Source organism: Euprymna scolopes, chromosome 46 (assembly GCF_053919585.1).
Source record: "Euprymna scolopes isolate OS-2025 chromosome 46, ASM5391958v1, whole genome shotgun sequence".
NCBI lineage: Eukaryota > Metazoa > Mollusca > Cephalopoda > Sepiida > Sepiolidae > Euprymna > Euprymna scolopes.
Window position 1 is genome coordinate 81,190,975 of NC_136527.1, and position 144,179 is coordinate 81,335,153.

The following is a 144,179-nucleotide window of genomic DNA, read 5'->3' on the forward strand; positions in this document are numbered from 1 at the left end:
TGTGGTTTGTCTCCTGTATGTGTTCGCATATGTCTCAACAAAGATGACTTCCATGTAAAAGAATTACCACATACTTCACAAGAATGTGGTTTATCACCTGTATGTGTACACATATGATGCAACAAAGATGATTTCTGTATAAAAGAAGAACCACATACTTCACAAGAATGTGGTTTGTCTCCTGTGTGTTTTCGCATATGTCGCAGTAAATGTGACTTCTGTGTAAAAGAATAATCACATATTTCACACAAATGTGGTTTTTCTCCTGTATGTGTAAACATATGTCGCAATAAACTTGTCTTATGTGTCTAAAAGAAGAACCACATACTTCACAATAATGTGGCTTGTCTCCCGTATGTATTAACATATGTTGCAACAAATGTGGTTTCTGTGTGAAAGAAGAACCACATACTTCACAAGAATGTGGTTTTTCTCCTGTATGTGTTCGTATATGGTTTAACAAATGTGAATTACATCTAAAAGAAGAACCACATATTTCACAAGAATGCGGTTTGTCTCTTTTTTTTTTTAATTTTTCCTGAACTTTTTCTTCTAGGGGATGGGACATCCAACCAGATGTCTGACATTTCCCCCTATTTTAATGAGTCCAAGCAAGAGATCTTTTCAGAACTCTAGCCGTCCCTTTCAGTGCAATCGTTTGTATTTAACTTGCACTTGAAATATGTTATGAGTTTCTTACATCATCAACGGAAAATGAAGATCCATCCTAATCAAATAAATGATTTCTGTTGATTGCTGCAAACTCTGAAAATATAAAATGAATATATGAAATAGATTTCATGCGATATTATTTAATTTTTTAAACATATACTTATAAAAATGTGAACAAATTAGTTATTATATCTGAGATGAGTTGTGAATGCTTGTGTTATTTTGATTAATCGGACTATTATTCTTATGTTTGTGTTATTAGCACAACGTTTCGGTCGCTATACCCTGTAACCTTCTTCAGGTGTTGAAAGCATGATACCTTTTCTCTACTAAAAAAGAATGGGTTGGCTCTGCATTACAGGAAGTGTAATCGTGGGTCTGTAAATCATAAAAAAAGTTCAAACATCATTATTGTTGAAAAACAAAATATAATTATTAATTCTTCATGCAATATTTGTTATGTCTGGAAAAACACAATATAATTAGTACTTTTCCATGTAATACTTTGTTTGTAAAACAAAAAATATAATTAGTACTTCTAGATACAAGACTTGTTTGTAAACAAAATATAACAATTACTTCTTAATGTAATATTTGTTTGTAAACAAAATGAATTTAAAATTTTGAATATTTGTGATGAGATGTGAATGCTTGTGTTATTTTGATTAATAGGACGTTTATTCTTATCTTGAGTGTTTTAAGCACGATGTAAGTAAAAGATAAATTATATTTGCTTAAGTAAAAAATTAATTATATTTGCTAAAGTAAAAGATAAATTATATTTGCTAAAGTAGAAGATTAATTATATTTGCTAAAGTAAAACATTAATAACATTTGCTAAAGTAAAAGATTAATTACATTTGCTAAAGTAAAAAATTATTATATTTACTAAAGTAATAAAAGATGAATAATATTTGCTAAAGTAAAACATTAATAATATTTGCTAAAGTAAAAGATTAATTATATTTGTTAAAGTAAAAGATTAATTATATTTGATAAAGTAAAAGATAAATCATATTTGCTTAAGTAAAAAATTAATTATATTTGCTAAAGTAAAAGATAAATTATATTTGCTAAAGTAGAAGATTAATTATATTTGCTAACGTAAAACATTAATAATATTTGCTAAAGTAACAGATTAATTATATTTGCTGAAGTAAAAAATTATTATATTTGCTCAAGTAAAAGATTAATTATATTTGCTAAAGTAAAAATTTATATTTGCTACAGTAAAATTTTTTACTTATATTTGCTAAAGTAAAAATAGTTTAATAATATTTGATAAAGTACAAGATTAATAATATTTGCTAAAGTAAAAATAGTTTAATAATATTTGCTAAAGTACAAGATTAATGATATTTGCTAAAGTAAAAAATTACTTTTATTTGCTAAAGTAAAAGATTATTAATATTTGCTAAAGTAAAATATTAATTATATTTGCTAAAGTAAAAGATTAATTATATTTGCTAAAGTAGAAGATTAATTATATTTGCTAAAGTAAAAGATTAATAACATTTGCTAAAGTAAAAGATTAATTATATTTGCTAAAGTAAAAAATTATTATATTTACTAAAGTAATAAAAGATGAATAATATTTGCTAAAGTAAAACATTAATTATATTTGATAAAGTAAAAGATTAATTATATTTTATAAAGGAAAAGATTAATAATATTTTCTAAAGTAAAAGATCAATTATATTTGCTAAAGTAAAAGATTAATTATATTTGTTAAAGTAAAAGATTAATTATATTTGTTAAAGTAAAACATTAATTATATTTGCTAAAGTAATAGATTAATTATATTTGCTAAAGTAGCAGATTAATAATATTTGCTAACGTAAAATATTAATTATATTTGCTAAAGCAAAAGATTATTTATATTTGTTAAAGTAAAAAATTATTATATTTGCTAAAGTAAAACATTAATTATATTTGTTAAAGTAAATGATTATAAATTATATTTGCTAAAGTAAAATTTTTTAATAAGATTTGCCAAAGTAAAGATTGATTATATTTATATTTGCTAAAGTAAAAATTAATTATATTTGCTAAAGTAGAAGATTAATTATATTTGATAAAGTAAAAGATTAATTATATTTGCTAAAGTAAAAGATTAATTATATTTGCTAAAGTAAAAGATTAATTATATTTGCTAAAGTAAAAGATTAATTATATTTGCTAAAGTAAAAAATTAATAATATTTGCTAATGTAAGTAATTAATTATATTTTCTTAAGTAAAAAATTAATTATATTTGCTTAAGTAAAAGATTCATAATATTTGCTAAAGTAAAAGATTAATTATATTTGCGAAAGTAAAAAATTTTAATTATATTTGCTAAAGTAAATGTTTTTATTATATTTGCTAACGTAAAAATATTTGATTAATATTTGCTAGAGTAAAATTTTTATTATATTTGCCAAATAAAAGATTAATTATATTTTCTAAAGTCAAAGATTTATTATATTTGCTTAAGTAAAAACTTTTAATTATATTTGTTTATGTAAAATTTTTTAATTATATTTGCTTAAGTAAAATTTTTATAATATTTTATAATAAGTATTTCTATTCTTGCAGATTTCGTATATATTATTATAGAGTTAATGTTCTATCGATTTTATATATTAAAAAATCTCGATTTCAAAAATAAAAAAATATATCCATAGGACTTGGGTGCATCAGCTTAAATTGAAACTGCCAATATGAAACCAAAACTTATGAAGAATATTTGATAAAAGTATTTATAAAAAATACATTACTGGAGTGCTATACTTATGAAGATTTTTTGATAAAATTATTTATTACAAGAAATGGAAATCTGTAACAATTAAACACATGATATCGTTATAATAATAATAATAATAATAATAATAATAATTTCAGCTGACCACAAAATATATTACTGGAGTGCCATCAGCTATACTCAAAACCGAAACCAAAACTTATGAAGATTCTTGGTAAAATTATTTATTACAAGAAATGGAAGTCTGTAACAATTAAACAACAGTAACCCGGATGTAAGGATGACACAGAAAATAACACACATGCTATCGTTTTAATATATAAATAATAATAATAATAATAATAATAATAATAATAATAATAATAATAATAATTTCAGCTGACCACAGGGTGAATATAAAAGAAAAGGAGAAACGGAGCAAAAAACACAGAGCTAGCCAGAGAGCTGAAACGGATATGGAAGATGAAGAAAATCAAAATAATACCTATAATAGTAGGAACACTAGGAACAATCCCGAAAAACTTTGAAAAAAGAATGGGAGAAATTGGAATCAAAGGAATAACTAAAAAAATACAACAAACAACAATAATGAAAACGGCTGAAATATTAAGAAAAACCCTTTAATGTGGAGCATAACACAGACGAACCAAAAGTGTAGACCAGACAAACTTCTACAGAGACAAAACATGAAGTGCTATATGGAACCAAGAACATTGAAGCAGCATACATATACATTCTCTAACTCCATACCCATACCCCATTACCACATCACTGTTCCCCCCTCCCAAAAAAAGAGTGAAACGAAATAGTCAAGTAGTCAAGGAAGAAGGAAAGATCTAGGAGTGAGCACTTACAAGACCTCCACTCTGTAAGTGCGAAAAGAACTGGAACCTTGTTGAAGCTTATTGCCACTCAAATTCCAGTAAATACCAATGGCCACTGCCAATGAGAAATCAATGGAAAGCAGCTGTTGCGATAATGCAAATTTATTTGCAAATGTTATCGAACGTGGAGAGTACTAGAAAATCTGGGGAAACTTGTTGTCACTCAGATTCCAGGGGACACCACAGCTTGTATTCAATATCTTTGATAACCTGGGTGAAAGCTTCTTATGAGCCATAATAATAACTCCTGACACAGTTCAAAAGTGCTTAACTTTAAAAAACTCAGATCTTTCAGACCGTGTTTATAACGCAGTGCATAAAGGTGCTGATTCAATGCATGTATGCAAGTTAATCCACAAGAGCCCACCATTATATAATAATATTTTTTCAGATACTCTTTCGTAGGGACCTCCACCTCAGAAAGAAAACGGGAACTTGTGCATTACTGTTAGTTGGACAATATATTTGTTTTCATTTTTAAAGAACCTCTTTTAAAGGGAAGTCAATTCAAGAGCACCCTATTCAAAAGATTTGTGTAACTTTTAGTTAAAGAAAAACTTATTTAGAAAAGCATTCGGACATGTGGAGGGAATTTGTTTGTAAAGTCCAACAGAATGAAGAAAGAAAGCAACCACGTGTCTGCGTGTGTTGTCTTACCTGCTGGGAGGATCACAGGGAGGGAAATAACTTTTAGTTAAAGAAAAACTTATTTAGAAAAGCATTCGGACATGTGGAGGGAATTTGTTTGTAAAGTCGAACAGAATGAAGAAAGAAAGCGACCATGTGTCTGCGTGTGTTGTCTTACCTGCTGGGAGGATCACAGGGAGGGAAGAAATTAAAAATGGCGACTGTGGTTTTTGTAAGATTATTGAGCAATGACGTCAGGCCTCACGTGACTGTTTTTCTGGCCGCCGATTGGCTGATGATGAACGCTTGGACAATAAAACGAGTATGTTCAGAAGATCGAGGACAGTGTGTATCAACTGCATCACTGTGATTAGAAGTTCGACGTGTGTGTTAATCAACTGCCATAGTTGCGAAATTCAAGCTATTTCGGCGAAATGGGGGAAGAAATTGACCTCAAATTAATGCCAGAGTTTGATGGATTGACCCCGGTACTTGACTGGGTGGAAAAGGTTGAATTACATTGCCTTTTGTCTGGCATAAAAAACTTCGAACATGTTGTTCCTCTGCGTTTGTCTGGTGGCGCCTTTGCAATGTATCAGCAGCTCAGCCATGAGGGCAAACAGGACTACCAGAAAATCAAGGCGGCGCTGTTCAAGGCGTTTGCAATTGACTCCACCACTGCTTGAGAGCAACTTGAGGCAAGGACCTTACATCCAGGCGAAACGGTCGACGTGTACTTGGCAGAGCTGACAAAGTTGACAGTGTTGTTTAGTGGACTGCCTGAGCGGGCCTTAGAATGCAAATTCCTAGCAGGACTCCCGATAGGAGCAAAGCAACTACTACGAGCTAGCTCAAGTGCAGATTCGTTGCCCCTTAATGACCTAGTAGATCAGGCCAGGACTGTAATGAAGAATTACTCCGAGATGAGGGAACCAGTAATTGCTGCTGCTCAATACACACCGAATGATAAGAAACCGTATCAGGGACCCGGTCCACATGGTGGAATTATATGCTACAGATGCAATGGACAGGGCCACATTGCAAGGAACTGCCGGCAACAACCAACGGCTGTTCGCTGCTACCGGTGTAAGGAAACTCGCCATATAGCTCAAGACTGTCCGGAAAACGGAACCGGGGACAAGGTGTCAGCGTCGACCTCTTCCCCATGCAGAAATTAAATGAGACGCTGCCGATCATCCCGATATATTTCAATGAAACACTGTGCTCAGCATTCCTCGATTCTGGGTGCTCCCGCACTATCGTATGTGCAAATCTCTGCCACATTTGGAGAAAGAAGAATGTCAGAGTGACTACCATCAGTGGAGAGACGCGCACATGTTACAGGGTGGGCAATGTAATCATTTGGATGAAAAATTGAATCTCCGCTAACCTAGAGGCACTGGTAGTGCTCGAAAAACCACTGAGTTTTGACCTGCTCCTAGCTATCTATCGCCATCTGTGCTGAAGTTATCAGCCATGTCATCACGGCAATGAGCCGTGATGACATGGCTGATAACCTCAGCACAGATGGCAATAGTTCCAGCGCCATTCTGAGAGCCCCAATGACGATGGAGCCCAGCGTGATGGAAGGACTGCTGGCAATGTTAATGGCGACAGGTCTGTTACCCCTTCTGAGAGCTTGGATGAAGATGGAGCACAGCTGGATAGTAGGACTGTGAACACTGACCCAAGCAGCTCCGATGAAGATGAAGAAGTCCAGCTAATCCCCCTCCATAGGAGTGCCCATAACAAACGACCGCGGCCGCAATGCCGCATGTGTGATCTTGAGACCAGGGGGGGTGTAAAGTCGAACAGAATGAAGGAAGAAAGCAACCACGTGTCTGCGCGTGTTGTCTTACCTGCTGGGAGGATCACAGGGAGGGAAGAAATTAAAAATGGCGACTGTGGTTTTTGTAAGATTATTGAGCAATGTCGTCAGGCCTCACGTGACTGTTTTTCTGGCCACCGATTCGCTAATGACGAACGCTTGGACAATAAAAGGTATGTTCAGAAGATCGAAAACAGTGTGTATCAACTGCATCAGTATGATTAGAAGTTATTATTTAGAAAAGCATGTTTAATATGCATGACAGTTGTACATGTTTAATATGCATGACAGTTGTACATGTTTAATATGCAGGCAGTTGTACATGTTTAATATGCATGACAGTTGTACATGTTTAATATGCATGACAGTTGTACATGTTTAATATGCATGACAGTTGTACATGTTTAATATGCAGGACAGTTGTACATGTTTAATATGCATGACAGTTGTACATGTTTAATATGCATGACAGTTGTACATGTTTAATATGCATGACAGTTGTACATGTTTAATATGCATGACAGTTGTACATGTTTAATATGCATGACAGTTGTACATGTTTAATATGCATGACAGTTGTACATGTTTAATATGCATGACAGTTGTACATGTTTAATATGCATGACAGTTGTACATGTTTAATATGCAGGACAGTTGTACATGTTTAATATGCATGACAGTTGTACATGTTTAATATGCATGACAGTTGTACATGTTTAATATGCATGACAGTTGTACATGTTTAATATGCATGACAGTTGTACATGTTTAATATGCATGACAGTTGTACATGTTTAATATGCATGACAGTTGTACATGTTTAATATGCATGACAGTTGTACATGTTTAATATGCATGACAGTTGTACATGTTTAATATGCATGACAGTTGTACATGTTTAATATGCATGACAGTTGTACATGTTTAATATGCATGACAGTTGTACATGTTTAATATGCAGGACAGTTGTACATGTTTAATATGCATGACAGTTGTACATGTTTAATATGCATGACAGTTGTACATGTTTAATATGCATGACAGTTGTACATGTTTAATATGCAGGAAACTTATTTTTGTAATTAACCATTGACTGCTTAAACATTTATAAACTGACGTGCAATTCTTTGTCATTAAACAATTGTAACCAAACTAATTACATATGTGCTGTTGTACAAGTAGTTTAGAATTGTAGTGGCTAATATATATATTGGCTTTTTTAAGTTCTGTTGTACAAGTAGTTTAGAATTTTAGAAATTAAAAAAAGAGTTGTCGGTACATTGCTCTAAAAAATTGTACCATCAAAAATAGATCAATTAAAAATTGTCTATTAAAAATACGTCACCTTCACGCACACAAAATACATTTCTGTTATACAAAAAAAAAACGAAATAAAACCAAAAATATTTTTGTAAATCTTTACTATCTAACCCAACATAGTTTTCCCCTAAATCTTTAATTTGTATCTTTTGGAGGTTTTTATATTTCAACAGCCTTAAAATATACGAACTGAAGTAATTAAAAAATAATAAATATTTTAGGTCTTAGCATAGGAAATCACTTTCCTATATAAATTAAACATAAAATTGAACACTGACTTCATGGCCAGTTAGTGATCAACCAGGCATGTAATTAGTTGCAATTTCTAATTAGTGAGGGGGGGGGTAATATATGTTTTGGCTTTTTTACGTTTCTTAAGGAGTATAAAAGCCCATGTGTTGTTAACTAGTCAACAATTTTCACCAACTAATTTATTAAACAAAAGATACCATAATTTTTACTCGTACATTTTTTGTTGTTCTGTTTTAAATAAAAAGAACATTCACCAATGTTGAGTTGAATGTAATAGTCAAAGAAGCAAGCGCCCATGTGTTTGTGCCTTGGGTGGCTGTACAACTCACCTTCTGAGAGAGATAAAAGATCGCAGCTGTGTCAGTTTTTTTTTATTAATAAAAAGCCTGTTGGTGAGAGGCAGGCTGGAAGTTGAGAGAGAAAATTGTAAGGATGAGGAAATACAGTGATGAATTCTATCTGTAAACTTTTTTTATCAAGGCCAAGAGACCATTCGAAGATAATGATTAACAAGTGTACAGTTGTCAATGAGAAATATCATGGTAATCGTCAGTAGTTGAAATCGGTAAATTTGTTAACTAAGTGGAATGGCTCATCAAGAACTTGTTTATGTTGGACTTGAAGACGCCCATATTGTAGTCAGCTGGAAAGCAGGCAAACAGAAGACAGTTCAACAGGCATGCAGTTCTAAGAAAGAAACTTTGTTCATGGAATCTATGTTTAGGTTTAGGCACAGACAAAAAGTAGGGTAAATCACTGATAGTGTTTTCAGCTAAATGGGTGTTTCTCATGAAAGTTTGGCAAGGAGGAACCACAGATCGGAACCAAGACGAGCACCTGCCATGGAATATATAACAAATGATTGTTACCAAAGGCAACATTAGTAACTCTTCTACTTATTTGAATACGCTTATTTTGTGCTTTAAGTTATTTTGAAGTGTTTATTTACTTTAAAAAATCATACAGAGTCTTATGTTAAAATTAGATAAATTGGGTGACATAAAACAGCCATCTAGGAAGTTCCAATAATCATTCGAAAATCAATAATTAAACCACCAAATATATGTCACATGTTTTTTATGCGTAACGATTTTTCTTGTATCTTTGGTTTATTAAATTGTTAGGAGGAAGTACAAAATAGTTAAAACACTTAGGATCTAATCCCCATCGAAAAAAAAAACGTAAGAAAGCAAAAACTGACATGAGCGTCACTCTCTTCCCCTCCAACAACAAAAAATTACAGATATTATTGACTGATAACTGGTCATGAAGTGAGTGCTCATTTTACGTTAAATTTATATAAGAAAGTGATTACCCACCCCCATAACTTCAATATCTGTGATTTCTAAGATTCTTTTTGCGGATATTTTAAAGCTGTAAAAACGTAGGGGTACTAGTGCATAAAATGATCTGGACGTAAATAATAACGTTATTATTCAAAAAGCCATTCCTAACATGGGGAGGGGAGGGTGTTTTTGTATCTATTCTATACTTAAACCTTACAATTGAATAAAAAAAAACATATCATAAAACTTTAATTAAATTTGGAAATACGATTTAAAAAAATAGCGCGGATCACTCTCTGCACGGTGCTTGTGCAGAGAGTGATCCATGCTATCAACGTAGGTGCCAAAATAAAGGCAGCTTTTTATAAAAGGACCAAAATACGCTGGGTTAGATTGTACCGTTTTACAACTATTTTTTTATATTAAGTTTCTACTAATTGGTGATGGCCAATAAATGTGTTTATTTTATGTAAATTTATCAAAGAAAGTGATCCCCATTCTAAAGTTTAAAGGAGAAAACATAAAAAAATCAAACGGAATTCTCTAGTGAAATAAAAAGTTATGTAAACATATATATATATATGTTTATATATATATATATATATATATATATATATATATATATGTAAACACATATATATATATATATATATATATATATATATATACACAAAAATGTAAATGTCAGGTTAAATAATATAATTATAGTAGCTTTTTGGTGCTCCTTTAAGATAGACTCGATAGATCCATTTTTTAAATTATGTCGTTTTAAGCAAAAACGTACTTAACTAATATATCGAAAATAGTAATATTTTTAAACAAAAACATTATTACGTACTTAACTAATATATCGAAAATAGTAATATTTTTAAGCAAAAACATTATTACGTACTTAACTAATATATCGAAAATAGTAATATTTTTAAGCAAAAACATTATTAGGTACTTAACTAATATATCGAAAATAGTAATATTTTTAAAAATTACAAAAAATTTTACAAGTGAAAACTATTTATAGGTAAAAGTAACTTTTTTAAAACAGTTGGATAAAATTGCATTTTTCTTAGATGTCCTACAGTAGACAATGAAGATTTCAACGTTTAGATTAAATCAACATTTATACTTTATAGTGATAGACTTTTTTTTTTTTTTTACTAAAAATACAAAAACAGTTGTTCAATTCAATGAGTTTCCGTAATTTTTTCATTTTTTTTATTGAATTGCAATAAAAATAAATGTTTAAAATTGTTTTCAAAGTTATTGAATTTTTAAATTGTTTAAAAGTAAAAGAAAAAACTTACCTTTTATTTCAGGAATTAAAAAAAAAAAAAATTGGGATGAATTCGTTTTTTTCTTTTTTCTTTTTTGTTCAAAACAGAAAAATTGTTTTGTTTTTTATGATTTCTTTAGTAAATTGATGTAATTTTGTTTTGTGTTTTCAATTCATTAAGAAATAAAATACATGAAAATATAAAAGAATCAAAATTAAAAGATGAAAAACACGATTTAAACGTGAAATTATTTAAAAAGAAAATCAACTGCTAAAGAACAAAGGATTTAGGTCATCATGAGACGGTGTAATCATTATTTCGTTCCTCGTGTAAAAATGTCCGTTTATTAGTTAAATGTGCCGAATTGTTTTGAGTTGAGATTTGTTGTTTGTTTGTTGCAATTCTTCTAGAATTTATTGTGTTAAATATCATTTATTAAAAAATAAAAATTATGAAGATTTATTTTGAAAAATTCATTTTTTTAAATACAATTTATTTGTCAATACTTAAGGTTTATTTCGATTTATTTCGTAAAATATTTTTTTTTATTATACAATTTATTAAAAATAATATATATATATATATATATATATATATATATATATATATATATATATATATATATATATATATATATGAAGATATTTATTGTGTAAAATTCATTTTCATATACAATTTATTAAGAAATAACAAAAAAAAAACATATGAAGATATGAAAACCAGGTTTGTTTTCTAAGATTGTTATAATAAAAATAAGCGTGCCGTAGCAGGAAAGAACCAGACAATATCAGTTTAATTTTAAGTGATTGATTGTTCAATGTTTTGTTTTTTTTTAATACCAAAATTAGATTTATTTTTTAAGACAGAACATTTCATTATTATTTGAATTAATCGAACTAATGTTAACATCCAAAGTCAGAATAATTCAAATAATCATCGCATAAAAAATTAAAAACTGAATATTTCGCATAAACAACTCAAATAAGAGGAAAGAATTGCACAAACAGCAAAGTCAGTTAAATTACAAAATTAATAAACTAAACGATTAAAGTGTAGTAGCTGTGTTATATTAAAAATAAGTGTATGGTGGCAGGAAAGAACCAAACAAACAATATAAGTTTAATTTTAAGCAATTGATTGCTCAATCGTTTATTTTTAAATAAACTTAAGAAACTAAAAAAAAAAAGAAGTTCTTCAGTTCAACAAGAGTTTGTCCCTGCTGTTAATATTATTCATTCAACATAGTCCTTATCGGCGATAAAAGAAAGTCCATTTTTGTTCACGTTCTTCCTTGTTGATAAAATACGTCAGTGTCATTCCTTCTGCTGGGTGGTTTTCATAATAATATCGGAGAATAAGAGTTTGGGTTTCGATGAAAAATATTCAAGGGAGACAACTTTGCATAAACAAATTTTTTTAAATAAAATGTTCAAGAAAGATAACTTGGTTTTTGTATTACTGTACACATGAATTCGAAAAAGTTGTCAAAAAAACAAATATATAACAAATAAATGTTATCAAAGGAAAGATAAGTTACTTTTCTACCAAACTGGATATGTTTTTAGTGTTTATATTTAATGGAACATGTTTATTCAGCTCGAAAAAACATACAATGTTTACCGATGTATTGGGAAATTTTAAATGGCTGCCGACTCTCTCTTTGAGGCGATAAGTTTGGGGAAATGAGTTATAAATAAAGGAGCTCCGACGGGATTTGCCTCCGCGCTAGCAGACGAATTCCGTTCTAATCACGTGATCTTATTTCGTGCGGTAACTACCAAAAAAGTAATTGGAAATAAAGAAACGAAATAAATATAAGAAATGACGCGCTTTTCTTGAATTTTATTTGAGTTTTTACGTAATATATTGTTTTTACGCGTGTAATTATGATTTTCGTTACTTTTATATTTACCTGGCTTATTTTTTTTACGATATATGTATTTTTTATGAAGTCAGGTGGCTACTCGAATTAAAAAAGGATTAATATTTGATATGAAACAAACATTTTAAAACTACTTTAAAATGCCATGCAGGTAGATTATTACAAAGTAATTTTTATTGACAATACATTTATCTGTTGTATATTTGCTTTTAATTTGATTTTATTGTAAATTTGAATGGGAAAATTTTCTTTTGGTTTTCTAGTTAGCCAATAAACGAAATAAAATAAAACTACGTAAACACTAAAAAAAAAATTGAAACTACGTAAAAACTCAAATAAATGAGCCAACGTTATTATTTAGAAAACTATTACTTAACATTGGAAGGTGAGGGTGTTTTGTAACTATTCTGTACTTTCACCTAACAATTCAATAAAAAATATATCGTAAAACTTGAAAATGCTATAAAAGCAACTAAAATCATAATTACACGCGTAATTAGCTATAAGTACACGCGCAATTATTTCAAATTGAACAAAAGCTGGAGAACCCATTTATTTGCTATATATTTGAGATAAATGTTTAACAAAAACAACAACAACAACAACAACATAATTACAAGCGCAACAAACTACGTAAACACTGAAATAAATGAGCCATTGCGTTTCGTATTATTACCCTTTCACTTTTTTGCAGTCGCCGCACGAGACCACGTGATTAGAACGGAATTCGTCTGCTAGCGCGGAGGCAAATCCCATCGGAGCTCCACATCGGTAAACATTGTATGTTTTTCGAGCTGAATAAACATGTTACATTAAATATAAACACTAAAAACATATATATTTGTTTTGTGACAACTTTTTCGAATCTATGTGTACCGTAAAACAAACCCGACAACTTAGCACAAATAATACATTTTTTATAAAACATGTCAATATACGTTATTTTTGTGCTGCTGGGTTGTTTTGGCAACAATATTGGAAAACAAGAATTTGTTTTACGATGAAGATTTTCAAGGGAAGCAACTTAACATGTTTTGTTTTTAAAATATATCAATATGTGCTATTCTTTTGTCGTATTGTTTTGTTAATAATATTGAAGAATAGGAGCTTACTTTTTAATGAAAAATGTTCAAGGAAGACCATGTAGCGTAATTAATATGGCGTTTATGTCAACGGATCATTTAATCTAAGGGAGATAACCAGAAATTAAAAAAAAAAAAAAAACTTGTTAATTAACAAAAAAAAACGAAACCTTTTTGAAGGAGATTTTGAAGTATTTAAACCGTCATTTTAATTTTTTTTAAACGAAAATAAAAATTAAAAAATAAGAAATTTGTTTTTCTTTATTTCAGGTAATCAATCAACGTCATGATGATTAAAACTTTTTTGAAGGAGATTTTGAAGTATTTAAACTGTCAATTTCTGGCTATGATTCAAGTTTTTTTTTTTCTTTACTATTTTGTAGTTTCGTTTTACAAGATATGATTTGGGGCGCATAGTAATTAACGTACACAAAACAACGAAAATAGAAAACGTTTATGAAGGAGATTTTGACGTATTTTAACTGTCAATATTTGTTATTCTTTTATTGTGAAGGTGTTAACAATGTCGAAGAATAAGATCTTGAAGTTTGGTTTTCAATGAAGACAATTTAACAGCTTGTCATCTATTTGACGTGGAAATATTATTCAACTCACGTTTGATGGGGCAGTTGTTCAGATGCGTTTTTCACGGCTTTATTGATCCTAAACTTAAGATGCAGATTTGTCGTCTGCCAAGTTGGTGATGTCAAAATGCTGTCCCCGGTCTTCTCTTTGGTAAGATGCTGGAGAAGTTTGGGTCTTCCCTTAAATATTGATCAGCTGGCTCCCAGGACGACTGTTTTTTGATTGGTTGAAGTTGGATTACAGTAACCAATCAAACTTTGAACTTTTAACCAATCAGACTTAAGAATTTTACATAATTGTCTGTTTTTGTTGTTTTCTGCTAATTGCTGCTGCTGTATTTTCGATAGGACCAGTGTTGCATCGTTAAGAATGTGTTGAAAGAAAAGCAGAGAGAACACAAAGCCGATATTGAGTTAAGAATGTGCCGCAGCTTTATTGCCTGAATGAATGGTGTCTTGCGAAGTCGTGTTTTCATATGTATAGTTTTGCAGGAGTTTGTAGTCGTAGCTACGTACTTACATACTCCATGTACGTACTACATACTCCATAACATACTCCATGTACGACGTACTACATATTCCATAACATACCTCTTCTTCTCTATTGGTTTTGGTTTGACTGAAGGAGATGTGTGGTGTATTATAGTCGGTGTATGTGTGTGCGTGCGTGCGTGCGTGCGTGTGTGTGTGTGTGTGTGTGTGTGTGTGTGTGTGTGTGTGTGTGTGTGTGTGTGTGTGTGTGTGTGTGTGTGTTAGAGTGTATAGTCTGTCAATCGTGCAGGGGGTTTGATCACCCGCTTAGAGCTACACAGTTGTTTCTCATATGTTGGGGATCGTTGTAGTCCTGGGTTTGTCTGATAATCTTTGTTTCAGATGCTGTGGCGTGGCGGCATGTTGTTATATGGAGTCCATACCCGTTGGGAAAGTGGCGGATGTGGATTCTGTTTCTTCTATAACATCCTCCGTTTACTTCGACCCCATAACTGCCTTGAGCTACATTACTAATGACTGTGCCCAATTCCCAGTTGCTGTTAGGGATTTGTGGGTGACATTTCACCCTTACAGGCTGTCCTATGGTGAGATTGGGTAGTGGCTTGGTATGACGGTCATAATATGTTTTTGTCATTTGTCGCTTTTTTATGAGGCTATCTCATACCTCTGCTTGCACTTGCGGTGTGTAATCTGTGGTTTTGCAGAGTAGCATGGGGCGAGTGCGCCTGGAAAAGAATCTTTGTGCTGGTGAGCTATGCATACCACGTAAGAAATCGAAGTGACCGTTCCAGACGGTCAAGATCAAAGGGACTCGCTATTGTTTGACCAGGCCTGAACGTGACCCCGAACATTATGACACCAATTACGCAGGCGATCCGGTGTCAGAATGAAGATGTGCAACAGGCGACGTCATCGTATATTGACGACATTTTTGTGAACGAAAGCCTCATGTCTGCCCATGTGGTGAAAGAACATTTTGACAGCTTTGGGATGTCGTGCAAGGGGCCAGAGCACCTGAAAGATGGAGCAAAAGTTCTTGGCTTGCATGTAAGTGGCAGCGCAGACGGACTCCGCTGGGGAAGAGGTGGTTATATCCCAGAAGTTCTAACCAACATCACACGTCGGAGCATTTTTTCCATCTGCGAAAAACTGGTGTCCCACTTCCCTGTGTGTGGGAGGCTTCGGGTGATGGTGGCGACCCTATAGTGACGTGCAACTTCCATGTCAACGGGATGGGAGGATGAGGTGCACGATCCCTCCCTGTGAAGCATGCTGGTGGAAGCTGTGGCCAGTGTGACCAAGGATGACCCCGTGCAAGGGATTTGGTGCATTGATGGGAGTGAGTTTACAGTTTGGATGGACGCCAACTCACTCGCCCTTGCCGTTGCTCTGGTTGTCAACAGATTATCATAGAAGAGGCCTGCTGGCTTGTGCCAGAAAATGACGCTAGGCACATAAACCTGACTGAGCTTGATGTTACACTAAAAGGAGTAAATCTGGCACTTCAGTGGCAGGTCAGAGTGCTGCACATCGTAACAGACTCTACGTGCGTGCATCAGTGGATAACCAATCCTTTGAGTGGGAAAGCACGGTTGACAACGAATGTATCGGCCAAAATGCTAATATGGAGATGACTTGCTACCCCGACCGAGATCATCAAGGAATTCAACCTGGCCGTAGATGTTACACTGGTGCAGTCCTATCAGAATCGCGCTGATCGCCTGACCAGAGTGCCATGCTGTTGGCTGAACCTGCTGAAAGAAGTGGACGCACTGGCACCTGTTAATTGTGCTGTGGTTGGGCGTCGGCTTAGCCTGGACCATGTTGCTGATATCCATTGCCAAAGCGGGCACCCAGTGCAAACCGAACCCTTTACTTCGCCAGCATGGTCGAATCTTATGTGTCAAAGAGGGATATGAAATCTGAGTGTTAGAGGAAATTGGAACAGGCTCGCACTGGACATAACTCATCACAACAGCATTTTTTGACGCTCATCGATTGCGGACTATCTAGATTTGCATTGTGCTGGCCCCTTCGCAGGCAAGACTCGAGCACCATTGTGAGCTGGAAAGTGTCATTCTCTGGCGTGGTCCCCTTTTTGAGATACTGACCAATAATGGCACCGCCTTTGTTAGCGAGCAGTTCAAACAGTTCGCAGACAGCTGGGGTATACGTCTGCAATTTCGGTACACCCATGTGCCCAGCGGAAATGGAATTATTGAGAGAAACCAAAGGACCATCAAGACCATCGCAGCTAGGAAGTGGTGTATGGTGCCGGAGGTTGTCTATTAGTATAATATCACTACTAAGGACGACATTTCACCCTCTACCGTGCCAGCCGAAGCACTGCACAGGTACCACGTCAGGGTGAGAGAGGCATGGAGACCAGCTCACTGCCCGAGCTAGAGGCGATGAGAGAGAGTATCAAAGAGGGGGATGCCGTCTGGGTTAAAAAAAACCCACAGCAAGTGCACCACACGCTACGGAACCAGGTGTGTTACTGAGGTGATAAGCCCGCAATTGGTGTAGGTTGACGGGGTGTCCCATCACATCAAGGATGTTCGATTGACATCACAAGCGCAGCCGCCACTCGGCGATGAGAGCAAGACTGGATCTGAGACCAGTGAACTATCATTCTGGGTTATGCCGACTTTGTCAGACAGCGACCCTAAGATTAGCAGCCTTAGGTTCACCGACCTTGAAACTGAGGATAAAAGCACAGGTGAGGACGAAACCCCCAATCCCCCTCTTCGAAGAAGCACCCAAAGAAAAAGGCCACTACGTCCCTGCCCTCTCTGTGATGATGATATCGAGGGCAGTGTGGTGAAAATTGTGGGAACGCTGGCTTACCACTTAAACGTCCTAGGTGTGCGCTTTGCCAACGCAGCGTCATGATGCTGAAAAGGGTCCAAGATGGCGGGTTTAACGGAACAATGGGCGACCAAAACCAGTGTCATTTGAAAATCATTTACAATATAAAATTGTTTCGCTTCCCAGACCGAAGTTCCTGTGGCAAGATTGGAGATTGAGTGAAAAAATTCTCTCAATTCTTATATCGCATAAAAGGAATATAATTCCTCCTAATGAACGATATGTTACTACGCAAACAATACGTAAACAATAATATCGGTATTTCAGAAGTTTACAGTTTTAAATAAGCAGAGCTTTCTTTCAAAAGTAAACATTACAAACAGGACTTTTTAAAAATAAAAAATAACATTTATTTATTTATTTAAAATAATATATACAATTTTTTTTTTTTTTTACAATATACTTCGGACTACTGTTCTCCTCTTAGATGTTAACAGTAATTCGACAAGTCCAAAAAATAATGAAATGTTCAAAACAAACCTGTTTTTTGTATCTTCATATTTAAAAAAAAAAATTTTTAATAAATTGTATATAAAAATGAATTTTACAAAATAAATATCTTCATATATATATATTTTTTTAAATAAATTGTATAATAAAAAAATAATTTTACAAAATAAATCGAAATAAACCTTAAGTATTTACAAATAAATTGTATCAAAAAAATGAATTTTACAAAATAAATCTTCATATTTTAATTTTTTTAATAAATTTTATTTAAAAAATAAATTTTACCAAATGAATTGTAACAAACCTTAAGTATTGACAAAAGTGATAGAAAACAATTCGGCACACTTAACTAATAAACGGACATTTTTACACGAGGAACAAAATAATGATTACACCGATTTTCGATGTATTAAATCCATTGTTCTTTAGCAGTTGATTTTCTTTTTAAATAATTTCACGTTTAAATCGTGTTTTTCATCTTTTAATTTTGATTCTTTTATATTTTCATATATTTTATTTCTTAATGAATTGAACACACAAAACAAAAGTTGTATCAGTTTATTAAAGAAATCATAACAAACAAAACAAATTTTCTGTTTTGAACACAAAAGAAATAAACGAATTCATCCCGATTTTTTATTTTTTTATTTTTATTGAATTCCTGGAATGAAAGGTAAGTTTTTTTTCTTTTACTTTTTAACAATTTAAAAATTCAATAACTTTAAAAATAATTTTAAACATTAAAAACATTTGCTTTTATTGCAATCCAATAAAAACTATTACGAAAACTCATTGAACAACTGTTATTGTACTTTTAGTTAAAAAAAAAAGTCTATCTCTATGCCATCTAAGAAAAATGCAATTTTACCCAACTTCTCGAAAAAGCTATTTAGTAAAAAAAAAAAAAGAAAAAACAGTCTATATCACTATAGACTACAAATGTTGGTTTAATCTAAACTTTGCGTTGTTGCGAGTGTTAAATAACTTTCCACTCGGTGAATTTTCGTAATTTTAAAAAATATTACTATTTTCGAAATTTTAGTTAAGTAGGTAATAATGTTTTTGCTTAAAACGACATAATTAAAAAAAAACGAAAGGTACTTGTACAGTTTAATGAAGACATAAAAAATGGAAATATCGAAAAAAGTTTATTATTCCACGTATCCGTTATGAAACAAAGTTCTCCAAACAAAAATTCACTTAATTTCATCAAGTATTTTTTTAGCGAAAAAACAATTTGTTGTGATACCGAGCAAAAGGTTCGATTTTTAGGAAGAAAAGCTAGAATTAAAGATGGGGAGGGAGTATCGGCGATTTACATGGAGTTATCTCCCCATGGCGTTTAATAAATTTCATAATAGTTGATTCATCGCGCTCCCATAAGAACATATTTTTCAGCTAAAAAAAAAAAAAATATACCCAATCAAATTAAATGAATTTTTTTCGGCGATCTTCAGTCAAACGGATATGTACAATATAACCTTTTTCTCAATATTTCTCTTTTTGAATTTTTATCAATATATATATATATATTTTTGAATGTCTTCATTAAACTGTACAAGTGCAAAAAAAAAAATCGATCTATCGACCCAAAATTTCATAAAATTATATTATTTAATTTTTATCAATATATATATATATATATATATATATATATATATATATATATATATATATATATATATATTTCTTGTACAAATTTATATAAAATAAACCCATTCATTGGTCAGCACCAACTAGAAAAAAAACTTAACATAAAAAAAAAAACGAATAGTTGTAAAACTTTACAATCTAACCCAGGATAGTTTACTCTTTAAAAAATTGACTTATTTTGGCGACGACATTTCAACAGCTTTAAAATATTCGCAAAACGAATACAATAGTAATAAATATTTAAGTTTTTAAGGTGGGTAATCACTTTCCTATATGAATTTAACGTAAAATGAGCACCCACTTCATGCCCAGTTAGCAGTCAATAATATCTGTATTTTTTGTTGGAGGGGAAGAGATTGGAGCTCATATCAGTTTTTGCTTTCCTACGTTTTTTTTGTTTTTTTATTTCGATGGGGATTAGATCCTATGTATTGTTAACTATTCTGTACTTCGACTTAACAATTTAATCAACCAAAGATACCGTAAAAAAATTGTCATTGTGACATTTATTTGGTGGTTTCTACCAGTATTTTGTTTAATTATTGATTTTTAAATGATTATCGGGACTTTCTAAATGGCTGTTTTATATCAGCCAATTTTTCTAATTTTAACATAAGACCTGGCATGGATTTTAAAAAGTTTATTTAACGCTTCAAAATAAGTTAAAGCACAAAGCAAGCTTATCCAAGTAGGTAGAAGAGTTACTTATGTTGCCTTTGGTAACAATCATTTGTTATGTATTTGATTTTTAACCACTTTTTCAGTTTTCTTTGTCTAAAATGCCCATTTAGTTTATTACATTGTTAGGTGAAAGTACAAATTAGCAAGGACCCACTTTCTCGTATTAAGAATAAAATTAGTTAACGAAGACCCCATTTCTCATGTTAAGAATAGTTTTCAAAATAATATCATTATTATTAATAAGTGGAGGGGTCCTTTAAAAAAAATTGAAATGTCAAAAAAATGTTTCCCCCCCAGATTAAAAAATTAAAAAAAATTTAAATTAAACTTCATTTTCATAGAATGTAAAAAATAAATAAGATGCCACTTTTTTAAATATCAAATATGAATTTGAATTTTAACATTTCAAAAAACAAACATGTTGTTGGCTTTTTGATATTTTTAAATATCAAATATGAATTTGAATTTTAACATTTCAAAAAACAAACATATTGTTGGCTTTTTGATATTTTTAAATATCAAATATGAATTTGAATTTTAACATTTCAAAAAACAAACATGTTGTTGGCTTTTTGATATTTTTAAATATCAAATATGAATTTGAATTTTAACATTTCAAAAAACAAACATGTTGTTGGCTTTTTGATATTTTTAAATATCAAATATGAATTTGAATTTTAACATTTCAAAAAACAAACATATTGTTGGCTTTTTGATATTTTTAAATATCAAATATGAATTTGAATTTTAACATTTCAAAAAACAAACATATTGTTGGCTTTTTGATATTTTTAAATATCAAATATGAATTTGAATTTTAACATTTCAAAAAACAAACATATTGTTGGCTTTTTGATATTTTTAAATATCAAATATGAATTTGAATTTTAACATTTCAAAAAACAAACATGTTGTTGGCTTTTTGATATTTTTAAATATCAAATATGAATTTGAATTTTAACATTTCAAAAAACAAACATATTGTTGGCTTTTTGATATTTTTAAATATCAAATATGAATTTGAATTTTAACATTTCAAAAAACAAACATGTTGTTGGCTTTTTGATATTTTTAAATATCAAATATGAATTTGAATTTTAACATTTCAAAAACCAAACATGTTGTTGGCTTTTTGATATTTTTAAATATCAAATATGAATTTGAATTTTAACATTTCAAAAAACAAACATATTGTTGGCTTTTTGATATTTTTAAATATCAAATATGAATTTGAATTTTAACATTTCAAAAAACAAACATGTTGGCTTTTTGATATTTTTAAATATCAAATATGAATTTGAATTTTAACATTTCAAAAAACAAACATATTGTTGGCTTTTTGATATTTTTAAATATCAAATATGAATTTGAATTTTAACATTTCAAAAACCAAACATGTTGTTGGCTTTTTGATATTTTTAAATATCAAATATGAATTTGAATTTTAACATTTCAAAAAACAAACATATTGTTGGCTTTTTGATATTTTTAAATATCAAATATGAATTTGAATTTTAACATTTCAAAAAACAAACATGTTGTTGGCTTTTTGATATTTTTAAATATCAAATATGAATTTGAATTTTAACATTTCAAAAAACAAACATGTTGTTGGCTTTTTGATATTTTTAAATATCAAATATGAATTTGAATTTTAACATTTCAAAAAACAAACATGTTGTTGGCTTTTTGATATTTTTAAATATCAAATATGAATTTGAATTTTAACATTTCAAAAACCAAACATGTTGTTGGCTTTTTGATATTTTTAAATATCAAATATGAATTTGAATTTTAACATTTCAAAAAACAAACATGTTGTTGGCTTTTTGATATTTTTAAATATCAAATATGAATTTGAATTTTAACATTTCAAAAAACAAACATGTTGTTGGCTTTTTGATATTTTTAAATATCAAATATGAATTTGAATTTTAACATTTCAAAAAACAAACATATTGTTGGCTTTTTGATATTTTTAAATATCAAATATGAATTTGAATTTTAACATTTCAAAAAGCAAACATGTTGTTGGCTTTTTGATATTTTTAAATATCAAATATGAATTTGAATTTTAACATTTCAAAAAACAAACATATTGTTGGCTTTTTGATATTTTTAAATATCAAATATGAATTTGAATTTTAACATTTCAAAAAACAAACATGTTGTTGGCTTTTTGATATTTTTAAATATCCAATATGAATTTGAATTTTAACATTTCAAAAAACAAACATATTGTTGGCTTTTTGATATTTTTAAATATCAAATATGAATTTGAATTTTAACATTTCAAAAAAGCAAACATGTTGGCTTTTTGATATTTTTAAATATCAAATATTAATTTGAATTTTAACATTTCGAAAAGCAAACATATTGTTGGCTTTTTGATATTTTTAAATATCAAATATGAATTTGAATTTTAACATTTCAAAAAACAAACATGTTGTTGGCTTTTTGATATTTTTAAATATCAAATATGAATTTGAATTTTAACATTTCAAAAAACAAACATGTTGTTGGCTTTTTGATATTTTTAAATATCAAATATGAATTTGAATTTTAACATTTCAAAAAAGCAAACATGTTGGCTTTTTGATATTTTTAAATATCAAATATGAATTTGAATTTTAACATTTCGAAAAGCAAACATATTGTTGGCTTTTTGATATTTTTAAATATCAAATATGAATTTGAATTTTAACATTTCAAAAAACAAACATGTTGTTGGCTTTTTGATATTTTTAAATATCAAATATGAATTTGAATTTTAACATTTCAAAAAACAAACATGTTGTTGGCTTTTTGATATTTTTAAATATCAAATATGAATTTGAATTTTAACATTTCAAAAAGCAAACATATTGTTGGCTTTTTGATATTTTTAAATATCAAATATGAATTTGAATTTTAACATTTCAAAAAACAAACATGTTGTTGGCTTTTTGATATTTTTAAATATCAAATATGAATTTGAATTTTAACATTTCAAAAAACAAACATGTTGTTGGCTTTTTGATATTTTTAAATATCAAATATGAATTTGAATTTTAACATTTCAAAAAACAAACATGTTGTTGGCTCTTTGATATTTTTAAATATCAAATATGAATTTGAATTTTAACATTTCAAAAAGCAAACATGTTGTTGGCTTTTTGATATTTTTAAATATCAAATATGAATTTGAATTTTAACATTTCAAAAAACAAACATATTGTTGGCTTTTTGATATTTTTAAATATCAAATATGAATTTGAATTTTAACATTTCAAAAAAGCAAACATGTTGTTGGCTTTTTGATATTTTTAAATATCAAATATGAATTTAAATTTAAACATTTCAAAAAACAAACATGTTGTTGGCTTTTTGATATTTTTAAATATCAAATATGAATTTGAATTTTAACATTTCAAAAAAACAAACATATTGTTGGCTTTTTGATATTTTTAAATATCAAATATGAATTTGAATTTTAACATTTCAAAAAAGCAAACATGTTGTTGGCTTTTTGATATTTTTTAATATCAAATATGAATTTGAATTTTAACATTTCAAAAAGTAAACATATTGTTGGCTTTTTGATATTTTTAAATATCAAATATGAATATGAATTTTAACATTTAGAAAAACAAACATATTGTTGGCTTTTTGATATTTTTAAATATCAAATATGAATTTGAATTTTAACATTTCAAAAAACAAACATATTGTTGGCTTTTTGATATTTTTAAATATCAAATATGAATTTGAATTTTAACATTTCAAAAAACAAACATGTTGTTGGCTTTTTGATATTTTTAAATATCAAATATGAATTTGAATTTGAACATTTCAAAAAACAAACATGTTGTTGGCTTTTTGATATTTTTAAATATCAAATATGAATTTGAATTTTGCCATTAAACAAAACAAACATGTTGTTGGCTTTTTGATATTTTTAAATATTAAATATGAATTTGAATTTTAACATTTCAAAAAACAAACATATTGTTGGCTTTTTGATATTTTTAAATATCAAATATGAATTTGAATTTTAACATTTCAAAAAAGCAAACATGTTGTTGGCTTTTTTGATATTTTTAAATATCAAATATGAATTTGAATTTTAACATTTCAAAAAGCAAACATATTGTTGGCTTTTTGATATTTTTAAATATCAAATATGAATTTGAATTTTAACATTTCTAAAAAACAAACATATTGTTGGCTTTTTGATATATTTAAATATCAAATATGAATTTGAATTTTAACATTTCAAAAAGCAAACATATTGTTGGCTTTTTGATATTTTTAAATATCAAATATGAATTTGAATTTTAACATTTCAAAAAACAAACATATTGTTGGCTTTTTGATATTTTTAAATATCAAATATGAATTTGAATTTTAACATTTCAAAAAAGCAAACATGTTGTTGGCTTTTTGATATTTTTTAATATCAAATATGAATTTGAATTTTAACATTTCAAAAAGTAAACATATTGTTGGCTTTTTGATATTTTTAAATATCAAATATGAATATGAATTTTAACATTTAAAAAAACAAACATATTGTTGGCTTTTTGATATTTTTAAATATCAAATATGAATTTGAATTTTAACATTTCAAAAAGCAAACATATTGTTGGCTTTTTGATATTTTTAAATATCAAATATGAATTTAAATTTTAACATTTCAAAAAACAAACATGTTGTTGGCTTTTTGATATTTTTAAATATCAAATATGAATTTGAATTTTAACATTTCAAAAAACAAACATGTTGTTGGCTTTTTGATATTTTTAAATATCAAATATGAATTTGAATTTTAACATTTCAAAAAAGCAAACATGTTGTTGGCTTTTTGATATTTTTAAATATCAAATATGAATTTGAATTTTAACATTTCAAAAAGTAAACATATTGTTGGCTTTTTGATATTTTTAAATATCAAATATGAATATGAATTTACCATTTCGAAAAACAAACATATTGTTGGCTTTTTGATATTTTTAAATATCAAATATGAATTTGAATTTTAACATTTCAAAAAACAAACATGTTGTTGGCTTTTTGATATTTTTAAATATCAAATATGAATTTGAATTTTAACATTTCAAAAAACAAACATGTTGTTGGCTTTTTGATATTTTTAAATATCAAATATGAATTTGAATTTGAACATTTCAAAAAAACAAACATGTTGTTGGCTTTTTGATATTTTTAAATATCAAATATGAATTTGAATTTTAACATTTCAAAAAGTAAACATATTGTTGGCTTTTTGATATTTTTAAATATCAAATATGAATATGAATTTTAACATTTAGAAAAACAAACATATTGTTGGCTTTTTGATATTTTTAAATATCAAATATGAATTTGAATTTTAACATTTCAAAAAACAAACATATTGTTGGCTTTTTGATATTTTTAAATATCAAATATGAATTTGAATTTTAACATTTCAAAAAACAAACATGTTGTTGGCTTTTTGATATTTTTAAATATCAAATATGAATTTGAATTTTAACATTTCAAAAAACAAACATGTTGTTGGCTTTTTGATATTTTTAAATATCAAATATGAATTTGAATTTTGCCATTAAACAAAACAAACATGTTGTTGGCTTTTTGATATTTTTAAATATCAAATATGAATTTGAATTTTAACATTTCAAAAAACAAACATATTGTTGGCTTTTTGATATTTTTAAATATCAAATATGAATTTGAATTTTAACATTTCAAAAAAGCAAACATGTTGTTGGCTTTTTTGATATTTTTAAATATCAAATATGAATTTGAATTTTAACATTTCAAAAAGCAAACATATTGTTGGCTTTTTGATATTTTTAAATATCAAATATGAATTTGAATTTTAACATTTCAAAAAACAAACATGTTGTTGGCTTTTTGATATTTTTAAATATCAAATATGAATTTGAATTTTAACATTTCAAAAAACAAACATGTTGTTGGCTTTTTGATATTTTTAAATATCAAATATGAATTTGAATTTTAACATTTCAAAAAAGCAAACATGTTGTTGGCTTTTTGATATTTTTAAATATCAAATATGAATTTGAATTTGAACATTTCAAAAAACAAACATGTTGTTGGCTTTTTGATATTTTTAAATATCAAATATGAATTTGAATTTTAACATTTCAAAAACAAACATATTGTTGGCTTTTTGATATTTTTAAATATCAAATATGAATTTGAATTTTAACATTTCAAAAAAGCAAACATGTTGTTGGCTTTTTGATATTTTTAAATATCAAATATGAATTTGAATTTTAACATTTCAAAAAGCAAACATATTGTTGGCTTTTTGATATTTTTAAATATCAAATATGAATTTGAATTTTAACATTTCAAAAAACAAACATATTGTTGGCTTTTTGATATTTTTAAATATCAAATATGAATTTGAATTTTAACATTTCAAAAAGCAAACATATTGTTGGCTTTTTGATATTTTTAAATATCAAATATGAATTTGAATTTTAACATTTCAAAAAACAAACATGTTGTTGGCTTTTTGATATTTTTAAATATCAAATATGAATTTGAATTTTAACATTTCAAAAAACAAACATGTTGTTGGCTTTTTGATATTTTTAAATATCAATTATGAATTTGAATTTTAACATTTCAAAAAAGCAAACATGTTGTTGGCTTTTAGATATTTTTAAATATCAAATATGAATTTGAATTTTAACATTTCAAAAAACAAACATGTTGTTGGCTTTTTGATATTTTTAAATATCAAATATGAATTTGAATTTTAACATTTCAAAAAACAAACATGTTGTTGGCTTTTTGATATTTTTAAATATCAAATATGAATTTGAATTTTAACATTTCAAAAAACAAACATGTTGTTGGCTTTTTGATATTTTTAAATATCAAATATGAATTTGAATTTTAACATTTCAAAAAAGCAAACATGTTGTTGGCTTTTTGATATTTTTAAATATCAAATATGAATTTGAATTTTAACATTTCAAAAAGTAAACATATTGTTGGCTTTTTGATATTTTTAAATATCAAATATGAATATGAATTTACCATTTCGAAAAACAAACATATTGTTGGCTTTTTGATATTTTTAAATATCAAATATGAATTTGAATTTTAACATTTCAAAAAACAAACATGTTGTTGGCTTTTTGATATTTTTAAATATCAAATATGAATTTGAATTTTAACATTTCAAAAAACAAACATGTTGTTGGCTTTTTGATATTTTTAAATATCAAATATGAATTTGAATTTGAACATTTCAAAAAACAAACATGTTGTTGGCTTTTTGATATTTTTAAATATCAAATATGAATTTGAATTTTAACATTTCAAAAACAAACATATTGTTGGCTTTTTGATATTTTTAAATATCAAATATGAATTTGAATTTTAACATTTCAAAAAAGCAAACATGTTGTTGGCTTTTTGATATTTTTAAATATCAAATATGAATTTGAATTTTAACATTTCAAAAAGCAAACATATTGTTGGCTTTTTGATATTTTTAAATATCAAATATGAATTTGAATTTTAACATTTCAAAAAACAAACATATTGTAGGCTTTTTGATATTTTTAAATATCAAATATGAATTTGAATTTTAACATTTCAAAAAGCAAACATATTGTTGGCTTTTTGATATTTTTAAATATCAAATATGAATTTGAATTTTAACATTTCAAAAAACAAACATGTTGTTGGCTTTTTGATATTTTTAAATATCAAATATGAATTGGAATTTTAACATTTCAAAAAACAAACATGTTGTTGCCTTTTTGATATTTTTAAATATCAATTATGAATTTGAATTTTAACATTTCAAAAAAGCAAACATGTTGTTGGCTTTTTGATATTTTTAAATATCAAATATGAATTTGAATTTTAACATTTACAAAAGTAAACATATTGTTGGCTTTTTGATATTTTTAAATATCAAATATGAATATGAATTTACCATTTCAAAAAACAAACATATTGTTGGCTTTTTGATATTTTTAAATATCAAATATGAATTTGAATTTTAACATTTCAAAAAACAAACATGTTGTTGGCTTTTTGATATTTTTAAATATCAAATATGAATTTGAATTTTAACATTTCAAAAAACAAACATATTGTTGGCTTTTTGATATTTTTAAATATCAAATATGAATTTGAATTTTAACATTTCAAAAAACAAACATGTTGTTGGCTTTTTGATATTTTTAAATATCAAATATGAATTTGAATTTTAACATTTCAAAAACAAACATATTGTTGGCTTTTTGATATTTTTAAATATCAAATATGAATTTGAATTTTAACATTTCAAAAAAGCAAACATGTTGTTGGCTTTTTGATATTTTTAAATATCAAATATGAATTTGAATTTTAACATTTCAAAAAACAAACATGTTGTTGGCTTTTTGATATTTTTAAATATCAAATATGAATTTGAATTTTAACATTTCAAAAAACAAACATATTGTTGGCTTTTTGATATTTTTAAATATCAAATATGAATTTGAATTTTAACATTTCAAAAAAGCAAACATGTTGTTGGCTTTTTGATATTTTTTGATATCAAATATGAATTTGAATTTTAACATTTCAAAAAGTAAACATATTGTTGGCTTTTTAATATTTTTAAATATCAAATATGAATATGAATTTTAACATTTAGAAAAACAAACATATTGTTGGCTTTTTGATATTTTTAAATATCAAATATGAATTTGAATTTTAACATTTCAAAAAGCAAACATATTGTTGGCTTTTTGATATTTTTAAATATCAAATATGAATTTGAATTTTAACATTTCAAAAAACAAACATGTTGTTGGCTTTTTGATATTTTTAAATATCAAATATGAATTTGAATTTTAACATTTCAAAAAACAAACATGTTGTTGGCTTTTTGATATTTTTAAATATCAAATATGAATTTGAATTTGAACATTTCAAAAAACAAACATGTTGTTGGCTTTTTGATATTTTTAAATATCAAATATGAATTTGAATTTTAACATTTCAAAAACAAACATATTGTTGGCTTTTTGATATTTTTAAATATCAAATATGAATTTGAATTTTAACATTTCAAAAAAGCAAACATGTTGTTGGCTTTTTGATATTTTTAAATATCAAATATGAATTTGAATTTTAACATTTCAAAAAGCTAACATATTGTTGGCTTTTTGATATTTTTAAATATCAAATATGAATTTGAATTTTAACATGCAAAAAAAAAAACATATTGTTGGCTGTTTGATATTTTTAAATATCAAATATGAATTTGAATTTTAACATTTCAAAAAGCAAACATATTGTTGGCTTTTTGATATTTTTAAATATCAAATATGAATTTGAATTTTAACATTTCAAAAAACAAACATGTTGTTGGCTTTTTGATATTTTTAAATATCAAATATGAATTTGAATTTTAACATTTCAAAAAACAAACATGTTGTTGCCTTTTTGATATTTTTAAATATCAATTATGAATTTGAATTTTAACATTTCAAAAAAGCAAACATGTTGTTGGCTTTTAGATATTTTTAAATATCAAATATGAATTTGAATTTTAACATTTCAAAAAACAAACATGTTGTTGGCTTTTTGATATTTTTAAATATCAAATATGAATTTGAATTTTAACATTTCAAAAAACAAACATGTTCTTGGCTTTTTGATATTTTTAAATATCAAATATGAATTTGAATTTTAACATTTCAAAAAACAAACATGTTGTTGGCTTTTTGATATTTTTAAATATCAAATATGAATTTGAATTTTAACATTTCAAAAAAGCAAACATGTTGTTGGCTTTTTGATATTTTTAAATATCAAATATGAATTTGAATTTTAACATTTCAAAAAACAAACATGTTGTTGGCTTTTTGATATTTTTAAATATCAAATATGAATTTGAATTTTAACATTTCAAAAAACAAACATATTGTTGGCTTTTTGATATTTTTAAATATCAAATATGAATTTGAATTTTAACATTTCAAAAAAGCAAACATGTTGTTGGCTTTTTGATATTTTTTAATATCAAATATGAATTTGAATTTTAACATTTCAAAAAGTAAACATATTGTTGGCTTTTTAATATTTTTAAATATCAAATATGAATATGAATTTTAACATTTAGAAAAACAAACATATTGTTGGCTTTTTGATATTTTTAAATATCAAATATGAATTTGAATTTTAACATTTCAAAAAGCAAACATATTGTTGGCTTTTTGATATTTTCAAATATCAAATATGAATTTGAATTTTAACATTTCAAAAAACAAACATGTTGTTGGCTTTTTGATATTTTTAAATATCAAATATGAATTTGAATTTTAACATTTCAAAAAACAAACATGTTGTTGGCTTTTTGATATTTTTAAATATCAAATATGAATTTGAATTTTAACATTTCAAAAAACAAACATGTTGTTGGCTTTTTGATATTTTTAAATATCAAATATGAATTTGAATTTTAACATTTCAAAAACAAACATATTGTTGGCTTTTTGATATTTTTAAATATCAAATATGAATTTGAATTTTAACATTTCAAAAAAGCAAACATGTTGTTGGCTTTTTGATATTTTTAAATATCAAATATGAATTTGAATTTTAACATTTCAAAAAGCAAACATATTGTTGGCTTTTTGATATTTTTAAATATCAAATATGAATTTGAATTTTAACATTTCAAAAAACAAACATATTGTTGGCTTTTTGATATTTTTAAATATCAAATATGAATTTGAATTTTAACATTTCAAAAAGCAAACATATTGTTGGCTTTTTGATATTTTTAAATATCAAATATGAATTTGAATTTTAACATTTCAAAAAACAAACATGTTGTTGGCTTTTTGATATTTTTAAATATCAAATATGAATTTGAATTTTAACATTTCAAAAAACAAACATGTTGTTGCCTTTTTGATATTTTTAAATATAAATTATGAATTTGAATTTTAACATTTAAAAAAAGCAAACATGTTGTTGGCTTTTAGATATTTTTAAATATCAAATATGAATTTGAATTTTAACATTTCAAAAAACAAACATGTTGTTGGCTTTTTGATATTTTTAAATATCAAATATGAATTTGAATTTTAACATTTCAAAAAACAAACATGTTGTTGGCTTTTTGATATTTTTAAATATCAAATATGAATTTGAATTTTAACATTTCAAAAAACAAACATGTTGTTGGCTTTTTGATATTTTTAAATATCAAATATGAATTTGAATTTTAACATTTCAAAAAAGCAAACATGTTGTTGGCTTTTTGATATTTTTAAATATCAAATATGAATTTGAATTTTAACATTTCAAAAAGTAAACATATTGTTGGCTTTTTGATATTTTTAAATATCAAATATGAATATGAATTTACCATTTCGAAAAACAAACATATTGTTGGCTTTTTGATATTTTTAAATATCAAATATGAATTTGAATTTTAACATTTCAAAAAACAAACATGTTGTTGGCTTTTTGATATTTTTAAATATCAAATATGAATTTGAATTTTAACATTTCAAAAAACAAACATGTTGTTGGCTTTTTGATATTTTTAAATATCAAATATGAATTTGAATTTGAACATTTCAAAAAACAAACATGTTGTTGGCTTTTTGATATTTTTAAATATCAAATATGAATTTGAATTTTAACATTTCAAAAAAGCAAACATGTTGTTGGCTTTTTGATATTTTTAAATATCAAATATGAATTTGAATTTTAACATTTCAAAAAACAAACATGTTGTTGGCTTTTTGATATTTTTAAATATCAAATATGAATTTGAATTTTAACATTTCAAAAAACAAACATATTGTTGGCTTTTTGATATTTTTAAATATCAAATATGAATTTGAATTTTAACATTTCAAAAAAGCAAACATGTTGTTGGCTTTTTGATATTTTTTAATATCAAATATGAATTTGAATTTTAACATTTCAAAAAGTAAACATATTGTTGGCTTTTTAATATTTTTAAATATCAAATATGAATATGAATTTTAACAATTAGAAAAACAAACATATTGTTGGCTTTTTGATATTTTTAAATATCAAATATGAATTTGAATTTTACCATTTCGAAAAGCAAACATATTGTTGGCTTTTTGATATTTTTAAATATCAAATATGAATTTGAATTTTAACATTTCAAAAAACAAACATGTTGTTGGCTTTTTGATATTTTTAAATATCAAATATGAATTTGAATTTTAACATTTCAAAAAACAAACATGTTGTTGGCTTTTTGATATTTTTAAATATCAAATATGAATTTGAATTTGAACATTTCAAAAAACAAACATGTTGTTGGCTTTTTGATATTTTTAAATATCAAATATGAATTTGAATTTTAACATTTCAAAAACAAACATATTGTTGGCTTTTTGATATTTTTAAATATCAAATATGAATTTGAATTTTAACATTTCAAAAAAGCAAACATGTTGTTGGCTTTTTGATATTTTTAAATATCAAATATGAATTTGAATTTTAACATTTCAAAAAGCAAACATATTGTTGGCTTTTTGATATTTTTAAATATCAAATATGAATTTGAATTTTAACATTTCAAAAAACAAACATATTGTTGGCTTTTTGATATTTTTAAATATCAAATATGAATTTGAATTTTAACATTTCAAAAAGCAAACATATTGTTGGCTTTTTGATATTTTTAAATATCAAATATGAATTTGAATTTTAACATTTCAAAAAACAAACATGTTGTTGGCTTTTTGATATTTTTAAATATCAAATATGAATTTGAATTTTAACATTTCAAAAAACAAACATGTTGTTGCCTTTTTGATATTTTTAAATATCAATTATGAATTTGAATTTTAACATTTCAATAAAGCAAACATGTTGTTGGCTTTTAGATATTTTTAAATATCAAATATGAATTTGAATTTTAACATTTCAAAAAACAAACATGTTGTTGGCTTTTTGATATTTTTAAATATCAAATATGAATTTGAATTTTAACATTTCAAAAAACAAACATGTTCTTGGCTTTTTGATATTTTTAAATATCAAATATGAATTTGAATTTTAACATTTCAAAAAACAAACATGTTGTTGGCTTTTTGATATTTTTAAATATCAAATATGAATTTGAATTTTAATATTTCAAAAAAGCAAACATGTTGTTGGCTTTTTGATATTTTTAAATATCAAATATGAATTTGAATTTTAACATTTCAAAAAGTAAACATATTGTTGGCTTTTTGATATTTTTAAATATCAAATATGAATATGAATTTACCATTTCGAAAAACAAACATATTGTTGGCTTTTTGATATTTTTAAATATCAAATATGAATTTGAATTTTAACATTTCAAAAAACAAACATGTTGTTGGCTTTTTGATATTTTTAAATATCAAATATGAATTTGAATTTTAACATTTCAAAAAACAAACATGTTGTTGGCTTTTTGATATTTTTAAATATCAAATATGAATTTGAATTTGAACATTTCAAAAAACAAACATGTTGTTGGCTTTTTGATATTTTTAAATATCAAATATGAATTTGAATTTTAACATTTCAAAAACAAACATATTGTTGGCTTTTTGATATTTTTAAATATCAAATATGAATTTGAATTTTAACATTTCAAAAAAGCAAACATGTTGTTGGCTTTTTGATATTTTTAAATATCAAATATGAATTTGAATTTTAACATTTCAAAAAACAAACATGTTGTTGGCTTTTTGATATTTTTAAATATCAAATATGAATTTGAATTTTAACATTTCAAAAAACAAACATGTTGTTGCCTTTTTGATATTTTTAAATATCAAATATGAATTTGAATTTTAACATTTCAAAAAAGCAAACATGTTGTTGGCTTTTTGATATTTTTAAATATCAAATATGAATTTGAATTTTAACATTTCAAAAAGTAAACATATTGTTGGCTTTTTGATATTTTTAAATATCAAATATGAATATGAATTTACCATTTCAAAAAACAAACATATTGTTGGCTTTTTGATATTTTTAAATATCAAATATGAATTTGAATTTTAACATTTTAAAAAGCAAACATATTGTTGGCTTTTTGATATTTTTAAATATCAGATATGAATTTGAATTTTAACATTTCAAAAAACAAACATGTTGTTGGCTTTTTGATATTTTTAAATATCAAATATGAATTTGAATTTTAACATTTCAAAAAACAAACATGTTCTTGGCTTTTTGATATTTTTAAATATCAAATATGAATTTGAATTTTAACATTTCAAAAAACAAACATATTGTTGGCTTTTTGATATTTTTAAATATCAAATATGAATTTGAATTTTAACATTTCAAAAAACAAACATGTTGTTGGCTTTTTGATATTTTTAAATATCAAATATGAATTTGAATTTTAACATTTCAAAAAACAAACATATTGTTGGCTTTTTGATATTTTTAAATATCAAATATGAATTTGAATTTTAACATTTCAAAAAAGCAAACATGTTGTTGGCTTTTTGATATTTTTAAATATCAAATATGAATTTGAATTTTAACATTTCAAAAAACAAACATGTTGTTGGCTTTTTGATATTTTTAAATATCAAATATGAATTTGAATTTTAACATTTCAAAAAACAAACATATTGTTGGCTTTTTGATATTTTTAAATATCAAATAATAATTTGAATTTTAACATTTCAAAAAAGCAAACATGTTGTTGGCTTTTTGATATTTTTTAATATCAAATATGAATTTGAATTTTAACATTTCAAAAAGTAAACATATTGTTGGCTTTTTAATATTTTTAAATATCAAATATGAATATGAATTTTAACATTTAGAAAAACAAACATATTGTTGGCTTTTTGATATTTTTAAATATCAAATATGAATTTGAATTTTAACATTTCAAAAAGCAAACATATTGTTGGCTTTTTGATATTTTTAAATATCAAATATGAATTTGAATTTTAACATTTCAAAAAACAAACATGTTGTTGGCTTTTTGATATTTTTAAATATCAAATATCAATTTGAATTTGAACATTTCAAAAAACAAACATGTTGTTGGCTTTTTGATATTTTTAAATATCAAATATGAATTTGAATTTTAACATTTCAAAAACAAACATATTGTTGGCTTTTTGATATTTTTAAATATCAAATATGAATTTGAATTTGAACATTTCAAAAAAGCAAACATGTTGTTGGCTTTTTGATATTTTTAAATATCAAATATGAATTTGAATTTTAACATTTCAAAAAGCAAACATATTGTTGGCTTTTTGATATTTTTAAATATCAAATATGAATTTGAATTTTAACATTTCAAAAAACAAACATATTGTTGGCTTTTTGATATTTTTAAATATCAAATATGAATTTGAATTTTAACATTTCAAAAAGCAAACATATTGTTGGCTTTTTGATATTTTTAAATATCAAATATGAATTTGAATTTTAACATTTCAAAAAACAAACATGTTGTTGGCTTTTTGATATTTTTAAATATCAAATATGAATTTGAATTTTAACATTTCAAAAAACAAACATGTTGTTGCCTTTTTGATATTTTTAAATATCAAATATGAATTTGAATTTTAACATTTCAAAAAAGCAAACATGTTGTTGGCTTTTTGATATTTTTAAATATCAAATATGAATTTGAATTTTAACATTTCAAAAAGTAAACATATTGTTGGCTTTTTGATATTTTTAAATATCAAATATGAATATGAATTTACCATTTCAAAAAACAAACATATTATTGGCTTTTTGATATTTTTAAATATCAAATATGAATTTGAATTTTAACATTTTAAAAAGCAAACATATTGTTGGCTTTTTGATATTTTTAAATATCAGATATGAATTTGAATTTTAACATTTCAAAAAACAAACATGTTGTTGGCTTTTTGATATTTTTAAATATCAAATATGAATTTGAATTTTAACATTTCAAAAAACAAACATGTTCTTGGCTTTTTGATATTTTTAAATATCAAATATGAATTTGAATTTTAACATTTCAAAAAACAAACATATTGTTGGCTTTTTGATATTTTTAAATATCAAATATGAATTTGAATTTTAACATTTAAAAAAACAAACATGTTGTTGGCTTTTTGATATTTTTAAATATCAAATATGAATTTGAATTTTAACATTTCAAAAAACAAACATATTGTTGGCTTTTTGATATTTTTAAATATCAAATATGAATTTGAATTTTAACATTTCAAAAAAGCAAACATGTTGTTGGCTTTTTGATATTTTTAAATATCAAATATGAATTTGAATTTTAACATTTCAAAAAACAAACATGTTGTTGGCTTTTTGATATTTTTAAATATCAAATATGAATTTGAATTTTAACATTTCAAAAAACAAACATATTGTTGGCTTTTTGATATTTTTAAATATCAAATAATAATTTGAATTTTAACATTTCAAAAAAGCAAACATGTTGTTGGCTTTTTGATATTTTTTAATATCAAATATGAATTTGAATTTTAACATTTCAAAAAGTAAACATATTGTTGGCTTTTTAATATTTTTAAATATCAAATATGAATATGAATTTTAACATTTAGAAAAACAAACATATTGTTGGCTTTTTGATATTTTTAAATATCAAATATGAATTTGAATTTTAACATTTCAAAAAGCAAACATATTGTTGGCTTTTTGATATTTTTAAATATCAAATATGAATTTGAATTTTAACATTTCAAAAAACAAACATGTTGTTGGCTTTTTGATATTTTTAAATATCAAATATGAATTTGAATTTTAACATTTCAAAAAACAAACATGTTGTTGGCTTTTTGATATTTTTAAATATCAAATATGAATTTGAATTTTGCCATTTAACAAAACAAACATGTTGTTGGCTTTTTGATATTTTTAAATATTAAATATGAATTTGAATTTTAACATTTCAAAAAACAAACATATTGTTGGCTTTTTGATATTTTTAAATATCAAATATGAATTTGAATTTTAACATTTCAAAAAGCAAACATATTGTTGGCTTTTTGATATTTTTAAATATCAAATATGAATTTGAATTTTAACATTTCAAAAAGCAAACATATTGTTGGCTTTTTGATATGTTTAAATATCAAATATGAATTTGAATTTTAACATTTCAAAAAACAAACATATTGTTGGCTTTTTGATATTTTTAAATATCAAATATGAATTTGAATTTTAACATTTCAAAAAGCAAACATATTGTTGGCTTTTTGATATTTTTAAATATCAAATATGAATTTGAATTTTAACATTTCAAAAAACAAACATATTGTTGGCTTTTTGATATTTTTAAATATCAAATATGAATTTGAATTTTAACATTTAAAAAACCAAACATGTTGTTGGCTTTTTGATATTTTTTAATATCAAATATGAATTTGAATTTTAACATTTCAAAAAGTAAACATATTGTTGGCTTTTTGATATTTTTAAATATCAAATATGAATTTGAATTTTAACATTTCAAAAAACAAACATGTTGTTGGCTTTTTGATATTTTTAAATATCAAATATGAATTTGAATTTTAACATTTCAAAAAACAAACATGTTGTTGGCTTTTTGATATTTTTAAATATCAAATATGAATTTGAATTTTAACATTTCAAAAAAGCAAACATGTTGTTGGCTTTTTGATATTTTTAAATATCAAATATGAATTTGAATTTTAACATTTCAAAAAGTAAACATATTGTTGGCTTTTTGATATTTTTAAATATCAAATATGAATATGAATTTACCATTTCAAAAAACAAACATATTGTTGGCTTTTTGATATTTTTAAATATCAAATATGAATTTGAATTTTAACATTTCAAAAAACAAACATGTTGTTGGCTTTTTGATATTTTTAAATATCAAATATGAATTTGAATTTTAACATTTCAAAAAACAAACATGTTGTTGGCTTTTTGATATTTTTAAATATCAAATATGAATTTGAATTTTAACATTTCAAAAAACAAACATGTTGTTGGCTTTTTGATATTTTTAAATATCAAATATGAATTTGAATTTTAACATTTCAAAAAACAAACATGTTGTTGGCTTTTTGATATTTTTAAATATCAAATATGAATTTGAATTTTAACATTTCAAAAAACAAACATATTGTTGGCTTTTTGATATTTTTAAATATCAAATATGAATTTGAATTTTAACATTTCAAAAAAGCAAACATGTTGTTGGCTTTTTGATATTTTTTAATATCAAATATGAATTTGAATTTTAACATTTCAAAAAGCAAACATATTGTTGGTTTTTTGATATTTTTAAATATCAAATATGAATTTGAATTTTAACATTTCAAAAAACAAACATGTTGTTGGCTTTTTGATATTTTTAAATATCAAATATGAATTTGAACATTTCAAAAAACAAACATGTTGTTGGCTTTTTGATATTTTTAATATCAAATATGAATTTGAATTTTAACATTATAAAAAACAAACATGTTGTTGGCTTTTTGATATTTTTAAATATCAAATATGAATTTGAATTTTAACATTTCAAAAAACAAACATATTGTTGGCTTTTTGATATTTTTAAATATCAAATATGAATTTGAATTTTAACATTTCAAAAAACAAACATGTTGTTGGCTTTTTGATATTTTTAAATATCAAATATGAATTTGAATTTTAACATTTCAAAAAACAAACATGTTGTTGGCTTTTTGATATTTTTAAATATCAAATATGAATTTGAATTTTAACATTTCAAAAAACAAACATGTTGTTGACTTGTTGATATTTTTAAATATCAAATATGAATTTGAATTTTAACATTTCAAAAAACAAACATGTTGTTGGCTTTTTGATATTTTTAAATATCAAATATGAATTTGAATTCGAACATTTCAAAAAACAAACATGTTGTTGGCTTTTTGATATTTTTAAATATCAAATATGAATTTGAATTTTAACATTTCAAAAAACAAACATGTTGTTGGCTTTTTGATATTTTTAAATATCAAATATGAATTTGAATTTTAACATTTCAAAAAACAAACATATTGTTGGCTTTTTGATATTTTTACGGCATATTGTTTATTAAATTAGTTGGGTTTTTTTGTTTTATTTTTTATTACATTTTCACACTAAACAAGGCACGTTGCCATTTTGATAGTTCGCAATAAATAAAAATTAATAAATAAAACTCATCTCAATAATGAATTCTAATTTTAATTTAAGCTCGTGTGTAATTATTTGCTTACAATTGTTTAATGACAGAAAATTGCAGCGTCCGATTAAAAATGGTTCAGCACTCACTGGTTAATTGTGAAAATCAGTTTAATGCATATTTAACACGTATTCTGTATATATGAGAGGCATGATACATGTAAAGAGGGAGAGAGTTCTTATATATAACGAGATAGACAGTTCTGTATATATGAGAGGCAGAATACATGTAAAGAGAGAGAGAGAGAGAGAGACAGTTCTTATATATAACGAGACAGACAGGTACATGTTACTACAAGAGAGCCAAGCCTGTAATTCAATGAGAGGGAGATGTTTGAATATCTTGATAGATAGACCGAGAGTGCATTTCATATTTACGTTTGATAGCTGTACATATAATATAAACACGTTACCTTTCTCGTTGTAATGATGAACACAGAAGACGGCAATTATAAAAAATATGATGATCATTTATTCTTCGACCAGTCGGAAATGAATCTGTATTTCAGGGATTCAAAGTTGTTGCATGGTTATTTCTAAACTCTCTCACTTCCAGAGGGAGCCTTGACTCTAACCGAGAATCGGTCTGAACCTCTCTGCTTCTCTGGTCTGACTCCTCTCGCTTCTTCTAACTGACTGATCTGATTCCTCCTAACTAACTTCGAACTCTTTCCTATATTGAGAAATCACATGTATGTCTGGTCAACGTGACTATAACTCACATGTTATCAACATGTGCGATTTGCACGTTTTTGAAACCATTTCTGACGACCAGGAAATTTCCCATTCTCTTTGTTGTTTTACAAAGAATTTAACCTACTTGTCTAATTCTGTAACCCATATTTTATTATGCATTCTCTCTAAGAATGTGAATAGTTTCCAGCCGAATTTGTATTTATTAAATATTTTAACAGAATCAACAATTTACTGGACATTCCATTTATAATATCATTCTGTGTTTATTTTAACTTATGATTGGAATTCTCAATTCCAAGTCTAGCATGGCAAGTTCAAATCCTTGACTATCCTATTTCATATTTACATTTAACTAATTCCCTATTTTTTTACTTACATGTAACATCCTTTCCTCTTATTTTTCAAAAAAAAATGCATTTTTAAATTTTAGTACATTTTTTTTATATAACCACTTGGCTAAGAAAGATCAGACCCCATAAAACAAGAACGAAACTTTTTTCCAAGTCAGCTTTTTTCAAACTGACTTTATAATTTTATTTTTTAGACCAGACTATCTGATCTCCCTGGCATATTCCTTTTGGGTGTAGGGTAGTACCTCCTATAACTCACGTCAGCTGCTTCATCCAGCCACCCTTATGCCATAAACTAGGTTTCATTTTACCTCTTTTCAAAATCGACAACAACAAATGTGTCCTTGATCCTTTCTCTCGTATGGTTCTTCTATTAATTAGAGATTGTTTTCGTTTTGTAACTAACTTATCTTTTTGGGACATTCTCAAAGCTTATTTATCTCTGTGGTTGGCTTCCAAAGTTTAAGATATACCTTGCCTGGACCCTTGGAACTTGATGAAGACCTAGAAATAGCAGCCTTAACTAACACCTTTTGTGGCAAAATTCCTATTTGCACATTAAATTCTACCTAATGGCCCGCTTTTTGTGATTTCTCTTTTCTCTCATCAGAGCTTCCAAGATCACGCAGAGATATCCCACATTCATACATCTCTAAAAAATACAAGATTATATCTTACTACGTACTTACAGTATATTTTACTTTTCTCTCACTTCATTATGCTATGTGCTTAGCCTTCGGGCTCTCATAGCCCTTTTTTCATAAGGATTCTCGTATCCTTCCAACGCCTGCATTTTAACTTATTGTGTTGAGACTTATCCTCTGCTCGTAACTATTACATGCGGCATGCTTTAAGAGCACACAATATCGCAGGTTCCCATCTGTATTTTTCTAATTAGGGGCACCTCTAGTGCTTATCATCTCCTACCAAGTTACTCTTCTTGGGAAAAATGTTATGGGCATCACAAAAAAACAAAACCAAACGAAAACCAATTGTCAAAGTTTTTTTTTCTTTCTTTCGGCTTCTCACATCTGAAAACTCTCAAAATACCCGTTTACGTAATTTATCTTGTCCTCTCTCTAAAATTTTAACCGATTTCCACGCCAACCATTCGGATTAAATTATTGTTTCCTATTTTACTTATTTTCCTATTTCTTGTTTCTTTTGATTTTAATGTATATTTAATTAAAACTTTGAATTCCTGATGGGAAATAAAATAACATACATTTAAGACAATTTACAATATTTGTTCAACAAAACAAAATGCATTATTAATATATTTAACTGGATTTCACTAAACTTACAATTATTACTTTTTCATTGAAATAAATCTTGTTTCGTAACAAACAACAATAAAAGTCTTAAAAAATAACTGGAACATGCAGAGAAAAAAACAGTTTTTTTTAAGTATCTATATAGAGTCAATATTTAAAATTGTCCTTTTTTTTCAAAAACAAAAAAATTAAAACACACAAAAAGTCGAAAAGTTCAACTATGAACACAGAATTGATTTTCATTTAAGCATATTTCATTCTACATAATACCACAAGATTTTAAAAGTATCTTCGACTTTGAGACAAAATTGTTACAATTGATTGACACAAAATTGTTACAATTGATTAACACAAAATTGTTACACTTGATTGACACAAAATTGTTACACTTGATTGACACAAAATTGTTACACTTGATTGACACAAAATTGTTACACTTGATTGACAGCTTTTTTTTAACTTTAAACAAAGTCTGCTTTGACCCGCATTTACAATAACATTACTGACACAAATTAATTTTGTTGTGTGTATGTGTACATATATTTTTTAAAACAAACAATTTTATCACTAAATATATTTACAATAACATTACTGACACAAATTAATTTTGTTGTGTGTATGTGTACATATATTTTTAAAAACAAACAATTTTATCACTAAATATATTTACAATAACATTACTGACACAAATTAATTTTGTTGTGTGTATGTGTACATATATATTTAAAAACAATTTTATCACTAAATATATTTAAAATAACATTACTGACACAAATTAATTTTGTTGTGTGTATGTGTACATATATTTTTAAAAACAATTTTATCACTAAATATATTTACAATAACATTACTGACACAAATTAATTTTGTTGTGTGTATGTGTACATATATTTTTAAAAACAATTTTATCACTAAATATATTTACAATAACATTACTGACACAAATTAATTTTGTTGTGTGTATGTGTACATATATTTTTAGAAACAAACAATTTTATCACTAAATATATTTACAATAACATTACTGACACAAATTAATTTTGTTGTGTGTATGTGTACATATATTTTTAAAAACAAACAATTTTATCACTAAATATATTTACAATAACATTACTGACACAAATTAATTTTGTTGTGTATGTGTACATATATTTTTAAAAACAATTTTATCACTAAATATATTGAAAATAACATTACTGACACAAATTAATTTTGTTGTGTGTATGTGTACATATATTTTTAAAAACAATTTTATCACTAAATATATTTACAATAACATTACTGACACAAATTAATTTTGTTGTGTGTATGTGTACATATATTTTTAAAAACAATTTTATCACTAAATATATTTACAATAACATTACTGACACAAATTAATTTTGTTGTGTGTATGTGTACATATATTTTTAAAAACAAACAATTTTATCACTAAATATATTTACAATAACATTACTGACACAAATTAATTTTGTTGTGTGTATGTGTACATATATTTTTAAAAACAAACAATTTTATCACTAAATATATTTACAATAACATTACTGACACAAATTAATTTTGTTGTGTATGTGTACATATATTTTTAAAAACAATTTTATCACTAAATATATTTACAATAACATTACTGACACAAATTAATTTTGTTGTGTGTATGTGTACATATATTTATAAAAACAATTTTATCACTAAATATATTTACAATAACATTACTGACACAAATTAATTTTGTTGTGTGTATGTGTACATATATTTTTAAAAACAAACAATTTTATCACTGAATATATTTACAATAACATTACTGACACAAATTAATTTTGTTGTGTGTATGTGTACATATATTTTTAAAAACAATTTTATCACTAAATATATTTAAAATAACATTACTGACACAAATTAATTTTGTTGTGTGTATGTGTACATATATTTTTAAAAACAATTTTATCACTAAATATATTTACAATAACATTACTGACACAAATTAATTTTGTTGTGTGTATGTGTACATATATTTTTAAAAACAATTTTATCACTAAATATATTTACAATAACATTACTGACACAAATTAATTTTGTTGTGTGTATGTGTACATATATTTTTAAAAACAAACAATTTTATCACTAAATATAATTATAATAACATTACTGACACAAATTAATTTTGTTGTGTGTATGTGTACATATATTTTTAAAAACAAACAATTTTATCACTAAATATATTTACAATAACATTACTGACACAAATTAATTTTGTGATGTGTATGTGTACATATATTTTTAAAAACAAACAATTTTATCACTAAATATATTTACAATAACATTACTGACACAAATTAATTTTGTTGTGTGTATGTGTACATATATTTTTAAAAACAAACAATTTTATCACTAAATATATTTACAATAACATTACTGACACAAATTAATTTTGTTGTGTGTATGTGTACATATATATTTAAAAACAATTTTATCACTAAATATATTTAAAATAACATTACTGACACAAATTAATTTTGTTGTGTGTATGTGTACATATATTTTTAAAAACAAACAATTTTATCACTAAATATATTTACAATAACATTACTGACACAAATTAATTTTGTTGGTGTATGTGTACATAAATTTTTAAAAACAAACAATTTTATCAATAAATATATTTACAATAACATTACTGACACAAATTAATTTTGTTGTGTGTATGTGTACATATATTTTTAAAAACAAACAATTTTTTCACTAAATATATTTACAATAACATTACTGACACAAATTAATTTTGTTGTGTGTATGTGTACATATATTTTTAAAAACAATTTTATCACTAAATATATTTACAATAACATTACTGACACAAATTAATTTTGTTGTGTGTATGTGTACATATATTTTTAAAAACAAACAATTTTATCACTAAATATATTTACAATAACATTACTGACACAAATTAATTTTGTTGTGTGTATGTGTACATATATATTTAAAAACAATTTTATCACTAAATATATTTAAAATAACATTACTGACACAAATTAATTTTGTTGTGTGTATGTGTACATATATTTTTAAAAACAATTTTATCACTAAATATATTTACAATAACATTACTGACACAAATTAATTTTGTTGTGTGTATGTGTACATATATATTTAAAAACAATTTTATCACTAAATATATTTACAATAACATTACTGACACAAATTAATTTTGTTGTGTGTATGTGTACATATATTTTTAAAAACAAACAATTTTATCACTAAATATATTTACAATAACATTACTGACACAAATTAATTTTGTTGTGTGTATGTGTACATATATTTTTGAAAACAAACAATTTTATCACTAAATATATTTACAATAACATTACTGACACAAATTAATTTTGTTGTGTGTATGTGTACATATATTTTTGAAAACAAACAATTTTATCACTAAATATATTTACAATAACATTACTGACACAAATTAATTTTGTTGTGTGTATGTGTACATATATTTTTAAAAACAATTTATCACTATTACTGACACAAATTAATTTTGTTGTGTGTATGTGTACATATATTTTTAAAAACAAACAATTTTATCACTAAATATATTTACAATAACATTACTGACACAAATTAATTTTGTTGTGTGTATGTGTACATATATTTTTAAAAACAAACAATTTTATCACTAAATATATTTACAATAACATTACTGACACAAATTAATTTTGTTGTGTGTATGTGTACATATATTTTTAAAACCAATTTTATCACTAAATATATTTACAATAACATTACTGACACAAATTAATTTTGTTGTGTGTATGTGTACATATATTTTTAAAAACAATTTTATCACTAAATATATTTACAATAACATTACTGACACAAATTAATTTTGTTGTGTGTATGTGTACATATATTTTTAAAAACAATTTTATCACTAAATATATTTACAATAACATTACTGACACAAATTTATTTTGTTGTGTGTATGTGTACATATATTTTTAAAAACAATTTTATCACTAAATATATTTACAATAACATTACTGACACAAATTAATTTTGTTGTGTGTATGTGTACATATATTTTTAAAAACAATTTTATCACTAAATATATTTACAATAACATTACTGACACAAATTAATTTTGTTGTGTGTATGTGTACATATATTTTTAAAAACAATTTTATCACTAAATATATTTACAATAACATTACTGACACAAATTAATTTTGTTGTGTGTATGTGTACATATATTTTTAAAAACAATTTTATCACTAAATATATTTACAATAACATTACTGACACAAATTAATTTCGTTGTGTGTATGTGTACATATATTTTTAAAAACAATTTTATCACTAAATATATTTACAATAACATTACTGACACAAATTAATTTTGTTGTGTGTATGTGTACATATATTTTTAAAAACAAACAATTTTATCACTAAATATAATTATAATAACATTACTGACACAAATTAATTTTGTTGTGTGTATGTGTACATATATTTTTAAAAACAAACAATTTTATCACTAAATATATTTACAATAACATTACTGACACAAATTAATTTTGTTGTGTGTATGTGTACATATATTTTTAAAAACAATTTATCACTAAATATATTTACAATAACATTACTGACACAAATTAATTTTGTTGTGTGTATGTGTACATATATTTTTAAAAACAAACAATTTTATCACTAAATATATTTACAATAACATTACTGACACAAATTAATTTTGTTGTGTGTATGTGTACATATATATTTAAAAACAATTTTATCACTAAATATATTTAAAATAACATTACTGACACAAATTAATTTTGTTGTGTGTATGTGTACATATATTTTTAAAAACAAACAATTTTATCACTGAATATATTTACAATAACATTACTGACACAAATTAATTTTGTTGTGTGTATGTGTACATATATATTTAAAAACAATTTTATCACTAAATATATTTAAAATAACATTACTGACACAAATTAATTTTGTTGTGTGTATGTGTACATATATTTTTAAAAACAAACAATTTTATCACTAAATATATTTACAATAACATTACTGACACAAATTAATTTTGTTGGTGTATGTGTACATATATTTTTAAAAACAAACAATTTTATCAATAAATATATTTACAATAACATTACTGACACAAATTAATTTTGTTGTGTGTATGTGTACATATATTTTTAAAAACAAACAATTTTATCACTGAATATATTTACAATAACATTACTGACACAAATTAATTTTGTTGTGTGTATGTGTACATATATATTTAAAAACAATTTTATCACTAAATATATTTAAAATAACATTACTGACACAAATTAATTTTGTTGTGTGTATGTGTACATATATTTTTAAAAACAAACAATTTTATCACTAAATATATTTACAATAACATTACTGACACAAATTAATTTTGTTGTGTGTATGTGTACATATATTTTTATAATAAATAATTTTATCACTAAATATATTTACAATAACATTACTGACACAAATTAATTTTGTTGTGTGTATGTGTACATATATTTTTAAAAACAATTTTATCACTAAATATATTTACAATAACATTACTGACACAAATTAATTTTGTTGTGTGTATGTGTACATATATTTTTAAAAACAAACAATTTTATCACTAAATATAATTATAATAACATTACTGACACAAATTAATTTTGTTGTGTGTATGTGTACATATATTTTTAAAAACAAACAATTTTATCACTAAATATATTTACAATAACATTACTGACACAAATTAATTTTGTGATGTGTATGTGTACATATATTTTTAAAAACAAACAATTTTATCACTAAATATATTTACAATAACATTACTGACACAAATTAATTTTGTTGTGTGTATGTGTACATATATTTTTAAAAACAAACAATTTTATCACTAAATATATTTACAATAACATTACTGACACAAATTAATTTTGTTGTGTGTATGTGTACATATATATTTAAAAACAATTTTATCACTAAATATATTTACAATAACATTACTGACACAAATTAATTTTGTTGTGTGTATGTGTACATATATTTTTAAAAACAAACAATTTTATCACTAAATATATTTACAATAACATTACTGACACAAATTAATTTTGTTGGTGTATGTGTACATAAAGTTTTAAAAACAAACAATTTTATCACTAAATATATTTACAATAACATTACTGACACAAATTAATTTTGTTGTGTGTATGTGTACATATATTTTTAAAAACAAACAATTTTATCACTAAATATATTTACAATAACATTACTGACACAAATTAATTTTGTTGTGTGTATGTGTACATATATTTTTAAAAACAATTTTATCACTAAATATATTTACAATAACATTACTGACACAAATTAATGTTGTTGTGTGTATGTGTACATATATTTTTAAAAACAAACAATTTTATCACTAAATATATTTACAATAACATTACTGACACAAATTAATTTTGTTGTGTGTATGTGTACATATATATTTAAAAACAATTTTATCACTAAATATATTTAAAATAACATTACTGACACAAATTAATTTTGTTGTGTGTATGTGTACATATATTTTTAAAAACAATTTTATCACTAAATATATTTACAATAACATTACTGACACAAATTAATTTTGTTGTGTGTATGTGTACATATATATTTAAAAACAATTTTATCACTAAATATATTTACAATAACATTACTGACACAAATTAATTTTGTTGTGTGTATGTGTACATATATTTTTAAAAACAAACAATTTTATCACTAAATATATTTACAATAACATTACTGACACAAATTAATTTTGTTGTGTGTATGTGTACATATATTTTTGAAAACAAACAATTTTATCACTAAATATATTTACAATAACATTACTGACACAAATTAATTTTGTTGTGTGTATGTGTACATATATTTTTGAAAACAAACAATTTTATCACTAAATATATTTACAATAACATTACTGACACAAATTAATTTTGTTGTGTGTATGTGTACATATATTTTTAAAAACAATTTATCACTATTACTGACACAAATTAATTTTGTTGTGTGTATGTGTACATATATTTTTAAAAACAAACAATTTTATCACTAAATATATTTACAATAACATTACTGACACAAATTAATTTTGTTGTGTGTATGTGTACATATATTTTTAAAAACAAACAATTTTATCACTAAATATATTTACAATAACATTACTGACACAAATTAATTTTGTTGTGTGTATGTGTACATATATTTTTAAAACCAATTTTATCACTAAATATATTTACAATAACATTACTGACACAAATTAATTTTGTTGTGTGTATGTGTACATATATTTTTAAAAACAATTTTATCACTAAATATATTTACAATAACATTACTGACACAAATTAATTTTGTTGTGTGTATGTGTACATATATTTTTAAAAACAATTTTATCACTAAATATATTTACAATAACATTACTGACACAAATTTATTTTGTTGTGTGTATGTGTACATATATTTTTAAAAACAATTTTATCACTAAATATATTTACAATAACATTACTGACACAAATTAATTTTGTTGTGTGTATGTGTACATATATTTTTAAAAACAATTTTATCACTAAATATATTTACAATAACATTACTGACACAAATTAATTTTGTTGTGTGTATGTGTACATATATTTTTAAAAACAATTTTATCACTAAATATATTTACAATAACATTACTGACACAAATTAATTTTGTTGTGTGTATGTGTACATATATTTTTAAAAACAATTTTATCACTAAATATATTTCAATAACATTACTGACACAAATTAATTTCGTTGTGTGTATGTGTACATATATTTTTAAAAACAATTTTATCACTAAATATATTTACAATAACATTACTGACACAAATTAATTTTGTTGTGTGTATGTGTACATATATTTTTAAAAACAAACAATTTTATCACTAAATATAATTATAATAACATTACTGACACAAATTAATTTTGTTGTGTGTATGTGTACATATATTTTTAAAAACAAACAATTTTATCACTAAATATATTTACAATAACATTACTGACACAAATTAATTTTGTTGTGTATGTGTACATATATTTTTAAAAACAATTTATCACTAAATATATTTACAATAACATTACTGACACAAATTAATTTTGTTGTGTGTATGTGTACATATATTTTTAAAAACAAACAATTTTATCACTAAATATATTTACAATAACATTACTGACACAAATTAATTTTGTTGTGTGTATGTGTACATATATATTTAAAAACAATTTTATCACTAAATATATTTAAAATAACATTACTGACACAAATTAATTTTGTTGTGTGTATGTGTACATATATTTTTAAAAACAAACAATTTTATCACTGAATATATTTACAATAACATTACTGACACAAATTAATTTTGTTGTGTGTATGTGTACATATATATTTAAAAACAATTTTATCACTAAATATATTTAAAATAACATTACTGACACAAATTAATTTTGTTGTGTGTATGTGTACATATATTTTTAAAAACAAACAATTTTATCACTAAATATATTTACAATAACATTACTGACACAAATTAATTTTGTTGGTGTATGTGTACATATATTTTTAAAAACAAACAATTTTATCAATAAATATATTTACAATAACATTACTGACACAAATTAATTTTGTTGTGTGTATGTGTACATATATTTTTAAAAACAAACAATTTTATCACTGAATATATTTACAATAACATTACTGACACAAATTAATTTTGTTGTGTGTATGTGTACATATATATTTAAAAACAATTTTATCACTAAATATATTTAAAATAACATTACTGACACAAATTAATTTTGTTGTGTGTATGTGTACATATATTTTTAAAAACAAACAATTTTATCACTAAATATATTTACAATAACATTACTGACACAAATTAATTTTGTTGTGTGTATGTGTACATATATTTTTATAATAAATAATTTTATCACTAAATATATTTACAATAACATTACTGACACAAATTAATTTTGTTGTGTGTATGTGTACATATATTTTTAAAAACAATTTTATCACTAAATATATTTACAATAACATTACTGACACAAATTAATTTTGTTGTGTGTATGTGTACATATATTTTTAAAAACAAACAATTTTATCACTAAATATAATTATAATAACATTACTGACACAAATTAATTTTGTTGTGTGTATGTGTACATATATTTTTAAAAACAAACAATTTTATCACTAAATATATTTACAATAACATTACTGACACAAATTAATTTTGTGATGTGTATGTGTACATATATTTTTAAAAACAAACAATTTTATCACTAAATATATTTACAATAACATTACTGACACAAATTAATTTTGTTGTGTGTATGTGTACATATATTTTTAAAAACAAACAATTTTATCACTAAATATATTTACAATAACATTACTGACACAAATTAATTTTGTTGTGTGTATGTGTACATATATATTTAAAAACAATTTTATCACTAAATATATTTAAAATAACATTACTGACACAAATTAATTTTGTTGTGTGTATGTGTACATATATTTTTAAAAACAAACAATTTTATCACTAAATATATTTACAATAACATTACTGACACAAATTAATTTTGTTGGTGTATGTGTACATAAAGTTTTAAAAACAAACAATTTTATCACTAAATATATTTACAATAACATTACTGACACAAATTAATTTTGTTGTGTGTATGTGTACATATATTTTTAAAAACAAACAATTTTATCACTAAATATATTTACAATAACATTACTGACACAAATTAATTTTGTTGTGTGTATGTGTACATATATTTTTAAAAACAATTTTATCACTAAATATATTTACAATAACATTACTGACACAAATTAATTTTGTTGTGTGTATGTGTACATATATTTTTAAAAACAAACAATTTTATCACTAAATATATTTACAATAACATTACTGACACAAATTAATTTTGTTGTGTGTATGTGTACATATATATTTAAAAACAATTTTATCACTAAATATATTTAAAATAACATTACTGACACAAATTAATTTTGTTGTGTGTATGTGTACATATATTTTTAAAAACAATTTTATCACTAAATATATTTACAATAACATTACTGACACAAATTAATTTTGTTGTGTGTATGTGTACATATATATTTAAAAACAATTTTATCACTAAATATATTTACAATAACATTACTGACACAAATTAATTTTGTTGTGTGTATGTGTACATATATTTTTAAAAACAAACAATTTTATCACTAAATATATTTACAATAACATTACTGACACAAATTAATTTTGTTGTGTGTATGTGTACATATATTTTTGAAAACAAACAATTTTATCACTAAATATATTTACAATAACATTACTGACACAAATTAATTTTGTTGTGTGTATGTGTACATATATTTTTGAAAACAAACAATTTTATCACTAAATATATTTACAATAACATTACTGACACAAATTAATTTTGTTGTGTGTATGTGTACATATATTTTTAAAAACAATTTATCACTATTACTGACACAAATTAATTTTGTTGTGTGTATGTGTACATATATTTTTAAAAACAAACAATTTTATCACTAAATATATTTACAATAACATTACTGACACAAATTAATTTTGTTGTGTGTATGTGTACATATATTTTTAAAAACAAACAATTTTATCACTAAATATATTTACAATAACATTACTGACACAAATTAATTTTGTTGTGTGTATGTGTACATATATTTTTAAAACCAATTTTATCACTAAATATATTTACAATAACATTACTGACACAAATTAATTTTGTTGTGTGTATGTGTACATATATTTTTAAAAACAATTTTATCACTAAATATATTTACAATAACATTACTGACACAAATTAATTTTGTTGTGTGTATGTGTACATATATTTTTAAAAACAATTTTATCACTAAATATATTTACAATAACATTACTGACACAAATTTATTTTGTTGTGTGTATGTGTACATATATTTTTAAAAACAATTTTATCACTAAATATATTTACAATAACATTACTGACACAAATTAATTTTGTTGTGTGTATGTGTACATATATTTTTAAAAACAATTTTATCACTAAATATATTTACAATAACATTACTGACACAAATTAATTTTGTTGTGTGTATGTGTACATATATTTTTAAAAACAATTTTATCACTAAATATATTTACAATAACATTACTGACACAAATTAATTTTGTTGTGTGTATGTGTACATATATTTTTAAAAACAATTTTATCACTAAATATATTTCAATAACATTACTGACACAAATTAATTTCGTTGTGTGTATGTGTACATATATTTTTAAAAACAATTTTATCACTAAATATATTTACAATAACATTACTGACACAAATTAATTTTGTTGTGTGTATGTGTACATATATTTTTAAAAACAAACAATTTTATCACTAAATATAATTATAATAACATTACTGACACAAATTAATTTTGTTGTGTGTATGTGTACATATATTTTTAAAAACAAACAATTTTATCACTAAATATATTTACAATAACATTACTGACACAAATTAATTTTGTTGTGTATGTGTACATATATTTTTAAAAACAATTTATCACTAAATATATTTACAATAACATTACTGACACAAATTAATTTTGTTGTGTGTATGTGTACATATATTTTTAAAAACAAACAATTTTATCACTAAATATATTTACAATAACATTACTGACACAAATTAATTTTGTTGTGTGTATGTGTACATATATATTTAAAAACAATTTTATCACTAAATATATTTAAAATAACATTACTGACACAAATTAATTTTGTTGTGTGTATGTGTACATATATTTTTAAAAACAAACAATTTTATCACTGAATATATTTACAATAACATTACTGACACAAATTAATTTTGTTGTGTGTATGTGTACATATATATTTAAAAACAATTTTATCACTAAATATATTTAAAATAACATTACTGACACAAATTAATTTTGTTGTGTGTATGTGTACATATATTTTTAAAAACAAACAATTTTATCACTAAATATATTTACAATAACATTACTGACACAAATTAATTTTGTTGGTGTATGTGTACATATATTTTTAAAAACAAACAATTTTATCACTGAATATATTTACAATAACATTACTGACACAAATTAATTTTGTTGTGTGTATGTGTACATATATTTTTAAAAACAAACAATTTTATCACTGAATATATTTACAATAACATTACTGACACAAATTAATTTTGTTGTGTGTATGTGTACATATATATTTAAAAACAATTTTATCACTAAATATATTTAAAATAACATTACTGACACAAATTAATTTTGTTGTGTGTATGTGTACATATATTTTTAAAAACAAACAATTTTATCACTAAATATATTTACAATAACATTACTGACACAAATTAATTTTGTTGTGTGTATGTGTACATATATTTTTATAATAAATAATTTTATCACTAAATATATTTACAATAACATTACTGACACAAATTAATTTTGTTGTGTGTATGTGTACATATATTTTTAAAAACAAACAATTTTATCAATAAATATATTTACAATAACATTACTGACACAAATTAATTTTGTTGTGTGTATGTGTACATATATATTTAAAAACAATTTTATCACTAAATATATTTAAAATAACATTACTGACACAAATTAATTTTGTTGTGTGTATGTGTACATATATTTTTAAAAACAATTTTATCACTAAATATATTTACAATAACATTACTGACACAAATTAATTTTGTTGTGTGTATGTGTACATATATATTTAAAAACAATTTTATCACTAAATATATTTACAATAACATTACTGACACAAATTAATTTTGTTGTGTGTATGTGTACATATATATTTAAAAACAAACAATTTTATCACTAAATATATTTACAATAACATTACTGACACAAATTAATTTTGTTGTGTGTATGTGTACATATATTTTTGAAAACAAACAATTTTATCACTAAATATATTTACAATAACATTACTGACACAAATTAATTTTGTTGTGTGTATGTGTACATATATTTTTAAAAACAATTTTATCACTAAATATATTTACAATAACATTACTGACACAAATTAATTTTGTTGTGTGTATGTGTACATATATTTTTAAAAACAATTTATCACTATTACTGACACAAATTAATTTTGTTGTGTGTATGTGTACATATATATTTAAAAACAAACAATTTTATCACTAAATATATTTACAATAACATTACTGACACAAATTAATTTTGTTGTGTGTATGTGTACATATATTTTTAAAAACAAACAATTTTATCACTAAATATATTTACAATAACATTACTGACACAAATTAATTTTGTTGTGTGTATATGTACATATATTTTTAAAAACAATTTTATCACTAAATATATTTACAATAACATTACTGACACAAATTAATTTTGTTGTGTGTATGTGTACATATATTTTTAAAAACAATTTTATCACTAAATATATTTACAATAACATTACTGACACAAATTAATTTTGTTGTGTGTATGTGTACATATATTTTTAAAAACAATTTTATCACTAAATATATTTACAATAACATTACTGACACAAATTAATTTTGTTGTGTGTATGTGTACATATATTTTTAAAAACAATTTTATCACTAAATATATTTACAATAACATTACTGACACAAATTAATTTTGTTGTGTGTATGTGTACATATATTTTTAAAAACAATTTTATCACTAAATATATTTACAATAACATTACTGACACAAATTAATTTTGTTGTGTGTATGTGTACATATATTTTTAAAAACAATTTTATCACTAAATATATTTACAATAACATTACTGACACAAATTAATTTTGTTGTGTGTATGTGTACATATATATTTAAAAACAATTTTATCACTAAATATATTTACAATAACATTACTGACACAAATTAATTTTGTTGTGTGTATGTGTACATATATTTTTAAAAACAAACAATTTTATCACTAAATATATTTACAATAACATTACTGACACAAATTAATTTTGTTGTGTGTATGTGTACATATATTTTTAAAAACAAACAATTTTATCACTAAATATAATTATAATAACATTACTGACACAAATTAATTTTGTTGTGTGTATGTGTACATATATTTTTAAAAACAAACAATTTTATCACTAAATATATTTACAATAACATTACTGACACAAATTAATTTTGTTGTGTATGTGTACATATATTTTTAAAAACAATTTATCACTAAATATATTTACAATAACATTACTGACACAAATTAATTTTGTTGTGTGTATGTGTACATATATTTTTAAAAACAAACAATTTTATCACTAAATATATTTACAATAACATTACTGACACAAATTAATTTTGTTGTGTGTATGTGTACATATATATTTAAAAACAATTTTATCACTAAATATATTTCAAATAACATTACTGACACAAATTAATTTTGTTGTGTGTATGTGTACATATATTTAAAAAAAAAAACAATTTTATCACTGAATATATTTACAATAACATTACTGACACAAATTAATTTTGTTGTGTGTATGTGTACATATATATTTAAAAACAATTATATCACTAAATATATTTAAAATAACATTACTGACACAAATTAATTTTGTTGTGTGTATGTGTACATATATTTTTAAAAACAAACAATTTTATCACTAAATATATTTACAATAACATTACTGACACAAATTAATTTTGTTGGTGTATGTGTACATATATTTTTAAAAACAAACAATTTTATCAATAAATATATTTACAATAACATTACTGACACAAATTAATTTTGTTGTGTGTATGTGTACATATATTTTTAAAAACAAACAATTTTATCACTGAATATATTTACAATAACATTACTGACACAAATTAATTTTGTTGTGTGTATGTGTACATATATATTTAAAAACAATTTTATCACTAAATATATTTAAAATAACATTACTGACACAAATTAATTTTGTTGTGTGTATGTGTACATATATTTTTAAAAACAAACAATTTTATCACTAAATATATTTACAATAACATTACTGACACAAATTAATTTTGTTGTGTGTATGTGTACATATATTTTTATAATAAATAATTTTATCACTAAATATATTTACAATAACATTACTGACACAAATTAATTTTGTTGTGTGTATGTGTACATATATTTTTAAAAACAAACAATTTTATCAATAAATATATTTACAATAACATTACTGACACAAATTAATTTTGTTGTGTGTATGTGTACATATATTTTTAAAAACAATTTTATCACTAAATATATTTACAATAACATTACTGACACAAATTAATTTTGTTGTGTGTATATGTACATATATTTTTAAAAACAAACAATTTTATCACTAAATATATTTACAATAACATTACTGGCACAAATTAATTTTGTTGTGTGTATGTGTACATATATTTTTAAAAACTGTTATATTTTTTTCTTTGTAGCATATCGGCCTCTTTTCTAATTTTCTCGTATACTTTTGTTCCATTGTGTGTATATGTGTGTTCATTTTTTTCTCTTTAATACTGCATATGTGTGAATGCTTCTTTTTTCCTTCTTAATTATTGTTTTATTTCGTTTTGCCTTTTTTCCTCCGTTTTTTCTTTTTTACTTTTTCACGTTGTGTGATCATCTAGTTGTAATGGACCCTTTCTCGTTGTAATGATGAACACAAAGACGACAGTTATAAAAATATGATGATCATTTATTCTTCGACCAATCGGAAATGATTCTGTATTTCAGGAATTCAAACTTGTTAGATGGGTATTTCTAAACCCTCTCGCTTCCAGAGGGAGCCTTGACTCTAACTGGGAATCGGTCTTAACATCTCTGCTCCTCTGATCTGTCTGATCCGATTTCCCCTAACTAACTTCGAACTCTTTCCTATATTGAGAAATCACATGTATGTCTGGTCAACGTGACCATAACTCACGTGTTATCAACATGCGCGATTTGCACGTTTTTGAAACCATTTCTGACGACCAGGAAATTTCCCATTCTACGTATCTAATTCCGTAACCCATATTCATAACTGAATTCTGCACTAAGAGAAAATGCATTTTGTTTACATACAAGTATTACATGAAGAAATACTAATTATATTTTGTTTTTCAACAATAATGAAGATTGAACTTTCTTTATGATTTACTGACCAACCCTCAAACCACAATTCCAAATTTTGTAATGCAGACGCAACCCCTTTTCCTGAGTGGAGAAAAAGAAGCATGTTTTCAACACCTGATGAAGGTGACAGGGTGCAGCGACTGAAATGTTGTGCTACAAACACCCAAGATAAAATAGTCCGATTAATCAAAATAACACAAACATTCACATATTATCTCAAATATTAAGAATTGTAAATTCATTTTGTTAAAAGACAAATATTACATTAAGAAGTACTAATTATATTTTGTTTCTTTAACAATAACTAATTTGACTTTTTAATAAGTATTACATGAACTACAATGATATTTTGTTTACAAGCAATAACAATTTGTTGATTTTTTTAAAATTAGTATTACACAGAGAAGCACTAATTATATATTGTTTACAAACAAATATTACATGAAGAAGTACTAATTATATTTTGTTTCTTTAACAATAACTAATTTGACTTTTTAATAAGTATTACATGAACTACAATGATATTTTGTTTACAAGCAATAACAATTTGTTGATTTTTTAAAATAAGTATTATACAGAGAAGCACTAATTATATATTGTTTATAACCAAATATTACATGAAGACGTACTAATTATATTTTGTTTCTTTAACAATAACTAATTTGACTTTTTAATGAGTATTACATGAACTACAATGATATTTTGTTTACAAGCAATAACAATTTGTTGATCTTTTTAAAATAAGTATCACACAGAGAAGCACTAATTATATATTGTTTACAAGCAATAATAATTTGTTGATTTTTTAAAAAAAGTATCACACAGAGAAGCACTAATTATATATTGCTTACAAGCAATAACAATTTGTTTATTGTTTTAAATAAGTATTACACAGAGAAGCACTAATTATATATTGTTTAAAAACAAATATGACATGAAGAAGTACTAATTATATTTTCTTTCTTTAACAAAAACTAATTTAACTTTTTAATAAATATTACATGAACTACAATGATAGTTTGTTTACAAGCAATAACAATTTGTTGATTTTTTTTAAATAAGTATAACACAGAGAAGCACTAATTATATATTGTTTACAAGCAATAACAATTTGTTGATTTTTTAAAATAAGTATCACACAGAGAAGCACTAATTATATATTGTTTATAAACATATATTACATGAAGAAGTACTAATTATATTTTGTTTCTTTAACAATAACTAATTTGACTTTTTAATAAGTATTACATGAACTACAATGATATTTTGTTTACAAGCAATAACAATTTGTTGATTTTTTACAATAAGTATTACACAGAGAAGCACTAATTATATATTGTTTACAAACAAATATTACATGAAGAAGTACTAATTATATTTTGTTTCTTTAACAATAACTAATTTGACTTTTTAATAAGTATTACATGAACTACAATGATATTTTGTTTACAAGCAATAACAATTTGTTGATTTTTTAAAATAAGTATTACACACAGAAGCACTAATTATATATTGTTTACAAACAAATATTACATGAAGAAGTACTAATTATATTTTGTTTCTTTAACAATAACTAATTTGACTTTTTAATAAGTATTACATGAACTACAATGATATTTTGTTTACAAGCAATAACAATTTGTTGATTTTTTACAATAAGTATTACACAGAGAAGCACTAATTATATATTGTTTACAAACAAATATTACATGAAGAAGTACTAATTATATTTTGTTTCTTTAACAATAACTAATTTGACTTTTTAATAAGTATTACATGAACTACAATGATATTTTGTTTACAAGCAATAACAATTTGTTGATTTTTTAAAATAAGTATTACACACAGAAGCACTAATTATATATTGTTTACAAACAAATATTACATGAAGAAGTACTAATTATATTTTGTTTCTTTAACAATAACTAATTTGACTTTTTAATAAGTATTACATGAACTACAATGATATTTTGTTTACAAGCAATAACAATTTGTTGATTTTTTACAATAAGTATTACACAGAGAAGCACTAATTATATATTGTTTACAAACAAATATTACATGAAGAAGTACTAATTATATTTTGTTTCTTTAACAATAACTAATTTGATTTTTAATAAGTATTACATGAACTACAATTATATTTTGTTTACAAGCAATAACAATTTGATGATTTCTTTACAATAAGTATTACACAGAGAAGCACTAATTATATATTGTTTACAAACAAATATTACATGAAGAAGTACTAATTATATTTTGTTTCTTTAACAATAACTAATTTGACTTTTTAATAAGTATTACATGAACTACAATTATATTTTGTTTACAAGCAATAACAATTTGTTGATTTTTTAAAATAAGTATTATACAGAGAAGCACTATTTATATATTGTTTACAAGCAATAACAATTTGTTGATTTTTTAAAATAAGTATTACACAGAGAAGCACTAATTATATATATTGTTTATAAACAAATATTACATGAAGAAGTACTAATTATATTTTGTTTCTTTAACAATAACTAATTTGACTTTTTAATAAGTATTACATGAACTACAATGATATTTTCTTTACAAGCAATAAAAATTTGTTGATTTTTTAAAATAAGTATTACACAGAGAAGCACTAATTATATATTGTTTACAAACAAATATTACATGAAGAAGTACTAATTATTTTTTATTTTCTTTAACAATAACTAATTTGACTTTTTAATAAGTATTACATGAACTACAATGATATTTTGTTTACAAGCAATAACAATTTGTTGATTTTTTAAAATAAGTATTATACAGAGAAGCACTATTTATATATTGTTTACAAGCAATAACAATTTGTTGATTTTTTAAAATAAGTAAAACACAGAGAAGCACTAATTATATATTGTTTACAAGCAATAACAATTTGTTGATTTTTTAAAAATAAGAATTACACAGAGAAGCACTAATTATACATTGTTTATAAACATATATTACATGAAGAAGTACTAATTATATTTTGTTTCTTTAACAATAACTAATTTGACTTTTTATTAGGTATTACATGAACTACAATGATATTTTGTTTACAAGCAATAACAATTTGTTGATTTTTTTACAATAAGTATTACACAGAGAAGCACTAATTATATATTGTTTACAAACAAATATTACATGAAGAAGTACTAATTATATTTTGTTTCTTTAACAATAACTAATTTGACTTTTTAATAAGTATTACATGAACTACAATGATATTTTGTTTACAAGCAATAACAATTTGTTGATTTTTTAAAATAAGTATTATACAGAGAAGCACTAATTATATATTGTTTACAAGCAATAACAATTTGTTGATTTTTTTAAATAAGTATTACACAGAGAAGCACTAATTATATATTGTTTACAAACAAATATTACATGAAGAAGTACTAATTATTTTTTATTTTCTTTAACAATAACTAATTTGACTTTTTAATAAGTATTAAATGAACTAAAATGATATTTTCTTTACAAGCAATAACAATTTGTTGATTTTTAAAAATAAGTATTACACAGAGAAGCACTAATTATATATTGTTTACAAACAAATATTACATGAAGAAGTAATAATTATATTTTGTTTCTGTAACAATAACTAATTTGACTTTTTAATAAGTATTACATGAACTACAATGATATTTTGTTTACAAGCAATAACAATCTGTTGATTTTTTAAAATAAGTATTACACAGAGAAGCACTAATTATATATTGTTTACAAACATATATTACATGAAGAAGTACTAATTATATTTTGTTTTTTTAACAATAACTAATTTGACGTTTTAATAAGTATTACATGAACTACAATGATATTTTGTTTACAAGCAATAACAATTTGTTGATTTTTTAAAATAAGTATCACACAGAGAAGCACTAATTATATATTGTTTACAAACAAATATTAGACGAAGAAGTACTAATTATATTTTGTTTCTTTAACAATAACTAATTTGACTTTTTAATAAGTATTACATGAACTACAATGATATTTTGTTTACAAGCAATAACAATTTGTTGATTTTTTTAAAATAAGTATTACACAGAGAAGCACTAATTATATATTGTTTACAAGCAATAATAATTTGTTGGTTTTTTAAAATAAGTATTACACAGAGAAGAACTAATTATATATTGTTTACAAGCAATAACAATTTGTTGGTTTTTTAAAATAAGTATTACACAGAGAAGCACTAATTATATATTGTTTACAAACCAATAACAATTTGTTGATTTTTTTAAAATAAGTATTACACAGAGAAGCACTAATTATATATTGTTTACAAGCAATAACAATTTGTTGATTTTTTAAAATAAGTATTACACAGAGAAGCACTAATTATATATTGTTTACAAGCAATAACAATTTGTTGGTTTTTTAAAATAGGTATTACACAGAGAAGCACTAATTATATATTGTTTACAAGCAATAACAATTTGTTGGTTTTTTAAAATAAGTATTACGCAGAGAAGCACTAATTATATATTGTTAACAAGCAATAACAATTTGTTGATTTTTTTAAAATAAGTATTAACCAGAGAAGCACTAATTATATATTGTTTACAAGCAATAACAATTTGTTGATTTTTTTAAAATAAGTATTGCACAGAGAAGCACTAATTATATATTGTTTACAAGCAATAACAATTTGTTGGTTTTTTAAAATAAGTATTACACAGAGAAGCACTAATTATATATTGTTTACAAGCAATAACAATTTTTGGTTTTTTAAAATAAGTATTACACAGAGAAGCACTAATTATATATTGTTTACAAGCAATAACAATTTGTTGATTTTTTTTAAATAAGTATTACACAGAGAAGCACTAATTATATATTGTTTACAAGCAATAACAATTTGTTGGTTTTTTAAAATAAGTATTACACAGAGAAGCACTAATTATATATTGTTTACAAGCAATAACAATTTGTTGTTTTTTTAAAATAAGTATTACACAGAGAAGCACTAATTATATATTGTTTACAAGCAATAACAATTTGTTGATTTTTTAAAATAAGTATTACACAGAGAAGCACTAATTATATATTGTTTACAAGCAATAACAATTTGTTGATTTTTTTAAAAAAAGTATTACACAGAGAAGCACTAATTATATATTGTTTACAAGCAATAACAATTTGTTGATTTTTTAAAATAAGTATTACACAGAGAAGCACTAATTATATATTGTTTACAAACTAATATTACACGAAGAAGTACTAATTATATTTTGTTTCTTTAACAATAACTAATTTGACTTTTTAATAAGTATTACATGAACTACAATGATATTTTGTGTACAAGCAATAACAATTTGTTGATTTTTTTACAATAAGTATTACACAGAGAAGCACTTATTATATATTGTTTACAAACAAATATTACATGAAGAAGTACTAATTATATTTTGTTTCTTTAACAATAACAAATTTGACTTTTTAATAAGTATTACATGAACTACAATTATATTTTGTTTACAAGCAATAACAATTTGTTGATTTTTTAAAATAAGTATTATACAGAGAAGCACTAATTATATATTGTTTACTAGCAATAACAATTTGTTGATTTTTTAAAATAAGTATTACACAGAGAAGCACTAATTATATATTGTTTACAAACAAATATTACATGAAGAAGTACTAATTATATTTTGTTTCTTTAACAATAACTAATTTGACTTTTTAATAAGTACTACATGAACTACAATGATATTTTGTTTACAAGCAATAACAATTTGTTGATTTTTTAAAATAAGTATTACACAGAGAAGCACTAATTATATATTGTTTACAAACAAATATTACATGAAGAAGTACTAATTATATTTTGTTTCTTAAACAATAACTAATTTGACTGTTTAATAAGTATTACATGAACTACAATGATATTTTGTTTACAAGCAATAACAATTTGTTGATTTTTTAAAAAAAGTATTACACAGAGAAGCACTAATTATATATTGTTTACAAGCAATAATAATTTGTTGGTTTTTTAAAATAAGTATTACACAGAGAAGAACTAATTATATATTGTTTACAAGCAATAACAATTTGTTGGTTTTTTAAAATAAGTATTACACAGAGAAGCACTAATTATATATTGTTTACAAACCAATAACAATTTGTTGATTTTTTTAAAATAAGTATTACACAGAGAAGCACTAATTATATATTGTTTACAAGCAATAACAATTTGTTGGTTTTTTAAAATAAGTATTACACAGAGAAGCACTAATTATATATTGTTTACAAGCAATAACAATTTGTTGGTTTTTTAAAATAGGTATTACACAGAGAAGCACTAATTATATATTGTTTACAAGCAATAACAATTTGTTGGTTTTTTAAAATAAGTATTACGCAGAGAAGCACTAATTATATATTGTTAACAAGCAATAACAATTTGTTGATTTTTTTAAAATAAGTATTAACCAGAGAAGCACTAATTATATATTGTTTACAAGCAATAACAATTTGTTGATTTTTTTAAAATAAGTATTGCACAGAGAAGCACTAATTATATATTGTTTACAAGCAATAACAATTTGTTGGTTTTTTAAAATAAGTATTACACAGAGAAGCACTAATTATATATTGTTTACAAGCAATAACAATTTTTGGTTTTTTAAAATAAGTATTACACAGAGAAGCACTAATTATATATTGTTTACAAGCAATAACAATTTGTTGATTTTTTTTAAATAAGTATTACACAGAGAAGCACTAATTATATATTGTTTACAAGCAATAAAAATTTGTTGGTTTTTTAAAATAAGTATTACACAGAGAAGCACTAATTATATATTGTTTACAAGCAATAACAATTTGTTGTTTTTTTAAAATAAGTATTACACAGAGAAGCACTAATTATATATTGTTTACAAGCAATAACAATTTGTTGATTTTTTAAAATAAGTATTACACAGAGAAGCACTAATTATATATTGTTTACAAGCAATAACAATTTGTTGATTTTTTTAAAAAAAGTATTACACAGAGAAGCACTAATTATATATTGTTTACAAGCAATAACAATTTGTTGATTTTTTAAAATAAGTATTACACAGAGAAGCACTAATTATATATTGTTTACAAACTAATATTACACGAAGAAGTACTAATTATATTTTGTTTCTTTAACAATAACTAATTTGACTTTTTAATAAGTATTACATGAACTACAATGATATTTTGTGTACAAGCAATAACAATTTGTTGATTTTTTTACAATAAGTATTACACAGAGAAGCACTTATTATATATTGTTTACAAACAAATATTACATGAAGAAGTACTAATTATATTTTGTTTCTTTAACAATAACAAATTTGACTTTTTAATAAGTATTACATGAACTACAATTATATTTTGTTTACAAGCAATAACAATTTGTTGATTTTTTAAAATAAGTATTATACAGAGAAGCACTAATTATATATTGTTTACTAGCAATAACAATTTGTTGATTTTTTAAAATAAGTATTACACAGAGAAGCACTAATTATATATTGTTTACAAACAAATATTACATGAAGAAGTACTAATTATATTTTGTTTCTTTAACAATAACTAATTTGACTTTTTAATAAGTACTACATGAACTACAATGATATTTTGTTTACAAGCAATAACAATTTGTTGATTTTTTAAAATAAGTATTACACAGAGAAGCACTAATTATATATTGTTTACAAACAAATATTACATGAAGAAGTACTAATTATATTTTGTTTCTTAAACAATAACTAATTTGACTGTTTAATAAGTATTACATGAACTACAATGATATTTTGTTTACAAGCAATAACAATTTGTTGATTTTTTAAAAAAAGTATTACACAGAGAAGCACTAATTATATATTGTTTACAAGCAATAATAATTTGTTGGTTTTTTAAAATAAGTATTACACAGAGAAGAACTAATTATATATTGTTTACAAGCAATAACAATTTGTTGGTTTTTTAAAATAAGTATTACACAGAGAAGCACTAATTATATATTGTTTACAAACCAATAACAATTTGTTGATTTTTTTAAAATAAGTATTACACAGAGAAGCACTAATTATATATTGTTTACAAGCAATAACAATTTGTTGGTTTTTTAAAATAAGTATTACACAGAGAAGCACTAATTATATATTGTTTACAAGCAATAACAATTTGTTGGTTTTTTAAAATAGGTATTACACAGAGAAGCACTAATTATATATTGTTTACAAGCAATAACAATTTGTTGGTTTTTTAAAATAAGTATTACGCAGAGAAGCACTAATTATATATTGTTAACAAGCAATAACAATTTGTTGATTTTTTTAAAATAAGTATTAACCAGAGAAGCACTAATTATATATTGTTTACAAGCAATAACAATTTGTTGATTTTTTTAAAATAAGTATTGCACAGAGAAGCACTAATTATATATTGTTTACAAGCAATAACAATTTGTTGGTTTTTTAAAATAAGTATTACACAGAGAAGCACTAATTATATATTGTTTACAAGCAATAACAATTTGTTGGTTTTTTAAAATAAGTATTACACAGAGAAGCACTAATTATATATTGTTTACAAGCAATAACAATTTGTTGATTTTTTTTAAATAAGTATTACACAGAGAAGCACTAATTATATATTGTTTACAAGCAATAAAAATTTGTTGGTTTTTTAAAATAAGTATTACACAGAGAAGCACTAATTATATATTGTTTACAAACAAATATTACATGAAGAAGTACTAATTATTTTTTATTTTCTTTAACAATAACTAATTTGACTTTTTAATAAGTATTACATGAACTACAATGATATTTTGTTTACAAGCAATAACAATTTGTTGATTTTTTAAAATAAGTATTATACAGAGAAGCACTATTTATATATTGTTTACAAGCAATAACAATTTGTTGATTTTTTAAAATAAGTAAAACACAGAGAAGCACTAATTATATATTGTTTACAAGCAATAACAATTTGTTGATTTTTTAAAAATAAGAATTACACAGAGAAGCACTAATTATACATTGTTTATAAACATATATTACATGAAGAAGTACTAATTATATTTTGTTTTTTTAACAATAACTAATTTGACTTTTTATTAGGTATTACATGAACTACAATGATATTTTGTTTACAAGCAATAACAATTTGTTGATTTTTTAAAATAAGTATTATACAGAGAAGCACTAATTATATATTGTTTACAAGCAATAACAATTTGTTGATTTTTTTAAATAAGTATTACACAGAGAAGCACTAATTATATATTGTTTACAAACAAATATTACATGAAGAAGTACTAATTATTTTTTATTTTCTTTAACAATAACTAATTTGACTTTTTAATAAGTATTAAATGAACTAAAATGATATTTTCTTTACAAGCAATAACAATTTGTTGATTTTTAAAAATAAGTATTACACAGAGAAGCACTAATTATATATTGTTTACAAACAAATATTACATGAAGAAGTAATAATTATATTTTGTTTCTGTAACAATAACTAATTTGACTTTTTAATAAGTATTACATGAACTACAATGATATTTTGTTTACAAGCAATAACAATCTGTTGATTTTTTAAAATAAGTATTACACAGAGAAGCACTAATTATATATTGTTTACAAACATATATTACATGAAGAAGTACTAATTATATTTTGTTTTTTTAACAATAACTAATTTGACGTTTTAATAAGTATTACATGAACTACAATGATATTTTGTTTACAAGCAATAACAATTTGTTGATTTTTTAAAATAAGTATCACACAGAGAAGCACTAATTATATATTGTTTACAAACAAATATTAGACGAAGAAGTACTAATTATATTTTGTTTCTTTAACAATAACTAATTTGACTTTTTAATAAGTATTACATGAACTACAATGATATTTTGTTTACAAGCAATAACAATTTGTTGATTTTTTTAAAATAAGTATTACACAGAGAAGCACTAATTATATATTGTTTACAAGCAATAATAATTTGTTGGTTTTTTAAAATAAGTATTACACAGAGAAGAACTAATTATATATTGTTTACAAGCAATAACAATTTGTTGGTTTTTTAAAATAAGTATTACACAGAGAAGCACTAATTATATATTGTTTACAAACCAATAACAATTTGTTGATTTTTTTAAAATAAGTATTACACAGAGAAGCACTAATTATATATTGTTTACAAGCAATAACAATTTGTTGATTTTTTAAAATAAGTATTACACAGAGAAGCACTAATTATATATTGTTTACAAGCAATAACAATTTGTTGGTTTTTTAAAATAGGTATTACACAGAGAAGCACTAATTATATATTGTTTACAAGCAATAACAATTTGTTGGTTTTTTAAAATAAGTATTACGCAGAGAAGCACTAATTATATATTGTTAACAAGCAATAACAATTTGTTGATTTTTTTAAAATAAGTATTAACCAGAGAAGCACTAATTATATATTGTTTACAAGCAATAACAATTTGTTGATTTTTTTAAAATAAGTATTGCACAGAGAAGCACTAATTATATATTGTTTACAAGCAATAACAATTTGTTGGTTTTTTAAAATAAGTATTACACAGAGAAGCACTAATTATATATTGTTTACAAGCAATAACAATTTTTGGTTTTTTAAAATAAGTATTACACAGAGAAGCACTAATTATATATTGTTTACAAGCAATAACAATTTGTTGATTTTTTTTAAATAAGTATTACACAGAGAAGCACTAATTATATATTGTTTACAAGCAATAACAATTTGTTGGTTTTTTAAAATAAGTATTACACAGAGAAGCACTAATTATATATTGTTTACAAGCAATAACAATTTGTTGTTTTTTTAAAATAAGTATTACACAGAGAAGCACTAATTATATATTGTTTACAAGCAATAACAATTTGTTGATTTTTTAAAATAAGTATTACACAGAGAAGCACTAATTATATATTGTTTACAAGCAATAACAATTTGTTGATTTTTTTAAAAAAAGTATTACACAGAGAAGCACTAATTATATATTGTTTACAAGCAATAACAATTTGTTGATTTTTTAAAATAAGTATTACACAGAGAAGCACTAATTATATATTGTTTACAAACTAATATTACACGAAGAAGTACTAATTATATTTTGTTTCTTTAACAATAACTAATTTGACTTTTTAATAAGTATTACATGAACTACAATGATATTTTGTGTACAAGCAATAACAATTTGTTGATTTTTTTACAATAAGTATTACACAGAGAAGCACTTATTATATATTGTTTACAAACAAATATTACATGAAGAAGTACTAATTATATTTTGTTTCTTTAACAATAACAAATTTGACTTTTTAATAAGTATTACATGAACTACAATTATATTTTGTTTACAAGCAATAACAATTTGTTGATTTTTTAAAATAAGTATTATACAGAGAAGCACTAATTATATATTGTTTACTAGCAATAACAATTTGTTGATTTTTTAAAATAAGTATTACACAGAGAAGCACTAATTATATATTGTTTACAAACAAATATTACATGAAGAAGTACTAATTATATTTTGTTTCTTTAACAATAACTAATTTGACTTTTTAATAAGTACTACATGAACTACAATGATATTTTGTTTACAAGCAATAACAATTTGTTGATTTTTTAAAATAAGTATTACACAGAGAAGCACTAATTATATATTGTTTACAAACAAATATTACATGAAGAAGTACTAATTATATTTTGTTTCTTAAACAATAACTAATTTGACTGTTTAATAAGTATTACATGAACTACAATGATATTTTGTTTACAAGCAATAACAATTTGTTGATTTTTTAAAAAAAGTATTACACAGAGAAGCACTAATTATATATTGTTTACAAGCAATAATAATTTGTTGGTTTTTTAAAATAAGTATTACACAGAGAAGAACTAATTATATATTGTTTACAAGCAATAACAATTTGTTGGTTTTTTAAAATAAGTATTACACAGAGAAGCACTAATTATATATTGTTTACAAACCAATAACAATTTGTTGATTTTTTTAAAATAAGTATTACACAGAGAAGCACTAATTATATATTGTTTACAAGCAATAACAATTTGTTGGTTTTTTAAAATAAGTATTACACAGAGAAGCACTAATTATATATTGTTTACAAGCAATAACAATTTGTTGGTTTTTTAAAATAGGTATTACACAGAGAAGCACTAATTATATATTGTTTACAAGCAATAACAATTTGTTGGTTTTTTAAAATAAGTATTACGCAGAGAAGCACTAATTATATATTGTTAACAAGCAATAACAATTTGTTGATTTTTTTAAAATAAGTATTAACCAGAGAAGCACTAATTATATATTGTTTACAAGCAATAACAATTTGTTGATTTTTTTAAAATAAGTATTGCACAGAGAAGCACTAATTATATATTGTTTACAAGCAATAACAATTTGTTGGTTTTTTAAAATAAGTATTACACAGAGAAGCACTAATTATATATTGTTTACAAGCAATAACAATTTTTGGTTTTTTAAAATAAGTATTACACAGAGAAGCACTAATTATATATTGTTTACAAGCAATAACAATTTGTTGATTTTTTTTAAATAAGTATTACACAGAGAAGCACTAATTATATATTGTTTACAAGCAATAAAAATTTGTTGGTTTTTTAAAATAAGTATTACACAGAGAAGCACTAATTATATATTGTTTACAAGCAATAACAATTTGTTGTTTTTTTAAAATAAGTATTACACAGAGAAGCACTAATTATATATTGTTTACAAGCAATAACAATTTGTTGATTTTTTAAAATAAGTATTACACAGAGAAGCACTAATTATATATTGTTTACAAGCAATAACAATTTGTTGATTTTTTTAAAAAAAGTATTACACAGAGAAGCACTAATTATATATTGTTTACAAGCAATAACAATTTGTTGATTTTTTAAAATAAGTATTACACAGAGAAGCACTAATTATATATTGTTTACAAACTAATATTACACGAAGAAGTACTAATTATATTTTGTTTCTTTAACAATAACTAATTTGACTTTTTAATAAGTATTACATGAACTACAATGATATTTTGTGTACAAGCAATAACAATTTGTTGATTTTTTTACAATAAGTATTACACAGAGAAGCACTTATTATATATTGTTTACAAACAAATATTACATGAAGAAGTACTAATTATATTTTGTTTCTTTAACAATAACAAATTTGACTTTTTAATAAGTATTACATGAACTACAATTATATTTTGTTTACAAGCAATAACAATTTGTTGATTTTTTAAAATAAGTATTATACAGAGAAGCACTAATTATATATTGTTTACTAGCAATAACAATTTGTTGATTTTTTAAAATAAGTATTACACAGAGAAGCACTAATTATATATTGTTTACAAACAAATATTACATGAAGAAGTACTAATTATATTTTGTTTCTTTAACAATAACTAATTTGACTTTTTAATAAGTACTACATGAACTACAATGATATTTTGTTTACAAGCAATAACAATTTGTTGATTTTTTAAAATAAGTATTACACAGAGAAGCACTAATTATATATTGTTTACAAACAAATATTACATGAAGAAGTACTAATTATATTTTGTTTCTTAAACAATAACTAATTTGACTGTTTAATAAGTATTACATGAACTACAATGATATTTTGTTTACAAGCAATAACAATTTGTTGATTTTTTAAAAAAAGTATTACACAGAGAAGCACTAATTATATATTGTTTACAAGCAATAATAATTTGTTGGTTTTTTAAAATAAGTATTACACAGAGAAGAACTAATTATATATTGTTTACAAGCAATAACAATTTGTTGGTTTTTTAAAATAAGTATTACACAGAGAAGCACTAATTATATATTGTTTACAAACCAATAACAATTTGTTGATTTTTTTAAAATAAGTATTACACAGAGAAGCACTAATTATATATTGTTTACAAGCAATAACAATTTGTTGGTTTTTTAAAATAAGTATTACACAGAGAAGCACTAATTATATATTGTTTACAAGCAATAACAATTTGTTGGTTTTTTAAAATAGGTATTACACAGAGAAGCACTAATTATATATTGTTTACAAGCAATAACAATTTGTTGGTTTTTTAAAATAAGTATTACGCAGAGAAGCACTAATTATATATTGTTAACAAGCAATAACAATTTGTTGATTTTTTTAAAATAAGTATTAACCAGAGAAGCACTAATTATATATTGTTTACAAGCAATAACAATTTGTTGATTTTTTTAAAATAAGTATTGCACAGAGAAGCACTAATTATATATTGTTTACAAGCAATAACAATTTGTTGGTTTTTTAAAATAAGTATTACACAGAGAAGCACTAATTATATATTGTTTACAAGCAATAACAATTTGTTGGTTTTTTAAAATAAGTATTACACAGAGAAGCACTAATTATATATTGTTTACAAGCAATAACAATTTGTTGATTTTTTTTAAATAAGTATTACACAGAGAAGCACTAATTATATATTGTTTACAAGCAATAAAAATTTGTTGGTTTTTTAAAATAAGTATTACACAGAGAAGCACTAATTATATATTGTTTACAAACAAATATTACATGAAGAAGTACTAATTATTTTTTATTTTCTTTAACAATAACTAATTTGACTTTTTAATAAGTATTACATGAACTACAATGATATTTTGTTTACAAGCAATAACAATTTGTTGATTTTTTAAAATAAGTATTATACAGAGAAGCACTATTTATATATTGTTTACAAGCAATAACAATTTGTTGATTTTTTAAAATAAGTAAAACACAGAGAAGCACTAATTATATATTGTTTACAAGCAATAACAATTTGTTGATTTTTTAAAAATAAGAATTACACAGAGAAGCACTAATTATACATTGTTTATAAACATATATTACATGAAGAAGTACTAATTATATTTTGTTTTTTTAACAATAACTAATTTGACTTTTTATTAGGTATTACATGAACTACAATGATATTTTGTTTACAAGCAATAACAATTTGTTGATTTTTTTACAATAAGTATTACACAGAGAAGCACTAATTATATATTGTTTACAAACAAATATTACATGAAGAAGTACTAATTATATTTTGTTTCTTTAACAATAACTAATTTGACTTTTTAATAAGTATTACATGAACTACAATTATATTTTGTTTACAAGCAACAACAATTTGTTGATTTTTTAAAATAAGTATTATACAGAGAAGCACTAATTATATATTGTTTACAAGCAATAACAATTTGTTGATTTTTTAAAATAAGTATTACACAGAGAAGCACTAATTATATATTGTTTACAAACAAATATTACATGAAGAAGTACTAATTATTTTTTATTTTCTTTAACAATAACTAATTTGACTTTTTAATAAGTATTAAATGAACTAAAATGATATTTTCTTTACAAGCAATAACAATTTGTTGATTTTTAAAAATAAGTATTACACAGAGAAGCACTAATTATATATTGTTTACAAACAAATATTACATGAAGAAGTAATAATTATATTTTGTTTCTGTAACAATAACTAATTTGACTTTTTAATAAGTATTACATGAACTACAATGATATTTTGTTTACAAGCAATAACAATCTGTTGATTTTTTAAAATAAGTATTACACAGAGAAGCACTAATTATATATTGTTTACAAACATATATTACATGAAGAAGTACTAATTATATTTTGTTTTTTTAACAATAACTAATTTGACGTTTTAATAAGTATTACATGAACTACAATGATATTTTGTTTACAAGCAATAACAATTTGTTGATTTTTTAAAATAAGTATCACACAGAGAAGCACTAATTATATATTGTTTACAAACAAATATAAGACGAAGAAGTACTAATTATATTTTGTTTCTTTAACAATAACTAATTTGACTTTTTAATAAGTATTACATGAACTACAATGATATTTTGTTTACAAGCAATAACAATTTGTTGATTTTTTAAAATAAGTATTACACAGAGAAGCACTAATTATATATTGTTTACAAGCAATAATAATTTGTTGGTTTTTTAAAATAAGTATTACACAGAGAAGAACTAATTATATATTGTTTACAAGCAATAACAATTTGTTGGTTTTTTAAAATAAGTATTACACAGAGAAGCACTAATTATATATTGTTTACAAACCAATAACAATTTGTTGATTTTTTTAAAATAAGTATTACACAGAGAAGCACTAATTATATATTGTTTACAAGCAATAACAATTTGTTGGTTTTTTGAAATAAGTATTACACAGAGAGGCACTAATTATATATTGTTTACAAGCAATAACAATTTGTTGGTTTTTTAAAATAAGTATTACACAGAGAAGCACTAATTATATATTGTTTACAAGCAATAACAATTTGTTGATTTTTTAAAATAAGTATTACACAGAGAAGCACTAATTATATATTGTTTACAAGCAATAACAATTTGTTGATTTTTTTAAAAAAAGTATTACACAGAGAAGCACTAATTATATATTGTTTACAAGCAATAACAATTTGTTGATTTTTTAAAATAAGTATTACACAGAGAAGCACTAATTATATATTGTTTACAAACTAATATTACACGAAGAAGTACTAATTATATTTTGTTTCTTTAACAATAACTAATTTGACTTTTTAATAAGTATTACATGAACTACAATGATATTTTGTGTACAAGCAATAACAATTTGTTGATTTTTTTACAATAAGTATTACACAGAGAAGCACTTATTATATATTGTTTACAAACAAATATTACATGAAGAAGTACTAATTATATTTTGTTTCTTTAACAATAACAAATTTGACTTTTTAATAAGTATTACATGAACTACAATTATATTTTGTTTACAAGCAATAACAATTTGTTGATTTTTTAAAATAAGTATTATACAGAGAAGCACTAATTATATATTGTTTACTAGCAATAACAATTTGTTGATTTTTTAAAATAAGTATTACACAGAGAAGCACTAATTATATATTGTTTACAAACAAATATTACATGAAGAAGTACTAATTATATTTTGTTTCTTTAACAATAACTAATTTGACTTTTTAATAAGTACTACATGAACTACAATGATATTTTGTTTACAAGCAATAACAATTTGTTGATTTTTTAAAATAAGTATTACACAGAGAAGCACTAATTATATATTGTTTACAAACAAATATTACATGAAGAAGTACTAATTATATTTTGTTTCTTAAACAATAACTAATTTGACTGTTTAATAAGTATTACATGAACTACAATGATATTTTGTTTACAAGCAATAACAATTTGTTGATTTTTTAAAATAAGTATTACACAGAGAAGCACTAATTATATATTGTTTACAAGCAATAATAATTTGTTGGTTTTTTAAAATAAGTATTACACAGAGAAGAACTAATTATATATTGTTTACAAGCAATAACAATTTGTTGGTTTTTTAAAATAAGTATTACACAGAGAAGCACTAATTATATATTGTTTACAAACCAATAACAATTTGTTGATTTTTTTAAAATAAGTATTACACAGAGAAGCACTAATTATATATTGTTTACAAGCAATAACAATTTGTTGGTTTTTTAAAATAAGTATTACACAGAGAAGCACTAATTATATATTGTTTACAAGCAATAACAATTTGTTGGTTTTTTAAAATAGGTATTACACAGAGAAGCACTAATTATATATTGTTTACAAGCAATAACAATTTGTTGGTTTTTTAAAATAAGTATTACGCAGAGAAGCACTAATTATATATTGTTAACAAGCAATAAAAATTTGTTGATTTTTTTAAAATAAGTATTAACCAGAGAAGCACTAATTATATATTGTTTACAAGTAATAACAATTTGTTGATTTTTTTAAAATAAGTATTGCACAGAGAAGCACTAATTATATATTGTTTACAAGCAATAACAATTTGTTGGTTTTTTAAAATAAGTATTACACAGAGAAGCACTAATTATATATTGTTTACAAGCAATAACAATTTGTTGGTTTTTTAAAATAAGTATTACACAGAGAAGCACTAATTATATATTGTTTACAAGCAATAACAATTTGTTGATTTTTTTTAAATAAGTATTACACAGAGAAGCACTAATTATATATTGTTTACAAGCAATAAAAATTTGTTGGTTTTTTAAAATAAGTATTACACAGAGAAGCACTAATTATATATTGTTTACAAACAAATATTACATGAAGAAGTACTAATTATTTTTTATTTTCTTTAACAATAACTAATTTGACTTTTTAATAAGTATTACATGAACTACAATGATATTTTGTTTACAAGCAATAACAATTTGTTGATTTTTTAAAATAAGTATTATACAGAGAAGCACTATTTATATATTGTTTACAAGCAATAACAATTTGTTGATTTTTTAAAATAAGTAAAACACAGAGAAGCACTAATTATATATTGTTTACAAGCAATAACAATTTGTTGATTTTTTAAAAATAAGAATTACACAGAGAAGCACTAATTATACATTGTTTATAAACATATATTACATGAAGAAGTACTAATTATATTTTGTTTCTTTAACAATAACTAATTTGACTTTTTATTAGGTATTACATGAACTACAATGATATTTTGTTTACAAGCAATAACAATTTGTTGATTTTTTTACAATAAGTATTACACAGAGAAGCACTAATTATATATTGTTTACAAACAAATATTACATGAAGAAGTACTAATTATATTTTGTTTCTTTAACAATAACTAATTTGACTTTTTAATAAGTATTACATGAACTACAATTATATTTTGTTTACAAGCAACAACAATTTGTTGATTTTTTAAAATAAGTATTATACAGAGAAGCACTAATTATATATTGTTTACAAGCAATAACAATTTGTTGATTTTTTAAAATAAGTATTACACAGAGAAGCACTAATTATATATTGTTTACAAACAAATATTACATGAAGAAGTACTAATTATTTTTTATTTTCTTTAACAATAACTAATTTGACTTTTTAATAAGTATTAAATGAACTAAAATGATATTTTCTTTACAAGCAATAACAATTTGTTGATTTTTAAAAATAAGTATTACACAGAGAAGCACTAATTATATATTGTTTACAAACAAATATTACATGAAGAAGTAATAATTATATTTTGTTTCTGTAACAATAACTAATTTGACTTTTTAATAAGTATTACATGAACTACAATGATATTTTGTTTACAAGCAATAACAATCTGTTGATTTTTTAAAATAAGTATTACACAGAGAAGCACTAATTATATATTGTTTACAAACATATATTACATGAAGAAGTACTAATTATATTTTGTTTTTTTAACAATAACTAATTTGACGTTTTAATAAGTATTACATGAACTACAATGATATTTTGTTTACAAGCAATAACAATTTGTTGATTTTTTAAAATAAGTATCACACAGAGAAGCACTAATTATATATTGTTTACAAACAAATATTAGACGAAGAAGTACTAATTATATTTTGTTTCTTTAACAATAACTAATTTGACTTTTTAATAAGTATTACATGAACTACAATGATATTTTGTTTACAAGCAATAACAATTTGTTGATTTTTTAAAATAAGTATTACACAGAGAAGCACTAATTATATATTGTTTACAAGCAATAATAATTTGTTGGTTTTTTAAAATAAGTATTACACAGAGAAGAACTAATTATATATTGTTTAAAAGCAATAACAATTTGTTGGTTTTTTAAAATAAGTATTACACAGAGAAGCACTAATTATATATTGTTTACAAACCAATAACAATTTGTTGATTTTTTTAAAATAAGTATTACACAGAGAAGCACTAATTATATATTGTTTACAAGCAATAACAATTTGTTGGTTTTTTTAAATAAGTATTACACAGAGAAGCACTAATTATATATTGTTTACAAGCAATAACAATTTGTTGGTTTTTTAAAATAGGTATTACACAGAGAAGCACTAATTATATATTGTTTACAAGCAATAACAATTTGTTGGTTTTTTAAAATAAGTATTACGCAGAGAAGCACTAATTATATATTGTTAACAAGCAATAACAATTTGTTGATTTTTTTAAAATAAGTATTAACCAGAGAAGCACTAATTATATATTGTTTACAAGCAATAACAATTTGTTGATTTTTTTAAAATAAGTATTGCACAGAGAAGCACTAATTATATATTGTTTACAAGCAATAACAATTTGTTGGTTTTTTAAAATAAGTATTACACAGAGAAGCACTAATTATATATTGTTTACAAGCAATAACAATTTTTTGGTTTTTTAAAATAAGTATTACACAGAGAAGCACTAATTATATATTGTTTACAAGCAATAACAATTTGTTGATTTTTTTTAAATAAGTATTACACAGAGAAGCACTAATTATATATTGTTTACAAGCAATAACAATTTGTTGGTTTTTTAAAATAAGTATTACACAGAGAAGCACTAATTATATATTGTTTACAAGCAATAACAATTTGTTGTTTTTTTAAAATAAGTATTACACAGAGAAGCACTAATTATATATTGTTTACAAGCAATAACAATTTGTTGATTTTTTAAAATAAGTATTACACAGAGAAGCACTAATTATATATTGTTTACAAGCAATAACAATTTGTTGATTTTTTTAAAAAAAGTATTACACAGAGAAGCACTAATTATATATTGTTTACAAGCAATAACAATTTGTTGATTTTTTAAAATAAGTATTACACAGAGAAGCACTAATTATATATTGTTTACAAACTAATATTACACGAAGAAGTACTAATTATATTTTGTTTCTTTAACAATAACTAATTTGACTTTTTAATAAGTATTACATAAACTACAATGATATTTTGTGTACAAGCAATAACAATTTGTTGATTTTTTTACAATAAGTATTACACAGAGAAGCACTTATTATATATTGTTTACAAACAAATATTACATGAAGAAGTACTAATTATATTTTGTTTCTTTAACAATAACAAATTTGACTTTTTAATAAGTATTACATGAACTACAATTATATTTTGTTTACAAGCAATAACAATTTGTTGATTTTTTAAAATAAGTATTATACAGAGAAGCACTAATTATATATTGTTTACTAGCAATAACAATTTGTTGATTTTTTAAAATAAGTATTACACAGAGAAGCACTAATTATATATTGTTTACAAACAAATATTACATGAAGAAGTACTAATTATATTTTGTTTCTTTAACAATAACTAATTTGACTTTTTAATAAGTATTACATGAACTACAATGATATTTTGTTTACAAGCAATAACAATTTGTTGATTTTTTAAAATAAGTATTACACAGAGAAGCACTAATTATATATTGTTTACAAACAAATATTACATGAAGAAGTACTAATTATTTTTTATTTTCTTTAACAATAACTAATTTGACTTTTTAATAAGTATTAAATGAACTAAAATGATATTTTCTTTACAAGCAATAACAATTTGTTGATTTTTAAAAATAAGTATTACACAGAGAAGCACTAATTATATATTGTTTACAAACAAATATTACATGAAGAAGTAATAATTATATTTTGTTTCTGTAACAATAACTAATTTGACTTTTTAATAAGTATTACATGAACTACAATGATATTTTGTTTACAAGCAATAACAATCTGTTGATTTTTTAAAATAAGTATTACACAGAGAAGCACTAATTATATATTGTTTACAAACATATATTACATGAAGAAGTACTAATTATATTTTGTTTTTTTAACAATAACTAATTTGACGTTTTAATAAGTATTACATGAACTACAATGATATTTTGTTTACAAGCAATAACAATTTGTTGATTTTTTAAAATAAGTATCACACAGAGAAGCACTAATTATATATTGTTTACAAACAAATATAAGACGAAGAAGTACTAATTATATTTTGTTTCTTTAACAATAACTAATTTGACTTTTTAATAAGTATTACATGAACTACAATGATATTTTGTTTACAAGCAATAACAATTTGTTGATTTTTTAAAATAAGTATTACACAGAGAAGCACTAATTATATATTGTTTACAAGCAATAATAATTTGTTGGTTTTTTAAAATAAGTATTACACAGAGAAGAACTAATTATATATTGTTTACAAGCAATAACAATTTGTTGGTTTTTTAAAATAAGTATTACACAGAGAAGCACTAATTATATATTGTTTACAAACCAATAACAATTTGTTGATTTTTTTAAAATAAGTATTACACAGAGAAGCACTAATTATATATTGTTTACAAGCAATAACAATTTGTTGGTTTTTTGAAATAAGTATTACACAGAGAAGCACTAATTATATATTGTTTACAAGCAATAACAATTTGTTGGTTTTTTAAAATAAGTATTACACAGAGAAGCACTAATTATATATTGTTTACAAGCAATAACAATTTGTTGATTTTTTAAAATAAGTATTACACAGAGAAGCACTAATTATATATTGTTTACAAGCAATAACAATTTGTTGATTTTTTTAAAAAAAGTATTACACAGAGAAGCACTAATTATATATTGTTTACAAGCAATAACAATTTGTTGATTTTTTAAAATAAGTATTACACAGAGAAGCACTAATTATATATTGTTTACAAACTAATATTACACGAAGAAGTACTAATTATATTTTGTTTCTTTAACAATAACTAATTTGACTTTTTAATAAGTATTACATGAACTACAATGATATTTTGTGTACAAGCAATAACAATTTGTTGATTTTTTTACAATAAGTATTACACAGAGAAGCACTTATTATATATTGTTTACAAACAAATATTACATGAAGAAGTACTAATTATATTTTGTTTCTTTAACAATAACAAATTTGACTTTTTAATAAGTATTACATGAACTACAATTATATTTTGTTTACAAGCAATAACAATTTGTTGATTTTTTAAAATAAGTATTATACAGAGAAGCACTAATTATATATTGTTTACTAGCAATAACAATTTGTTGATTTTTTAAAATAAGTATTACACAGAGAAGCACTAATTATATATTGTTTACAAACAAATATTACATGAAGAAGTACTAATTATATTTTGTTTCTTTAACAATAACTAATTTGACTTTTTAATAAGTACTACATGAACTACAATGATATTTTGTTTACAAGCAATAACAATTTGTTGATTTTTTAAAATAAGTATTACACAGAGAAGCACTAATTATATATTGTTTACAAACAAATATTACATGAAGAAGTACTAATTATATTTTGTTTCTTAAACAATAACTAATTTGACTGTTTAATAAGTATTACATGAACTACAATGATATTTTGTTTACAAGCAATAACAATTTGTTGATTTTTTAAAATAAGTATTACACAGAGAAGCACTAATTATATATTGTTTACAAGCAATAATAATTTGTTGGTTTTTTAAAATAAGTATTACACAGAGAAGAACTAATTATATATTGTTTACAAGCAATAACAATTTGTTGGTTTTTTAAAATAAGTATTACACAGAGAAGCACTAATTATATATTGTTTACAAACCAATAACAATTTGTTGATTTTTTTAAAATAAGTATTACACAGAGAAGCACTAATTATATATTGTTTACAAGCAATAACAATTTGTTGGTTTTTTAAAATAAGTATTACACAGAGAAGCACTAATTATATATTGTTTACAAGCAATAACAATTTGTTGGTTTTTTAAAATAGGTATTACACAGAGAAGCACTAATTATATATTGTTTACAAGCAATAACAATTTGTTGGTTTTTTAAAATAAGTATTACGCAGAGAAGCACTAATTATATATTGTTAACAAGCAATAACAATTTGTTGATTTTTTTAAAATAAGTATTAACCAGAGAAGCACTAATTATATATTGTTTACAAGCAATAACAATTTGTTGATTTTTTTAAAATAAGTATTGCACAGAGAAGCACTAATTATATATTGTTTACAAGCAATAACAATTTGTTGGTTTTTTAAAATAAGTATTACACAGAGAAGCACTAATTATATATTGTTTACAAGCAATAACAATTTGTTGGTTTTTTAAAATAAGTATTACACAGAGAAGCACTAATTATATATTGTTTACAAGCAATAACAATTTGTTGATTTTTTTTAAATAAGTATTACACAGAGAAGCACTAATTATATATTGTTTACAAGCAATAAAAATTTGTTGGTTTTTTAAAATAAGTATTACACAGAGAAGCACTAATTATATATTGTTTACAAACAAATATTACATGAAGAAGTACTAATTATTTTTTATTTTCTTTAACAATAACTAATTTGACTTTTTAATAAGTATTACATGAACTACAATGATATTTTGTTTACAAGCAATAACAATTTGTTGATTTTTTAAAATAAGTATTATACAGAGAAGCACTATTTATATATTGTTTACAAGCAATAACAATTTGTTGATTTTTTAAAATAAGTAAAACACAGAGAAGCACTAATTATATATTGTTTACAAGCAATAACAATTTGTTGATTTTTTAAAAATAAGAATTACACAGAGAAGCACTAATTATACATTGTTTATAAACATATATTACATGAAGAAGTACTAATTATATTTTGTTTCTTTAACAATAACTAATTTGACTTTTTATTAGGTATTACATGAACTACAATGATATTTTGTTTACAAGCAATAACAATTTGTTGATTTTTTTACAATAAGTATTACACAGAGAAGCACTAATTATATATTGTTTACAAACAAATATTACATGAAGAAGTACTAATTATATTTTGTTTCTTTAACAATAACAAATTTGACTTTTTAATAAGTATTACATGAACTACAATTATATTTTGTTTACAAGCAACAACAATTTGTTGATTTTTTAAAATAAGTATTATACAGAGAAGCACTAATTATATATTGTTTACAAGCAATAACAATTTGTTGATTTTTTAAAATAAGTATTACACAGAGAAGCACTAATTATATATTGTTTACAAACAAATATTACATGAAGAAGTACTAATTATTTTTTATTTTCTTTAACAATAACTAATTTGACTTTTTAATAAGTATTAAATGAACTAAAATGATATTTTCTTTACAAGCAATAACAATTTGTTGATTTTTAAAAATAAGTATTACACAGAGAAGCACTAATTATATATTGTTTACAAACAAATATTACATGAAGAAGTAATAATTATATTTTGTTTCTGTAACAATAACTAATTTGACTTTTTAATAAGTATTACATGAACTACAATGATATTTTGTTTACAAGCAATAACAATCTGTTGATTTTTTAAAATAAGTATTACACAGAGAAGCACTAATTATATATTGTTTACAAACATATATTACATGAAGAAGTACTAATTATATTTTGTTTTTTTAACAATAACTAATTTGACGTTTTAATAAGTATTACATGAACTACAATGATATTTTGTTTACAAGCAATAACAATTTGTTGATTTTTTAAAATAAGTATCACACAGAGAAGCACTAATTATATATTGTTTACAAACAAATATTAGACGAAGAAGTACTAATTATATTTTGTTTCTTTAACAATAACTAATTTGACTTTTTAATAAGTATTACATGAACTACAATGATATTTTGTTTACAAGCAATAACAATTTGTTGATTTTTTAAAATAAGTATTACACAGAGAAGCACTAATTATATATTGTTTACAAGCAATAATAATTTGTTGGTTTTTTAAAATAAGTATTACACAGAGAAGAACTAATTATATATTGTTTACAAGCAATAACAATTTGTTGGTTTTTTAAAATAAGTATTACACAGAGAAGCACTAATTATATATTGTTTACAAACCAATAACAATTTGTTGATTTTTTTAAAATAAGTATTACACAGAGAAGCACTAATTATATATTGTTTACAAGCAATAACAATTTGTTGGTTTTTTGAAATAAGTATTACACAGAGAAGCACTAATTATATATTGTTTACAAGCAATAACAATTTGTTGGTTTTTTAAAATAGGTATTACACAGAGAAGCACTAATTATATATTGTTTACAAGCAATAACAATTTGTTGGTTTTTTAAAATAAGTATTACGCAGAGAAGCACTAATTATATATTGTTAACAAGCAATAACAATTTGTTGATTTTTTTAAAATAAGTATTAACCAGAGAAGCACTAATTATATATTGTTTACAAGCAATAACAATTTGTTGATTTTTTTAAAATAAGTATTGCACAGAGAAGCACTAATTATATATTGTTTACAAGCAATAACAATTTGTTGGTTTTTTAAAATAAGTATTACACAGAGAAGCACTAATTATATATTGTTTACAAGCAATAACAATTTTTTGGTTTTTTAAAATAAGTATTACACAGAGAAGCACTAATTATATATTGTTTACAAGCAATAACAATTTGTTGATTTTTTTTAAATAAGTATTACACAGAGAAGCACTAATTATATATTGTTTACAAGCAATAACAATTTGTTGGTTTTTTAAAATAAGTATTACACAGAGAAGCACTAATTATATATTGTTTACAAGCAATAACAATTTGTTGTTTTTTTAAAACATGTATTACACAGAGAAGCACTAATTATATATTGTTTACAAGCAATAACAATTTGTTGATTTTTTAAAATAAGTATTACACAGAGAAGCACTAATTATATATTGTTTACAAGCAATAACAATTTGTTGATTTTTTTAAAAAAAGTATTACACAGAGAAGCACTAATTATATATTGTTTACAAGCAATAACAATTTGTTGATTTTTTAAAATAAGTATTACACAGAGAAGCACTAATTATATATTGTTTACAAACTAATATTACACGAAGAAGTACTAATTATATTTTGTTTCTTTAACAATAACTAATTTGACTTTTTAATAAGTATTACATGAACTACAATGATATTTTGTGTACAAGCAATAACAATTTGTTGATTTTTTTACAATAAGTATTACACAGAGAAGCACTTATTATATATTGTTTACAAACAAATATTACATGAAGAAGTACTAATTATATTTTGTTTCTTTAACAATAACAAATTTGACTTTTTAATAAGTATTACATGAACTACAATTATATTTTGTTTACAAGCAATAACAATTTGTTGATTTTTTAAAATAAGTATTATACAGAGAAGCACTAATTATATATTGTTTACTAGCAATAACAATTTGTTGATTTTTTAAAATAAGTATTACACAGAGAAGCACTAATTATATATTGTTTACAAACAAATATTACATGAAGAAGTACTAATTATATTTTGTTTCTTTAACAATAACTAATTTGACTTTTTAATAAGTATTACATGAACTACAATGATATTTTGTTTACAAGCAATAACAATTTGTTGATTTTTTAAAATAAGTATTACACAGAGAAGCACTAATTATATATTGTTTACAAACAAATATTACATGAAGAAGTACTAATTATATTTTGTTTCTTAAACAATAACTAATTTGACTGTTTAATAAGTATTACATGAACTACAATGATATTTTGTTTACAAGCAATAACAATTTGTTGATTTTTTAAAATAAGTATTACACAGAGAAGCACTAATTATATATTGTTTACAAGCAATAATAATTTGTTGGTTTTTTAAAATAAGTATTACACAGAGAAGAACTAATTATATATTGTTTACAAGCAATAACAATTTGTTGGTTTTTTAAAATAAGTATTACACAGAGAAGCACTAATTATATATTGTTTACAAACCAATAACAATTTGTTGATTTTTTTAAAATAAGTATTACACAGAGAAGCACTAATTATATATTGTTTACAAGCAATAACAATTTGTTGGTTTTTTAAAATAAGTATTACACAGAGAAGCACTAATTATATATTGTTTACAAGCAATAACAATTTGTTGGTTTTTTAAAATAGGTATTACACAGAGAAGCACTAATTATATATTGTTTACAAGCAATAACAATTTGTTGGTTTTTTAAAATAAGTATTACGCAGAGAAGCACTAATTATATATTGTTAACAAGCAATAACAATTTGTTGATTTTTTTAAAATAAGTATTAACCAGAGAAGCACTAATTATATATTGTTTACAAGCAATAACAATTTGTTGATTTTTTTAAAATAAGTATTGCACAGAGAAGCACTAATTATATATTGTTTACAAGCAATAACAATTTGTTGGTTTTTTAAAATAAGTATTACACAGAGAAGCACTAATTATATATTGTTTACAAGCAATAACAATTTTTTGGTTTTTTAAAATAAGTATTACACAGAGAAGCACTAATTATATATTGTTTACAAGCAATAACAATTTGTTGATTTTTTTTAAATAAGTATTACACAGAGAAGCACTAATTATATATTGTTTACAAGCAATAACAATTTGTTGGTTTTTTAAAATAAGTATTACACAGAGAAGCACTAATTATATATTGTTTACAAGCAATAACAATTTGTTGTTTTTTTTAAATAAGTATTACACAGAGAAGCACTAATTATATATTGTTTACAAGCAATAACAATTTGTTGATTTTTTGAAATAAGTATTACACAGAGAAGCACTAATTATATATTGTTTACAAGCAATAACAATTTGTTGATTTTTTTACAATAAGTATTACACAGAGAAGCACTTATTATATATTGTTTACAAACAAATATTACATGAAGAAGTACTAATTATATTTTGTTTCTTAAACAATAACTAATTTGACTGTTTAATAAGTATTACATGAACTACAATTATATTTTGTTTACAAGCAATAACAATTTGTTGATTTTTTAAAATAAGTATTACACAGAGAAGCACTAATTATATATTGTTTACAAGCAATAATAATTTGTTGATTTTTTAAAATAAGTATTACACAGAGAAGCACTAATTATATATTGTTTACAAACAAATATTACATGAAGAAGTACTAATTATATTTTGTTTCTTTAACAATAACTAATTTGACTTTTTAATAAGTATTACATGAACTACAATGATATTTTGTTTACAAGCAATAACAATTTGTTGATTTTTTAAAATAAGTATTACACAGAGAAGCACTAATTATATATTGTTTACAAACAAATATTACATGAAGAAGTACTAATTATATTTTGTTTCTTAAACAATAACTAATTTGACTGTTTAATAAGTATTACATGAACTACAATGATATTTTGTTTACAAGCAATAACAATTTATTGATTTTTTAAAATAAGTATTACACAGAGAAGCACTAATTATATATTGTTTACAAGCAATAACAATTTGTTGGTTTTTTAAAATAAGTATTACACAGAAAAGCACTAATTATATATTGTTTACAAGCAATAACAATTTGTTGATTTTTTAAAATAAGTATTACACAGAGAAGCACTAATTATATATTGTTTACAAGCAATAACAATTTGTTGATTTTTTTACAATAAGTATTACACAGAGAAGAACTAATTATATATTGTTTACAAGCAATAACAATTTGTTGGTTTTTTAAAATAAGTATTACACAGAGAAGCACTAATTATATATTGTTTACAAGCAATAACAATTTGTTGGTTTTTTAAAATAAGTATTACACAGAGAAGCACTAATTATATATTGTTTACAAGCAATAGCAATTTGTTGGTTTTTTAAAATAAGTATTACACAGAGAAGCACTAATATATTGTTTACAAACAAATATTACATGAAGAAGTACTAATTATATTTTGTTTCTTTAACAATAACTAATTTGACATTTTAATAAGTATTAAATGAACTACAATGATATTTTGATTACAAGCAATAACAATTTGTTGATTTTTTAAAATAAGTATTACACAGAGAAGCACTAATTATATATTGTTTACAAACAAATATGACACGAAGAAGTACTAATTATATTTTGTTTCTTTAACAATAACTAATTTGACTTTTTAATAAGTATTACATGAACTACAATGATATTTTGTTTACAAGCAATAACAATTTGTTGATGTTTTAAAATAAGTATTACACAGAGAAGCACTAAATATATATTGTTTACAAACAAATATTACATGAAGAAGTACTAATTATATTTTGTTTCTTTAACAAAAACTAATTTGAATTTTTAATAAGTATTACATGAACTACAATGATATTTTGTTTACAAGCAATAACAATTTGTTGATTAGTTTAAATAAGTATCACACAGTGAAGCACTAATTATCTATTGTTTACAAGTAATAACAATTTGTTGATTTTTTTAAAATTAGTATTACACAGAGAAGCACTAATTATATATTGTTTACAAACAAATATTACATTAAGAAGTACTAATTATATTTTGTTTCTTTAACAATAACTAATTTGACGTTTTAATAAGTATTACATGAACTACAATGATATTTTGTTTACAAGCAATAACAATTTGTTGATTTTTTTGAATAAGTATCACACATAGAAGCACTAATTATCTATTGTTTACAAGTTATAACAATTTGTTGATTTTTTTAAAATTAGTATTACACAGAGAAGCACTAATTATATATTGTTTACGAACAAATATTACATGAAGAAGTACTAATTATATTTTGTTTCTTTAACAATAACTAATTTGACTTTTTAATAAGTATTACATGAACTACAATGATATTTTGTTTACAAGCAATAACAATTTGTTGATTTTTTAAAATAAGTATCACACAGAGAAGCACTAATTATATATTGTTTATAAACAAATATTACATGAAGAAGAACTTATTATATTTTGTTTCTTTAACAATAACTAATTTTACTTTTTAATAAGTATTACATGAACTACAATGATATTTTGTTTACAAGCAATAACAATTTGTTGATTTTTTGAAAATTAGTATTACACAGAGAAGCACTAATTATATATATTTTACAAGCAATAAACATTTGTTGATCGTTTAAAATAAGTATTACACAGAGAAGCACTAATTATATATTGTTTACAAGCAATAACAATTTGTTGATTTTTTTAAAATTAGTATTACACAGAGAAGCACTAATTATATATTGTTTACAAACAAATATTACATGAAGAAGTACTAATTATATTTTGTTTCTTTAACAATAACTAATTTGACGTTTTAATAAGTATTACATGAACTACAATGATATTTTGTTTGCAAGCAATAACAATTTGTTGATTTTTTTAAATAAGTATCACACAGAGAAGCACTAATTATCTATTGTTTACAAGTAATAACAATTTGTTGATTTTTTTAAAATTAGTATTACACAGAGAAGCACTAATTATATATTGTTTACAAACTAATATTACATGAAGAAGTACTAATTATATTTTGTTTCTTAAACAAAAACTAATTTGACTTTTTAATAAGTATTACATGAACTACAATGATATTTTCTTTACAAGCAATAACAATTTGTTGATTTTTTTAAATAAGTATCACACAGAGAAGCACTAATTATATATTGTTTATAAACAAATATTACATGAAGAAGAACTAATTATATTTTGTTTCTTTAACAATAACTAATTTTACTTTTTAATAAGTATTACATGAACTACAATGATATTTTGTTTACAAGCAATAACAATTTGTTGATTTTTTTTTAAATTAGTATTACACAGAGAAGAACTAATTATATATTGTTTACAAGCAATAAACATTTGTTGATCATTTAAAATAAGTATTACACAGAGAAACACTAATTATATATTGTTTACAAGCAATAACAATTTGTTGATTTTTTTTAACCTAGTATGACACAGAGAAGCACTAATCATATATTGTTTACAAGCAATAACAATTTGTTGATTTTTTTTTAAATTAGTATAACACAGAGAAGCACTAATTATATATTGTTTACAAGCAATAACAATTTGTTGATTGTTTAAAATAAGTATTACACAGAGAAGCACTAATTATATATTGTTTACAAACAAATACTACATGAAGAAGTACTAATTATATTTTGTTTCTTTAACAATAACTAATTTGACTTTTTAATAAGTATTACATGAACTACAATGATATTTTGTTTACAAGCAATAACAATTTGTTGATTTTTTAAAATAAGTATTACACAGAGAAGCACTAATTATATATTGTTTACAAACAAATATTACATGAAGAAGTACTAATTATATTTTGTTTCTTTAACAATAACTAATTTGACTTTTTAATAAGTATTACATGAACTACAATGATATTTTGTTTACAAGCAATAACAATTTGTTGATTTATTTAAAATTAGTATTACACAGAGAAGCACTAATTTTATATTGTTTACAAGCAATAAACATTTGTTGATCGTTTAAAATAAGTATTACACAGAGAAGCACTAATTATATATTGTTTACAAGCAATAACAATTTGTTGATTTTTTAAAACTAGTATTACACAGAGAAGCACTAATCATATATTGTTTAAAAGCAATAACAATTTGTTGATTTTTTTTTTAAATTAGTATAACACAGAGAAACACTAATTTTGTATTGTTTACAAGCAATAACAATTTGTTGATTGTTTAAAAAAAGTATTACACAGAGAAGCACTAATTATATATTGCTTACAAGCCATAACAATTTGTTGATTTTTTTAAATTAGTATTACACAGAGAAGCACTAATTATATATTGTTTACAAGCAATAACAATTTGTTGATTGTTTAAAATAAGTATTACACAGAGAAGCACTAATTATATATTGTTTACAAGCAATAACAATTTGTTGATTGTTTAAAATAAGTATTACACAGAGGAGCACTAATTATATTTTGTTTACAAGCAATAACAATTTGTTGATTGTTTAAAATAACTATCACACAGAGAAGCACTAATTATATATTGTTTACAAACAAATATTACATGAAAAAGTACTAATTATATTTTGTTTCTTTAACAATAACTAATTTGACTTTTTAATAAGTATTACATGAACTACAATGATATTTTGTTTACAAGCAATAACAATTTGTTGATTTTTTAAAATAAGTATCACACAGAGAAGCACTAATTATATATTGTTTACAAGCAATAACAATTTGTTGATTGTTTAAAATAACGATCACACAGAGAAGCACTAATTATATTTTGTTTACAAGCAATAACAATTTGTTGATTGTTTAAAATAAGTATCACACAGAGAAACACTAATTATATATTGTTTACAAGCAATAACAATTTATGGATTGTTTAAAATAAGTATAACACAGAAAAGCACTAATTATATATTGTTTATAAGCAATAACAATTTTTGGATTGTTTAAAATAAGTATCACACAGAAAAGCACTAATTATATATTGTTTATAAGCAATAACAATTTGTTGATTGTTTAAAATAAGTATCACACTGAAAAGCACTAATTATATATTGTTTACAAGCAATAACAATTTGTTGATTGTTTAAAATAAGTATCACACAGAGAAGCACTAATTATATATTGTTTACAAGCAATAACAATTTATTGATTGTTTAAAATAAGTATCACACAGAAAAGCACTAATTATATATTGTTTATAAGCAATAACAATTTGTGGATTGTTTAAAATAAGTATCACACAGAAAAGCACTAATTATATATTGTTTATAAGCAATAACAATTTGTTGATTGTGTAAAATAAGTATCACACAGAAAAGAACTAATTATATATTGTTTACAAGCAATAACAATTTGCTGATTGTTTAAAATAAGTATCACACAGAGAAGCACTAATTATATATTGTTTACAAGCAATAACAATTTGGTGTATTTTTTAAAATAAGTATCACACAGAGAAGCACTAATTATATATTGTTTATAAGCAATGACAATTTGTTGATTGTTTAAAATAAGTATTACACATAGAAGCACTAATTATATATTGTTTACAAGCAGTAACAATTTGTTGATTGTTTAAAATAAGTATCACACAGAGAAGCACTAATTATATATTGTTTACAAGCAATAACAATTTGTTGATTGTTTAAAATAAGTATCACACAGAGAAGCACTAATTATATATTGTTTACAAGCAATAACAATTTGTTGATTTTTAAAATAAGTATTACACAGAGAAGCACTAATTATATATTGTTTACAAGCAATAACAATTTGTGGATTTTTCAAAATAAGTATCACACAGAGAAGCACTAATTATATATTGTTTTCAAGCAATAACAATTTGTTGATTGTTTAAAATAAGTATCACACAGAAAAGCACTAATTATATGTTGTTTACAAGCAATAACAATTTGTTGATTGTTTAAAATAAGTATTACACAGAGAAGCACTAATTATATATTGTTTACAAGCAATAACAATTTGTTGATTGTTTAAAATAAGTATCACACAGAGAAGCACTAATTATATATTGTTTACAAGCAATAATAATTTGTTGATTTTTTAAAATAAGTATCACACAGAGAAGCACTAATTATATATTGTTTACAAGCAATAACAATTTGTTGATTGTTTAAAATAAGTATCACACAGAAAAGCACTAATTATATATTGTTTACAAGCAATAACAATTTGTTGATTGTTTAAAATAAGTATCACACAGAAATACACTAATTATATATTGTTTACAAGCAATAACAATTTGTTGATTGTTTAAAATAACTATCACACAGAAAAGCACTAATTATATATTGTTTGTAAGCAATAACAATTTGTTGATTGTTTAAAATCAGTATCACACAGAAACGCACTAATTATATATTGTTTATCAGCAATAAAAATTTGTTGATTGTTTAAAATAAGTATCACACAGAGAAGCACTAATTATATATTGTTAACAAGCAATAACAATTTGTTGATTTTTTAAAATAAGTATCACACAGAAAAGTACGAATTATATATTGTTTACAAGCAATAACAATTTGTTGATTTTTCAAAATAAGTATCACACAGAGAAGCACTAATTATATATTGTTTACAAGCAATAACAATTTGTTGATTGTTTAAAATAAGTATCACACAGAAAAGCACTAATTATATATTGTTTACAAGCAATAACAATTTGTTGATTGTTTAAAATAAGTGGTTCACAGAAAAGCACTTATTATATATTGTTTACAAGCAATAACAATTTGTTGATTTTTTAAAATAAGTATCACACAGAAAAGCACTAATTATATATTGTTTATAAGCAATAACAATTTGTTGATTGTTTAAAATAAGTATCACACAGAAAAGCACTAATTATATATTGTTTACAAGCAATAAAAATTTGTTGATTGTTTAAAATAAGTATCACACAGAGAAGCACTAATTATATATTGTTTACAAGCAATAACAATTTGTGGATTTTTCAAAATAAGTATCACACAGAGAAGCACTAATTATATATTGTTTACAAGCAATAACAATTTGTTGATTGTTTAAAATAAGTATCACACAGAAAAGCACTAATTATATATTGTTTACAAGCGATAACAATTTGTGGATTGTTTAAAATAAGTATCACACAGAGAAGCACTAGATATATATTGTTTACAAACAAATATTACATGAAAAGTATTAATTATATTTTGTTCTTTAACAATGAATAATTTGTTGACATTTTTATAAGAATTTTTCAAAATTAAATATTATCGCAGGAAATCTATTTGATATATACATTTTATATTTTCAGACTTTGCAGCAATCAACAGAAATCAATTATTCATTTGATGATATGAGAAACCTGTGACAAATTTTGAAAAAATATCAGAAAGCAGAGAAATCATAGACTTGTGAAACACGTGACATACAATTTGATGCAAAGTAGTTCAAAACATTCAATACTTGTTACGTGAATGAATCCTTAAACATATGTAACAAAAATGCATAGACATTTTTAAAATACAAATGTTTAAAATTAAAATCAATACAAGTTAGAGTTGATAAAATAATCAACTAAAAATCGAAAAATGCACGAAAAATACTTATGAAAAAAATCATGTGTTTACTATAAAAGAAAACTTGAAGTCTAAGGCGAAACAAGATAAATCTTTTGGTAAAAATCTGGTGTATCAAATACTAACGGTTAAATAAAATAGAAACAAAGAGAAAAGAAAATCGAAAATTCTTTAATAAATGTAGGTTGTTTTCATTAGTGAAAAGTCATTTTTATTGTGGAACATTTGAACATATACTATAGACTAATAATTTTATTAAATTGTGTTTTTTCGCATTGAACTTAAGTTTGTTTGACTATATGCAAAGTAATATGAAAAACAAACTACATTCTTTTGAAGTATGTAGTTCCTGTTTTACAAAGAAGTCACATTTATTGCAACATATGACAACACACACGACAGCCAAACCACATTCTTGTGAAGTATGTGGTGCTTCTTTTGCACGGAAGTTACATTTGTTGCGACATATACGAACACATACAGGAGAAAAACCATATTCTTGTGAAGTATGTGGTTCTCCTTTTACAGAGAAGTCGAATTTGTTACGACATATCTTAACACATACAGGAGACAAACCACATTCTTGTGAAGTATGTGGTTCTTCTTTCGCACAAAAATCAGATTTGTTGAGTCATATACGAACACATACAGGAGACAAACCACATTCTTGTGAAGTATGTGGTTCTTCTTTTGCACATAAATCAACTTTGGTCAATCATATACGAACACATACAGGAGACAAACCACATTCTTGTGAAATATGTGGTCATTCTTTTACAGAGAAGTCTAATTTGTTGCGACATATGCAAACACATACAGGAGAAAAACCACATTCTTGTGAAGTATGTGGTTCTTCTTTTACACGGAAGTCGCATTTGTTGCGACATATGTTAACACATACAGGAGACACACCACATTGTTGTGAAGTATGTGGTTCTTCTTTCGCAGAGAAATCAACGTTGTTCAAGCATATACGAACACATACAGGAGACAAACGGCAATATTGTGATCTATTTGTTGCTTCTTTTACACATAAATAAACTTTGTTGCAACATATGTTAAGACATACCGGAGAAAAAAAACACCTTTTTTTGAAGTATGTGCTTTTTTTACACAAAAGTCACATTTGTTTCAACATGTTTTCGCATACAGGAAACAAACCACATTCTTTTTAATTATGTGGTTCTTCTTTTCACGTAAGTCACATTTGGTTCCACACATGTTAAAACCACATACTTATGAAGTATGTGGTCCTCATTTTGAATACAAGTCAGCTTTGTTGTATCATATACAAACACATACATATGTATATGAAAACTGGAATCTTAAAGAGATATCAATCATACCAGTTATTATAGGTACCACAGTGCTTTTGGAGAAGAATCTGAAGCCTTACTCTACTAATATTCCTGATGAACCAAATGCAAAAGAGATCCAGACAATTGCACGTAAGGGAACAATGAGGATACTAAAAAGAGCTCGCGGTTGATTTCAATGAAAACCAGGGCAATGTTGGCAGCTGGTTTACTGCCCCATACCCAGTAGTACAATCTTCATAGGAAGAAAATTAAAATAAGAGAGAAAACACATTCGTGTGAAGTATTTGGTGTTTTTTTGCATGGAAGTCACATTTGTTCCAACATATGCGAACATATACAGGGCACCCCAGGTCGTGGGCCCCTTGATTTCTGAGAACTTCGACTACAGTAAAATAAAACAAAAAACGGCAGAAACAATATTCTTGTGGAGGGTGATGATAAAACATCGAATTTGACTCCTAGAATGCCGACTCCAACTCTAACTACTTTGATATCTTTGACTCCTACTCTGACTCTGAGCCCTATGTAGAAAACTATACTGCCTCCCACGCCTATTCAGCATGCATTTTATAATTTTCATGAATATCATTTTTCACGTTTAACATTCCCTTGAATGATAAATATTTTTTTGTTTTTGTTCTGTTTTTTGTTTTCTTTACTTTGCTTAGTTTGAAACTCCCCCCCCCCGAAAAACTCAACCACGTTCTTTTCCAGTTTAAATGATTACTTCCACGCTCTGTACTAAGGCTAGAGATAAAATACCATTAGGCAGGATAAATTTTCTGAAATTAACACAAACGCAGATTTATTTTTTCTACCATAGAAGTCAGAAGAACTTTAAGTAATATACTTAATATCTACAATTGCCATATGCTCGCTTGTGTAAAGAAAGAGGCCTCGTTGATATCTCTACCAAACCACTGGATATAGCTTATAATTAACTGTTACTATAATTGAAATCTACAGTGATCTTAGCTGCATCACTAGGACTATTTTCTGAATAGATACAATTGTTTTGTCTCCAACCTTAACGACTGCCTATAAGTATAAATTCCGAATCTCGACGAAATAATTGTTTCTCTTTACCTCCAAGACGACTGCCTATGTCTAACCTGCATGCAAAGTAGGGGAAAAGAAGCGAAAAATTTTATTCCTTTTTCCCAAGCTAAAACAATACTTGAAACTCTAAATCCTAATGAAACTTTACTGCATTCTGTAAGTTAATAACCCCGACCCTTGAAAGTTAACAATCTGCACCCCCCTTCTAGCCGCCACTAAAACCCTACATTATACACATATCTTAGCCTCAAGCTCCTAACTTTCACATGCTAACCGCTTTTAGGCCATCACTATACATTTCTACCTCTGACATGCATTAGAGTTCATTCCTATCCAGTTTTGTACTTACCAACCAAAGGGTGCAAAGCGATCTTCATTACATTTACAATTGCCTCTTCCTAGATGGTTTTGAAATGAACAATGCTAAACCGAATCCGATACTCCTGGCTAAGCAAAACGCTCGATGACTCTTAAATGAAAACCGTAATTATCTCCTTTAATAGCAGAAACAATAACACAACTTCTATATATTTGCATCGACTGAAAATTTGCCCAAATATTTACTTAATTATACATACGGAATACGCCATGACTATAAATGTACCTCCAGTTATACCCTTACAGTACTGCACCTACATCTAAACCCTCGTAAATCTAAATATACAGTGACTGGGCAAAATTCTTAGCTCAATTCCTAATACCTACTCAAACTATAACGTTATCCTGAACGTAAACTTACATACAGTTTTAAAAAATGGAAAAACCAAAAGGTAAAGTCTTAATCCGCACTAACGCCTTTCTAACAAGCCTGCTCACATAACTGCTTCCACTGTATGTCCCTAAATCACTTGGAGGAGTGTAACTATTCATTAGATATATAACCTCTACAGACTAACCCTGTAGCATTAACTAACAACGCTGGGTCACAGAAATACCTGGATTAGGACCCAGGCGCTGAGCAAACCCTCTCAGGGCTGACAGACCTAGTAGATCTTCCCAAATCACCCGTCTATGAGAAGGAAAACTCTGAAACTAAACCAAAAAGGAGGGAGGCCTCTCCAGTCTTGGATGATAACCTTCCTAGAACTTGTGACTCAAACAAATTCCCGGTCTGCAAACCTAAATTGCTTAAGGAGTAGATAGGCTCTGTCTATCGCCTGGCTTCCATACTCCTTCTTTGCCTATTAGTCAAGCGCAGAGACACTATCAAAGTGAAGTGACAAAACATTTAGTGGTACATCTTGTTTCTTGTCTAGGGCAATGAATGCCGTTCCCCCACTTTCAACACATCCCACCCCTCAAAACTGGGCACTTGGGAGTGCTTGAGTACCACACATGCCTATGCAATTAGATTGGGGTGATCTCTGATGGGTATCGGATTGACAGTTCCTGGCTGCTGTTTTCGACTGGTACTACAGGAACCCTAATTCTTTGGTAGCGCTTAGAGTGGCTGCTCCATCATCAGTTGTATAATATCGGGATGTTTGTAGTGCCATGTCGCGCATGGAAAGGGACCCTGCACTCATCCCCGATGGGTTTTCCTGAGGCCACAGTCCTAGTTGAAGAAAGGTCATCTAATGGTCTACTTGTGTTGCATGTCTGATAACCTGCACAACCTCTTGTTCAGCCCCCTTTACTAAAACTCTTTAAAAACATGATGATAGTACAATAAAAAATAAGTGTAAACCAGGCTTAGGGACAAACAAATCGAACTTGCTCCCTCCCTTAAGCCTTGCATTCACTAACATCCGTGGGCTTAGAACTAATTTAGCTGATGTCAAAGCATTTCCCCTAACAAACACCCCGGATATCTTAGCACTAAGCGAGACTAACCTACACTCTTCAATCCCCTCTAACCACTTTAACATGCCTGGCTATCTCCCACTCTGCCGTAACGACTGTCACAGAGTCTACATTCATAACACCCTCCCCCTGTCTAGAGAAACACACCTTGAAACGGACGATCTAGCCTTTATGTGCTTTAGACTAAACATACAACATAACATTAGTTACTTTTATTTTCTCTACCGCTCTCCCTCGACCCAGGACTGCACCATAATAAACAAAGTCTCTGACAGCATAGACACGGCACTCTCCCTCGACACTAGCGCACAAGTACATGTATTTGGTGATTTTAGTGTTCACCACAAAAACTGGCTTGGATTCTCTACTCACACAGACCAAACGGGCAGCACAACACATAGTTTCGCTATATCTCACTCCCTATCAAAAATGGTTACGTTTCCAACCCGTTTCCCTGACCAGCAAGCACAACATGCATCACTTCTAGATCTGTTCCCTGACAGCCCACTCGGGAACGCTGACCATGCAGTGATAATGGTAGAAATCGCCCTAAACTCTAGACCCAAAACTGAAGAGCCAGTGCTCAAAACAACGAGATATCATAAAAAGGCTGACTGGGAAGCCATCAGGGATCTTATCAGAGATGCCCCATGGGGAAATATTTTTTCTTTTCCTGCTGAACAGTGCGCAAATGAGACGACTGAATGGTTCAAAAAAGCAATTGAAGCACATGTTCTCATGCGGAAATTTTATAGCAAGCCCAACTGTTCCCAATGGTTTACTTCTACTTGCGCAACTGCGATTGCTCAAAGGCAGCATGCCTACCAAAAATTTAACCGACATAAGTCCAGTTCAAATAAACATAAGTATATAGAATCTAGAAGTAATGTTAGGAAAGAAATAACGACAGCTAAGAGAAAATTTACGGAAACCACTAAAAAAAACGCATTAAAACACAAAAATTAGGAACTCGTGACTTCTGGGAAATCTACAACAGTGGAGTAAATAATGGGCAATCAACAATTCCCCCACTAACCAACAATCACGAGGTTGTTTGCTCAGCAACCGACAAGGCTAATATGCTTGCCAGCTGGTTTGCCTCAAACTCCACACTGAACCCTTCCAACCACCCCCTGCCGGATTTTCCTTTGCGGACAGACGCCACGCTAGACGATCTGAAAACGACCCCTGCTCAGGTGCATGCTATCATAAAAAACCTTGACACTTAAAAAGCATGTGGACCCGATCTCATTCCAGCTGTGCTATTAAAAAAGTGCTCAGCCGAAGTAGCTCCAGTTATCTCCAAACTCTACAACAAATGCCTTAATGAATCATGATTTCTAGGCTGGTGGAAAACTGTCTCTGTGGTACCAGTATTCAAGAATTCTGACGAAAGAACAGACCCAGTAAATTATCGCCCCATTAGCCTCCTCCCACTTTTCGCCAAAATATTTGAGACCATAATTAACCATGCTCTAGTCCATCACCTTACAGATGTTAAACTTCTGACTGGCAAACAATATGGATTTAGATAAGCCCGTTCCACAGCAGATATCCTCACTGTAATCTCTGAACGTATATACCATGCACTGGACAAAGAGGAGGAGGCAGAGTGGTAGCTCTAGATATATCAAAGGCTTTTGAAGGGTATGGCATGAGGATCTCCTCAGGAAAATTAGATCATACGGTATCACTGGAAGAATACTTTACATAATTAAATCCTTCTTAGATAAGAGAAAAATCCAGGTTGTCCTGGATGGTCGTACGTCTAAACAATATGATATAAATGCGGGAGTGCCTCAGGGGTCTATCCTTGGTCCTCTATTGTTCCTACTATTTATTAATGACCTCCCCGACAAAATTGCCTCTGAGATGGGCATATATGCTGATGACACCACACTCTATAGCAGGCACGACAGGAAAGCAAATGAACATATATCTAAAGTAATGGCAGAAACACTAGAGGATGACCTCCAATCAGTAGTGGAATGGGGACAAAAATGGATGGTCACGTTCAATGCCACCAAGACAAAACTGGTTTCATTCAATAATTACAAGAAACCTTCTCTACCACCTATAGCAATGGCCAACAACTCTTTATCTGAGAGTATGTCTTTCAAGCTCCTTGGCCTAACGTTCACAGGAAACATGAGTTGGAACAATTACATCGAGGGCATTGCCAGGGCCGCTGTGAGGAAGGTGGGCTCTCTCTCTAACACCCGAAAGTATCCTGTACCTCTATAAGGCCACTATTCGCCCATGTATGGAGTATTGCTGTCATATTTGGGCCGGTGCATCGGCTACTAGTCCCTCGCTCCTTGACAGGGTTCAAAAGAGAGTCGCAAATCTGATAGGCCCTAAACTGGCATCTAAACTTCAAATGAACATATATCTAAAGTAATGGCAGAAACACTAGAGGATGACCTCCAATCTGTAGTGGAATGGAGACATAAATGGATGGTCACATTCAATGCTGCCGAGACTAAAGTGGTTTCGTTCAATAATTACAAGAAACCTTCTCTACCACCAATAGCAATGGCCAGTGACTCCCTGTCTGAGAGTACATCTTTCAAACTGCTTGGCCTAACGTTCACAGAAAACCTGAGTTGGAACAATTATATTGAAAACATTGGCAGGGCCGCTGCGAAGAAGGTATGCTCTCTCTACCATGCTAGAAAACTACTGACACCTGAAAGTATCCTGTACCTCTATAAGGCCACCATTCGCCCATGTATGGAGTATTGCTGTCACATTTGGGCTAGTGCATCTGCTACTAGTCTCTCGCTCCTAGACAAGGTTTAAAAGAGAGTCGCCAATCTGCTAGGCCCTGAACTAGCATTTAAGCTTCAGCCTCTGTCCCATCGACGAAATGTTGTATCCCTCTGCCTCTTCTACAAGTATTTTAGCGGTGAATGCTCTGACGAACTGCAGACACTTGTGTCCCCACGACGTAGACACACTCGACAAACCCGACAGGTAGCTAAATCCCACCCCCACACAGTTTCTTCCCCAGAACTGCTAGACTCTGGAATTCCATTCCAGGTCCCTGCTTCCCCAACTGTACTGACATGCAGAAGTTCAAGTGTAACGTGAACCGACACCTTGCTGCCCAAATCCCAACATAGTGGCCTAGTAGTTGCTGCCCCTAATAGTAGCCACCTACACCACAGTGGCAATGTGTCTTGTTTGGGGTGAAAATGTAATAAAAAATATATATATACTCACATATACACTCAACCAGTTTTATTTTTTAATTATATTTTCACCCCAAACAAGGCGCATTGCCACTTATCAGGGTAAACATGGTACTAAGTAGGGATTTGGGCAGCAAGATGTCGGGTCACGTTACACTTGAACTTCTGCACATCAGTGCTGTTGGGGAAACATGGACCTGGAATGGAATTCTAAAGTCTAGCAGCTCTGGAGAAGAAACTACTGGAGTAGAAAGATCTTTGACATCTAGGGATCTTTACTCTGTTGGGTGGGATTTTGCATCCTGTCGGGTTTGTCGATGGTGTCTGCGTCGTGGGGGCACAAGTGCTTGTCGTTCGTCAGAGCATTCAGCATTAAAATACTTGTAGAACGGGCAGAGGGACGCAACATTTCGTCGATGGGACAGAGGCTGAAGCTTGGATGCCAGTTCAGGACCAATCAGATTGGCGACTCTCTTTTGAACCTTGTCTAGGAGTGAGAGACTATTGTCAGATGCGCCAGCCCAAATATGACAGGTACAGGATACTTTCGGGTGTTAGTAGTTTTCTAGCACAGTAAAGAGAGTACTTTCAGATAGGGAGTCATTGGCCATTGCGATTGGTTGTAGAGAACGTTTCTTGTAATTGTTGAAGGAAAGAAGTTTAGTCTTGGCAGCATTGAATGTGACCATCCATTTTTGCCCCCACTCCACTACAGAATTCTTGAATACTAGTATCATAGAGACAGTTTTCCAACAACCCAGAAAGAAAGATTCATTAAGGCATTTGTTGTAGAGTTTAGAGCGAACAGGAGCTACTTTGACGGGGCACTTTTTTAATAGAACAGTCGGGATGAGATCAGCTCCACATGCTTTTGAAGTGTCAAGGTATTTTATGATAGCTTGTACCTGTTGTTTTCAGATCGTCTAGCGTGTCATCTGTCCGCAAAGGAAAGTTAGGTAGGGGTTGTTCAGAGGGTCCAGAGTTGGCGGCAAACCGACAGGCAAGCATGTTAGCCTTCCCGGTTGCTGAGCAAAAAACCTCCTGATTGTTGGTTATTGGGGGAAATCTCAATTGCCCATTTTTTCCAACACTGTTGTAGATTTTCCAGAAGTTGTGCGTCCCTAATTTTTCTGCTTCAATGTGTTTTTTAGTGGTTTCAGTAGATTCGTTATTAGCTGTGGCTATTTCTTTCATATAGTTACTTCTGGATTCTATATACTTCTGTGGTCTCATTTGCGCACTGTTCAACAGGAAGAGAAAAAATATTTCCCCATGGGGCATCTCTGATAAGATCCCTGATGGCTTCCCAGTCAGCCTTTTTATGATATCTCGTTGTTTTGAGCACTGGCTCTTCAGTTTTCGTTCTAGAGTTTAGGGCGATTTCGACCATTATCATTGCATGATCAGCGTTCCCAGGTGGGCTGTTGGCATTCATGATACAATCATTGGAAACTGTCGTTAGAAGCAGATCTAGAAGTGATGCGTGTTGTTCTTGCTGGTCTGTGAAACGTAACCATTTGTGATAGGGAGTGAGCTATAGAGAAGCTATGTGTTGTGCTACCCGCTGCGTCTGTGTAAGTACAGAATCCAAGCCAGTTTCTGTGGTGGACATTGAAGTCACCAAATACATGTACTTGTGCGCTAGTGTCGAGGGAGAGTGCTGTGTCTATGCTGTCAGAGACTTTGTTTATTATGGTACAGTCCTGGGTCGAGGGAGAGCGGTAGAGAAAATAAAAGTAGATAATGTCTATGATGGCTTCCTAGTCAGCCTATTTATAATATCTCGTTGTTTTGAGCATTGGTTCTTCAGTTTTGGTTTATGAGTTTAGGGCGATTTCAACCATTATCACTGCATGATCAGCGTTCCCAAGTGAGCTGTCTGCATTCGTTATACAATCATCAGGAACGAATATAGACTCTAAGCCTGCATATATCTATCCGAATCCTCACTGCGAAGACGGGGGTATCCTGTCATGTCAAAGTAGTTAGAACCCAGAGAACTTGTGCGTGTCACAGAACACGAACATGTGTCTTAAATACAGACTATTCATCAGTCTAGTGGACATCCCGGTGTGAAAAGGACAAGGTACTTTGTGAAGTTAGCCAATCCTCTAATAACTGAAATTTAAGTACGGTCGGTGGTTGGGGATCGTAAAGAATGCCAGTCCATAGATCCAATCCAGGTGCATTGGAAGCCAGGTAGGCTTGATGTTCTGGAAACCTGGAGCACGATTGCTATGGATATAACCCATTTTGGATATAACCCATTTTGGATATAACCCATTTTGGATATAACCCATTTTGGATATAACCCATTTTGGATATAACCCATTTTGGATATAACCCATTTTGGATATAACCCATTTTGGATATAACCCATTTTGGATATAACCCATTTTGGATATAACCCATTTTGGATATAACCCATTTTGGATATAACCCATTTTGGATATAACCCATTTTGGAACTCAGTTGTACTTGACAATGATAGACAGTGACCCTAGCCATTTTGCTATTTGGGGGCAGTTGTACCGACAGGATTCTGAACTGATTGGACTATTTCGTTTGATCATACCTCTAGAACATCACCAACATGACCTCCCTCAACACCAAACCATGCCTGATCGCCGCAATATGTCGTTTTAGTTTTGTTTTCATTATGACGACAATTTTATTGTTCTACCCTGCAAAACCTTGATTTCAATAGCTAAAACTTGGCCAACCTTCACCTTTATTCTGCCGTGTCCTTGGCAATTCAATGTCTTTCTGTCGTCCTGCTAACAAAAGCTGCATACAGCTTTAATCACCAGCGTCTGAATCCATCAACACCTTTAACTCTGGTTCATCTACGTGTAATTTCATGGTAGGGAGTGTAATATATTGGACAGGATTATCTCCCTTGCACTTCAATGAACTACCACTAGAGGACGCGACAGTCTTGAAATCTGTTCTTTTTGTAAATAAAAGGACCGGGAGACGATCTTTCCCTACGAGACGTACTGTCTGCCGATCTATCTATAATGTTATTTTGTCTTGTGCATTTTTATTCATTATGCATTGTTAATGTTTGATATACTTCAATTGGCGACGAATAACGAATAATGCGGAGGAGTAACAAGACAATTTAAAATTAAAAGCGAACACCCACAACAAATCGAACGAGGAAAAGTTGCCGAGTAGCGGATAAAAATGGCTTTATTAGGCACAATTGGAGAATGGAACAGTGCGGAAGAAGAATGGTCGCACTATATTGAGAGAGTAAAGTTGTTTTTTTTACTGCCAATGATGTGTTGAATGAAGGTAAGAAACGTGCTATATTTTTGTCGGTTATTGGGGCAAAAAATTATGCTATTCTCAGGGGTTTAGCCGAAAACAGGCCAGAGCAGAAAACATTTGAAGAACTATGTATTCTGATGGAGAGGCACATCTGGCCGGCCCCCAACGAGATACATGAACGTTTCTTATTCAACACGAGAGACAAACAAGAAGGTGAGTCCATTAGTGAATATGTGGCCACACTGAGAAAAATGTCGGAACATTGCAACTTTGAAGAAAAAGTAAATGAACACATACGTGATCGTTTGGTTGTGGGAGTGAAAGATGAGAAGATACAGGAGCGCTTGCTGGGCGAAAGAATGCTAACTTTGCACAAGAATGTAGTAGGCAAAAAATAAATAAATAAATGTTCTGTCAGCAACAGTACAACTTCAAAATAGTCAATATCGCCCACCTCCAGAAGAGAGGGAATTCCTGTCCGTGATAACCGTGGTAAAAGAAGACACACTCCAATCGCCAGAAACACCCACACACACAGTTTGCAGGACACTGCCAACTCGTCTCTAGCCTCCTGCTTTTATAGTGGCCGGGAATTATCCATTTGCATAATCACATGAGACAGAAACGTGATTTTCCGAGAGTTGCATGGGGTAAATGCTAATAAAAACCCCCGGACGCCATCTTAGAATTCTCTTTTTCCCCCCAACTGGTGACACAACAGACATACCCGAGGTAAGCTCTTTTTCCCCTCATTTTAGTTATTGCTGCTTCTGCTACACTCCCCCCTGATCTCATGATCACAAATGGGGCAGGGGGCAGTCGTCTCTGTCTGGTACTTCTCCGAAGAACCGGAGGCAGCACTTCCTCCCTGCCATCCTCCTCATCGCCATTATTGCCACCAGTCTACTCCATAGGCGGTGTTTCACAATCAGGGCAGGAGGGCAGTATTCGTTTCTGTCGGGTACTCCTTCGTAGAGGCAAGACGGGTGGTCCTTCCTCCGCTTCTTCAGTATGTACATTATATGGCTCAAAATCCTCTTCGTCGTCCTGCATCATACTCTCTGTCTTTTCAGAAGATATCATACTGCCTGAGTCTCCCTCTTCCTCCGATGTAACAACATAATGGCGAGGGCGCAAATCCTTCACGTGACGAGGCACACCGTCCACCAAAATCGACTGAGGGCTGATCACCTTGGTCACCTCACCCTTGCCGAACCTCGTGGTACATCGATTTTGCGGTCTTCTGACCCATACGCGATCTCCAACCTGGTAAAAGCTGTTCTTGGGACCTGGGGACGCAGTTGCGAGATTGGTCTCCTTTACTCGAACTTCGTATTGATAAATCCTGTTGGCAGGCGCAGTGGAGGGAGATGTGTCGTCTCTTGGTGTGATGTTATACCAGTAGACAGCCTCCTGTATGGGACAACACATTCTAGCCGCTATTCGTTTCACTGTACGATGACATCGCTCCGCTATGCCATTCCCGGCTGGAGCGTATGCACAACGGAATCGCAAGTGAACTCCCCATTTACATGCAAATGCTTGGAACATATTGCTGCAGAAAGTTGTGTCATTGTCTAAAAGGAGTTCATGCGGCGCGCCACGCTCGAGGAACACTGCCTCCAACTGATGAATCACGCTTGCCGAGTCCTGCCTTGCCAATTTCCTCCAAATGGAGAAACGCGATGGACCACAGTCTGTTAAAGTTAAAAAATGGAAGGTGCCATAATGCGTGATATCCATTCCAATTCTCGTTAACTTCCAGCTTTCCCTTTTCCCACCTGACTGGCGCTGGGTCAATGGACTGACATTCCTCGCATTTCTGTATGACCGTTCTGACAGTTGCTTTTGTCGTGGTTGGACATCTTCTCCTGACAAAGTAGGTAGTGCGTCGCACCCCCGGATGTCCACTATCTTTGTGAATAGCCATGATTTGACTCTCATCCAGCTCGTCTGTGTGGACCGCGCCTATCACTGGGTTAAGACCGTTTTTCTTTTTCATTGCCTCAAATCACCGCTGTGGCACTCGTGTCAGTCGGTCAGCAATGTTTCGTGCTGATGGAACCAGCGTCACATCCACTGTCAGCCCGTACTCTTTCACGAGCTCCTTAAGAGTGCTTAATCGCCTCCTAATAAGCATCTCGCTTGCTGCTTTGGTGCGTACTCGCGCATTTCCAGTTAGCGTGTCCGAGACCCAATGGTATACGCAAACAGAATCTGTCTTTATGTGTAGCACCTTGCTCTGCCACTGGAGAGCCAAATTGATGCCTTTCAATACGGCATCCAGTTCAGCCAAGTTGATATGTTGAGAGTCATCTTCAGGTCGCAGCCAACATGCATCTTCCAGCACAGTTTCACACATCTCCAAGGCTGCCCCAATTGCTAGGGAGCTAGCATCGACCCATACATTCAGCTCTTCGCCGTCCACACACCAATTTCCCTGTGCCGGATCGTTCTGCTGTGCAGATTTTAAGGTTTCGAACATCATACGATGTAGTACAGCGTCCCTTGCTTCATCATCCCAGCCCTTCGTTACCGAACTTACTCTCCTTCTGAGTATTCCGCAAGCCACACGAAGCCAACCGCACACCGGAAAGTGCCCGACAAGTCGACCACACAGGGAAAAGATTGTTCGTCGCGTAACAATACTGGGAGCCTCCGGAATTGCATTTCCTCGCTTCCACCGCAGTTCATTGCGTTCCATCCTGACTGCCAATCCCAGCACCCGTGCACCGTCCTTCAACTGCTCCGGGTTCTTGCACTCCAACCCGAACTGCGCGAGGTGTTTTCTCACACGGGTCGTGGGCACCACGTCTTCATTGACAAAAATGTCATCAATGTAAGCAGATGCTGCGCGGCTTATAACTTCTTCCTGAGATAGTACTTCGCTGACAATTGCTCTCATTATCAAGGGAGCCACATTCAAACCAAACCCCAGACGGGTCAGACAGTATTTTTTCCCATCGATTTCCACAGTCTGGTATGGCCACAGTGTCTCATGGACCCGGACTTGTAGGTATGCTCTTCTGAGGTCCAGTAGAGACACGTTAGCACCTTTTTGTCTCCACTCACGCAGCTTAGCTGCACAAACATCTGCGTTGGCCGTAAATGCGTCTATGTAATGATTTAGCTCCCGGTAGTCCATTACCGGGCGCACTTTGGCTTTGTTCTGCTGTATCACAGCCATCAGGGGAATTAGACCTTTGGGGGGTCCCAATTTATCCTCTGGGTATGGCACGAGCCAACCATTATCTATCCAGGTGTGGAGCTCCTGCGTGTATTCTTCACGAATTTCTGCTGGCACTGGGTACTCTGACACTCGATTATGCAGCCTTTCAGGGGGGTGGTCCACAGACCATTTCCACGATGCGGTCCACGTTCGGTTTTGATGGTCAAAGGTAGCAGTGAAATCTGGTTCATCGATAGAAATGGCTGCGCATTTAATACTTTTCCTGGCGCCCAGCCGCACTGATCCTGTAGGCTTGACAACGACACCTCCTAGAGCTTTTATGGCGTCGATCCCTAGAAGCAAGTCAAATCCCAGTGGCTTGCCATGCACCACCAACACAGACACACCTTCATCAGTGGATACAGAGACCGTTCCAACACCGCAGCACGCATGGGACATTCCACCAATTGTGTTGACATTTACGTTTGTTTTTCTCCAAGACCGGCACCGGTCTGCATGTAAAATTGTCCTGGAGTGGCCTTTAACATCGCATTTGAAACAGGTCACGTTAACAGGATTATTCTGGGCCCTGTTGTTGGGTGAGCGTGTGGCCGCAACCACATCCTGATTTTGTTCGCCAGTCGTCGTCAAAATTCTTGCTCTCGACATTAGCTCCCCCATGGTCAGGGCTTTGATGTTCGGCACCTGTTGAAGAGCAATTGAGATGGTGTCAGGGAATCCAGTGACAAAAATTAATTTTGTGAGTCTCTCTGAGCTTTCTCCTGTGAATCCGGCCAATCCAACCAACTGCCTGATTTTGTTGGCGTACACATCCACACGTTCACCAGCCCATCTAACCATAGTTATTTTTCTATATGCTGCAAACGCGTCATCAGTAAATGCCTCCTTTAATCGAGCCTCAATCTGGTCTATTTTCTTTTGATCGTCCTCCTCCATTTCCATGTAGAGGGCCAGCGCATCGCCTTCCAGGTATAAAGGTAGCAGACTCGCTACGTCATCCACCTGCTGAAGTTGTGCGACAAGTCTCACTTTTTTCAGCCACGCTACAACGTCTCCCTCGCCAGAGAACGGCTTGATAATATCACTGCTTATCCGCACCTTCGCCATATTCGGGCCGAAATAGCTTGAAACAAAATGTAGTAGGCAAAAAAAAAAAATAAATAAATGTTCTGTCAGCAACAGTACAACTTCAAAATAGTCAATATCGCCCACCTCCAGAAGAGAGGGAATTCCTGTCCGTGATAACCGTGGTAAAAGAAGACACACTCCAATCGCCAGAAACACCCACACACACAGTTTGCAGGACACTGCCAACTCGTCTCTAGCCTCCTGCTTTTATAGTGGCCGGGAATTATCCATTTGCATAATCACATGAGACAGAAACGTGATTTTCCGAGAGTTGCATGGGGTAAATGCTAATAAAAACCCCCGGACGCCATCTTGGAATTCTCTTTTTCCCCCCAACTGGTGACACAACAGACATACCCGAGGTAAGCTCTTTTTCCCCTCATTTTAGTTATTGCTGCTTCTGCTACACCATTGAAATAGCAGTGTCTATGGAATCGGCAAGGAAATATTCCAAGTTGATGTTGGGAGCACAGACGAGTGGAAGTGAAACGTCCGTACACAGGTTACCATTAAAACGAGAGTGTTATCGTTGTGGAAGCACTGGCCACCAAGCTGACAAGTGCCAGTTTAAAAACAAGGAATGTTTTAAATGCAGGTTAATAGGGCATACTCGTCAGAAGTGTAGGCAAGAAGAGAGCAGGCCTCCTAACTCCGCAAAACGAGGTAAGGAAGGCATAGCGCCTCTTCCAGACAAAGTAGCCGCCATGACAGAGGCACCTCGACCGCAAAACATCACAGAATTAACAGCCTACCCAGGGGCACTTAACTATTATCATAGTCTTTTGTCAAACTTATCAACTATACTTGAACCGCTTCACAACTTAATGAGGAAAGGTGCTCCCTGGGTATGGGGTGCTGGACAAACCAGGGCTTTTGCAGAAACAAAGAAAATGCTGTGTTCTGCACCTCTTTTAACTCATTTTGATCCATCTAGACCGATTCTGGTGCAAGTAGATGCTTCTCCCTATGGACTGGGAGCTGTAATGACTCACAAAATGGAAGATGGAAGGGAGAAACCAGTATGCTACGTATCACGAACGCTGTCTGAGGCAGAACGGAATTATGCGCACATTGAGAAGGAGGGGCTGGCCCTAGTCTTTGCGGTGAAAAAGTTGCACCAATATCTGTATGGGAATAATTTTATGTTGTTCACTGACCACAAACCGTTATTGGGGTTGTTTGCTGAAAACAAGCCGATCCCTTCTCTTGCTGCTGCCAGAGTTCAATGCTGGGCCATATTTCTGGCTGCCTATAATTACAGGTTGGAGTATCGTGCCGGGTCCCTTAATGGAAATGCAGATTGCCTCAGTCGTCTTCCAATCAGTGTGCAGGAGCAAGATGTCACACCTAATTCTAACAGGATACACATGATGAACTTGGTTGATGCTCCAGTGACTGTGGCGGCAGTAAGATTGGAGACAAGAAGAGACCCTACTTTGAGTCGGGTGTACGAATACATCCTGAATGGCTGGAGTAGGTGTATTCCAGACACGCCAATGAAGCCCTACTTCAACAAAAGGACAGAGTTGACATGTGAAGATGGTACCGTATTATGGGGGAGTAGAGTAGTAATTCCGGCTATACTCAGAACAAAAGTGTTGCAGCAATTACATCAGACACACATAGGGATCGTGCGAATGAAGGCCCTTGCTCGCAGCTATGTGTGGTGGCCGAATCTTGATGCAGATATTGAGAGAGCCGGTAAAGCTTGTGGAACCTGCATACATTATCAAAGCAACCCCGGCAAGGCTCCCATTCATTGCTGGGAATATCCAAGTTCACCATGGGAGAGAGTCCACTTAGATTATGCGGGTCCATTTTTGGGGCACATGTTTTTGATAGTAGTGGATGCTCATTCAAAGTGGACTGAAGTTTGCATTACAAAATCATCTTCTGCTATGACCACAATTGAAAGCATTGAGAGCAGGCATATGGAAGAGGTTGCAGAGACTCCAGCAGTGGTAGAAAAATCGGCATCACCACCCTCTCGCAAGTCAGGGCGTATTCGGAGACCACCAAAAAAATTTGAAGACTATGTTCGTGATCCAGAGTAAGATTGAAGGGATGTAATATATTGGACAGGATTATCTCCCTTGCACTTCAATGAACTACCACTAGAGGGCGCGACAGTCTTGAAATCTGTTCTTTTTGTAAATAAAAGGACCAGGAGACGATCTTTCCCTACGAGACGTACCGTCTGCCGATCTATCTATAATGTTATTTTGTCTTGTGCATTTTTATTCATTATGCATTGTTAATGTTGATATACTTCAGGGAGTTTCTCAGTGGGGGGCTGATGCTAATGGCCCCATCCTCTGACATTCCTTTGGCACTGCGATGCTATGTGTTCATGTTGACTGCAACTGAAACAACATATCTCACAAATGAATTTTACACACGAGACCATCCGATCTCTCTTGACGATTTTGAGAACAGTCGCCATGTGTTTTATTTCACATCCAGAATGAGACACGTAGATGTTTAATGTGTTGTTGTAAACCAGAGAAGAATGTGTATGTTACCCAACATTTGAGTAATGGTTGACTACAAACTGAACTAGGCATTGCATCTCTGCAAAAGTCTCGTCTACCGTTTCATCTGAGCATAGTGACAAAAATAATTATTTCAAAAACAACACATCAGTAATCTCGATAGTAATTATATGAATAAACAAACATTTAATGTAATAATAACGAACAAAAACACGTTTTCTTTTACTATAAGCATATTTTATTCACTTTTGTATAAAATAAATGAATGTTTATGCATATAAGTGGTCAGTATGTGCTACCATATTTGAAAACTATGAACATTTCATTCATGGATTTTAGCCAATTACAAATAATTCGCTCGACCAAATTTCTATTTTTTTATTCTCTTAAAGAAATACATGAATTTTTTATTTAATATATTTTAATTTTTCTTTATCGAGTGATTTTTTTTTAAATATCTAAAAAAAGAAAACATTGAATAAAATAGAAAAAATTGTCGTCAGCGTCCAATATTTACTGGACAATTTAAGCATAACAAAAACTTTCACTTAACAACAATAAAAAAACAATGTAGTTTAAAAAAAGGTTTTATATTTTGGACTTTACAGGTAAATTTCCAAAAACACTTTGTTTTAAATCAGAATATTTTATTTATTGATCTTTTATCTTCAATTTGTGATATATAAAACGTTGATGAGTAAATTAATTATTCAAATTCTAATAGACATTTCGAAATGGGAGGGTAAATAAAAAAAGGGTGTCTAAAATATTATATTTAGAGTATTGGAAAGAGCATAAAATTTCACATTGACTCTGAAAATATCGTAAAAATTGAACCAAGAGAAAAATTTTGATAGATTTTTATAGTTTAAAAATTGAAAACTATTTCACTCGTAAAATTCAATTGATTTCATTACGTAAAAAAATGGCTGCATGAAGGCGCGTTGGCACTTTATAAACAGTTATTTTTTAAATAAAAAATAATATTTCTATTATTTTTTAAACAACTTTAATAGTTTATTTGGGAAGTATATTCCATAAACAAAATAAACAACCCACTTTAAAATGAGAAATTACGAGTTTTTTTTTTTATTATTTTATTCACAGTTTTGTGTTAGGGGTGTCAAAAATTCCCCCAAAATTCTGATTCACCTAACAAAGCACACACACTCACAAGTTATCCTAATAAGTTACGATTTTTCATAAAGGTCAGTTTAGAGTGAGAATACACTTCCCTTAAAAGTCATCACCTTTAAAAAAAAAAAATATCAGCTAATGCCTGGGAGCATGGCTTCTCTGCACTGAACAAATACCACAAATACCAGATCTTGAACTGTCGTCTGCTTTAATTTAATATCAATTTAATGAAGATGAAACTTTCAATCTTTTTTCTCCATGTAAATATTAAAATATTGAGATAAATAAAACAATATTAATTTTATCCGTGATATTCACCAAAAATATCGGTTCAATTTCGAAATAATTTCATTTTTAATTTTCATCTTCAATTTATTTCTGCGAACTTGTTTTTCCGTTCGCCATCTTGAATTTGAATTTCAGTTTTCGAAGTCATTCACATTTGAAACATTGTTTTCTTTATAAAAACAGTTAAAGTCAATCGAAAGCAGATTATAAAACAAAAAGTAAGTATTACTACATGAATTTAGTATCGATTTTTGTCATTTGCAGAATACGTTACAAATGTAAGGGAGATAATTACATTTTTACTAAACAATCGTTATGAAAACTTTTTTTAAAGATATTTTTGTCGATTGTTTTTAATGTTTTTATTTTATTTTAATAATGATTAAAAAATATGAAAAAAAACAAAAAAAACTATTTTATCGCTTATTAAAAATATTTTAAATGTTTAAATGAAGTAAAGAGATTTCTCACTGTTTTTGATTTAAAATAATTTTTTAATCGTAAAAAAAAACAAAACAATCGACGGCTTCAAATCTCAAAATAAATAAAACATCATTTCATCTCGAATTATTTTTTTCCGAGCAAAATAAACTCGTCAACAGTGGAAGCAAGAAAAAGTTTGCAAGAATGTTTTTAACTGATTAAATTATAAAGATTTTTTTCAATTAAAAAAATAATGAAGAATCTAATGATTTGTGTTTTCGTCGTCTCAAACTCTCATTATTTTGAGTATTTGTTTAGTAAATGTTTTTATCTTCGTTGAATTTTTTAATATTTATGTCTTTTGGTTTTTATTAATTGTAAAACGTATTCTGTTTCACGTTTAATTATTTATAAACTTATTATGCAATAAATAAATTCTTTTTAAATAAATAGATTTAAAATTCTCTTCAGTCAACTTTTTTTTATGTTTTTATTTTGTTTTATTTTGTTTTTAATAAATGATTAAAAAATTAGGAAACAACAATTATTTTATCGTTTACTTAAAAAACAACATTTTTATCTTCTCAAATTATTTTTTCAGAACAAAACAAACTCAGCGACAGTGAAAACTAACTAAATAAATAAATAAAATAATATAGATTATATAAGATTCAAAATAAATGAATTATTTTAAGCTAAAAATAGATTTGAAAGAATAATTTAATAAGTTGTTTACGTTTTCAGCGTCCCAAATTCTCTTCATTTTTATGAATATTTGCTTATTAAATATTTTTAGATTCATTGCATTTTTTTAAAATATTTTTGCACACGTGTCGGTCGACCTAGACGAGAGTGCCCAAAATGCCGACCAGGACTGAGATATGACACGTGACCGGATGTAATGGAAGAAATATCTCATGTATTTAATTTAAGCCGTCGTTTCGTATCTTACAACATCGTATCTTACAACATATACAACAAATATTTTCTGGGTGGACACGAGCTGTTTACTTTGGGCATACTGTAATCCTTTCTCCTGGGTAAAATTAAGGAGAATTTCCATTCTTGGAGAAGTAGCCATTTTTTACAAGCGATACGGTAGCAGTGTCAGAAATTTCGTGAAAATAGTGAATAATTCCACCCCATCTTTCCAAGCTTATAACTCCTCGAAAAATGTAATTCAAGCCCTAATTTTTTTTTTCAATTAAAGGAGTAAGGACCAAGATTTTATTTAAAAAAAAAACAAAACAAAACAATGTGTTTTTTTTTTTTTAAAAAGGTTTTAAACTTCGGACTTTACAGGTAAATTTCTAAAAAACTGATTTTTTTTTGTTTTAAATTTGAATATATTATTTATTGACCTTTTCTCTTCAATTTGTGATATATAAACCTATTAAACATAAATTAATTATTTACTTTTTAATAGACATTTCAAAATGAGAGGCGTAAATTATTCGACCCCCTATCTTTCTAAGCTTATAACTCCTCGAAAAATGTAATTCAAGCCCTAATTTTTTTTTCAATTAAAGGAGCAAGGACCAAGGTTTCATTAAAAAAAAAAAAAAAAGACAAAAAGAAAAAATGTGTTCTTATAAAATAAGGTTTTAAACTTCGGACTTTACAGGTAAATTTCTAAAAAACTGATTTTTTTTTTGTTTTAAATTTGAATATATTATTTATTGACCTTTTCTCTTCAATTTGTGATATATAAACCTATTAAACATAAATTAATTATTTACTTTTTAATAGACATTTCAAAATGGGGGGGGCGTGAAAATGGGGGGGGGGCGTGAAAATGGGGGGGCGTGAATTTAAAAAAAACGTTTGTCTAAAATATTATATTCGGTTTATTGGAAAGAACATAAAATTTCACATTGACCCTGAAAATATCGTAAAAATAGAATCAATAGAAAAATTTTGATAGATTTTTAAAATTTAAAAATTTAAAAATATTGAGTTTAAAAATTGAAAAATATTGAGTTCGGAAAATTCATTACTGTTTTAAAAAAAAAATAAAAATATTTTTATTACTTTTAAAACAACTGTAATAGTTTATTTTGGAAGTATAATCCATAAAGAAAATAAATAACCCACTTTTAACAGAGAAATTACGAGAGTTTTATATTGTATTCGCAGTTTCGTGTTAGGGGTGTCAAAAATTCCTACAAAAATTCTGATACTGCTAGCGATACGGTAGAGAGAAGAGTGTTGCCAAAGTAAATTCAAGTGCCTATCAGGGTTGACAGCTTGGTTTCTTTTTCAATTTTGGCTTCAAATTTGGCTTTTTTCTGATAATTTTATATAAATATTTATAAATTATTAAAGATTAAAGAAAAAGTTACAATAAAGTATTTGTTGTATATGGTGTAAGATACGAAACGACGGCTTAAATTAAATACATGAGATATTTCTTCCATTACATCCGGTCACGTGTCATATCTCAATCCTGGTCGGCCATTTTGGGCACTCTCGTCTAGGTCGACCCACGTGTCTTTTTCTTTTTAGGTATTTTTTGTTAAGTGTTTGCTAAAAATGCGCTGGTTGACCACCTTTAAGAAGTTAGGTATTTGTTGGCGAACGTATTCTGTTTTGGGGTAAATCATTTAGAAACCTATTGTTTAACATGAAGAGGAGAGGGTGTTTTGTATTCTGTATTTTTACTTAACATTTTAATCCCAAATTCTTAAAAATAAGTCTTCCGGTGTTTAACCAGAGGTTTTGCTTTAATTTCAATTCTTAAAAAACAAAAAAAAACAAAGCGAAAACAAAACGAAATGTCCTTACAATTGCTATAGAAGGAAATAGACATTACAACGACCACTGTTTTCTTTTAATTGTATTAATGTTATGGCGAGATGAGCAATTCACCGCCGGAACTTTTTATTGAAAGAACATTATCACCGGTCACCGGTTGTGAGAGCCTTCCCTGGGTAGGAACACAAAAAAAAAAAAAAACGTAACATGCTGTCTCTGTAAATATTCTCAATAAACTTCTCAAATTCTTTATTAAGTTCAGAACCCCTTTATCCATTTATTTTCCTTGTGGAATACCTTTATTGAATATCCTTTTATTACGGCCACCCACCGCAGGATATATCAACTGGCGACGAAGATGAGATACGAACTGTAAATTCATCTAAAAAAACAAAAAAAAACCCCAAAAAAAAGAAACACGTAACCGAGAACATTCTGAAAATTGTTGTTCACAAAGTTCACTTTTAATTGAAGAAAAAGCTTCTTAGAAAGCTAAAGACTGGTGTCTGCCACAAATTTACGCAAGTAAAAAATAATTTTTATATTATTGACGAGTTAAACACCGTTTTTCTCTTTTTAAACGCCCAAAGAGTTGACGTTATATAACGTGTGTGTGTGTGTGTGTAAATTGTGACTTTCTTCATGATTAACGGACGTGTTTTTTGTATTTGGTTAATACGATAAAAAAAACAACAAGTGAACAATACTAAGGAATCTGTGTTTATTTAATAAAGAAAATTTTTGAAAGAAGTTTACGTGTGTCTGCTGAAGTAGACGAAAAATGAGTCTCTTGAAATTTTGTCAAGTGTTATTTTAACGGTGATTTTTTTTTTCGGAACTTTTCCTATGTGTTGACAATTTTCTGCGAAAATAAGCATCTTGTTTTTGAACAATATTTTATTTTATTTTTTTTCTCTGTGGTATACGTTAACTTGCTATTGATACATTTTAAAAGAAAATGACATCGGAACAAATAGCAACGGTGACGAAGACGTTAACTGAGAGTTTAATCGCTCAAATGGATTTTCAAAAGCAAATGCTAATTCAACAAGAACGTTTTGAAACTCTTGTAATACAACAAAGGACAGATAATCGCTTTTGTGAAACGATTTTGTCAGAAAAATCTAAGGAGGGTGCATCCAGATTTTTTTCGGCTGAGGGTATAGTGAACTTGCTTTCAGAGTTTAAATAGAAAAAGGTGAAACTTTTCCAGCCTATTATCGTAGGTTTTACATGATATTTACAAAACGATACGATAAGTGGTCGCATGAGGAAAAAATAACACTATTAATCCAAAAAATGGGCACAGAAGAAAATACTAAATTCACGAATTTGATATTGCCTAAAATACCGGAAGAGATCTCTTTTTCTGAAACGGTGAAAATTGTGTGTGTTATATTCGGTGAAAGAGATAATCTTTTTCATACACGGTATAGGTGTTTAAATATGTCAAAAGTCGAAACTGATGACATTGTCACATATGCGGGCAAAGTCAACGCCCAGTGTGAACTGTTTAAATTAAAGGATTTATCAGTGGACATGTTTAAGTGCTACATATTTGTCCAGGGACTGACAGCACCGAAGGACAAGGATTTAACGTCAAGGATATTATCAATCATGGAGCAAGACCCGGAAATGAACTTGCAAAAAGTGACAGAAGAATGTCAAAAATTAATAAATGTAAAAAGGGACACTACGAGGATAGAGGGAAAAGTCACATCCCAAGTCCAGGTAATAAAACAGAAGACATTTCCAAAAGACAAAGGGAAAGGTTTTGAATGTTGGAGTTGTGCAGGTTCGCACTTAAGAAAAAACTGCCCTTATGAAGACCAACGTTGTACCAAATGTGGCCTAGTGGGACACCGGACATCTCACTGCCGAACTAAGCAAGACAAAAGACGGAAATGGAAGCCAAAAGTAAATGTGGTCTTGTTCAAAGAAGAAATAAAACAAGGAGGGAAACGGAAATTCGTTCACACACAAATAAATGGTCACCCAGTGAAGCTACTTATAGACACAGGTAGTGATATATCAATTATCGACGAAGTGACCTGGAAGAGAATTGGTGGTCCAAAACTGAGAAAAACACAAAAAATTGCAAAAGGTGTTTCCGGAGAGCGATTAAAATTCATGGAAGAATTTAATTGCAGTGTTTCTCTTGGATCGATAACTTTTTCCTCAAACCTTTCAGTTGTTCCAGGAATAAATTCTTGCCTTTTTGGAATTGGTTGGATTGTTTTGTTTGATTTATGGGAGCTACCCATAAATTTATTTTGCAATAATGTAAGAGCGTTGGAAAAGAAAAATTCCAAACAAAATGACCATTTTCTGGCAGTGTTAAAAAGTGAATTCCCCAAAGTTTTTTCAGAGGGATTAGGAGTGTGCACCAAAACTGAAGTAAATTTTGAATTAAAACAGAATGTGAAACCTGTTTTTAGACCAAAAAGAAATGTGCCTTTTTCTTCAAAAGAAGATATTGAAATTGAACTAAAAAGACTACAGAAAAATGGTGTAGTCGAAAAAGTTAACTATTCTGAGTGGGCGAGCCCCACTGTGTATGTTAAAAAGAAAAATAAGAATATTCGGGTATGTGCCGATTTTTCTACATGCCTTAATGACTGTCTGATGGATCACAATTATCCACTTCCATCTCCTGAAGACATTTTTACAAAGCTGAATGGAGGTAGAATTTTCTCCAAAATCGACTTATCGGAAGCTTACCTTCAGGTAAAAGTCAATGAAGAATGTTCCAAGTATTTGTGTATCAATACCCATCTAGGACTTTTACGACTAAAAAGACTTCCTTTTGGATTAAAAGTGGCCCCAGCACTATTTCAGCAAATAATGGATACGATGCTTGCTGATTTAGATGTTGCAATCGCATATTTGGATGACATCCTTGTCAAAAGTAAAAATGTACAGGAACATAAGGAACACATCAGAGCAGTTTTCCAAAGAATTGAGGAATTTGGTTTCAAGTTAAGTGCCGAAAAATGTGAATTCTTTTTAAAACAGATAAAATATCTTGGTCAAATTATCGACAGCAAAGACAGAAGACCGGATCCTCAGAGAACAGAAGCAATCGAGAGGATGACAGCACCCAATAATGTTGCCCAGTTACAATCTTTTTTGGGTTTGGCTCAATATTACGCTATTTATACTCCAAACATGCATAAGCTGAGAGCACCATTGAATGATTTGTTAAAAAAAGGACAAAAGTGGATTTGGTCAAAAGAATGCCAAAATGCGTTTGAAGATATTAAGAAATGCCTGCTATCAGATTTAGCTCTAGCACATTTTGATCCACGGAAAGAATTGATTGTTGCATCAGATGCAAGTGACTACGGAGTAGGAGCAGTTCTTCTCCATAAGCTTGAAGATGGATCAACAAAGCCAATAGCCCATGCATCCAGATCACTTTTGCCGGCTGAAAGAAACTATTCTCAAATTGAAAAAGAAAGCTTGGCGATTATTTATGCCATTAAAAAATTCCATAGATTTATTCATGGAAGGATGCTTACTTTGCAAACCGACCACAAACACTTATTGACTATTTTTGGCTCTAAAAAAGGCATACCTACGCACACTGCGAACAGACTCCAACGATGGAGCATAATTCTACTAAATTATATCTTTAAAATGGAGTAGATTTCATCTAAAAATATCGGACATGCAGATGGACTGTCCAGGCTCATCCAAAAGTGTGCTGAACCTTTGGAAGACACAGTAATAGCTGCATTGACAGAGGAAAAAAAAACTCTCCAGATTACTGTGCAACACAATCAGAGAGTTAACAGTGACTCTAGACGAAATAAATAAGGCAGCAGAAAAGGATGATTATATTGTGAAAATGAAAAAGTTGGTGCAACTAAATGGAAAATCAAAGAAAGACCCTAAAATTTTACCATTTTCCATTTGTGCTCAAACCTTGATGTACGCAGACAGAGTCGTACCGACTACACTTCAGAGAAGAATTTTAAAAGAATTTCATAGTGGTCATCCAGGCATGTCGAGAATGAAAGCTTTAATGCGTGGATATACGTATTGGCCTAGGATGGACCAGGACATTGAAAAACTCGTAAGAGAGTTTCAAGTGTGTCAGCTAGCAGCAGAGGCACCACCTGTGCAGATACAACCGTGGCCAAAGACTGATACACTGTAGACTCAGTTACATATCGATTATGCAGGTCCTTTAAATGGACATTATTTCTTAGTGGTCGTCGACAGTTTCACAAAATGGCCAGAAGTGTTTAAATACAAAAACCCTACTTCGATGAGTACAATAGATGCACTAAGAGTTCTCTTCAGTCGTTTTGGAGTGCCTAAAACTATTGTCAGCAACAACGGCACCCAATTTACCAGCAAAGAATTTGAAGAATTCTGCAAGGCTCTAGCCATTGAACATTTAACAACGGCAATCTACCACCCAAGTCAAATGGCCTAGCAGAGAGGTTCGTCGATACATTCAAAAGAGCCTTGAAGAAAAACCAAGGCATGGACACTGACGAGAAGAGTCTTGAACAATTTTTATCGGTGTACAGGATAACTCCGAACCCAAACACTGATACCGGTTCGTCACCAGCCGAACTGATGTTTGCACAGAAAATCAGATCTGTATTTGATAGAATTTTACCAAGTGCAACCAGAGTAACAACAACAGAAGAAAATTTTCCAACAAGGTTTTACAAACCTGGTGACAGAATATTCTTCCTGAATTACAGGAGTGGAAAAAATTTTGGGAGGAGGGGATTATCATGAAACGAATCGGACACATGCTATATTCTGTAAGAAGTAATAAATTCGACTGTCGCAGGCATATAAATCAGTTAAGACCTCGACACACTGATGACTACAAACAGGCAGAAGAAAATGACCTGCCCCTAGAGGTTTTGTATGATTCTTTTAACATTCCCCAACCCTTAACAGAACTTACACCAGATTTGAGAGTTCAAGCTTCTCCACCAACTCCACCCACTCAAACGATATTGAGGAGAAAAAGTACAAGTGTGAAAAGAAAAGTTAACCGGCTGAGCCCCAAGCCAAAAAGCAAACGATATTAAGCCAAATTCTCTTGGGAGAAATTGTCTTAGGAGGTTGTGTTATGGCGAGATGAGCAATTCACCGCCAGAACTTTTTATCGAAAGAACGTTATCACCGGTCACCGGTTGTGAGAGCCTTCCCTGGGCGGGAACACTTAAAAAAATGTAACATGCTGTCTTTGTAATTATTCTCAATAAACTTCTCTTATTCTTTATTAACTTCAGAACCTGTGGAACTCTGTTCCATCTGCCTGCTTCCCACCGAACTACAACTTGGATGTCTTCAAGTCCAATGTTAACAAATTCCTAATGAACCGCTCCCTTAAGTAAACACTTCATCAAATCTCCACACTAACGTAATGTACTTGCAATAACCCTTATCCTTGAGTGGCTTCAGGGCCTTGATAAGTGATCACTGTGTAAAAAAAAACTCTTTATCCATTCATTTTCCTTGTGGAATACCTTTCTTGAAATTTTATTACGGCCACCCACCGCATTTACTAATACATTAAAATAAACTCTGTTCTTTAGACTGTTATTCTAATCCCCTTAAAATTATATAAATTACTGAGTCCTCAAGACATTCTGTCACCATGCCCAATCTGCTTAGAGAATTACTCTATCTTGAAATTGTAATTTATCAGAATAGTACGCTATCTCTACAGACCGTTTGCTGAGTAGACGAATAACTTTCTATCTCTGGCCCAAAGAAGGTCAATGGAGGTTTGTGATCGGTCTGCAGTATAAAGAATCATCCGGTTAGATATTAATGAAACTTTTTAGCTGTGAACATAAAGCAAGAGCTTCTTTCTCGATCTGTAACTGGTATTTTTTTCTACCAGAAACCGAGATCTGCACTCGTGTTCAATCGGTTTTTTGCTTCTTTCGCATTTTGTGTAAAATGCAGGGGCCTATTTTATATGAGCTCGCATTGCTAGTGACTAATAGATCTAGTTTTGGGTAAGCATGCGTGAGGAATAGATCTGACGTCAGGGTTTTTATAGAATGCCTTTTAGCTAGTGACATATCCTTCATACATGTGACCTTTTCATATTGGAAATAAAAGTCTTGCTACTCCCCCCCCCAATCTTTGTAATTTTGTAATATATTTCACAGCAGGCATATCCTTTATACATGTGACCTTTTCCGGGTCTGGTCTTCTACAGTTTTTATCGATGATATGTCTCTGTGAGAAAATAACACTTTTCTTCTATTTCAAATCATAAATCCTGTATTCGAGAGAATATTTTGTGGATCAGTGTTGCTCCCTGGTTTTACTTAGTATGAAAATATCATTCAGATCTGATATCACAAAACCAAGGCTGCTCAACATAGTTGTGTATTGACTGCATTTCTGATATAGACTGTTGTGTATTGACTGCATTTTTTATATAGACTGTTGTGTATTGACTGAATTCAACTTTTCATAGAATGCCCGTTTTAACAAGTATTTCAACTCATAAATCTTCTCAAATAAAGCGAGCAGCAGATTTCTTTATTTCTTAAATACTGGTTGTGTATTATCTTAGAGTTTCAATCTGGCTGATATTTGGTGCATTTTCCCAGATTGGATGAGAAAATTTCAAAGAAAATTTCTTTATATACTTTAGATTTTTGTACACTGTCGTTAGTTTCCACTTTTTAACAAACTATAGACAATTAACACGAATTTAATTAACAAACTATAGACAATTAACACGAATTTAATTAACAAACTATAGACAATTAACACTAATTTAATTAACAAACTATAGACAATTAACACTAATTTAATTAACAAACTATAGACAATTAACACGAATTTAATTAACAAACTATAGACAATTACCACGAATTTAATAAACAAACTATAGACAATTAACACTAATTTAATTAACAAACTATAGACAATTAACACTAATTTAATTAACAAACTATAGACAATTAACACGAATTTAATTAACAAACTATAGACAATTAACACTAATTTAATTAACAAACTATAGACAATTAACACTAATTTAATTAACAAACTATAGACAATTAACACGAATTTAATTAACAAACTATAGACAATTAACACTAATTTAATTAACAAACTATAGACAATTAACACGAATTTAATTAACAAACTATAGACAATTACCACGAATTTAATTAACAAACTATAGACAATTAACACTAATTTAATTAACAAACTATAGACAATTAACACGAATTTAATTAACAAACTATAGACAATTAACACGAATTTAATTAACAAACTATAGACAATTAACACGAATTTAATTAACAAACTATAGACAATTAACACGAATTTAATTAACACACTATAGACAATTAACACGAATTTAATTAACAAACTATAGACAATTAACACGAATTTAATTAACAAACTATAGACAATAAACACGAATTTAATTAACAAACTATAGACAATTAACACTAATTTAATTAACAAACTATAGACAATTAACACGAATTTAATTAACAAACTATAGACAATTAACACGAATTTAATTAACAAACTATAGACAATTAACACGAATTTAATTAACAAACTATAGACAATTAACACGAATTTAATTAACAAACTATAGACAATTAACACGAATTTAATTAACAAACTATAGACAATTAACACGAATTTAATTAACAAACTATAGACAATTAACACGAATTTAATTAACAAACTATAGACAATTAACACGAATTTAATTAACAAACTATAGACAATTAACACGAATTTAATTAACAAACTATAGACAATTAACACGAATTTAATTAACAAACTATAGACAATTAACACGAATTTAATTAACAAACTATAGACAATTAACACTAATTTAATTAACAAACTATAGACAATTAACACGAATTTAATTAACACACTATAGACAATTAACACGAATTTAATTAACACACTATAGACAATTAACACGAATTTAATTAACAAACTATAGACAATTAACACGAATTTAATTAACAAACTATAGACAATTAACACGAATTTAATTAACAAACTATAGACAATTAACACTAATTTAATTAACAAACTATAGACAATTAACACTAATTTAATTAACAAACTATAGACAATTTTAAATAATTAACATTTCAACCTTTTCCAACTCATCAACGTATCTGTGTGTTCCTTAATGACCCCTCCAGAGATACAACAGGTATTCGTAATAATAATTTGATATCAGTCAATTTTTAGGAGAGTAATTTAGCCTCAGAAATAATATGGTAATCATTTTTTTTACTAATTTTTCTAAATAACTTTGTGAGTTTTTTCTTCATTTTTTCATAAATTTTTTTACTAATTTTTCTAAATAATTTTGTGAGTTTTTACTTTTAGCTAGTGACATATCCTTCATACATGTGACCTTTTCATATTGGAAATAAAAGTCTTGCTACTCCCCCCCCCAATCTTTGTAATTTTTAAATATATTTCACAGCAGGCATATCCTTTATACATGTAACCTTTTCAAGGTCTGGTCTTCTACAGTTTTTATCGATGATATGTCTCTGTGAGAAAATAACACTTTTCTTCTATTTCAAATCGTAAATCCTCTATCCGAGAGAATATTTTGTGGATCGGTGTTGCTCCCTGGTTTTACTTAGTATGAAAATATCATTCAGATCTGATATCACAAAACCAAAGTATCCATAATTTCTTGTAAAATGGTCGGTGTCACCTTTGTAGATATTCTTTCTTCTCTGGTCTTACTTATTATGATAGTATCAACCAGGTCTGATATCACGAAATCAAAGCTGCTCAACATAATATTCAGAACTAAAATGGTCGGCACCACCTTAACTACAAGAGGTAACCTTTCGAATTTGAATAATATTAAAGACCTTGATAAAAAGCAAATTTGCGCTATTTTTTCTCAACTGGAATTTAAATGTAAATATCACTCAGATATACATTATAGAATATCTTTACTCTCTTTAACTTAGTGAAAACGGTTTTAGCGCTAAGAAGTGGGTCTTTTATCATCGAGCTTAAACCCATGCTAAAGTCAGTAAAACTGTTGTGTATTGATTGAATTCAACTTTTCATAGAATGCCCGTTTTAACAAGTATTTCAAACTCATAAATATTCTCAAATAAAGCGAGCAGCAGATTTCTTTATTTCTTAAATACTGGTTGTGTATTATCTTAGAGTTTCAATCTGGCTGATATTTGGTGCATTTTCCCAGATTGGATGAGAAAATTTCAAAGAAAATTTCTTTATATACTTTAGATTTTTGTACACTGTCGTTAGTTTCCACTTTTTAACAAACTATAGACAATTAACACGAATTTAATTAACAAACTATAGACAATTAACACGAATTTAATTAACAAACTATAGACAATTAACACTAATTTAATTAACAAACTATAGACAATTAACACTAATTTAATTAACAAACTATAGACAATTAACACGAATTTAATTAACAAACTATAGACAATTACCACGAATTTAATAAACAAACTATAGACAATTAACACTAATTTAATTAACAAACTATAGACAATTAACACTAATTTAATTAACAAACTATAGACAATTAACACGAATTTAATTAACAAACTATAGACAATTAACACTAATTTAATTAACAAACTATAGACAATTAACACTAATTTAATTAACAAACTATAGACAATTAACACGAATTTAATTAACAAACTATAGACAATTAACACTAATTTAATTAACAAACTATAGACAATTAACACGAATTTAATTAACAAACTATAGACAATTACCACGAATTTAATTAACAAACTATAGACAATTAACACTATTTTAATTAACAAACTATAGACAATTAACACGAATTTAATTAACAAACTATAGACAATTAACACGAATTTAATTAACAAACTATAGACAATTAACACGAATTTAATTAACAAACTATAGACAATTAACACGAATTTAATTAACACACTATAGACAATTAACACGAATTTAATTAACAAACTATAGACAATTAACACGAATTTAATTAACAAACTATAGACAATAAACACGAATTTAATTAACAAACTATAGATTATTAACACTAATTTAATTAACAAACTATAGACAATTAACACGAATTTAATTAACAAACTATAGACAATTAACACGAATTTAATTAACAAACTATAGACAATTAACACGAATTTAATTAACAAACTATAGACAATTAACACGAATTTAATTAACAAACTATAGACAATTAACACGAATTTAATTAACAAACTATAGACAATTAACACGAATTTAATTAACAAACTATAGACAATTAACACGAATTTAATTAACAAACTATAGACAATTAACACGAATTTAATTAACAAACTATAGACAATTAACACGAATTTAATTAACAAACTATAGACAATTAACACGAATTTAATTAACAAACTATAGACAATTAACACTAATTTAATTAACAAACTATAGACAATTAACACGAATTTAATTAACACACTATAGACAATTAACACGAATTTAATTAACACACTATAGACAATTAACACGAATTTAATTAACAAACTATAGACAATTAACACGAATTTAATTAACAAACTATAGACAATTAACACTAATTTAATTAACAAACTATAGACAATTAACACGAATTTAATTAACACACTATAGACAATTAACACGAATTTAATTAACACACTATAGACAATTAACACGAATTTAATTAACAAACTATAGACAATTAACACGAATTTAATTAACAAACTATAGACAATTAACACGAATTTAATTAACAAACTATAGACAATTAACACTAATTTAATTAACAAACTATAGACAATTAACACTAATTTAATTAACAAACTATAGACAATTTTAAATAATTAACATTTCAACCTTTTCCAACTCATCAACGTATCTGTGTGTTCCTTAATGACCCCTCCAGAGATACAACAGGTATTCGTAATAATAATTTGATATCAGTCAATTTTTAGGAGAGTAATGTAGCCTCAGAAATAATATGGTAATCATTTTTTTTACTAATTTTTCTAAATAACTTTGTGAGTTTTTTCTTCATTTTTTCATAAATTTTTTTACTAATTTTTCTAAATAATTTTGTGAGTTTTTACTTTTAGCTAGTGACATATCCTTCATACATGTGACCTTTTCATATTGGAAATAAAAGTCTTGCTACTCCCCCCCCAATCTTTGTAATTTTTAAATATATTTCACAGCAGGCATATCCTTTATACATGTAACCTTTTCAAGGTCTGGTCTTCTACAGTTTTTATCGATGATATGTCTCTGTGAGAAAATAACACTTTTCTTCTATTTCAAATCGTAAATCCTCTATCCGAGAGAATATTTTGTGGATCGGTGTTGCTCCCTGGTTTTACTTAGTATGAAAATATCATTCAGATCTGATATCACAAAACCAAAGTATCCATAATTTCTTGTAAAATGGTCGGTGTCACCTTTGTAGATATTCTTTCTTCTCTGGTCTTACTTATTATGATAGTATCAACCAGGTCTGATATCACGAAATCAAAGCTGCTCAACATAATATTCAGAACTAAAATGGTCGGCACCACCTTAACTACAAGAGGTAACCTTTCGAATTTGAATAATATTAAAGACCTTGATAAAAAGCAAATTTGCGCTATTTTTTCTCAACTGGAATTTAAATGTAAATATCACTCAGATATACATTATAGAATATCTTTACTCTCTTTAACTTAGTGAAAACGGTTTTAGCGCTAAGAAGTGGGTCTTTTATCATCGAGCTTAAACCCATGCTAAAGTCAGTAAAACTGTTGTGTATTGATTGAATTCAACTTTTCATAGAATGCCCGTTTTAACAAGTATTTCAAACTCATAAATATTCTCAAATAAAGCGAGCAGCAGATTTCTTTATTTCTTAAATACTGGTTGTGTATTATCTTAGAGTTTCAATCTGGCTGATATTTGGTGCATTTTCCCAGATTGGATGAGAAAATTTCAAAGAAAATTTCTTTATATACTTTAGATTTTTGTCGTTAGTTTCCACTTTTTAACAAACTATAGACAATTAACACGAATTTAATTAACAAACTATAGACAATTTTAAATAATTAACATTTCTACCTTTTCCAACTCATCCACGTATCTGTGTGTTCCTTAATGACCCTTCAAGCGACAACAGCTATTCGTAATAATAATTTGATATCAGTAATTTTTTATGAGAGTAATGTAACCTCAGAAATAATATGGTAATCATTTTTTTACTAATTTTTCTAAATAATTTTGTGAGTTTTTTTTTCATTTTTTCATAAATTTTTCATGTCAACCAAATTCTTCATTTCGATCCATTTATTAACTTTTTCCATTTTTTCATATTTTTATTTTTAGTACATTTTCACTTACTTGATTTTCCCGCTCATTTTGTCCTATTTTTTTCATTCATATTTTCTTAATTTTAATTTATTTTTCTTATTCATATTTTTATACATTTTTTCCCTTTCAATCATTATTAATTCTTGTTTCTAAATTTATTTTGACCCGTATTGCATAACAATTTTCTCATTATATTTTTAATATAATCAATAATGAATTTGTGCTTTAAATAAGAATTTACATAATAACTGAATTTTAATACATGACACATAATTTAAAAAATTCTCTTTTAATTACAGAATCTACATTGGTGAAAAGAATTCTACAATTGAATTTGAATGCATCTTTATCCCATTGGTGTCTAAGATCGTCTAAAAACAATTGAAAATTTCTTGGAGATATGATAAAAACATAACTCTTTTTATCACATTTGATAAAAAATATATCAAATTGTTCTTGTATCATTTTTGTTTTCTCATTATAAAATATAAAATTTGTAAACAATTCTAAAATACATAACTGCATAAAAAACAGAATTTATTTTACTTGAGAAATATGCAGTCACACACAGAAGACAAACCACATTCTTGTGAAGTATGTGGTTCTTCTTTTACACAGAAGCAAAATTTGTTGCAGCATATGCGAACACATACTGGAGAAAAGCCACATTCTTGTGAAGTATGTGGTTCTTCTTTTACACAGAAGTCAAATTTATTGCAACATATGCGGACACATACAGGAGAAAAACCATATTCTTGTGAAGTATGTGGTTCTTGTTTTACACAGAAGTCACATTTGTCCCATCATATGCGAAAACATACAGGAGACAAACCACATTCTTGTGAAGAATGTCGTTCTTCGTTTACACTGAAGTCAGATTTATTCCGTCATGTTCAAACACATACTGGGGAAAAACCGCATTCTTGTGAAGTATGTGGGTCTTCTTTTACACAGAAGCAAAATTTGTCACAGCATATGCGAACACATACTGGAGAAAAACCACATTCCTGTCAAGTATGTGGTTTTTGCTTTTCACAGAAGTCACGTTTGTTGCGACATATGCAAACACATACTGGAGAAAAGCCACATTCTTGTGATGTATGTGATTCTTCTTTCACACAAAAGCAAAATTTGTTGCAACATATACGAACACATACTGGAGAAAAACCATACTCTTGTGAACTCTGTGAAGCTTCTTTTACACGGAAGTCACATTTGTTGCAGCATATACGAACACACACAAGAGAGAAGCCATATTCTTGTGAAGTTTGTGGTTCTTCTTTTACACAGAAGTCAAGTTTGTTGCTACATATGCGAACACATACTGGAGAAAAACCATACTCTTGTGAAGTGTGTGGTGTTTCATTTACACAGAAGTCAGATTTGTTCCGTCATATGCGAACACATACGGGAGAAAAACCATATTCTTGTGAAATATGTGGTTTTTCTTTTACGCAGAAGACAGATTTGTTCCGTCATGTGCAGACACATACTGGAGAAAAACCACATTCTTGTGAAATGTGTAGTTCTACTTTTTCACGAAAGCAACAATTGGTGCAGCATATGCTTAAACATACTGGCGAAAAACCACATTCTTGTGAAATATGTGGTTGTTCATTTAGAAAGAAGGTAAGTTTGTCGCAGCATATGCTTAAACATACTGGAGAAAAACCCTATTCTTGTGAAATCTGTGGTTCTACTTTTACACAGACGTCACATTTGTTGCGGCATATGCGAATACATACTAGGGAACGACCATATGCTTGTGACATTTGTGGTTCTTCTTATATACAGAAAACTAGTTTATCGCAGCATATGCTGAAACACTCAGGAGAAAAACCACATTCTTGTGAAGTATGTGGTTCTTCTTTTACACAGAAGTCAAATTTGTCACAGCATATGCAAACACACACTGGAGAAAAACCTTATTCTTGTGAAGTATGTGGTTCTTCTTTTAGACTGAAGGTAAGTTTATCACAGCATATGATGAAACATACTGGGGAAAAGCTGCATGCTTCTTAAGTGTGTCGTTCTTTTAAAAAAAAGTAACTTTTGTTGGAGCATAGGGAAACACATACTGGAGAAATATGATATTCTTGTGAAAGACGTGTTTTTCTATACAGGATGCATGTTTCTCGGAGCTGAAAAATACCAGAGAAATAATCCTATTCTTGTGTTTCAAATGAGGTATGCACCATACATTATAGCCATATAAGTTACTTACATTTAAAATTCTACTGTCAAACATAATAATATAGATTTTTTCCTATGATGGATGTCTGATTATAACTGCAAAAGAGAGAACAGATCAAATGTGAAGTTCCTATGTATAATCTGAAAAGAAACTAGATATCAATTATCTCAGTTATACAGAAGTTATGTACCTATTTACTATGCCTCCACACGGGACAGAGTTAGACACCAGGGTCGTTTTTTAACGTGGAGAAAAGGTACAAAAATAAAAATTGTCTCAGTCGTGAAGGATTTCTCCTCCACCGAAAGAGAACAAGAAATAGAAGTGCAGCATCTGAAGAACAGATACTACACTTTGATCTTGTCCCGAAGGCCAAGTAAAAAAAAAATTATATCACATCAAATCAGTGTTCCTCGTGAGCTAAGTGCAAGAAAGATCCATGAAATTCCACATAAGGGAACAAGCTAAATCAAGAAAAGCGGGTGCATGTTGGCAGCTGGTGTGGCTGCCCCATACCCAGCTTATAACAAGAAGTAATAAGACAAAATATAGAGAAAATCATATTCTCTGAAGTATGGAGTTCTTTTACACAGAAGGTAACTTTGTTGCAGCATATGTGAACAAATACAGGAGAAAAACATTTTGGTCAAATATTTTGATTTTCTTTTACATGCAACATTGCTTTGTTTCATCATATGAAAACACATTGAAAATAAAACATAAACTTGTTAAATGTGTTGGTATTCTTTTTCATAAAACTAAACTTTGGACAAACATTGTAAAGCACTCTGCAACCAATCAACTACCCATGACAGTTATATTGTATTGAAAAGACAAACTCATTGTGTTGCTAATATTTTACATAAAACTAAACTTTGAACAAACATATTGTAAAGCACTCTGCAACCAATCAACTACCCATGCTAGTTATATTGTATTGAAAAGACAAACTCATTAAATGTGTTGCTAATATTTTACATAAAAATAAACTTTGAACAAACACATTGTAAAGCACTCTGCAACCAATCAACTACCTGTTTCATTATCTTTACATGCGGATTCCCATTAATGAAAACAACACAATGCGTACACTTGGTTTACTGGCATCTTATTTTATTCTCGCACCATGATATCCAATACAGGTCCGTCACTGCCAAGGGACATTACTCTAGCGGTGTAACCTGGGATTAGTTCCTCATGCAACATCTTGTTGCTATATATCTTTTATACATTTCGGCCATTTATCACTGTCTATTTTTAGACCCAATTTTATCACCTCCTATTATTTTTAGACGCCATCTTTTTAGTTACTACGCAATTTTATCCCAATTAAATTATCTCTAATATTTTAAATCTCCCTTCGCAATCTCGTTTCATTTTATTTACTTAATCTATCACGGTTATATTTCATTACACAATCTTTTAAATATCTACGATATTTTAACCTTTAGACATAATCCACTATGCTAGTTTACTGTAATTTATTATTTTCTCTCATAAAGTGTATACATGTTTATATACATCTAATTTACATAAGGAACACACTCTGCTGTCCCCCATCATTATATATAGCCCTAAATCTTCCGACGCTCTCATCAATGACCACCCCTCTTGAAAAAGCCGTATAAATCGGGCAAAACGTTGAGTATTCATGTCCTTCCACCTCTATTTTATTTCATACATATATATGTTATATATATATAATATATATATATACATATATATAATATGTATATATATACATATGTATGTATATAATATATAAATATATATATATATATATATATATATATATATATATATATATATATATATAGATAAATCGATAAATAAAGCATTTCGGCCACTTATAATGAAACACGTAATCCTAGAGTTAAAATAAATTTGATGGCATTCTAAATGAATAATATTTAATGAAACACGAGCCGATAAATTTATTAATGCAAAAACCATACAAATATTTTTGTCTCCGTTTATATGTCTATATGTTTTATACATTTCGATCATTTATCAAAATGAAACATGAAATCTTGAGTGTAACTTATTCTTTATAAAATGTAGATTCAATCATCCAAAAATAAACTTGATAGAAAAGTAATGTTCAGATTATTTACATTTAAATGAATAGATTTCGTGCCTTTATATACTTACTTTCAATCCCATAGACCAGTATTTTACAAAATGTTTGTATATTTATATATATATATATATATATATATATATATATATATATATATATATATACACATGTCGATCATTTTGTAAAATACTACTATTGAATTAAATATTAGAAATTAAGTTATATATATATATATATATATATATATATATATATATATATATATATATATATATGTGAGTGTGTGTACACAGCGTGTCAAATTATTAACAACATTTTTTACCAGTTTCAGAAAGTTACCCGTAGTTTCGTATCAATAACTTTGGAAACGTTGGTAATGCTGAGCTGCGCCTACTGTGAAATTTTCGTACTAGTCTGCTCAATGTAAACAACTTGCCATCGTAATTGTTGAATCCACGGTATTTGAGGCGTGTCGAATTATTAACAAGGCAGTTTGCTTCGTCAATAAAATTGGCCGTAAAGGTGGTTTGAGTAGTTCTGAAAAGAGTACTATTACAGAACAGCTAGGAAAATGTAAAACTACCCTAAAAATATCGAAAATGATAGGAGAATACCATCAAACTTTGAGGAACTTTGTCAAGGAATCTACAAAGATACGCGAGAGAGCTGATAAAAGTAAATCTAGAGTTGTTTTACACCATTCTCTACTCCAAATAAACCTTGAAGTTGTTAAGAACCCTGGGCAGACAAGTCGAGAAGTCTTTAAATAAGTCGGATAAAAGAATGTCTCAAAGGCACTCGATGCCGTCTTCTGAAATAAGTGGTAAAGTATGTTAAGCCTGTGACAAAGCCTCTATTAAAGCAACATCACATACAAAACCGATTGAAATAGGCAGAGGACAACATGAAAAGTTTTGTTTATGGATGAAGTGCGTGTCATTCTTGAGGGCCCAGATGACTGGAGCAAGGGATGGGTCCTGGATGGACGACATCGTCGTCTACATTTAAGATGCGAACAAGGTGGTGATGGGATAATGATTTGTGTTGGGATTATCGGAGGTACTTAGTTGGCCCATGGAGAGTCCCAGAAAGCGTACAAATAACGTCAAATGCTTACATAGCTTTTTTGAATGAGCACTTTAAACCATAGCTAAAGAAGCAACGGTTGACGTTCAGAAGAACCATTATATTTATGCAGAATAACGCTCCCTCGATTGCAGCAAACAAAAGCAAAGAGTATTTGCAACAATTTGGGGTTTTATGGGCTACAGAAGATGGAGCGGCCTGCGAATTCAGATTTGAATCCAATTGAGAACCTTTACAGTATCATAAAGCAACGCCTCTATGCAAACGGACGCCAATTTAAGAGCAAAGATGAGTTGTGGGATGCTGTGCAAGAGGTATCACGAGGAATAACTGTTGACGAAATCACAAATTTGACTAATTCTGTGGACCAACGTCTTTTACAAGCCATTCCTAAAAAGGATCGCATAGCCCCTACTGATGATGTCCATGTAGAATTTTTTATGTAGTTATTTTGTTCTAAGCATTTTCATTGTTCATTTAATGTTTGAAAATTATTTCAATAAACAAGTTAAGGGTATATAGTGTTTTTTCTCAACCCCCATTAATAACTTGACACACTGAATTCAACAGATATTCCTATCTTTTGCAATAGTTTCGCTAATACTGATTTAAATACTTTTATTTTCTGATTGGAGTAGCTGAATAGAATTGTAAGCACTTTCGGAAAGTTTCATGGATTTTTATTTACTCATTCTTTAAATATTTAAAAAATGTAAACTTGTTAATAATTTGAAACGCAGTATATATATATATATATATATATATATATATATATAATTCATGCATTTCGGCCGTTTATCATTATGAAACATATATATATATATATATATATATATATATATATATATATATATATATATATATATATGATTCGTGCATTTCGGCCGTTTATCATAATAAAACTTATGATGAAGTATGTATCTATGTATGCATGCATGTATGTATGTATACATGTATGTATGCATGTGGGGATATATGTATGTATGCATGTATGTACGTATGTATGTGGATATATATATATATATATATATATATATATATATATATAGACATTGAGACAGTCTGATGCTTTTCTAAACACCAGACAAACATTCAAGATGGTCATCTAACTACAGTGACACATTAACGAAATATCTTAAATTTGCATAAATAATTCAAACCTGTTGTAAACGCAACTAAATCAATTTGAATTGTTACATTTTTAACATTTCCGTTTGTGATTTCATCTTTTTCCCATTTTCACCACAAAGCACAGTGCCACTTTATGTAGGGGCCACTGTCGAGGTGTTAAGCTGCAGGGATACGAGGAAGGGAGTTGAGCAGCAAAATGTCTGTTCACATTACACTTCTACACGTCAATACAGTTTGGAAAGCAGGGACTCGAAATGGAGTTCTAAAGTCGAGCAGTTCTGAGGAAGAAAATATTAGAGTAGAAGATTTTCTTACATCTAGGGATCTCTACTGTGTATGGGTGGGACTTAGTTGCTTGTCGGGTTTGTTGGGGTATTTACGTCGAGGGGGTACAAGGACGTCGGATTATCCACTATTAGAATATTTGTAGAACAAAGGGATACAACATTTCGTCGATTGGACAGATGTTGAAACTTAGATGAAAGTTTAGGAACTGTCATGTTGGCGATACTCTTTGAATCCTGTCCAGGAGTGAGAGACTAGTAGCAGATGCACCAGTGTAAATGTGAACACATTACTCCATACATGGGTAGATGATGGCGTTGTTAAGGTACAGGATACTTTCAAGCATACATAACTTTCTAGCATGGTAGAGAGAGCCCACCATCTCTGCAGCAGCCTTGGCAATGCTCTCGATGTATCTGTTTTAATTCATGTTCCATTTGAACGTTAAGCTTTTGTAGTGAGGAATTCTTACTCTCAGTGAGGGTGCTGGTCCCACACTCAACCTTCCCAGAAGGTACATACAGCGCCTAGCCTTCCCAAATGGTTACCCATCTAGTACTGGCCAGACTCAATATTGCTTAACTTCGGTGATCTGGCGAGAACCGGTGTGTCAACGTGATTGTGCCGTACTAATGTATCTTTAGCCATTGTTATTGGTTGAGAAGGTTTCTTGTAATTATTGAAGGAAACAAGCTTAGTCTTGGCAGCATTGAATGTGACCATCAATTATTATCCCCATTACGCTACTTTCTCTAGCGTTTTAGCCATTTTCCTTAGATATGTGTTCATCTCCCACCCCGTGCCTGTTATAAAGCGTGGTGTCATCAGCAAACTTACCCATCTCAGAGACAATTTCATCAAGGAGGTCATTTATGAATATTAGGAATAGTAAAAGTCGAAGAATAGACCATTGAAGTACACCCGCATTTATATCATATTATTGAGGACAACCAGGATTCTTTTCTTCTTATTAAGAAGGATTTAACTATGTTAAGTATTCGCTCAATAATACCGTATGATCTGATTTTCCTGAGAAGACCATCGTGCCAAACCCTGTCAAAAGTATTAGATATATCTAGGACTACCGCTCTACCCTTCCCTGCTTTGTCCAAATAGAAAATGTGATAATTTTATGCAGTATTTTTCACTTTGTTTATCATGGCGATGTAATTAAGTAAACGTGCATATTCAAAATCAATTTAGCTTTATTAAAAGAGAGATCTGCCGGTGACAACGATAGAGTTATTTATACAATTGGTAATTCTTTTGTGATGCTGTCTAATTTTTCGGTTGGCCTTGGTCACATTTGCCCATTTTAGGTGGTTCTCTCAACCCCTTCCCCATTCAAACATATACAGAGAAAAACTGTAGTTACCATTCTTCATTGTCTGTGGCACAAATCACTTCTTTTGTATTGATGAAAGAACAGACTAGTTAAAACACTTTCTCCTATACATGTTAAGAAAAGGGGCTTAAAAAGTTTATTGCTTAAGTTGTTTTATTGTTTTTTCTTGTTAAAAAAGTTTATTGCATCAGTACTATTATTTTTGTTTTGGTTTGTGATTGTTTACAAATTATTTCCAATTTGTGTGGACCGTTTTGCTTAACATTGAATGCCCAGAAAAAACGTCTCTTCTTATTAATGTTTACCAGTTATAAAATAAGCAAACACAACTTGGCAGTTTTCCAGAATAATAGAATATTTTTTAATTGGTAAACATTCATCACAAATGATGTTTTCCTGACATATATGTGAAGCAGAATGATTCATATACGTGGAAAAATGAGGTAACTCCTTTTGAGGGAGCTGGGGCCTTCTACAATTATAAACCTTGTGCCTTACTTGATCTGCACTTGTGCAGTGCAAATGTGTTAAACACGTGTTTTTGATTTTGAAAATGTTCTGCTATGACTCAATCCAAGAATGACAGTTTGTTTATAATATGGAACCAAGGCAAAACGATATTAGACCTTAGAATTTGAAAGGTCAAACCTGGAGAACTCGTAAACGAGGCATTCGAAAACAAAACAATGTTTAACCTGTACGAATGTATCTTCTCTATTTTTATGTACTTCTCTCTTTTACTCCCCTTTCTCTCTTTTTCAATCTTAAATAAATTATATATATTTTATAAACATGCATTTGTTCGCTAATTTTTTACAAGCGTTCGATTCAGCATGCTATAAATGCCGGCGATGGGAAGGTGCCTGTAAAGATGCGATAAAGAAGCGACCCATGCCAGTCAACTATAGCTGACGACATATCAGCCCGTATTTGTTGATGTTTCTTACATGTGCCTATCCTTAGATATCGTTGGATATCGTTTATTCCCCGGGGAGATTGTTGCGTTCCCAAGACATTCCTCAACCAAGTAACCCTCCTGGGGAAGCAGTAGTATCATACATAAACTGGAATGAATTTTTTAATAAGAAATTCGTTAGAATTTGGAACGCTATAAGATTCCTTCCTAAACAACTTTGCAATGGGCACTTGTTAAAACAATTGTCCAGTTACTGAGTCCATTTGAAGTGGCCAATTAGGCTGATTACCGATTACCTAAGTATTCATCAGTACACCCGTAATATATATATATATATATATATATATATATATATATATATATATATATATATATATTTATACTAGCATTTCAGACCGACGTTGCCTTGGTGTTTGGAGGTGTATATTGAGAAAAAAAAGACGGTCAATTTTTTAACTTTAACTTTGACCCCTATTATGACTCCTTAACATTTATTATTTTGTGCTTAAATCAAATTATTTAGTTAGAACCATGTCCAAGGAACCTATATCTAAAATTACAAATGTTTAGACTCCGAATTTGCGGAGGAGATTGGTAGAGTTCTCAAAGGTCAAATCGTTGAACTTTGACCCCTTAACAGCCAAATTTCTGGCCAAAAATGGATTACACAGATTTTCCCAAATCTCAGTACCATTTATATCAAATTTCGAGTTTGTAGACTGAAAATTGACAGAGTTATTGCGTAGGAAAATGTACACAGACATAAACACAAACACACACACTTACACACACACACACACACACATATATATATATATATAGTAAGTTATAAAATATATATGGTGATTAAGCTACACTGAATATTCTGCATTTCATCCACTCTAGGACACTTCAGGCTTATGCGCATAAGCCTGAAGAGTCCTAGAGTGGGTGAAACGCAGAATATTCAGTGTAGCTTAATCGCCATATATATTTTATAACTTACTAACTAGCTCTACCTACGTATTGAGCACTTTTGAAGTAAATACTTTAAGTTTACGCATAAATTTATACTTTTGTATATTAATTTTATGTGAGTAAATGAAGTAGTTATATATATATATATATATATATATATATATATATATATATATATATGAACAAATAATTAATAAAACATGTAAAAAGACATCTTAAAAAAAGAGTTAAAAACATATTTAATTTTAAAAAAAGGAAGCACAAGATAAGTGGATAGTCCTTAATCCGCAGAGTTTCAAAGAAATAGTCTCCTTCTTATCAGAGGGCAGGAAGTAGCAAAATGCAGGTTCGGATTTTGCATATAAAAGTATTTAATGAAACTACAAGTAAGTCACAGATCTTACTTGGTTAAAAAAAAAAGGTGAGGTAAAGGGAATAGGAGGTAGAAGAAAAATGATAAAAAGATTTCACATGAATGGATAGTCCGGTGAAGGGTAAAAAATCCAAGAATGGTAAAATCCAAAACGGTCGAATTCAAAATTTCCAATCCAATGGGTAAATTCCAAATGGTCCAAAATGATCCAAAAGGCAGAGTTCCTTGGAAAAAATCGCAAATGGAATGAATTCCAAATCATTAAAAGAAAAAGCACTGGAGAGAACATTTAAAACACGTCTGTCAAGGCTGGAGGAATCAAGTAAATATATATATATATATATATATATATATATATATATATATATATATATATATATATATATATATATATCTGTTTCCTGTGCTATTCCCAAGTTAAACAAGTCGGCATTTCTTGGAAATAAACTTTGTTCATGGAATCTGTCATTAGATGTACTCCAAGATAGAAAGTGAGGGTACTGTTGATAGTTGTTGTAGCTAGTTGAGTGTTTTATGAAAGTTTCTTTACTGGCCATTAACAGACTGGACATTAAAACACGAACAAATATTGACACTGCAGAATAACATGCAGAAAATTGTAGTGGACTGGTGGATATATTATACATATCCCCCAGTCGTACAAAATAGGAGAAATGATTTGAATTGGGAAAGGAAAAATGAATTGCTTTGAGGAAGGAACGAACAACGCGATTACTGGAATTAAACGAACAGGAATTTATTTCGCGAAGAAACAAATGAAAGAAAAGGGTACAACACGTGTTCATGTCCGCGTTCGTCTCTCGCTGTTTACTGGTGAGAAGGAGAAAGACTATTGTTGTAGAGAGAGAAAGAAAGAAAGTCAATTCAGTTTGGTGTGCATCTCTCGCTGTTCGCTGGTGAGGAGAAAAGTCTGTTGTAGTATAGAGAGAGAATGAGAAAAAGTCAATCCAGGCCATGGAGATAGAAAGCGTATAAAGTGTACGTACGGTCTGTTAGCTCGTGCCCCTACATAGTAGCAGGGGAGGTGACGCACGTGCCTCCCGAAAGGGAGATGGCTGGTTCGTCGAACCTCTCAACCCGAGAGCTGGTCCTAAAAGAAAGAAGCCGGTTATTGCTCTTTGGTTTATACTTGTTTCTCGTAGTCTTTGCACATGTGTGGATTTCCATTGAAAGGAAGTGACGTCGTCCATCTGTGTGCGTACGTGTGCGCATGTGTGAGTACATGTGTGTACGTTAGCATGTGTGTATATACACATGAATGTGAGTGTATGTATGTGAACATGAATATATGTACGTGTGTGGACGTGCGCACGTATGTTTGTGTGCGCGTATGTATATGACAAGTAATATAGCTTGAGATGTGAACGCGTGTTTTTGTTTGAGACTAGGAAAGGCTCCCACAAAATAAAGGTGTCGGCCTGGAGTGTATCTGCCCAGAGGGGCATGACGTATGAGTTTCTTAGAAATTGACCATCAGCATTGTGCGAATATTGTGAGCAGTAAGCTGATGAGTTCCCCAAATCAAAACGTGAAAATATACATCAACATCACGAAACAAGAGCCAACACATTTTTGACAAGACTATCTTATCAATCAGACAGAATCAGAAAAGATGGTCTGCTACGGAAATAATCCAAACAAGTCGCTAAAAAATACACCAAGAGCTTCCATTGCACCACTCCTGAAAAAAAAACGAAAATAAAAACACTGGAAGATAACTGTAATTAATTTAGTTATCATAGCACTCAACTTTTTAATTTATAAAATAGATGTTTTTTTTCTTTTTTTAAAATTAAAAAAATTATCGAAAAGCAAAAATATTTGTCATTGACAAATATTAGGTACGGGCAAAATGAATGCCGATGCTCAGAATGTATAAACATTTTTACCCCTCCCTTTACTTAAAAATTCAACAAAAATCATAACAAATAAGAATTATTTAATTTTTACACAAACATTATGAAAATAAAGCATCCTAAATTATAACAAAAAAAAAGAATTATTTAATTTTTACACGAACATTATGAAAATAAAGCATCCTAAATTATAACAATAAAAAGAATTATTTAATTTTTACACGAACATTATGAAAATAAAGCATCCTAAATTATAACAATAAAAAGAATTATTTAATTTTTACACGAACATTATGAAAATAAAGCATCCTAAATTATAACAATAAAAAAGAATTATTTAATTTTCACACGAACATTATGAAAATAAAGCATCCTAAATTATAACAATAAAAAGAATTATTTAATTTTTACACGAACATTATGAAAATAAAGCATCCTAAATTATAACAATAAAAAGAATTAATTAATTTTTACACGAACATTATGAAAATAAAGCATCCTAAATTATAACAAAAAAAAAGAATTATTTAATTTTTACACAAACATTATGAAAATAAAGCATCCTAAATTATAACAATAAAAAGAATTAATTAATTTTTACACGAACATTATGAAAATAAAGCATCCTAAATTATAACAAAAAAAAAGAATTATTTAATTTTTACACAAACATTATGAAAATAAAGCATCCTAAATTATAACAATAAAAAGAATTATTTAATTTTTACACGAACATTATGAAAATAGAGCATCCTAAATTATAACAATAAAAAGAATTATTTAATTTTTACACGAACATTATGAAAATAAAGCATCCTAAATTATAACAAAAAAAAAAGAATTATTTAATTTTTACACGAACATTATGAAAATAAAGCATCCTAAATTATAACAATAAAAAAGAATTATTTAATTTTTACACGAACATTATGAAAATAAAGCATCCTAAATTATAACAATAAAAAAGAATTATTTAATTTTTACACGAACATTATGAAAATAAAGCATCCTAAATTATAACAATAAAAGGAATTATTTAATTTTTACACGAACATTATGAAAATAAAGCATCCTAAATTATAACAATAAAAAGAATTATTTAATTTTTACAGGAACATTATGAAAATAAAGCATCCTAAATTATAACAAATAAAAAGAATTATTTAATTTTTACACGAACATTATGAAAATAAAGCATCCTAAATTATAACAATAAAAAGAATTATTTAATTTTTACACGAACATTATGAAAATAAAGCATCCTAAATTATAACAAATAAAAAGAATTATTTAATTTTTACACGAACATTATGAAAATAAAGCATCCTAAATTATAACAATAAAAAGAATTATTTAATTTTTACACGAACATTATGAAAATAAAGCATCCTAAATTATAACAATAAAAAGAATTATTTAATTTTTACACGAACATTATGAAAATAAAGCATCCTAAATTATAACAATAAAAGGAATTATTTAATTTTTACACGAACATTATGAAAATAAAGCATCCTAAATTATAACAATAAAAGGAATTATTTAATTTTTACACGAACATTATGAAAATAAAGCATCCTAAATTATAACAATAAAAAGAATTATTTAATTTTTACACGAACATTATGAAAATAAAGCATCCTAAATTATAACAATAAAAAGAATTATTTAATTTTTACAGGAACATTATGAAAATAAAGCATCCTAAATTATAACAATAAAAAGAATTATTTAATTTTTACACGAACATTATGAAAATAAAGCATCCTAAATTATAACAAAAAAAAGAATTATTTAATTTTTACACGAACATTATGAAAATAAAGCATCCTAAATTATAACAAAAAAAAGAATTATTTAATTTTTACACGAACATTATGAAAATAAAGCATCCTAAATTATAACAATAAAAAGAATTATTTAATTTTTACACGAACATTATTAAAATAAAACATCCTAAATTATAACAATAAAAAGAATTATTTAATTTTTACACGAACATTATGAAAATAAAGCATCCTAAATTATAACAATAAAAAGAATTATTTAATTTTTACACGAACATTATGAAAATAAAGCATCCTAAATTATAACAAAATAAAAAGAATTATTTAATTTTTACACGAACATTATGAAAATAAAGCATCCTAAATTATAACAAAATAAAAAGAATTATTTAATTTTTACACGAACATTATGAAAATAAAGCATCCTAAATTATAACAAAAAAAAGAATTATTTAATTTTTACACGAACATTATGAAAATAAAGCATCCTAAATTATAACAAAAAAAGAATTATTTAATTTTTACAGGAACATTATGAAAATAAAGCATCCTAAATTATAACAATAAAAAGAATTATTTAATTTTTACACGAACATTATGAAAATAAAACATCCTAAATTATAACAATAAAAAGAATTATTTAATTTTTACACGAACATTATGAAAATAAATCATCCTAAATTATAACAATAAAAAGAATTATTTAATTTTTACATGAACATTATGAAAATAAAGCATCCTAAATTATAACAATAAAAAGAATTATTTAATTTTTACACGAACATTATGAAAATAAAGCATCCTAAATTATAACAATAAAAAGAATTATTTAATTTTTACACGAACATTATGAAAATAAAGCATCCTAAATTATAACAATAAAAAGAATTATTTAATTTTTACACGAACATTATGAAAATAAAGCATCCTAAATTATAACAATAAAAGGAATTATTTAATTTTTACACGAACATTATGAAAATAAAGCATCCTAAATTATAACAATAAAAGGAATTATTTAATTTTTACACGAACATTATGAAAATAAAGCATCCTAAATTATAACAATAAAAAGAATTATTTAATTTTTACACGAACATTATGAAAATAAAGCATCCTAAATTATAACAATAAAAAGAATTATTTAATTTTTACACGAACATTATGAAAATAAAGCATCCTAAATTATAACAATAAAAAGAATTATTTAATTTTTACAGGAACATTATGAAAATAAAGCATCCTAAATTATAACAATAAAAAGAATTATTTAATTTTTACACGAACATTATGAAAATAAAGCATCCTAAATTATAACAAAAAAAAGAATTATTTAATTTTTACACGAACATTATGAAAATAAAGCATC

The 144,179-nt window shown here is 27.1% G+C and overlaps 2 long non-coding RNA genes across 2 annotated transcripts; both read left to right on the forward strand.

The window, feature by feature from the left end:
• The first annotated feature begins 18,639 nt into the window (after positions 1-18,639).
• LOC145270669 (uncharacterized) lies at positions 18,640-96,302 on the forward strand. The gene is made up of 2 exons (XR_013865501.1): positions 18,640-18,916; positions 94,083-96,302. It is a non-coding gene; the product is annotated as an uncharacterized LOC145270669 (long non-coding RNA).
• A 17,048-nt stretch (positions 96,303-113,350) lies between these two features.
• LOC145270787 (uncharacterized) lies at positions 113,351-131,706 on the forward strand. Its single transcript, XR_013865561.1, has 2 exons — positions 113,351-113,451; positions 129,079-131,706. It is a non-coding gene; the product is annotated as an uncharacterized LOC145270787 (long non-coding RNA).
• The last annotated feature ends 12,473 nt before the right edge of the window (positions 131,707-144,179 follow it).